A 144,179-nucleotide genomic window follows, 5' to 3' on the forward strand; every position below is an offset into this window, starting at 1 on the left:
AATGAGTTGGTGGTCAATCAAGTGAGAAATCATAATATCACCAAGAATGGTTTGCTCAAGTCTTATAAATATGGGGTATGGGATTTTCTTGAGGGTTTTAATGCATTTAATATTCAAAGCATCCCTAGAAAAGAAAACAAAGATGCTGATAGACTTGCAACAATAGGTGCATCTTATGATGTACCAAGAAATCTTGAGGAGGAGAAGAAGCAAAAAATCAAAGTGGTAGTAAGGCTTTCTATCCCTAATAACAACATCCATTAGCAAGTGTTTGAATCTGATGAGCAAATTGTAAGCTTCTTGCAGAATGAAACAGAGTTTTCAGGCAGGAATCAGTTAAGATTGCAAGATTAGTATGGTGATTAGATCATTCATCTCAGTTCTAACATGTTGCCTAAGGGTCTCATTACCTTAGAGAGTGTTTTTAATCCTGATGATCAAGCAAGAGGTAGGGCCATGAACCTAGCTGCTGATGAAGATGACTACACTCCAGTCATGATTGCTGATGGGAAGTCCTTAAACATGGTGAAGGTATGTTCTAAAATTGAGTAGGAGAGTTTTATTCATCCATGTCAAGAATTTAATGATATATTTGCCTAGACATATGATGATTTAAAGGGTTTTGACCCAAGGTTATTTCAGCATACTATAGATTTAGTTGATAATGGAAAACTAGTAAGACAAATGCAGAGGCTAGTGAATCCCAAGATTGAACCCCTAATGAGAAAAGAGCTATCCAAGTTGATTGAGGCCAATATAATTTTTCCCATCAAACACTCATCATGGGTAGCAAACCTTGTCCCTGTTAGGAAGAAGAACAGAGAAATTAGATTGTATGTGGACTTTAGGGACGTTAACCAAGCTTCCCTTAAAGATCACCATCCTCTCCCTTCTATGGAGTATATTTTGTCCAAGGTCATGGTTAAAAGAGATTTTCATTTCTTGATGGATTTTTTGGCTACAATCAAGTGCTGGTTAAAGAGTCTGATAGATACAAGACTGCATTCACTACCAAATGGGGTACCTATGCTTATTGTAAGATGCCATTTGGGCTAACCAATATAGGTGCTACATTTTAGAAGGCAATGGAGATGGCCTTCAAAGGATTGATTGACAAGTTTGTCTTAGTTTACCTTGATGATATCATTGTGTATTCAAAGGATGTAGAAGATCATTTTGGTCATCTAAGACATGTATTCCTAAGATGCAGAGGGTTTGGGGTTTCCCTTAACCCAAGCAAGTTTTTCTTTGCTACTAACCAAGGAAAATTATTAGGACATATTGTATCTAAGGATGGCTTAACCATTGATCCAGAGAGAACAAAAACAATACTTGCCCTTCCTCTTCCTAAACACAAGAAAGGGTTGCAAAGTTTCTTAGGTAGGATGAATTTTGTGAGAAGATTTATCCCTAATCTCACTACCATGGTGAAACCTCTTACAGCTATGCTCAAGAAAGGTATGGTCTTTGCATGGACTAAGGAAGGGAAGGAAAGTTTTGAAGAGATCAAGACAACCATAGCCTCAACCCCTACTCTCATGAATCCAAATTTTGAGAAAGATTTCATCCTTTATACCCTAGGTGGTGAGTCAATCATTTCTGCTATCCTGACTCAAAGGAATGCTAAAAATGAGGAGCATCCCATAGCTTTCTTCAGTGAAGGGCTCAAAGAGTATGAAGATAAATAAAACTATGTAGAGAAGAAAGCCCTTGCAGTCATCAGAGCTTTAAAGTAATTTAGATACCTCCTATCTCATAATAAGATTAATTTGTTAGTACCCCATGCGAGTGTGAAAGATTTTCTTTTGAGCAAAGATATTAGTGAGAAAAGAGCTGGCTGGATTACTAAAGTGATGGAATATGATATTGACATTTAGATTACCAAGTTGGTAAGAGGGAGGGGGTTGTGTAAATAGATGTTATCATCTCAAGAACCTGATGAGGAAGCTGCTATGATACTGACAGAGCAACAAGAGGTAAGAAATAATGACCTAAGGAGTTGGATGGATGATATGATGAATTTCTTATTAGGCAATGGATACCCTCAAGGATTAGATAGAACTAAAAGGAGATAGTATAGATTATAGTCAATTCCTTTTGTCATAGTTGACGGTGTCCTCTTTAGAAAAGATTTTAATGGAGTCCTATTAAGATGCCTTGATACATACCTGGCTGAAAGAATGATCAAAGAACTTCACGATGGTCCTCATGGTGGTCACTTCTCAGCAAGGACAACTGCAATAAAAATCATGAGGGCTGGTTATTATTGGTCATCTCTGTTTCATGATTGTCATAGGTATGTGAGGAAGTGCAAGAAATGTGCCTTCTTCTTTGGCAAACAAATACTTGTAGTCTTCCCCTTCATCCTATCCAGGTGGATCAACCTTTTTCTCAATGGGGATTGGATTTCATAGGCCTTATCAATCCTCCTTCTAATTTAGGTCACAAATGGATTTTAGCTGCTACAGATTACTTCACCAGATGGACAGAGGCAGTTACATTGAAGGATGCCACTGAATCTTTAGTTGTTGAGTTCCTTGATGGAATTGTGACCAAGTTTGGTGCCCCTTCAACCATTATTTTAGATAATGCAAAGTCTTTTATTGGAGTTTAGATTTGTGCATGGGCAATGGACCATACTATCTATTTGAGCACATCCTCAAATTATTACCCCTAGGGCAATGGTTTGGCTGAGTCCTCTAACAAGAACCTAATCAAGATCATGAAAAGTACAATAGAAGATAACCAAAGGTGTTGGCATAAAAAATTGAGGACAGCTCTGTGGGCTGACAGAATAACACCTAAAAGATCAATTGGAAATTCACCATTTGTGCTGGTATATGGTAGAGAAGCAAGGCTTCCAATTTCATTGGAGTTCCTATCCCTAGAGCTAGCTCATCAATTTGAATTGATTGAAGATCATGGCATGATAGTAAGAATGGCAGAGCTGGAAGAGAAGAGAAGTAAAGCCATGCAGACCCTAGAGACACACCAGCAGCAGGTAAAAAAGAGTTTTGATAGGAAGGCTAGGGTCAAGACTTTTAGAGAAGGTGATTTAGTTTTGAAATGGGATGTAGATAGGGCGAAACTAGGGAGGCACTCAAAATTTGACACACTGTGGAGTGGTCCCTATTTGATTGAAAGTTGTAAACAGGTCAATGCTTTCCAGTTAAGCAAGCCTGATGGTGAGATTTTTCCTATCCCAGTCAATGGGATCTATCTCAAACCATATTTTTGAGGGTTTGAGTTTCCATGTATATAGTTAGCTTAGTTTCATTTCTAGTTTGTTCCCTACTTTTCCAAGAAGTGCACGAGCACAGGATTGTCTTTGTGAGACAACAAGTTTTCACAATTTTGAAGGAGGTAGAGGAGCTTTGGTCTCTGGTTCCGGTTGTGGAGACAGGGGTTTTAGGGCTTTCCTCTTAGAGGTAGGGTTAGGGTTTCACAATGTACGTAGGATCTACATATTTTTTGACTTTTTAGCCCAATGGATGCATGGGGTCACTGGTCTATGCATAGCTGGCTTGCATCCCCTCTGAGTCGCTAGATTTGTTGGTCATTTTTGCCTTCCTGCCAAAATCACCACATTTGAATTCAACGTAGTAACGTTCACAAGTTTTAAATATTCAAATATTCAAAAGGGCACAAAATACTTTATGCTAACCTTATGATATTTCTTCCTTGTGCATTTAAATGTTTTAGTGGGCTCGCAAGTTCCCATTGTCAGATTAAATGATATCTATGGTTGGCGCTATCTCGCTATGGGAAGTTGCACATTGTTTTGCCATAGCAACATAGTGCCTTTTGGCCCCATGGCCGGTGGGTCCTCCCTTTTTCTTGTTGTTTCTCTAGCACCGAGTTTTGTTAGATCCTCGAAGGGCACTATGGCACTATCAAAAAATTTGTGTTCCTTGCTATTAGTGACATAACGCTCAGATGAAAAGTGATACTGCGGCAACATTAGAAGGAAGGTGGGTCCCAAGCATGCCTTGTTGGATATCAGTGATGAAATTTGGCACACAATGGCAGTTGGTCAATTTTTTTTTCATTGGCTAAGGTATGACTACTTAGAATGTGGGTCCTACTTCACTTGGTGGGCCGAAAACAAGGACTTGTCAGACAGGTTGGCATGTGGCCAGTTCTTTTTGGTTGGTATATTGATAGGTTGGATCCATCTTTCTCGTCGCTAGATCTAAGAAAAATCAACGGTAGGTGCTATCTCGCTATGGAAAGCTGCGAGGATATTACCCATAGCGACATAGCACCTCGGCAACATGTAGCAGTGTGGGGCCCAGTGTTATGAAATAGCAGGGATAGTACTAAATTGGTCTAAGTCAGATGCCAGGTGTATTGATGTTGGTTCCTAGGCCTAGAAGTTTTAAGGGTAAGCTACAGTAATACATCGAGTCTTCATGATCATTAGATTAGTTTGGATCAACGGTAGGTGCTATCTCACTATGGAAAGCTGCGAGGATATTACCCATAGCGACATAGAGCCTCGACGATGCATGGCATAGATGAAATCATGGGCCCACCCTTCTCCAAAGTAATTTAACGACTCATCCTTGGTGGTAATTGTCAAGTGGATCATAGTACAATGGTGATATTTCATTGGTCCACTCGACCAACTCAGTGTGCAGTCATGCATTTTTGTTGATCACCATAGATCTAAGGAAAGTCGATGGTTGGCACTATCTCGCTATGGAAAATTGTGAGGATATTACCCATAGTGACATAGCACCATTGTGCCATGTAGATCACTAGGGCTAGGGCATGCCAAGATGAAGATGTTAGGTGGTTGCCAAGTGGTTCGTGGGCCCAATTTTTCAAGTTTCTTTTAAGAAGATAGCGCAATAATATGGTGAGTCTTCATAATCGTCAGATCAATCTAAATCCATGGTGGGTGCTATCTCACTATGGGAAATTTCTCAAAGGATATGCATAGTGACATAGCACCTCGGTGACATGTGTCCCAGTGGGTCTAGTGGAGGTAGTAATGGTTAGATGCGATGGCAGTTAATGTGACCATCATAGTTGGAGTTTGAGGAATTGGCGCAGTTAGTAAAGAAAGATTGGTCAACCTTGGGAAGACCTTGTGGGGTGGCAAAGTGAAAAGAGATCGTTAGTCCATGTGGCTCATTCTGGTGCTAGCGTTATGTTCACCTACTGACCATGCTGGTTTTTGAACTGGGAACATGGGATATCGAGGTTTTTTTTGCATAATCTGATCTTATGATCGATTCCAACCACCCTGGAGTAAATACGAAACAAAGAGGAACACTCTACCCCCTAATCCAACCTATCTACCAAGTCAGAGCATAGTTCTGGCACCGTTTCTATCTTTTTGAGGCCCTATTTTAGTTAAAAATTAGATTTCATGGTACCAAAAAGATATATTCAGATTGAATTTTCTTGTGGATCCCTATGATTGTTCTCTGTAGGACTTCAATGTAGTGGTTGGGGAGTAACTTCAGTTCAAGGACATCTCAATTATGCTTGAGCTATAAAGGCAACTTCTAAATTTTTTTAAGGGGTCAGACTTTCTTTGTTTTCTCTATTTTTGCTCTATATATTCTCAGTGTAAATTCCCTTGTGCCTTTGAACTACATGATTTTCTACCTTATCTCTTTCAGCCATTGGTATGAAAGTGCAAGAACTCCTTACCTCTTATTGGTGTTTTGTAGAGATCTATGATCTGCATGACTGTATCTCTTTGGCCTATGAATGATAATATAAGTGAATCTCTCTTTCCTTGTGTCATTCATCTTGGTCTTCTGATCTGCATGTGATTATTAGATTAAAGCAAGTTTGAATGTGTATATCCTTAGTTTGATTCTAGTTCAATAGTGCATATATGGGAAGAGATTGGTTTGAACACTCTATTTTGATGCATCACCTCTTTAGATTAGATTAGGTAGATTTTCTTTCATGCTCTCCTTCTCCCTTTTCCTCTCCAAGAGTAGTTCGGTGCACCTTGATAGTAAGAGGAAGCCGACCTTCTCTGGGGACTCAACCTCACAGTTCAAGTCCCACAACTTGGAGGTTGTTTCCATGTTTCACTAGGTTGTCCTCATGCATAGGCTTTGGACAAGGGTGCAAACCTCAGTGACAACAGGAACTTACAAACATGGATGGCTCACTCCATTGAGACCATTAGGACCGAAAAGATGCTTGTTGATTGGGCCACCATCTTGAGTGACAACATGGAAAAGTAGCTAATCTCATTCAAGACTGACCCATGCTTCTATATGACATCTTATATGGTATATCCACTGGCAGCCAGAATCATAGACTACCTAGGGATGCATAGGAAGAGAAGCATGCAAGACACAAATGCTTGGCCTTATGTGGTATATCCACAACTAGTGAAGAAGAGGCTTCCACTTCAAAGTGTGGAATACAAGGTAGTGAATGATGGTTTTATTTTTTCCATTATCAGGTTTATTGAGGGAGATTTTTCCAAATGGATGTCAGTAGACATAGCAAAAAGAATAACTAAAGTAGGAGCCTACTACATCTAGTTTAAGACATTTATGTATCTTTGGGTAGCTAGTACTCTTTTGTGCCCCAAGAAGCTCCCAAGGTACCCTTTAGAATGACTTATACTTTTGGAGATAACTTGTCAACTCACTTTTACATATGACAGAGTGAGGAAACACCACAAGAAGACTTGGGTTTGGTCAATCACCATTGGAGCATTCAAGGTAAAGCACAAACAAGATATTGCTACCTTCGACTCAAAGTGAGATCAATATTCCTTGAAATATTATCAAGCTCCATGCCCATATTTTGATTATATTAGGATAATGCAACATGTAGTGGGGAAGAAGTTCGTACATGAAGAAACCCTCAAAGACCATTGGATGAATGTGATAGATGACTATGATGTCCACAATAGGGACAATTGTAGGATGAATCTACATCTAGTTGAAAAGGTGCTAAACATGAAAATACCCTAAAATGCCATAGAAAAGAATGTCCTTGAAATAATAGATCCCTTGTACAATAGGGATAAAATTTATGATAGGCCCATCATGAAAGCTAAAATAGGGCACAAGGAAAATGATGGCATTAATCATTAGGGTAGACATGTAATGGAGCTTACAAGGGAATGGATCAGGAAACCATTCCAAATAGATCTAGTTCCCCAGGCCATATCTTTCCAAGCTATAGATAGGCCCACCAAAGGAAAAGGTACCAAGGTCACCGTATGAACCTACCCCACTAAATCACAAGTGAGACTAGAAATGATACATCAACATGAGTGAGAGGTTAAGTATATCAAGGCTGACAAAGGAAAGGGTAAGAGGAAAATGGTAGCCCCTAGGGAGATGAAGCATGTGGCTAAGGCCCAAGCAATAGAATCCCAACAAGCCAAGGTAGAATAAGAGCACCAACTAGAGCAAGCTTAGTAGTAGCAAGAGCCAGAGTTAGTTGAGCAAGCTCAACTAGAACAATAGCTAGAGCCACAACAAGAGCCTACTTTAGAAGAATCGAAAGAGAAAGGGGTTCCACCACTAAGAAACTTAGAAGAAGAAACCTCCTTATCAATTCCTAAGAGAGTTCAAATAGAAATAACAGTGGTAGGTGTCAAGAGGAGGAAATTGAAAAAGAAGAGTACTCCCTCACCACAGGTGCCACAAATAATTCCTAAAGAAGAGGATGACGAAGAAAGGGAAAAAATTGGATTTTTCCCCTTAAATAAGAGAACCCTCTCAACTAAGATGGAAAAGGAGGAGAGAAGAAGAAGCTCAACTCAAAAACTTCCATCTACTCCTAGGAAACCTATCCAAGTTGAAACTTAAAAAGATGAAGATTAGAGGTGGATCATTGAGATGGAGGGTGAAGGAGACGATGCTTTTGACCTCTCAAATTTTGATTTCATACTAGTGGGCACCAATATGGTAGGAGAAAAGATAAGGGATACTCCAAAAAATGAGCCATAAGGAGAGGATTAGAATCAACTATCTCCTTTGCCTCAAGGACCCCTATGCATTCCTCCACCACCAACACATGAGATGACCAATGTAATGGATAAAGGGTCAGTAGCTCCACCTCCTTCAACAACACAAGTAGAAATAGAAAGTCAAAACATAGAGGAAGGAGAGTATCAATAGTTGCATGCCAATGAAGTTCAACTACTAGAAATGCCTAGAGAAGGTTGAGCTTCTTTTTTTAGAGGTTCCAAGGACTTCCAGATCATCTCACAGATTCTATCTTCTTATCTTCTCATTATTTTGTTCTTTTATGTCATGTAAAGGTCCATGCACCCATTAATTGATATAAATAAGGGTGGATACCCACTTAGCACCATTTAGAGAGTTAGTTTGTATATAATTAGATTTGTTTTATTAGTTTTTAGCACAAGTTTTCATTAAAAGAGACCTCACTCCTAACCCAAAGGGAGGAGAGGATTTCTTTTAAATACATGGATGTAATATGTACTTTAGGCCATTATTTTGATACAATAATATATGCTATTGGTGATCTCATTCTATGTATAATCATTCTTGCTGGAGTATGTTATTTTTGTGAATGTATGTTCTTGAATAATAATGGAGCCAATGGTTTTATTGTGTTGTTATGATTTGTGATCTTTTAGTTCTAGTGTTTTCCTTGTGTTAACAAATTCCATTGTTGTGATGAATTAAAGAAAGGATCATCTTTGTTCTTGCATAACATTTTGTCTCATGTGAGCACACTTTTTGTGGCCTCACAATTTGATGAAACATGAAACATCTTTTAGTTATTATTGAAGTTCCCATTGATGATTGCATTAGTGGAGTTGAGGAAGTGTTGCTCCTAATTTCACTAGTTTCCTACCAAGATCCTTTTTGATAATTTAATTTTCAAATAGGTTGTTACTTTGGCTTATGTCCCTTAGTAATTTCCCTTTCAATTATTTGATTAAAATCTCTTATTATTCTATCTTTGCTATTTTCTTTTCAAACACATGGTTAAAATAGGAAATCATATAGTTGCATTGATAAATTTGCATTCATCATAAAAAATAAAAATACCAAAATATATCTCTTTGTGGTTACATTTCAGCAATAGGTGTATAGATTGGTTAGAACTAGCAAAGGCCTCCTCATGAACATTTACATTTATCTTCAATCGAGTTACCTAGTAGGTTGAAAAACAACCATCCAGAACCTTGGAGTTGGTCATTGATCAACTTTTCAAGAAAAAGATTCAAAAGAATCTATGTCATTCAACATTGTGTAAAATGACAACTTGAAAAAAGTGGTGCTAGAAGGAGGGCCCAAAACCATTTTTCCCAAAAACCCAAGTTGTTATTTGAAAATTCTACATTTTTTGGACTTTTAGAATTTTTTTGAAGTTTGTCACTATTAGAAGGTTCACAGGTGCACTTTTTGAAGAGGTGCACTTTTTCCAAAGGTGATGTTTTTTAGATTTAACACAAACTAGAATATCCTAATCCACCATTTCCATTTTAGTGAACCTTAAGTTCTTCACTTGGTTGACATGAGTTCCTAGAAATTAGCCACTTTCACAAGCCTCACAGTGATAAAGGGGTACCATGAATTCTACAACTTCCATTCCAAATTTCATCATCTTCCTTAGTTCCAACTCCAAATTTACCTCCACCTATCATTCCACCTAATCCTCCATCGATGACCTTCTTTACAAACACAATAGATTCACTAATCAATTTGCAAGGTCCACTCAATGACCTTCCCAAGAACCCTAATAAATTCTACCCAAGGTTCATCTATGGAGAAACATGGATAATTGACAATGACATCAAGGTTTTCAAAGAAATATGCAATCAAAAATAGATTCAACAAGAGAATGTGGTCCTTTATTTGTTCTCATATACATTAGGAGAGGTTGCATTCAATTGGTACATGAATATGCCACCAGGATCTATTCAAAATTGGGTATCTTTTGAGAAATTATTCTTAAATCAATTCAAAACATTCATCAATCTGACTGTAATACACCACCAGTTCATATCTATCAAGAGGGATCCAATAGAGAACATTTCACATTTTAGTCATCACTTTTACATGGCATACTACAAGTTGGAAACACCCTACACCATACTGGTTGAAGTAACAATTAAGATTTATCTTAATGTGATGGACCACCTGTTATCTTCCTAAGGAGATTTCATACTACAAATATTGATACATTGGACAAATTCTTTAAAGAAGTGGTTACCTTTACTAAATAGGCCAATCCTAATGGGGGTGGGTTGATGGTTCCAACTCACGCTAGTATAATAGTACCAACATATCCTATTGGTGCACAAGTGATGCCTAGTCAATTCATTCCATTAGCTCCTTCCCACTATAATAGGCACCATTTGTACCTGCTCCAACCGTTACCTACCCAAGATATGAACCTCCAAAAGCTGCTTTCTTTGAGCAAAAAGTAGCACCATCTAAAAGTAGCACCATCTACTAAGGTATAAAATAATTTCTCAGATAACCAATGAGCTAACATGTTTGCTATTGTCGCTAGGGAAAAATAATAATTTCCAAAGAGCAAATGCAACCCCTTACAACAACAACTATGGTCAAAATTACAACAAGAATTTCAGTAGAAATAACAATGTATGGAATAATTTCAACCCTCCAGATTGCAACAATGGTTTCCAAAGACAGAATAAAAAATGGAATACTCGTCCAAACAATGGGAGTATCCCTGGAGACAATAATAAAAATGCTTAGTTATTAGACATCAATCAACTTGACACTATTCAAAACATACCCAATGATGGTGACTCATATTTTAATGGGAATCAAGAAATAAACCATAATTCGTAATGCACCAGTAATGAGCCCTCTATGCAATTCAATGATATGTTGTTAAAGTCTTATGGTTCTCCATAGAATAAAAAATAGGAAAACAATTTAATGAAGAATTTATCATTCCATTCAATCAAGAATCAAACCTTGAACTAGCAGAAATGTTCACTTTTTAGAATGACAACCGAAATACATACAATGTACAAAATCAAAGGGAACCCATGATGGATGGGGATTCCTCCCATGTTGCAACCAATACCTCTAGATCCAAGAGAAAATAATAATCTGGTGCCTACAAGAATGCCCTATGTTGGATAACAATTTTTGAACCAAGGAAATGTACCTATGATATTGAAGAATCCTACTTGGTCAACAAAAAATATAGTGAAATTGAAGATTTAAAAATTAAAAAGGCCAATATATGCTTGTTTGATATGTTACAAAGTTTACTTAATTTAAAGGGAAGCATTGTTGAAGACTCTTGATCATATCAAGACAACACCTTCCATAGGCCATCAGGAGAGAGTATCACAACATGTTAACACTTCTGAGGCTATGCCTACCATGTATAAGGACAAGGCCAAAGTGCCCTCTTTCTTGCTCAATCTTAGAATTTTTGGAAGGAACCTTCACATTTGTCTCATAGATTCAGGATCTTCTTGTAACGTCATGCCACTTTCAATAGCTCAAAAGTTGGGGGTCACCCCATAACTCACGAATCAAATAGTGATTTAACTTGAAAAGAAGAAGTAAAAGTTATTGCGGTGTTGAAAGATGTTCTCACACAGTTAACTACAGACACCTAAATCTAAGATATCATAGACACACATGTAGTGGAGATTCTCAAAACATATGGCCTATTACTGAATAGAGAATGGACCTTATGCCTAAGAGGATGGTTCTCAACTGATTTTACTTAATTATGGCTGCCTTGGACGGGATTAAATAACCAAATCAAGATAGATATCAAGACATGTGATCTTGATATCATCACTCACGATATTCTATCAAAGCCTAATGCTAAACCTTTTCATTAAAGACAAAGACTAGTGAACCCCATTATTGAGCCATTAATAATGAAAGAAGTCCATTTTTTTTTTTGATGCTACTATTATTTTTTTGATCTAACATTGTACATTGCTTGCTAACTTGGTACTAATAAAGAAAAATATTGGAGAAATTCACCTTGGTGTAGACTTTCGCAATTTGAACCAAGCATCCTAGAAAGATAACTACCCTTTTCCTTCACTTGAAGAAGTATTAAAAATTGTAAATGGGTCTAAAATGATTTATTTTCTAGATGAATATTCATGATATAACCAAGTGATGGTAGATGAGAAAGATAGGTTAAAGACCACATTCACAACAAAATGGGGAAAATTTACATACATAAGAACGCCCTTTGGATTAATCAATGCATGAGCTACATTTCAAAGAGTAGTGGATGAAGCTTTCAAGGGGTTGATAAATGAATGCATATTTATCTATATGGATGACTTAACTATCTTTTCAAAAGATTAGACTACTCATATTACTGATCTTTTTCAATTGATGTCAGAGATATAATATATCTCTTAACCCCAAGAAATATTTATTTAGGGTTACCAAAGGGAAGCTTTTGGGTCACATTATTTCTAAAGTTGGGATATCCATTGATCTTGAAATGATAGAAGTAATTCTAAAGTTTTCACCTCCCCATAGTCACAAGGAGCTTAAATCTTTCTTTGGAAAGATTAATTTTGTATGAAAGTTCATTAGTGGGTTCTCTGAGATAGTTTTCCCCTAAATGACTTGCTAAAAAAGGGTGAAAAAATAGAGAGAGTTCCTAAAATCAAGAAATATTTCAAAGATATCAAAGTAGCTATCTTGATGACTCTAGTACTTGTAAGTCCAAATTATGAGTTACCTTTCAAAATATATTCTTTTGCTTCAAAACATTCATGTGCAAGGATTCTCACACAAAAGAAAGATAAAGAAGATGAAAGACCTATTGCATTCATGAGTTGTCCACTGAAGAATGTTGAATTGAACTATTCCAATATTGACAAACAATCATTCACCTTGATAAAGGCTGTCAAGAAATGTTTCCATTACATACTTAGGAGTATGGTATATGCTATTGTATAGGATCCTGTAGTAAAATTATTACTAATGCATAATGAATTAGGTGAAAGAGGAGGAAAATGGATGGCTATATTACAAGAACTTGATTTGGAAATTCAACTAATGAAGCTAGTGAGGGAACAAGGGCTAACCAAGATGATAGGTGAAAATGAGATCAAAATTGATAATGAAGAACAAATCATAGTGTCTCAAGTAGACACTAATGAAGGAATAACCAAAAATGTTTGATATCAAGATATTGTGTATTACGTCTTGTAGAATCAATGACCTCACTAGATGAATAGTTCCCAACATAGAGGACTCAAGATCAAATGTGAGTACTACATACTTCAATAGATGAAACATTACAAGAAGAACTATGAGGGAATATATCAAAAAAATTTAGGATGTGCAGAATCAAGAGAAGTATTGGAAGATTATCATGACAAGTATGGCACTGGATATGGATCAATAGAGGCTACAACCCATCAAATTTTAAGATTAGGTTAATTTTGGCCTACAACTTTCAAGAACACATTTGAACATGTACACTCTTGCCACACTTGTCAAACTAGTACCAATAGGGAAAGAAACCCAGCTATGCCACTACAACCAATATTTGAGGTACACCCTTTTTCCAAGTGGGGGTTGGACTTTATTGGACCAACATACCCACTACATCAAAAGGAAACATGTTCATCCTCAAAGCTATAGATTATTGAGCACATTGGATTGAAGCTAAAACTTTCTAAAACTATATAAAAAGAGTAGTTATTGATTTCTTGGAAGAGCACATTATGAGTAGGTTCAAATTTCCATTCTTCATAGTGTGTGATAATGGATAATCTTTTGCATCAATTTTTCGTACTCAATGGGCATTGGACAATCAAGTTATAATCAATTTTTCATCTAATTACTATCCCCAAGGGAATGGTGTGGCTAAGTCCACCAATAAGAACTTTATTACAGTGATAAAGCTCTTGCTCATGAAGAATCCAAAAAATTAGCACACTCAATTAAAGTATGCATTATGGACAAATAGAGCCATGATTAAGAATGATTTGGGAACACCCTCATATCTACTCATCTACAGACATGAACTAGTATTCCCACTCAATCTCAAGATACCAGTGTTGAAATTTATTAGAGGGTATGTTGAGGATGCTAACAGAGTCCAAATCAGATTGATGAATCTCATCAAATTGGATGAGAAGAGGACAACAACTTTAGAACACATGTCAAAAAATTAGGTTCTCATAAAATGTTGGTTTGACAAGTGAGCTACAATCAAATCTTTCAAAATCTTAGACTTTTCTTCTATGGGACAAGGCAAAAGAAAAACCAAGCAATCATACCAAGTTTCAACACTTGTAGATTGGCCCTTATTAGATTGCAGAGATTTTGGGAGAAAATATTTTTAGGCTAAGTTCTTTACAAGGGGAATTGGTTCCATTGCCAGTCAATGAGAAATTTCTAAAACATTATTTTGAAGCCTAAAATAAAAATGTGTGTTTACTTTCTGCATGAGTGTTTACTTTTTTCATGAGTGTTTATTTTATGCATATTTATTTACTTTTAGTTGTGTGTTTTCTTTTAAAAGTAGTGTCAATCTAGGGGTTGGGTGAAATCAAGATTTATTTTGATGCATAATCAAGATCACCCATTTGGTTTCCACTTTAGGGAAGAGGTATTTCTTTGTCAAGGCATTCAGTTGATTTTGTTTCTTGTACCAACTAAAAAATATGTGTTTCTTGTAGTTGTAGAGGACTTCTAGTCTTAAAATTAGAATAATAGATTGATGGCTCTCAACACTTAATAAATTTAAAGAATTGATTATCTAGGTGATTTTCAAATCTAGGTTGATAGTAGCAAGGGATAATTCAAAACTTTTTAGTTCAGATAAAGGGTCTCTTCAAAGAATTGCTAAGATCACTATTTGGCATGAGAGTTTCCTAAAAGTTCATTAAAATAAGAATGCAAGAGTTATCAAGCTTAAGAATATATTTGGAAAGGAACACCAATGCCTTGGCCACACTGTTTAAACATGGTCAAGGTAGAAAAGAAAGAAAAGAGAATCACAAAGGTGTTATATTTAAAGATTCTAGATGATTGCAAAAGGTAATCAAATATAGGGATATGCACTCTAAAATGGCTATCCTATTGTATACAATGAATTAAAAGGCTTCAAGGAAGAATCAAGTGGAAACATGTGAGATTTGCAAAGAAAGTTGAAGAAGAATACCAAAGACTCAAAAAGAAGGATTTGATAACTCACCAAGAGCCCTCAGGATGGATTCTCTCATCTAGTTAGATAATGATGGATAAAAAATTTTACGAGGATTTTCAATATCTAGACTGGTGGAGAAAAGATTTTCTCCATTTTGCTCGATACTCATGATAGACTACACCTTGAGACATCAGAGGAAATTGGAACACTAAGAACACACTGAGCTTGAAGATTTGAGATTCTAAAGTTTCAACTACCAAAGGAATTGAAAGCTACTTAAAATATTTGAAATCCAGTTGTCACTTAACACATGTTAGAAGAATGCTTGCTGATGAAGAAATGCCTTTTCTCATTTCTTCCCTTTTGTTGGGGCTATTTTTTGTGATCCCACAATGAACACACCATTTTAAATCACAAAATGGGGACCCCCTAGTTTCAAAATCCTATACGAGGCATCTAGTCTAGCAACTCAATCATTTAGGACCCTCCTTTTAGTCTAGGTCAAACCTTAGTTTCTGATTAACTAATCTTGAATAGATAGAAGGGAGAATAATAAAAAATTTTAACTTCATGTGCATAAAGTGAGCACTTGCACACATGCATATGTGCACTAAGTGCACAAATGCACACTTCACCTCTTTCCAAGGATGTACAAATCATCCATAGTTACACACCCTCAAAGGTGCACACCTATGGAGGTGTGTACAAGGGAACACTCCCCTTGAGGCCTATATAACCCCACCTAGGCTCCCCTTCTCTTCATTATCTCTCACCTCCAACTCCGCATGCATACCCTCACAACCCTTTAACCTTTGCTGCAATGCTACTACCCCTCCAACCTTCTAAGGTAAAGACCTCTCTTAGAGATGCACACATGTGCATATGCATATGTGCACACCCTTAAGAGGTGCACACCTCTACATTGAGAAAGAAAAAGACACTCCCCTCCCCCTCAAAGAATTGCACCAAGTGCAGGTGCACATGTGCACATCTATGCATTTTTCTTTCTCAAAAGGAAAACAAGAGTGCACCTTGTGCACTTGCATATGTGTGCTAGGTGCAAAAATAGGCTTGGGGAGTTTTCACAATTTCACCAATTTTGATTAGTTTTTCCTCAAATTTTTGTCATTTTAGGCACTAACTGAGTTTCATTTTTGTCTTTTGACATCAATATAATAATGTTTTCCTCTTTTGTGCAAATATAATGACATCATCATCTTCATCTATAGCATAAAAATAGCACCTAAACCTATAGCATTCAAATACCAAGGAGCTCCTAAGAAGTCTAGATTTCAAGATGGGCACGCAAAGATCTAGGAAACAGAACTGGGCCATATTAACTAGAACACTTTCTTGACACTCTGTAATAAACCAAAGGAAAGACCAGTGATGGTATTAACACTATTTTAGAGTGGGTTGGTGAATTTTGGTTCACACCCTACATTAGTTCAATCCTCTGAACTAATCATGGCACTGGCTGAACACTACATGCCAGATGAGAAGGTTGTAAAGAGCATGACGGTAGAGATAGTCCTTGACCTTAGACCTTAGAACATTGAGAAATTTTTCCACCTCCCTAGGGAAGACCAATAACTTCAAATATCCAATAACATTGAGAATGAGGCCAAGGAATTAATTCAATCCGTGTTCTTGATTAACAGGACACCCTTGGCCTAGAAAGTAGGAAAGGTAGACATGACCTAGGTGTACATGAAAGATGACATTAGGTATCTAGTTGTTCTCTTGAGTAGAGCCATGGACCTCCTTGCAATAAAGAACTAATAAAAATGGATGGTTCACTTAATTAAGACCATCAAGACTACAAATATGCCTATTGATTGTTAGAAATTTGTTCAATGCTCCCCTCAGGATTCTTGATAAGAGCTTAATTGCCTCTTCTATACTATAAGTTGAGTGGTTATATTGAGCATTGATATATCAATCTTTTGGTGCAATGACAACCCCACTCTAACAAGTGGTATTAGAGCTTCATCAAAAGTTCAAATCCTCAAACCCTCAGGTAACACCGAGGGGGAGATTGTTGGAATTTTTTTCAATGCTCCACTTAGGATTCACGACAAGGCCTTAACCACCTCCTATGTACTATATGTTGAGTGGTTGTATCAAGCATTAATAGATCAATATTTTGGTGTAATGACAACCCCACTCTAACATTGATTGGGCTTCATCTAGAGGGACAACTTGGATGGGTAGTTGATCTTAGTCAAGGTTGACCCATGCTTCTATATGACATCTTATATGGTGTATCTATTAACAACCAAAACCATAGATTACCTAGGGCTATATAGGAAGGGAAGCATGCAAGATGTAGCTACTTGCCCTTATGTTGTATATCTACAACTGGTGAAGAAGAAGCTCCTACTGCATAGTGTGGAATATAGGGTAGTGAATCATGGGTTTATTTTTGCCATTATCAGGTTTATTGAGGGAGATTATGCTAAACAGATGTCAATAGAGGTAACAACAAGAATAACTAAAGTAGGAGCCTACTACATCTAGTTTAAGACATTTCCCAATCTTCAGGTAGCTGGTACTCTTTTGTGCCCCAAGAATCTCCCAAGGTACCCTTCAAACCAACTTATACTTTTGGAGATATCTTGTCACTCACTTCTCCATATGATAGAGTGAGGAAAAAATACAAGAAGACCTAGGTTTGGCCACTCACCATTGTAGCATTCAAGGTAAAGTAGAAATAAGACATTGCTACCTCCCAATCATATTGGGATCAATATCCCTTAGAGTGTTATCATGCTCTACATCTATATTTTGATCATATTAGGATAGTTCAACATCTAGTGGGGAAGAAGTCATATAGAATCTGGAAAAAAGGTGCTAAACATGAAGATACCCTTGAACACCATAGAAAATGATGTCCCTGAAATAATGGATCCCTTGTATAATAGGGATAAAATTTATGATAGGTCGATCATGAATGCTAAAATAGGGCATGAGGAAAATGATGACATTGATCATTGGGGTAAAAATGTAGTAGATCTTACAAGGGAATGGATTAGGAAACCATTCTAGATGGATCCAATTCCCCAAGCCATATCTTTCCAGGCTACAACTAGGCCCACCAAAGGAAAAGGTACCAAGGTCACTATACCAACCTACCCTGCTAAATCACTAGTGAGACCAAAAATGGTACATCAACATGAGTAGGAGGTTAAGTATTTTAAGGCTAACAAAGGCAAGGGTAATAGGAAAAGGTAAGTCCCTAGGGAAAGGAAGTAGGTGGTCAAGGCCCAAGTAGTAGAAGCCCAACAAGCCAATCCAGAACAAGAGCACCAACCAGAGTAAGCTTAGCAACAACAAGAGCCAGAGCCAACTGAGCAAGCTCAATAAAAACAACACCACAACAAGAGCCTACTTCAGAAGCATCAAAAGAGCAAGGGGTTCTACCACCAATAACCATAGAGGAAGAAGCCTCATCATCGATGCTTAAGAGATCCCAAATAAAAATAATAGTGGTAGGTGTCAAGAGGAGGAAATTAAAAAAGAAGAGCCACTCCCTCACCAAAGGTGCTAGAAACCATTCCTAAAGAAGAGGATGAGGAAGAAGGGGAAAAAAATTAATTTTTCCCCTTAAATAAGAGAACCCACTTAACTAAGATGGTAAAGAAGGAGAGAATAAGAAGCTAATCTCAAACACCTCCATCTACTCCTCGGGAACCTATATAGGTTGAAACTTTAGAAGACAGACATGAGAAGTGGATAACTAAGATGAAGGGTGAAGGAGCCAATATTTTTTACCTCTTAGATTTTGATTTCATACTGATGGGCGTTAAGATGGTAGGATAAAAGATAAGGGATATTCCAACAAATGAGCCATTAGGAGAGGATTGAAATCAACTACCTCCTTTTCCTCAAGGATCCCTAGGTATTCCTCCACCACCAACATAGGACATGGACACTATAATGGATAAAGGGTCAGTAGATCTACCTCCTCTAACAACCTAGGTAGAAATAGAAATTTAGAACATAAAGGAAGGATACTATCAATAGTTGCATGCCGATGAAGTATTTGAAGAAGGGCAAATAACAAAAGAAACTCAACAAGTTCCCCTAAATACAAAGGCCAAATCCTTAGCCCAACATAGCACATAAAATCCCTTTGAAGAACCCCCTCAACATGAGAAGACTTCGGAGAGGAGTAATAAGGGAAAGCAACCCACTTTGAAACTAACTTCTTTAGCCAACTATGTGTCACCAATGGGGACCACACCAACTTGGCTAAAGAAGGAGGTCATGTTTCAACAAAAGAAGTAGATGGAACTAACATAAGAGGGAGGAGTGAAGGAATTGATAAAAGTGATAAAGAAGCATGAGCCACCTAAGGGTGATGCTAGAACACTTGCCTTTATCTTGAAGAATCAAAACACTAGTACAAAAACAACAACATGTGACTAAATAAACCATTTAAACTTGTTTATATGTGACTAAACTCAGTCACATGCCTAATAGTAGTTAATATCAAGTCATTTATAACACTACTAAATTTACTACTAAGAAATTTTAGTCATTTATTTGATCAATGATTTTGATCAATGGTTGTGGCATATTTTGTAATATATAGTGGTATAGTTAGTAGTATATTTAGTAATTGATTTAGTAGCATATTTAATCATATGGCTAGTCACATATTTAGTAGTATATTTAGTAGCATATTTAATTGTATATTTGGTAGCATATCTAGTAGTATATTTGATCAAATATTTAGTAGCATATTTAATAGTGTATTTGGCCCGATGGAATCAAACCACCATCCATCTGCTTGTAATGCAGGTGCTCTTCCATTGAGCTAGCACCCTTTAAAGAATGATCATTGTAATATGTCCATTTTCAAATTAAATTAAATTAATAATATTATAAAAATTTATTGTTAATATCAAATAGATATAATATAGTATTATATCAACTCATATAATGATAAGATATAAATAATATAATATAATTGTGTAAGTTATAAGTAATAATAAAATATTACGAATGGTAATTAAATAAGCAATATAATACACTTATTATTATAATAAATATAAAGTTATAATTATAATAAATTGAAACTGAAATATGATAATTAATAATTGATTTTTAGTATATAGTATATATCAAGAGAAATATTTAAAATTATATCTAAAAACATTCATATTAAAATATGTTTATGTGATATTACAATCAAAACATAGCTAATAGAGGCCATATAAAAAATAATATAAATAATGTTAATAATAAAACCCAAATAGTCATGACTCTTCATCAGGTATGGGCTATATAAATTAGGTGTAGTGATTTAGATTAAAGCTAGAGAATAATAGGAAGGATACATTAAAGGGGACATAGCCAATGGATAGCAAGGAAGGAGTTGGTAGTCACACATGAAATATTAATCCTAGTTAGGAGTTACATCTGATAGGAGAAGAAGGTTTATCTGTGATCTATGGAGATCAAAAGGAAATCATAAGAATCTTGTGGTGAACACTGGATAGATGAAGCACATAACTCTATTGGTCAAGAAATAACAACGTTAGATATATACCTAGAATTGAATCTCAATAGTTAACATCTACACATCCAAATGTACAAATCATTATCAGAGAGTCATTAGAAGGGATTAGGATTGAAGACTTTTAGAAATTGTAGCAAAATAGATATAAACAACAAGGGATGAACATAGAAGAAGATCTATTGATAATAGAATATAAAATACTTGGACACTCAACTGGATAAAGATAAATAAATACAGATTGATGTTAAATTTTTACTCATTGAGGCCATGTTGGAGAAGTAGGGTAGTATAGAGGAGCAAAATAGAGATGGAAAATTGATCCCTATCAACAAACATTGGAAGTAAGTGTTCATATCTTGGAACCGACCTCAGCTCAATCCAAGGACATAAAATTGTGGAGCATAACTAATTAGTAATAGATAGTATAAAGAGACATTCATTAGTGCTAGTACAGAAGCAAAGGATCAGTAATAATATTAATTCCTTCAAGTCATTATACCACAATACAAATATAGTCGTCAATAGAAGATAGTAAGGGTGGTTAGACAACTAAGGGTGTTCACGTCAAGAAGAAATTTATTGGCCAACTCAGTAATATAAACCACATCCACCAAAGGTTACTAAAATTCCAACAATTATAGGTGTCCAACTCAAGAAATTATAAATTACCTTGCCAAATTAAAAAGCTGCAGAGAAATCAACAAGCAAGGTAATGGGTTGAGAAAAATCTTAAGACAACAATTAAGTTGATCTTTCACAGCTAGTGAATGAGGCAAGATAAGAGTATATTGTACAACCACATGTATTTTTAATATTGTAATCATTAAAATACAAATAGCGATTACACTAAAGGTGCAATGGGTATGTTGTAGTGTACCAATGTTTTACAAAGTAAAAATGGATCGAAATTGGCATTAATGATTCCTTGCTGAACAGTTGGTCCTTTTATTACTCATACATTGACTTGTTCTCTATCCATGATGGCATAACAATGCTACCCCTCATAGAAGAAGCCATACTATTCTAGATATGCAATTAGGTGCTCAAAAATAGTCTCTGCTACTGATGGCTCAATTTATACCTTTCTTTGCTGATGGTGAAATCAATGATATTTGTAATAGAATCTCTAGGTTTTTTGCAATATTGGAGGAAATATTTCTTGTTTTTTGCAATAATTTAAAATGGATTATTTGTATTTCAATGTGATAAAGAAACCCTCATTTAAAAAAAAAATGTTTCGGGTGTTGCGTATATATTTAACTACAAGCTATCAAATATGATGAAGAAATGGAAATGTGTTTTTCTTCAAAGCATCCTACCTAGTAGCATAAAGTAAATAGTGTAAAAATGAAAATACTCATTGTAAAGCTAAGAACTATTTCATATGAAGATCACATTAAACCCAACATGGAACCAACAATAAAACTAACATGAAACCCTTTTGTGTTGACTTCTCAATGAAGTTACAAATGTTGGTCTTAGAATGGTTTTGGCATTTGAGTATCAACACACTTAACCACTTTCTACATTGAAGCTGAGTACACTATGTGTGCTGAGCCAGAATTCCAATAAGTTCCGAGTGACTTCAGGTGCTGAGCATTATACAGGTGCTGAGTGATATACAAGTGCTGAGTCACAGTTGATGTTGAACAAGTCAGAATGTTTCATGTTTTGAGTTAGCTAGAACTATACATGTGCAAAGCAAGATAGAATGCAATAGGTTCTGAGAAAAGAAGAATAGTATATGTGTCGAGCACCAGTAGTCCAGTATGTGCCAAGTAACACATAATCAACATATGAGTTTGTGCCTTCACAAACTCATATGTAAACCATTTTTTGAGCTGGCATAGAAGAATTTTGAAGGATAATAAGGATAAGAATGAATCTTTTCTATTTCCTATGCAATCAACATGCAACCAATCAAAAAAATGGAGAAGGCATGCAACTAATGAGAAAAGTGTAAGGAATAAGTAGGAATTCAAGATTCAATATGGATTGTAGATCCATACCTAACCCTAAGTCTATGAAGTCTTTATAAGAAGGCTTAGACCCCATGATTTTAGGTTGCTGAAGAGAAGTCAAGGATGTTGCTAAGCAGATAGCAAAATTGCAGAACAGAGCAAACAACAGGGGCATCATAGACTTAGAGACTTGAGCAACAATCACATATCTAGTTGAATAGAATAGTACAAGGGATATGAACAGATATCAAATCAAGCAAGGATCACATTAGAATGAATAGTTCAAGTGCTTGAAATTAGAAATTGAAGATTTTAAGCAATCTAGTCAAATTTTTCTAATACTTTCTAGCAATTGTATTAGATAGTGAAAACCCCATGTTGATAGATTAGCTTAACAACTATTTTGTAGATCCTTTGAAGAGGTGATTCAATCCTTTGACAGGGTGAAACTTCATGTAAAGTGTTTGTAAATTCTTTAACCAGGTCACTATTGACATAGTGTAAAGCCTTTAACATGGTAGGTCTTTCACAGGGCAAACCATTAGAAGTGGTCAAACAATTATTGCTGTAGTGATTTTGTGGGTATCATCCCCACCCTAGTTTTACCTTCTTATTCCTGGAGGGTTCTCAGGTTACCAAATTCTAGTGTTATGTGTTTGCTTGCATGTGTTTACTTTATGTTCATTTAATATGTTTACATGCATGAAGTTTACTTTCAGTTATTTGATTTGAAAAGGTTAAAAGTGTGGTACTTTTGATTCACCTCCCCCTCTCAGAAGTACTCTTCCCATTTGAATATTCCAAAAATTGGTATCAAAGAAAAGGTTCTCATAAGGAGAAGCTTAACAGATTAGAGAAAAGATCTAAAGATGGAAGTCTTAAAACTTGGGAAGACCATAGACAATCAGGTAATTGATGTGCATCTTGCTCTACACAAACTGGAGGAAGCTAGAGAGGAATTGAGAAAGTCCTTAAAAACAAGGAATGATATAGCCATAGCCAAAAATGACATACACTACAAGGAGATTGATACCACACAAGTATTTTCCAATAGAGATTCCAAGGAATTTGATGCAACAATAACAGAGTTGATGGAGAAAAATAGAGCACAAGTTGAAGAAATCAAAATACTCAAGCTTGAACAAGAGTCACAAGCCATAATACTTTGTGAAGTGACTGCACAAAAGAAGAAAGCCATTGAAGAAAAGGCTATGATAGAAGATGACAAGAGAAATCTTACCAATAGACTGGAGGAGAAGACAATTGAATTTGAAAGAATCTCAAACATGCAACTTGACACTTTAAGTCAGATGATGAATGCTCATCATGAACTGAATATGAAGGACATTGAGATCTCCGGAGACCTTGAGAATGGAAAATGAACAATTGTAGAATGAATTGAAAATAGAGAAGGAGATAGAAAAAAGCTTCAATAAACCCAATGAGGCTATCAAGTACTTTGAGCAACTACTGAAATCACCAAGGGCTAGTAATGATAATTTAGGACTTGGTTACACTAGCACTGAACAAGGAGAATCATCCAAGACTACAAAAGAAAGGAGTAACAAAGGTAAGAGCACTAAAACTACTTGTCATTTCTATGGTAAAAAGGGACATACTTCTAATGTATGCAGGATCAAGGATGGTCATCAACATAACAAGCCTAAAAATGAAAGCTTTTGTCACAAGTGCAAAAAGCAAGGACATCAAGTACATGAATGTAGGACTAAAACCATGAGGACACCAAGATTTGAGGGTCATTTCTACGAGATTGACTAGGGCTCGACTGCCCCTGGCGAATAGTAGGGCCATGCCAGCCTATTGCCATGGTAGGGCCAGGATAGTCTCTTCCGCCCTAACTATATGTACATAGATCCTTTGAATTTAGATCAAAGCCTATGTGAACACCTAATCATCCTGCAAGGAAAAATAGCCATGCACACCACTACAACTAAGATTACAATACCAGGTATAGCTGTCACTATTGTTAGGAGTATGGACACATTCCTTAAAATTGCATAAGGACACATTTTAGATGGAAATATAGCATATGATTAAGTCAAATCACATGTTTCAATTGCTTGAAGACTGGTCACATTAGCAGGAATTGCCTAACAAAGTCAAAGGCACCTAAGTCAGAAGTCAACAAAGGAAAAGAGAAGGTAGATGTTGAACAAATCAGAGGGCAAATGAACAAGACTTGGAAAAAGAAAGGTGAGTGTAGCACATTGAATGGAGGGATCACTTCACCTAAGAGGTCAAGTGATCACATCTCATTGAACTAAGCATGAATAGGTGTATGGGACTGATATACAAAGTTATATCATACATCAGTCTCAAGACAAAGAAGTACTGCAAAGAAGAAATCAGCATGAGCAAACATGCCAAGTCAAAATTGAAAGTTTTTGCAAATACTACCGAACTATTCTCAGATGTCTAGTAAAGCTCCAATGGATGCCAAGTTGCTAATAGCTATCGAGTTGATGGTTGATGCCGAGTTGAGAAATGTTAATACAAGTCGAGTGAAGTGGAAATCTAGTGGAAGTCGAGTAAACAAAATCCAGTAGAAGTTGAGTCATGTTGAAAACTTCAAGTGCCGAGTTTACAGTTGTATGCACTAAGCATTTAATGCTAGGTTTTGAAAGGTATAAGGTCAAATTTTGATCATTTTTATGCCATTTGAACATAGAGAAAAGATGAGAAAAGTGCAGGAGCAATCGTACAACAACCTTGAAGCCATTTGCATTGATTTCAAAAGTAATTCAACATACATTTTGATGATCTAAGGTATTTATCAAGTATCAAGCTACGCAGTGATAAAGTTTTCAATATATTTGAAACGCTAGTTTAGTATAATGGCTTATAGTTCCAAGAACCCCAAAGGAAAGGAAGGTCATGAGGTCCAGTTAGTTAATAATGAGGTAAAACAACTTGAGTTTAGGCCAATCCCTGAAGTCGCCTATAAAAATGATCCTACTGGTGCATTGTCCATTATTCCACCAAAATTTTTCATGGTGCAAGGTGTAAGGAAGTGTTAAAACTATACAATAGGAGCTATAGGAGACCTTGAAATATTTCAAGCCTATGACAAACTATGTGAAAACAAAATTATGAAGGATGAATATCAAATAGTTGAGAAGAAGGGTTTGACCCATGCCTTAGTTTACCCTACAAGCTTCAAAATAGAATGGATATGTATGGTTCTTAGTAGAATTCACAATGGGTGTTTTTGGTTAGAAATAGGACCAGTGAAGATTACCAAGAGAATAGTACATAGGGTTACGGGTTTCCCAACCCTAGATCGACCCAAGACCCTGCATAGTGATTCCAAGGAAGTTATTGAAATGAATATAGGAGCTAAGTGGAACAAGAGGGGAATGACTATTGATATTGTAACTAATCCTCTTCTAGATTTTTTTGTAAGAGTAATATCCCACAAATTCTACCAATCCAACTGATTGAACAATGTGCCCCGTATAGTTGTTGATGTAGCTTATAAGCTTGTGAAGAAAGATCATACATATGATCTAGCAGAACTGATGTTGTAGCAAATAAATGAAAACCTAGGAGCAATAAGGAGATCAAAAGATGCTAAATGCAAGTTTGGTTTAGTTCTTATGTGCATATTCTTTTATGTCATGGAAGAGTTTCCTTCTATTGGAAAGGTGAATTGGAACCCAAACAAAACTGTAATCACACAAATCAACGACTTCATTGATCAAATGGGTGATAATTTTGAGGCCCAAATGACAAGCTATTTTGAGGATACTAGTTTCCCTAGTGGAAAAAAACATCAATGACATATGCTTTTTGGTTGACATTAACTATACCTACATTCAAGCAGTAATTCCAAGGGTAAGATGACTAAGGCCATTAGGATATGAACTTGATGTAGATGAAGCCTCAACAACAATCACAACATTTCTTGTAGAAGAGATTAATAAGGAGGCTCCCCACTTTGGCACATATGATGTTGTCAAATCTAAAGTTGAAATAGAATTGAAGACAACCTCTGTAATTAAGAGGAAAATTAAATTAGTGAACAAGATAAAGAAGAAATTTGATGCAGATATTGAAGGAGAAGTAGGTGTTGAAGAAGAAGAAGAAGAAGGAGAGAATGAAGAAGAAGAAGAGCAAGGGCAAGGCCTAACGGAGTTGACACAAGGCTTAGGAGAAAACAAGGAGGAAGGTGCCAAGGAAGCACCTACACAAGCTGAGAAAAAGAAGAGAAAGGCTAAAACTCAAACTCTAGCTCAGCCTAAACCCAAGAAGGCTACAGGAACAACACAAGCCAAGCCAACACCAGTAACAAGGGCTAGCATGAGGGCATCCACACAAAAGGCCAAAGAGGCAAAAAAAGAAAAGAAGAAGGCCAATGAACAGTTTGATGAAATGGCAAAGAAAAGAAGAAAGTATGTGGCACAACAAGACATTGATGATGAGGAGAGAACAAAATCAAAGGATATTAGACAATTCAAAGTGGTAAGCCATCCTCCTATATCTGCTATAGATAAAATATGTGAAAACATTAGGAATGTAGATTTAAATGATTTGAAAAGTCTTGATTTCAACAAGTTAAGTAGAGAAGAGAAAAATAAAATAGAGGAATTAGTATATGCCATGATGGTTGAATTTAAAAAGACACCTCTAGAGCTAGATAATACCATACCTATAGAGCTATATGAGATAATTGAAAACAAATGACATTATTGTCTAAAAATGGAAAAGGAGATCAGAGAATCTACCTTAGCACAAGGAATGCCTAACCTAACAAGAGGTCAAATAACAAAGGCTAATAAGAAACATGGTGGAAAATTTGCACCTAAATATAGAGCCTTCAACATCCTACAAAATAAGATTGAGGATGTAGTAAATAAGTCCACACAATTGTGGACAATCTACCAGATAACTGATGACAAGGATGAGGAAGCAAATAAGGTAGAGGCTAGTGCCAAGGAAAAAATAGAGGAAAAGAAAGTGGAAGAGAAGCAAGTAGAAGAGAAGAAGGAGGAAGCAACAAAAAAAGGAGATGAGGAAAAGAAATGAGAAGAAGAGAAAAAAGAGGAAGCAAATAAAGAAAAAGGTGAGGAGGAAGAGACACAAAAGGGAGAAGATATGGCAACATCTAAACAGTAGCAAGAAGAGGAAAAGAGTGTACAAGACACACAAATGCCACCTCCTAGCCCTCCTCATATAACCATCACACTTGTAGATATAATAACTATCAAGGATGTTCCTGACACTTCAACTCAGAACATTAATCCCTTAACTATAGAGGATCTTTCGAAGATCCTTCACCAATCCACTCTACAGGTACAATTATGCACAAGCCCTATATTGGTAAGTGTAGATGAGCTACAAAAGGTAGTAATAGAACCTAAAAGAGACAAGGTAAAACTACAAGAACCACCTTTCACCTACATAGCTACAAGCACTAAAATTTTAATGCTACCTCTACCATCTCCAATAATTGCTATAGCAATAGGTGACACAACATAGAAGCCAAGTGCAGAAGAAGGGAAGTCTGATGAGAAGGAGGATACAGCAAAAGAAAAGGAGTAGGCCACTATACAAACATCGGTAGAACTACCAAAAATAGGCACTCTTACAAGAACCCTTTAGAAGCTAAGCACTAAAGCCATACCTTTGCAAATCTCAACACCAGGCTTGAGCTCAACCAGGGTGACCAGGGTATTTCACTATGGAGAACTTGAGTTAGATGAAGACATTGTAATACCTACCTATGACTCAAAGACTATCACAATGGAGAAAATTATTGAGATGCAAGAGGAAAAATAGGAGAAAGAGGTAGGAAATACTCAGAAAAGAGTATAAACACAAGCAAGCACTACATTAGATTAAGAACATCTTTATGGATGCCTTTAGCTTGCAGTCACTAGATAAATCAAAGCCCATCATGGAACAATTATCTGATACAGTTGACCAGGTGACTAGTGAAGACTAGGATACAAATGTTAAACTTATGGAATGGTCTAAAAGGTAGTTTCAAGGGAAGGTAAATGAGAAAATATCTAGTGGTATAATAGTTGAACAGGTTGAATTGGCCAAGAAAATTGACAAGGTCAAAACTATATATAAGAACATTTTCTCATTGTACAAAAAGTTGTGTGATTTTTCCAGCTTCACACAAGAAACATGCTAGAGGATAATGAGCTTGGAGAGAAATTTGAAGATTTCTAGCATGTAATTACCAAGGAATCCAGCTCAAAGTGAAAACCATTTTTCCCAATCGCTTCACACTTAAAGAGAATTAGTTATACTTACAAGTGAAGAGGCCAATATAAAGGCCAAATTAATGTAGATTCAATCCTCCATAACCCCACATTTGGAGGTCCTCCACAAAGAGCAAGTCTATGCTAAAACTATCTTAAAGAAAGATCCAAATCTTTCTACATTAGATGGACTTGTACATCTTGCTACAGAGACTACCATCCAATACAAGTCACTAGAGATTACTTTGGAGAATTGGGATGGTGCTCTGAAAATGATAATGGAGGTAAATAATACATTTTTGGCTAAATATGGTATTACTCCTTAGAACCCTTTGACACAAGTGTCAAAAAGGGGGAGAAATAATGTTTTGGAGGACATGATAAGTTAGATATATATATTGTTTAGGGGGAGTAATAACAATAAGGAAGATATGACTAAGGGGGAGTTATAAGGTATTAATTATATTCTTTCATTCATTCTTTTGATGAATAAAAAGGGAAAGAATTGCAAATAGCCAAAAAGGGGGGAGATAAGACTTAATGTGTATGGAGAGAAATAATGTTTTGGGGGAAATATGAATAAAACCTACAAGTATAGTCAGAATAGACAAAACAGCTCAGCAAACAAGTACATATTACAAAAACATGGCAAAGACAAAGAGTATTAGACATATTCAGCACAAGAATTTTGGTTGCAAGAATGAAAATGGCACAATCAAGTCAGGGGGAGTTATAAGGTATTTTGAACAAATTATGAATTTTGTACATGTGCAAAACATATTGGATAGGGTACTCATAAGGTCAGATCAATAATGTCTAGTTAAGTGGTTTTGACACTCATGTCAAAGGGGGAGATTGTTGGTCTTAGAATGGTTTTGACATTTGAGTGTCAACACACTTAACCACTTTCTACAATGAAGCTGAGTACACTATGTGTGCTGAGCTAGAATTCCAATAGGTGCTAAGTGACTTCAGGTGTCGAGCATTATATAGGTGTCGAGTGATATACAAGTGCCAAGTCATAGTTGATGCCAAACAAGTCAAAATGTTTCATGTGCTGAGTGAGCTAGAACTATACATGTGTTGATCAAGACAGAATGCAATAGGTACCAAGAAAATTAGGATAATATATGTGTCAAGCACCAGTAGTCCAGTATGTGTTGAGTAACACAAAATCAACATATGAGTTTGTGCCTTCACAAACTTAGATGTAAACCATTTTCTAAGTTAACATAGAAGGATTTTGAAGGATAATAAGGATAAGAATGAATCTTTTCTATTTCTTATGCAATTAGCATGCAACCAATTAGAAAAAAGGAGAAGGCATGCAACCAATGAGAAAAGTGCAAGGAATGAGCAAGAATTCCAGATTCAATATGGATCGTAGATCCATATCTAACCCTAAGTCTATGAAGTCTTTATAAGAAGGCTTAGACCCCATGAGTTTAGGTTGCTGAAGAGAAGTCAAGGATGTTGCTAAGCAGATAGCAAAATTGCATAATAGAGAAAATAGTAGGGGCATCATAGACTTAGAGAATTGAGTAGTAATCACATTTCCAATTGATCAAAATAGTACAAGGGATATGAATAAATATTAGATCAAGAAAGGATCACATAAAAATGAGTATATCAAGTGCCTAAAATTAGCAATTGAAGATTGTAAGCAATCAGGTCAAAGGTTTCCAATACTTTCTAGCAATTGTATTAGATAGTGAAAGCCCTATGTTGATAGGTTAGCTTAACATCTATTTTGTAGATCCTTTGAAGAGGTGATTAAACCCTTTAATAGGGTGACACTTCATGTAAAGTATTTGTAAATCCTTTAACTAGGTCACTATTGACACAATGTAAAGCCTTTAATAGAGCAAGCCTTTTACAGGGTAGACCATCATAAGTGTTCAAACAATTATTGTTGCAATGATTTTGTGGGTATCATCCCCACCCTAGTTTTACCTTCTTATTCTTGGAGGGTTTCTGGGTTACCAAATTTTTGTGTTATATGTTTATTTGCATGTGTTTACTTTATATTCATTTAATATGTTTACATGCATGGAGTTTACTTTTAGTTATTTGATTTGAAAAGGTTAAAAGTGTGGTACTTCTGATTCACCCCCCCCTCTCAAAAGTACTCTTCCCATTTGAATATTCCAACAATAGATATTTGCAAAGGGTAGTCTTAAAATAGACTTCTCAGAAACTTTGACAAGTCCAAGATGACATTTTGGCGTACAGGTCATTAAAAGATTTCCCATAAAATAGTGATTGGCTAAGAGAATTATTTGGATGTCAAATAATTATCAACAAAAAAATATAGGTGCATGTTCCTTGAAATACCAAAAATATGGATTTGTAATTTCTAAAAGCAACATATGAAGGTTCCAAAGAAGTTAGCAAAAGAATAATAATCATTAATTGATGATGTTAATTACATCCTACATTTTATAAGATGGGCTACACAAAAAGTTATTTTTAAGCATATCAAAACAATCATGAGTTTTTCCCAAAATTTTTGTGTTAGTTCCATTGATCTCAAACTACAACATAGTTTCCCCACTCTCCACTCATTATGTTTTTGCCACTCGACACCACTAGACATGTCTGTGGTGAGTTATCCATAATAGGAGATCTTCCTTACAATCTCCTTATTATATGAGAGGAGGGGACAACCAAATATGTACTAGTAGCCTCTTGCATAGACATATTAATGCTTTTCAGTGAGCCCTCATCCTCAAGAGATTGTGATGTATCAATAGGTTTCCTTCCAATAATAATATACCAACATGACATCAAATGGAAATAAATCCAATCTTTGAGTAAGCTTTCCCCTTCATGCATATTCTAGGGCCATATACTTGAAATATTCAAATAAGTGTTGTTGGAAATATTATAACAAGCTAAGTTACCAAGAAGGGAGGGGTGAATCAGTAACTTATAAAACTTTTTTCTTGATTAGCAATTAATTATTTTGTGAATTTTGATTTAACTGCATGCATGAGAAACTGAAAACATGAAAGCATACACAACACTTTAACACACAATATTTGGTGATCCAAAAACCTTCTAATGGAAAGTAAAATTGGGGTGGGGATGATGCCCACAAGCTTTAGTACAACAGTATAAAGTTGGCTTGTTAAGGCTTATAATAATGACTTTTAAAGATCTACCCTATTAGGAGCAATAAGGACAGCTAGGTCCACCTTGCAAAAGGATTTACAAACATACAATGAAGTATGCACTTGGTAAAGAGATTTACATAAGACTGTTAGGTTTACCTTGTTAAATGATTTGACTGATCCACCTGTTAGGATGAAACAACAACTTATCTTTGATCTGCAACTTGGTTTGCTAAATGAGATTCTTCTAAGTGTACAAATCACCTTGTTGTGATAGATGAATCTTTGTTGCTCCTTATACTATAGTAGCCTTTGTAATTTTCTCTTACGCTCTTCTCTTATGATTACATTACATCCTTACATGATGATTTTGATGTGATACAATACATTACATATATATCAATCCAATTACATAATTACAAAGTAGGCCACAATACAAGCTTACAAAAATATTACAAAGTCAGCCAAAGTGTAGAAACTCGGGCTCTGAAGACTGGCTCAATCAGGTTTAATACTTGGCATCCAGTACCAATGCTTGGCATCATCATGCACTTGGTAGATGTAGAAGCTCAATCCATACTAATCACTTCCAAGTAGTCTTGAATTCGATCTGCACTGGTGACTTAGTGAATACTATGAAACTTGGCATATAGATTGAATCATTTGATTCATGTTGTATAGCTTGGTAAACACTATCACCTTGAGCTTGGTATAAAATGAGTCTCTTGGTCAATACTGAGTAGCTTAGTCAACACTAGAATCACATCACATCAATTGTGAACTCAGTAAGAATTGCACAACTCAGTTTACACTGGTAAACTTAGTATACACTAAGATGCTCAGTTTACACTGCTAATCTTCACAATAGTAGTAACTACTCAGTGCAAAATAAAATCTGTCCAAAGGACTCATTAGTAACTATAGAACTTAGTGACAACTAAAATGCTTGGTTAACATTGTTAACTATACAATATGCTCGATATTAACTCATAATCTGAATAAGTGTGTGTCACTAATAACAAACATGACTGGAATGTCAACAATCTCCCCCTCTGGGATTAGTGACAAAAGCACTTATCAGTCAAAACTAAATTATCTATCACCTTATATCTCCAACTTAGTAGAGTATACTATTTTTGAGACTTTTCAAAATTGGTTTTGTAAAGGGTACATTTCTGTACATGGTAATGCTTCCTTCATAGTATAATATATAGTATACTATACACATAATATACATTTTCTTTACACTCTTCTTACAATCTTCTCCCCCTATCTTTTTACATCTTTCTCCCCCATTTTCTTTAAAGCTTCTCCTTATAACTTTTATATTTTCTGCCCCTTCTTAAAATTAAAGCCAAAGATTTATACTATATATATTTACATAGTAATTCCAAAATGAGACAAGAAATATGAATGTACCTTCAGTATGAGTGCCAAAGTCTTGTCCCAGTTCTCTTGCAAGACCCTGCATGTGTGCAATGCAACCTGCACTTCTATTGATGGTTCAACCATATGGTCTACAATAGAGAAATTATTGTCATGGATGAAGGTTTTTGAATATGCAATATGCTTCTACAGTGCATCCATGTTAGGAATAATCATATTTTGAATATCTATCAAAGTTGATTTGATTCTAGCTTCTTCTCTAAGCAATTCTGCTTGCATATCTATCAAAAATATGATCTTTTTGAAATGGGTAGAGCTTGAACTTAGGTCAAGCTACAATGGATGAGCACTCACCTTAAGATATTCATCAATCTTAGATAATGTATCTTTTATTTCCTTCATAAAACTTGAAATATCACATAATTTGCAAAAAGTAAAGTTACATTAGTGCACAAGGTTTCTAGAGAACAAAAAAATAGAAGATAACTCTACTTGGTAAATGAAAATCTATTGAGCAATGAGCTCTAACACTTTATTTTCAAAAAATTTCTCTACTTTCTGCAATAACTTGTCTTGTCCATCTAAATCTTCATTATACTTCTCAACTGCCTTTGCCAATTGATACAAAACTAGTTGAGAAAAATCAAGCTCTATACCTAGAGCCTCTACCAAAATATTCTTGGCATCCTCAACAATTTTAAATTCTTTGTCTCTTTCCTCTCTTAGCCTCTGCTGCTTGGCTTTCTTTTGGAGTAATTCTCTGAAGGTTTGCATTTGATTAGGATTGTGTTTTGAAATATCCCAATTAGGAATCACAATTTCCTCATCAAGATCTACATCCTCCTCCTTTTCTTTACCTTTACCCAAAAAATTTGTGCTCGATTGAGGCTTGGTCTCAACTTTCCTTGCACTTATTTCTTGTGTACTTTGAATAGAAACAATAGTTGAAATAGTAGGGCGTGCTACAAAAATTGATACTACACTCATTGTAAAAATACTAGTGGTACCTAAAGTATCCAAAACTAATGTAGAGGGTAGAACTTGTAGCTCAATAGATGAGGTACTTGGTACTTCAATCAATGAAGTGGTCAGCCAGATTGGTGCAAAGATTGATTGAATCCATGTGCTTGCAGTGCTAGACACAATCAATCCTACTAAGACTATCTCCATGCTTGGTGTTGTCAATTTTTTTCTTGGAGAGTGAGGAAGTGAGGCAATAACTATTGTAACAATCTTAACTGGGTCATTTTCCTCAACATCTTGTGTACCTTCCTCAATAACCTCTTGCTCTTGATCCTCTTCATCATCCTCATTATCAAAATGCATTACTTCTTCATCATCTTTCTCTTCATCCTTTTCTTGATCATCTTCATCATCCTTATCACTTATACTAACAAGAAAATCACTCAGTTTGTGAAGAAGATAGATATTCTTCCATGTATTTGTTGCATTCTTCACAACATGCTCTATTTATTTTAACAAAATAAGACAAGTATTGAATCTTAAAGTTAATTTTTCTTCATTTTCCTTTAAAGATTCTTTCACTTCCTTGTCATTCAAATTTGGCATAAGTTGCCTCAAGGTCTGGTCATGAATATTCTTTGTAGTTTGCATTGCATGTTCCCATATTGGCTTGATTTTGTTCATTAATGCATCTAAATTTTTTTGAGTGAGCTGATCAGGTGATTATTTCCATTTTCCCATCTTAGATATAAGTATATCTTTAATCTTCTTTTGCTCATCAACTATTCTGGTCTCATATTTTAATTCCTTGAATTTTTTTACCCCAGAACCTAATTCCAGTTCCTTCATTCTCTCCTCAAATGTGGGTGGAGACCTCTTGAAAATTATGTCTCCCCCTTCTTTGTCTGCTTTCTTTCTAGAGGATCTCCTTGTGAATATTGTAGTGGATGTCTTGGCAGGCTTAGTAATGATTACCTTGCCCTTTTTCTTCAGCAACTCCTCTTCCTCTGATTCTTCATTCTCTGCTTCTTCATCTTCACCTTTTCCCTCAGTTAATAGGAGAGTGAGTAGAACTTGTTTTAAACTTGGCAATCCTTTTCTTTCCTTTGTTAACCACCTAAGGGAGCTTAATCTCAAACTCTATCTGGGCCTTAACCTCATCATATGTGCCAAAATATGTAGCCTTCAAGTCAATTGGTTCATTTATTAGTGCCTCAATTATATCCTTTGTTTCATCAATATTTACCTCATATCCTAGAGTTTTCACCCATGCAATTCTAGGCCTAGCTACCTGAATGTATACCTTATGACTGTCCACCATAAAACAAACACCATATTTATAATCCTCAACTAGTTTCTTGGGGATTCAAAATCTATTATTTATTTTCTCCTTGAATGCATCAAAATAATTATCCATAATACTAGTGTAGTTTTCTCCCATATGAATAATGTATTCATTTATCTGATAAAGAACTGGCACATCTTTCCTCCAAACAACAACACCTTTTGATGGAAATAATTTTAGAACATAAAAGAATAAACATGTCAATAGAGAGCCAGAATTACAAGGATTGTTCTTTGATGTCCTGATGCTCTCCATGTTCTTGTTGAACTAATTCAACAGTGTAGACACCTAAAATTGTCCAAATCCCCTTTTCATGTCCAATTAAATAGATATTTATTATTTATTTAATTACCCTACCTTTAATTAAATAAATTTTTCATTTGTTTAATCATATTCACCTTTCCTTGATTTAAATAAACTAAGGTTTATTTAAATCCTAGCCTTTCCCTCTTCCCACTTGCATCCTAACCCATTCACTTTAATTAAGTAAAGTGCTTTGTTTACTTAATTAACCCCTTTTAAGCCCACTTGGAATTAAATATCAAATTTAATCCTATTTGAGCACATGGCTCCTAACTTTAACCCTCACCTAACCTCACTTTCCTAACCTAACCCATCATTCTAAGCCTACCCACTTCCTTAATCACACTTACTTTTCCTAATCACCTAGCTAATCCACTTTTAATCCTAAACATGTGCTCACACATGTGTGAGCATACTCACACTTCCCACAACCCTCATGCCAGCTCATGCTTCTTGCATGTTTGTCCCCTTTGCATGAGAGTCAAGGTGTCTCACACATGTGTGAGAGACCATGCTTCTCACACCTCTTACACCTATCATTGACCTATCACATCAAAGGTTGCTCACACATGTGTGAGCATCTTCCCCCCCTTTAAATGGTCAAGAACCCTAATTCACATGGAGTCCACTTGGCCTCCACCTCATAGACACCTCATTGATCCTGAGAGATCCTGGCCCTTCATCTTGCATTGAATCTCAACCATTTGTTTCATCTCATTTCCTATAAAAGGAGAGCCCTCTCCTCATTTCAAGAGAGCACTACTAGCCCATTGTTATGCTACAAGATTTGTGAGCAACCACATCCCAATAATATGAAATCATCTACATCTTGGTGATTTTGTGAGGTTTTCATTAGTGCTATTTTGAGTAGATTAATCTATTTTGATTTCATGTCATGCTTATTTACATGTTGTGTTTCATATTTGAGGTTTGCATGAACATGTAGGAATAGGCATTAGTTGCTTAGTTTTTATTCCCTTGGTTACATTTTTATGCAATACAAATAGTAGCTCAGCAAGGTTAGCAGATAGGTTATTCTTGACTACTTTGTATGCCAAGTCAACTGCTTCACATGGCACACTATTCAATCTATTCAAATTGTAGATCTTATGTGCAATGACTTGAATACCGAACTTCAATTTCATGTAAGTGACACTACTAATTTTTATTCCCCTACCATCCCACTTGGCTAGGGTTTTCTTCTCTAGTTTGACCTGACCTAGGGTTTTAGTCATTTTAGCTTTCGCCAACATTGGGAGACTAGTGATCCTATGGATCATCTTCTTGGTAATCAAGATTGGTTGCTCCAACCACAACTATCCATTGTGTATATGACTGAGGATAAACCTAATCCATTTAACTTGGAAATCATAGGGCATGTAAGGAATATGTGTTAAACCTTTAGCCTTGAGATGTTAATGCTCAGTTTTCAAAATGCCATCAACACATAAATCCTTTAAACATTCATCCATTTCTAAAGTACCAATATCCTAAATTGCACATTGAAAATGAGAATGAATATCATTGATCACAATATCTTAGGAGGGATTTGCGATTGCACTCCACTTGGATCTAGGGTTTTAGTGACTGCAAAAGTGAGCTTAAAATCTAGTGCCTTCCATTCTACACCATGAACAAGCATGTTTGAACCTTGTTTCATCTTGCTACTAGTAGCTGCCATCTTCACTCAATAGGCTTTGAGAGAATTCAAAATTTTTTGGTAACAATTCACTCAAATCACTTGAATGCTCTTGAAGATCATTTTACACAATTTTCTCTCAAAAATTCATAGTAAAAAGGACTTTGATTTCATTCCTTTTATCAAATTTTGCCATAAATTTCTAGAACAAAAGTTAGATCAAATTGACAAACTATCATCCACTTTTCTTGTATTGATTACTTAGTAGAGTCTTCCATCATTTGGTAGCCATATAAGATTAAGTTACTCCCAACCTTGCTCAGTAGAGTCTATGACCCAACCTCACTCAGTAAGGAAGGTAACTCAATAGTAACTAGTACCTTTACTAGGTGATCCCTTTCACATCTTGAATGCTGATATGGATCTTTTGTCCTGTCAACTGGAACTTATTTAGATGACTTCTTTAGTAGCCTAGTTCTAGTTCTCCTTTGAGAAATTAAGTGGAAATTGTAGAGTCACTCAATTCTTGAGTGACTTGATCATCATTGTTTGGACTTGCATTCTTGGTAGACTTTGGAACCCATTGTTGTCTCATTTTTTTCTGATGTTATCAACTATTGACTTCTTTTCATCTTCTATTCTTCTAGTATTCATACAGTTCTTGGCAAGGTGACTAAGTTTTGTACATATAAAACATCTTTTGGTAGTGTCTCTTTTCCTCATATGATGTTTTACACAATTCATTCCAATGCGTCCAAATTCTCCATAGTAATGACATTTGCACCAAGTGTTATAGTTCCAACCAAATATAGCTTTCACACTTTTTTTTGCTGGATTCAATGTCTTGGTTTTGCATTCTAATGAATTGTGCCCATGCTTCTTACATTTGTGATGTTTGCCTTCAAATTTTGGTTTCTAATTGCATTCATTTTCTCTATGACCATGTTGATTATAGCTGTAGCATTTACCATTGAATTTTGCTTTCCCATTGCTCTGACATTTGTTTGAAGCATGACCTATCTTACCACAATGATTGCAAGTAGGTTTTTGATTGCTTTGAGCTCCTTGCTTGGATGATTCTCTTTCTTATGTGTATCCAATTCCTACTTTTCCTTTTTGTCTAAAGTGACTTTGTTCATTCAACTGATTTATGTTTGCTTGGGATTTCATCATTCGTTCATTGGTTTGCCTTTCAATATTTAGATCATTTTGCAATCTTTCATTCTCTGATCTGAGGTTCATGATTTCTTTATTTTCATTGGTGAGCTGATAAATTAAGTCTATTTGCTGAAGGGATAGGTGTTGAATTTCACTATTCTTTCCTTCTATCTCTTCTCTTATCTTGTTTTTCTCTTCCATGACTTCACATAATCTTACTAACTAAATATCTTTCTCTCTTCTTAGTTTTCTTACTTCTTCTTGAAGAGTATTATTCTTTTCCAATAGGTCTTTGATTGCTTCATCAACTTCATCTAAATTGCTTGGATAGATGTCTTCAATTCTTTCTTCAATGTAGAGTGAATCATTCATCTGGATTGTAAGATATTTTCTTCTTTTTTGGGATTGAGAGAATTGCTCTTTTGCTTTCTTGAGTTGTCCAATGGCCAATTCCAAATCTAGCTTCTCATTTTCAATAGCCTTGTCAAGTTTGAATATCTCCATTGCCTTTGATCTTTGCTCAAGCTATTAAACTTTTTACTGAGAACCATAATGCTCTGATACCAATTGTTGGAAATATTATGACAAGCTAAGTTATTGAGAGGGGAGGGGTGAATTAGTAACTTATAAAACTTTATCCTTAATTACAATTAATCCTTTATGTGAATTTTGATCTAACTACATGCACAAGAAACTAAAAACATGAAAGCATACACCGTACTTTAACACACAAGAATTGGTGACCAAGAAACCTTCCAAATGGAAAGTAAAGCTAGGGTGGGAATGAGACCCACAAGCTTTAGTATTGTATTATAAATTTTTCCTATTAAGGCTTACAATGATTACTTCTAATGATCTACCCTATTAGGAGCAACAAGGACTACTAGGTCCACCTTGCAAATGGGTTTACAAACATACAATGAAGTATGCACTCGATAAAGAGATTTACATAGGACTATTAGGTCTACCTTCTTAAAGAATTTGACTGATCCACCTATTAGGATGAAACAGTAGCTAATCTTTGATCTATAACTTGGTTTGTTGAATGAGATTCCTCTAAGTGTACAAATCACCTTGCTGTGATAGATGAATCTTTGTTGCTCCTTATACTGTTGTAGCCTTTATAATTTGCTCTTCTGCTCTTCTTTTATGATTACATTACATCCTTACATGATGATTTGGATGTGATACAATACATTAAATGTATATCAATCCAATTAGATAATTACAAAGTCAGCCACAATACAAGTTTACACAAATATTATAAAGTAGGCCAAAGTGTAGAAACTCGAGCTCTGAAGATTGACTTGGTGAGGTTCTGATACTTGACATCCATTGTCAATGCTTGGCATCATCATGGACTCAGTAAATGTAGAAGCTCGATCCATACTGATCACTTTCAAGTAGTCTTGAACTTAGTCTACATTGGTGACTTGATGAATACTATGAAACTTGACATATAAACTAAATCATTTGATTCACACTATATAGCTCGGTAAACACTATCACCTCGAGCTCGGTATAAACTGAGTCTCTTGGTTAACATTGGGTAGTTTAGTCAACACTAGAATTACATCAATCAACTATGAACTTGGTAAGCACTACATAACTTGGTTTACATTGGTAAACTCAACATACACTGAGATGCTTGATTTACAATCCTAATCTTCACAATAGTAGTAATTGCTTGGTGAAAACTAAAATCTATCCAAAGAACTCAGTAGCAACTGTAGAACTCGGTGACAACTAAAATGTTTGGTTAACACTATTAATTGTACAATATGCTTGGTATGAACTCACAATCTGAATAAGTGTATGTCACTAATAACAAACATGATTGGAGTGTCAACAAACATCACATAAACTAAAACTTCATAAGAGCAACCACAAATAATTCTTAGTTCCCCATTGAAATGAAAAGATCAATACAAGGAAATTAATGAAAACAAAAAAATCTACATCTTACCCAAAGGTTCCCATGACACGTGTTTTAACATAAGTGTTTAATGCTAATTTTTCCAGTCCAAAATTAGACACCTAGAACATGAAAATGACATCATTAATTAAAGACTAGAGATAAACTAGCTATTAACCCTCACAAATATATATATTTTTATGATTATAATTTGTAAAGAATCCATACCTATGCTTCAAATCTATCATCCAAAAGAATTTTTACTGACTTTACATCACTATGAATAATTAGAGGATGACCCATCCTGTGAAAATTTAATGTTTAGGATACTAATCAAAGCAATTTAAAATAGAAATTAAAATGAACAATCAAGAATCATAGTAAAAAATGCATCACTAGAAATGGTCTTACAATCTTCATGTACGTATGCTATCCCACGAGCTACTCTAATGGAAATCCTTAGCCTAGTTGACTAGCTCATTGATTAAACATTATGTATAGTCTGATAGAACATAGCAAGAAATCCTGACAAAATTCTTACAACTAGAGGAATGATTACGAAAAAGTAAATTTACAATGAGATAGCCTCTGAAATGAAAAAATCACAAAAAAATTCAAAAAATTAACTAACCTAGCCCTATTATTACCTATTCTAGGATAAATTACCAGTCTGCAATATAGGCATAACCTTTAGGCACACATGTGACATAACCATCATAAACATTTGTTGATGTTGGGGATTATGACAATGCAACTGTCTATGTTCTTGTAGACATATTGATTACTAAAGACTCATAAGTCACATTATAAAGAGGCTCCACATGTTTCCTACTCTTGGTATCTAAGGTAGTATCTAAGCTAGGCATCAACCATCAATGAAGATACTATTATCCTTACTAATTATTATTAATCAATTAGACTAAATCTCACATTTTGATATTAGGATAATTTTTTTTACTATCTTACTTACAACCCATACCTCTCTAAAAATAATTTCTACTACAAACTATCACATATAACATCATCCAAAATATCTTGCATGAATTATCTACTTGTACAACATCCTTCAGCTTGTTACATATTATGTGGAAGATAAGATATATATGCTTATCTCCATTACATTTTTTTTGACTATTGTATTTATTTCCATAGTAGATTTAGTCTTAACTGTCAATATGTATTTATTTAGCATCAACATTTTAGATCACACTCTGCAATCCACCGTCAGAATAAGAAAGTCAAAGATTTATATATAAAAATTGATAGATTTCTCTATGTTGATTTTAACTAACATTTACATGAAGGATTTTCTACTCCAACTAAGAAAGGTAAGTGTTCAAAAAAATGGCACACCCTTCTATATAATTCTCTACATATTGGATAAGCCTAACAAAACTTGGCTTCATTTCATGACCAGTCAATATTCAAAACTTTTATGATGAGTATAACTTTCTCATTATAACTAGACAATTGTCAGTGGGGCGAGGGTGAGGAAAATATCTCACCTTGTAGTCTGGTGTTAAATGTTCGATTCTACACTCACAACCACATATCAAAAGATGGAAATGGGAGCTCATAAGATTACCCAAGTAGGAAGCACATTCATTTCTTCATACATCCAGAGATGGAAATAATTATGTAATTGAAACCATAAAATAGAAATAAATCTTATGGATGGGGTTTCCCTTAAACAGAGGACCTATTCCTAGTCAAACGATCTTGTAGATGTCATATTTCAGCTCTTCTCAATAGTTATAGGAGTATATCATTGAAATTTTGGATTAAGTTGCGTAAATTTTTTTGGTATTAATAATTTGGATCACACTCTATAATCTATCAAGTGCAATATAAATAATGATACAAATAAATTTTAAACTATTAAATCCAGAGACATGATGAGGTAATCATGAACTAATAAAATCTAATTTCTACATTCTAGAAGTATTATCAACCATTCTATTACTATGATTAAGTAGGTTGACTACTCTTTGAGTCATGTATAGTGGTGATCCTATAGTTTAAAATATGTTACTCTGAAAGTTTTTCTATGCTAAATAGTTTCAACTAAACTTATTGTAATAAGTTTTTATACTATTCTAAGTAAAAAAGTTCATGCTTAAGTTTCAAGGGATTTAGCTTAGATGGTTGAAGCAACAAGTTCTCATTGTGAGGCCCTCATTCAAATCTCAAGTGGGACATCTTTGTAGTTCAATGTTGTGAATCTTGGTCTTATATTGGTCATATTTATCTCATTGTACATGATGGATTCTAAGTTGTGACTCTTGGTCTTCCAATTTTTGTTTCTAGTGTGATTTCTCATAAGAAGTTCGAATAATCTTGTAAGTTTCATGTTGTTTCTTAAATGAGCATACGATTTGTAAATAGTCTTGAATATAAATAGTTTAGTGCTTAATTATATTAGACTTTCTAGTGGGTGATCCAATTTTCAGAATAGGAGTATTTTTCATTCCCTCAATCAATAGCTATTCATAGAATAGTTATAGATTAAAAATTGAAACAACTTCTATCTTCTTAGACCTTTAACAAAACAAATATACTATGCACCTTGCTATCATTTGATCTACTTGTCACTTACTCATACTGAATAAATTAAACTTTAGTGTATGATGTTTAACCCATATCATTACTTACTCGTATTAAAGAACCATACAATGGAGGAAAACACATATTTCCATCTTTGCTAGTTAACTCCCAGGACATAATCTGCTTCCAACTCCAAAGGGCACAAATATCACTAGCTTGGGAACAAAATTATGAGAAGAGAAACAATGTCTAATTAGAAAAAAGTTAAAGGGAAGATACTTTAGAAATCACCTAATCCTCTTTAAGGATGAAGATTGAATGGAAAAATCACACAAAGAGAGGATGTTAAGCATTAACCTCCCATCTTTCTACATCAACCTTCTTTAGATGGGGATAAAATTCAAGATCTAGATGTATATTTCTAATCAAAATTTGTATCCTAAATCCCTTGGGAATTGTATAACCTTAAGTACCAATTAACTAGCATTAGCATGAATTCTAAATTTAGGGTACAATAAAGAGCATAAATTTGAAAAATTAGTAGACTTAACAAAATGGAAAAGAATGTACCTACCATTCAATTCAACATCATCTATAGCCTCTCTGAAAAGCTCACAAAGAGGAGGCTTTAATTTATAACCTAAATAGAAAATTCATGTTAATTGAAAACACTATTGCTTCATTTCAAGTTTCCATTTTCCATTGTAAGGAATCTAACCTTATGAAGATATCCCATTTCTCAGAGTTCTAAATATACAATGTTCTTTTGTCCCTCTGGTCTCCTTCTAACAATGTCCTCCTGTTCAGCCTAGAAGAACAATTAATCTCTATTAGCTTTTGATAATGAATATAATTTCAACATTATAGTAATTTGGGTGGTACCCACTTTTACTTTTGCATACATTTTAGGATTTTGTAGTAGAAAAACAATAGTACATAGTCATATGACCAGAAGACTCATGTCTTACATTAAGATACATGACTAATAAATCAATAATCTCCTCATCTTCTAAAAGTCTTCCATATTGATCCTTTACCTTGAGTAATAAATCTAACATATCTAATTTCTTTTCTTCTTTTCCTCCCTTTCTTGCCTTCCTCTTATCAATCATTGACTAAAGAATGACCACCATCTTTTTTCTAGCCTATTTCTATCCAAAAAAAAACATCACTTTTCTTGAACTTTTTGTTTCTAAGTATAATTTTTTTGAATGGAAAAAAAGATTACATAGTTAAGGAAATATATCAAAAACAAAGATGAAATATCAATTTTTTCTTGGAAGACTCAAATTTGGGACTTGATTATGGAATAAAGGTTTTTAATAACTAAAGTTTGCACCCTTGCCTAATGATTTTACCTAAAGGAAACTTCCTATAACATGGAAACAATCTCAAAAGTGTGGGACTTTGCAATTAGAGATTTAATCTTTGGATTATGCTAGGTTCCTTACTATTAGGGTGCACCTAACTGCTCTTGAGAGGAAAAGGGAGAAGGAGATGCATAAAATCAAACTACCTAATCTAATCTAGAGGGGGTGATACACCAAATAGTCTTGTTCAATCTTATCTCTACCCAGGGAACCACAATTCATCAATATAATTCTTAGATATACAAATTCTATCTTAGCTTTGACTCAATAATCATGCATAGATCAGAAATCAATAAAATGATATAAGGAAAGAGCTTCACTCTATATCATCTAAAGATAAATATATACAATATATAACCAAATAATGAAAGCAATACATCAATATAAGGCAAGAAGATATTGCTTAGTATGTTAATAAAAGAAGGAAAAAGGGAAATTACAGTAGTAAAGGAAAAAATTATATTTATTCATAGGAAAAGGGGAAATTACAGTAGCAGAGCATGTGATACAACTACTATAGAATGAGAGAAAAGATTGACCCTTGGTAGGGTTATAAAAATTTCTTTTATACTTTGAGCATAACTGAGATATTTCATTGAGTTCAAACTTTAACCAGGTAGAATTGAAATTGCAGAGGAGCAATAACTGTTGATCAGAGGAGATCATGATCAGATGCACATCCCCATATAGGAAACCAAATCTTCACATAAAAATATGGCCTAAAGAGACAAAAGTAGTGGCCATCACCATTCTAATTTGGTAGATGGATAAGTAAGCAGTGGGAGGAAGAAAACTACATTAAATAGGCATGGAGAACATCAAAGAGTAGTTGTGCAATTGATCGATAAGATCAAATTTTTATTAATGAGATATTTTTATTTGTTCTCAACATGCCAAATAAGATATATCATTAAGTCACATAGAGTCAACCATCTAACTTGTCACGTGGACCAATGTCCTTTCAACATTTTGTCATCTTGCCCAACCTTTGCCAATGTTTGTGATTTTGCTACATCATAGCCTATGCTCACTTTATCCTCTTAACTGTTGCGACCCAGTGACAATAATTTATTTTCTCTAGTCACACTTTCATAGCTTGAAATCCTTTTTAACTGCATGGCCCTTTGAAACTATGACTGCCCTTGTCTATGCCTAATTGTTGCTTTACAAATTATTTCTACCTTCTTTTCTTAACCATGGTGACCCTGCGACAACACTAAAATGATCATTTTGCATTGTTGTCATGGTTTGGGCTTGAGAACCCTCTAACTACATGATGATGCAAAATTGCTATATTGACCACCATCGCCTAGTTCCAACATAACTTATTAATCCAAAGGCTAACCTCATGATTGTGCATACAAAGCATTTCACAGCTTCGCTGACATTGCCACAGGTTCACATTTAACCCTATGACTATATGAAAGAAAATAATTTTAAATTGTTGGGGTTGAAGTTTGTGTGGTCACAACTTCAAAAATGAAGCTTTATTATTTAAGTGATATCAATTCAATTGGTCCACTTTCATTCGATGAACAACTCCATCAAAATTGACCCTTGCAACTTAAGGAGTCCTCATGTGTGCTTGGCCCACCATGACACATGTCATCACATCGTATTCTCGTAATTGCTAAACATCACACATCTTCAAAATATGCGGAAGTGATTGTCATTGATCCTTTTTAATTTGATCATGATGGATACTTTTGAAGTTTCACCATAGCTAAGATCTACAGATAGGTGTCATCTTATTTCCTTATTATAATCTAAAAACCTAACTTAGTAATTGATCCTGTAATAATGTGACTAAAGGCTTTTTCCATATTGCAGCCTTAACCTTGGGTTCAACATTTAACCTTGTGACTGTGTGAAAGCACATAATTTTAAACAATTGGAGTTAATTTTTGCATGATCACAACTCTAGATTGCTTGAACTTGAAGTTAACTATGATGATGTAACCGATTATGAATTTGACTATGTCGCACTGACATAGCCTCCATGATGGTTAAACCTTAACGACTTGCAACTAAGAAAACATGGATAATCACACCATCATAGCTTAGAATCTTCATATGATGCAAAATTTCTTAAAAGACTTAGGGCTAAAAAGGGAAAAATCAAAGCCTTTTCTCATATCCCCATTGGCCTGCATGGAATAATGAATAGTTCAATGAACATGCACATGGTTGTCACCCTGAATATTCAAATTTTGGAAGGGGGCAAAAATGGTAAACATTTCTGGCAACTCAGAAGGGATGCTTGCCTACTAAGCATGGACTAGTGGCCTTTAAGAAATCCATTAGGCTAGAGTCACGAAAGATGAACCTTGTATGTTGTCTGAAACCTCACCAAATTATGTCTTCTTTATAACTACAAAACTTCAAAAACTTTCCATCTCTTAGAGAAGACCTATGCCCGGGCACTTATTAAAAATAGAAAACTACTTTACTATATACAAGGAACCTTAACATTCTCTAGAAGCAAGGTTTAAGTTGGATTCCATTAACTAGAATTGGAAGAACATCACCATCAAGATTGGATAGCTAAAAATCATTATCCTCCTTACAACTGGTGATAACATATGGGCCACTCCACATAGCATCAAATTTGGAGTGCCTACTTGGTTTAGCTCTATTTGCATCCCACTTGAGAACAAGGTTTCCTTCTTTAAAAAATTTGGTTATAGCCTTCTTGTCAAAAATTATTTTGACTTATTGCTGACATGCCTCAAGTATATGCATATCTTGCTATTTATTTTCTTCTAACTCAATTAGTTCTACTAACCTATCATGGGATCATTTTCAGCTAGCTCCAATTGATAAACCAACTCAAGAGAAGAGAACTCAAGTGAAATAGGAAGCTTAGCTTCCCTTCCATATACCAACATAAAAGTTGAGTTCCCAATTGCTTTCTTGGGTGTGATTCTGTCAACCCAAAGGAAGTCTTTAACTTGGCATGCCAACTCTTCTGATTGTCTTCTACCATCCTCTTCATTATCCTAATGAGGTTCTTGTTAGAGGATTCGGCCAAGCCATTCCCTTGGAGATAGTATTTTGAGGAAGTGCTTAAATATATATCATATTCCAAAGCCCAAGAGCATATATGAGTTCCAACAAAATATTTGGCATTATCTAATATGATGGTTGAGGGAATGCCAAATTTGGTCACAATTCCATCAAGGAATTTGACCACTAAAGCTTCTATTGCATCTCCTAAAGCCACTACCTCTTTCCATCTTATGAAATAATTTGTGGCTTCCAAGATCCATCTATGACTAGAACTAGAGGGTGGATTTATTGGACCAATAAAATCCAAACCCCATTGAGAAAAGGGTTGGTTAATCTAAACAAGATGGAGAGGAAGGGCAGACAATATTTTCTTTCCTGACAAGAATGCACATTTTTCACATTTCCTCACCCACCTATGATAGTGATTAAATAGGGTTGGCCAATAATAAGTAGCCCTCATTATCTTCATTGAGGTGATCCTAACTAAGAAATGACCACCAGCGGGGCCATCATGGAACTCCTTCAATAACTTGCTAACCTGATCAATCTGGATACACCTTAGTAGAACTCCATCAGAATATTTTCTAAATAATACCCTATCCACCAAGGCATAAGGGATATACTATAATCTAAATTGTCTTGTCTTGGCTCTATCTAGGCCTTGGGGATATCTTCCTTCTATCAAGAAGGTAGTCATGTCATGCAACCAATCATTTTGATCTTCATTCTCTACTGATTACTTACCTTGTTTAAGAAGGCAACCTCTTTAGGTGTCTCAAAAGATGAAGGTATTTGCTCACACAATCCCTTGGCCCCTTACAAGCTTGGTGATCTTAATATCAATTTCATACTCCATGACTTTAGTAATCCATCAAAGTCTTTTTTCATTTATATCCTTACTTAGGAGGAACTCTTTCACACTTGCATGTGGGACTAAGAGTTGAACTTTGTTATGAGACAGAAGGTGTTTGAACTTTTTGAGAGCCCTTACAACAACAAGGACTTGTTTCTCTACATAGCTACATCTTCCTTCATAATATTTAAGTTCTTCACTAAAGAAAGTAATGTGTTGCTCCAAATTCTCATTATTCAATTATGTTAGAACAACTAAAATACTTGAATCTCCTCCAAGGGAGTAGAGGATGAAATCTCTATCAAAATTGGGGTTGAAAAGAGTGGGGGATGATGCAACTGATTTCTTGATCTCCTTAAAATTGGCCTTACCTTCCTTAGTCCAAATGAACATCAGATTCTTCTTCAACATAGTTGTAAGAGGTTTCACCATGGAAGCAAGATCAGGGATGAACCTCCTTACAAAGTTGATCCTACCAAGAAAGCTCTACAATCCTTTCTTATGACAAGGAAGTGGGAGAGAGAGAATTAATTCTACTCTCTCTAGATTATTGCTAGCCCATCTTTTGATAAAATGTATCCTAGGAGCTTTCCCTAATTAGTGGCAAACACACACTTCTTTGGATTTAGGGACACACCATAATCTATGCATCTAATGAATACCTACCTTAAATGACCAAAGTGATCTGTCACATGTTTTGAAAAGATAGATATATAATCAAGATATACTAGCACAAATTTCTCTAGCAAACCCTTAAAGGACATCTCCATTTCCTTTTGAAATGTAGCACCTACATTGATTAGTCCAAATGAAATTTTACAATAGGAATAGGTACCCCATTTGGTAGTGAATGTTGTCTTATATCAGTTTGATTCTTGGACTAACACTTGGTTATAACCTGAAAAACCATCTGAGAAAGAAAACCTATTTGAGCCACTAATCTTGGATAGAATTTTTTCCATAGAAGGAAGGGGATGGTGATCTTTAAGAGAAGTCTTATTAAGGTCCCTAAAATCTACACATAGTCTAATTTCTCCATTCTTCTTCCTAACAAGGACATGCTTGGCTACCCATAGAGAGTGCTTGATAGGGAAAATGATGTTAGCCTCGATGAGCTTAAACAATTCTTTTCTCATTAATGGATAAATCTTAGGGTTGACTAGCCTTTATTTTTGTCTGACAGGCTTAGCTCATGATTTAAATCTATATTATGCTGAAATAAGATTATGTCAAAACCCTTTAAGTCTTCATATGTACAAGAAATAACATCATTGAATTGTTGACGGAAATTGATGAAAAACTCTTTTTTAGTCTCAATGCATACCTTTCCCAAGTTGAGAGTCTTTCCATCAGCAATGGTGATAGGTGGTGTTGTCATCCCTCTTTGCAACCAAGTTTGAACCCTTAATTCTTGATTGGTTGTTAGAGTTGACCTTTAGGTAGTTTGTTGGAATGAAGATTCACAATTTGATCTCCATACTAACTTTTCAACTTAGATTGATTTATGGTAGAGAGCTCTACTTTATTTTGCAAGAAATTAACAATTTGCACATCAGAATAATTTTTTTTCCAATTAGTGCAATTATCTAGGACAACAAACCTTACAATAATTCTGATTTGTTGCTCCTTTTCATCAACAACATGCTCTAGTATGTCATGATAAACACCAATTTATTTGAGCCTATCAGCATGCTTATTCTTGTCTCTAGGGACACTCTAAATGTTGAACACTTGGAAGCCTTCAAAGAGATCAAAAACTCTATGTTTGTATGATTTGATAAGGTTGTTCTTTGTGACATTTTGAGTTATCATTTGATTTAAAACCAAATCACTATCTCCAAATACTTTCAAGAGCTTGATGCCTCTCCTTTGTGCAAGTTGGAGACCTTGGATTAGGGAATCATACCCTACCACATTATTAGTGCAGCTAAATTGGAGCCTATATGAAAAGTAATATTTTTCCAAATTACGTGAAACTAGCATTACACCAACACGTGAACCATTTTTGTTTCTTGAGCCATCAAAGAACATATTCCACTATCCACTTGTATCTTCTTTTGCTTTTTTGAGATTAGGAATATGAATATTCTTCTCAAGTATAAAATAAGTTCCAAGACCTATCTCCACAACCTCATGCATTGGTTCAAATTGATAAGCAGTGACCCACTCATCCAAAATATGATTAGGCACCTTTGCTAGAGAAGTGGCACATTCATGAGTTATGCATTCCTCATCAACCTCCTAGATTTTACAATTCATGTTTATGGGGTTGGGAGTGTAATTTTGTATATAGCTGAGGGTTAAAGGCTCTTCTCTTAGGGAGGCTATTGTTCAATATCTCATTCTAAAAAACATGTAGGACCAGTCAAATGTAATGTAACCACCTATTTGTGTAGAGAAGTCCCTAGAAAGATAGATGGAAAAATGAGTCTCAAGTACCTCAGCTACTGATATGTCTTATGTGATAGTACAACCAAGGCATGCATGCAATGCCAAGATTCCTACTATCTTGGTAGATCCACCATCTAACTAGGGCACATCTCTAACCATTGGTTTATATTTAATACCAGGGAGGTCAATAATATATTTGGGCATCTAGAACTACTAGCCCTTGAATCAATTATGCAATTATGAACTATCTTGTCCCCTATGATCAAAGAGACATAAAAGGGAGGAGGCTTGTTTTTGTTCTTTGTTTCTCCTTCCTTTCTTGGCTACACTAGGCTTGTTACACCATCCTCTTTGACTAATTAATTTGTCATCTTTATACTCTTCATCTCTTGATGTAGTAATTCCAAATGTGATGGCATAGTGGTAACAACATCCTACATAGGAACACTAACATTGGTCCTCTTCATTTCATCTACAAGGTTAAGAGTAGTGCCAACTATTTTGACTAGAGCCTTGGGAGCTATAGGAACTACTAACTGATATTGAGTAGTCTAAGATTTAGTACACCTCTTGTTGCTCATATCTTGCTTCTCTTGGGGAGCAACACTTGGTTGTACACTTGTAACTGGAACATGGGGAGCAATGCCTAAGGATGAAGCTCAATTTTATGGAGGAGGTGTAGCATCCTCAAAAACTCTTCTTTTCACTAGTACATTTGATCCCATTCTTAGACCAAAATTTTTGACCATCTATTACATTGTTTTAAATTGGTCGAAATATGGAAAGGAAAAGTATGTTTTTTTAAAAATCCATGCCTGTGTTTGTCAAAATTTGGACCAACATGAGCTTAACATGTAAAAAGGGCTTTAACGTGCGCGGGAGTTGTAATTATTATCGGGAGAGTCAAGGGTTTCCCAGTGGTCAATTGAAGTTTAGGGCATGGTTTTTGCATAGTGGCAGACATTGAAGCACAAATTGGAGTGATTTATTATGTTCTAGGGAAGTATGCTGAGTCCTACGTTTCTTTCAAAAATGCAGTGGCAAAACTGTGGGCAAGTGGTGAGAAAAAGTTTGCCTTTTTTGGTATTGTGCTAAATCAAATGGGATTGGCATGCATGCAATGGTATGCCATAAATGAAGCTACATATTTTTTTGAAGAAGTGAGGAGTACATTGGAAGAAGTATGCACTCCTTATCATCCAGATACACTTACAGTTTATAGCAATTTGGCTGGTACATATGATGCAATGGGCAGGTGAGCAAATTGGTTTTAATTCTGCCCTTTTTTTTGTTTCTTACATGATCTTTTTCTTTAAAGTAGATTTTTTTTGCTTTTTTTCTTGATGCATTTTTTAGCAATATGTGGATTCTTCTTGGTTATCTTGGGCTTCTCTCTAGATCTATTAGGTTTGAGATTTCTTTGTAGTTTCTATGGACTTTTACCCACCTGAGAGGTCTTGTCTCTCAATTCTAGAGAGGGCAAGTATATAATTTATAGTTTTCATAATAAAACAATTAAGAAGGAAAGTGGGGAAAATGCATTGATGGTTGATCTATTGTATTGAAATTTATAAAAAGTGTAATTGCTTGATGGTACATATGCATTGATCAGTGGCATCTATTGTGTTTTACCAATCTTGATTAATATGTACAAACCACAATCCTACATCTGATTCTTCAATCTCATTAGTATTGTTTTAAAGCTACAGACTTGTGCTTTCCTATCTTGTCAAGGTTCTATGGTAGTATATCCTTAAGTGAATACATGTTCTATGCATGTAAGCTATTTGTTTGGGTTATGCTTTCCCTTAAATTGTTCTGAATGTGCATTTTATTGTGATTGATCAAGCTAGCATAGATTAATTGACAATTTCTACGCTTATTTTAAATTCATTTTAGAACAATAAGTTAGTGGTAGGCATTGAAGCACAAATTGGAGTGATTTGTTATCTATATTGTATGAAGCATGAATGTACATGAATGAATGTGTGTATCTATATTGTCCAAAGCATGTCTGTACATGAATGAATGTGTGATTGAATATATGCATCTATGCATATATGTATGTATTAATACATATATTTCATACATATATGTGTGTATTATGTATTGTAAAAAGCATGTGCAATTGAATGTATGCATGTGTTCTTTCATTGTACTTATGTTTCGAGTGGTCTGGGTTCTTTATGCTTTTGTTTGTTGCTTCTTGCAATAATTTTCTTTCAATTGTCAGGGTTTTTGGTAATTTTACAATGAAGTTTTGCATCATTTGAAAATGCGCCCCTTAATTTGTTAAGAGCTAATGGTTTAAGTTTACACTATAGTCTTTTGGTCCTTCGAACAATTTTGACTTTCATTGTGTTTGAAGTTCTTACAGTAGGGAAATCCTCATTTCGATTGTCCAGAGTTGAGATTATTTGGTATTTATGATTTTAGCTTTGCAAAGTTGGCATACTACAATAAAAACCCAAAGCTATAGAGCGCATTTGATCCTCCAACGAATGCACCTCCAAGCCTATTGTTATCAGTGATTGTGGTTAGCTTTAAATGATCTATTAACTTAGGGTTTACTGCATTTCTATTTTAATGCTCTCTTAAGTTCCCTAGGGTTTATACCAGTGCTTACTAGTAAAAGGATAAGTTATAGTAATTTTAAAACATCTGTATGCCTCTAGACGATTGCCTGAAGCAATCTTAACGAGTTGTTTGCTTGCCATATTTTGAACAAAGCAATAACATACTTGTGTGTGATCTTTTCTTACTTTGATCAATCTACACTTTGACATAGATAAATGATCTAGAAATTTGACAGATTTGCTACTTAAATTAATTGACTGAATGCAAGTATTTAAAATTTCCTCAGCATAGCCCAAGTAGTTTTTTCCCCCAAAAATCTATGATTTTAAGTTTTCAAAAGATTAAGGAATGCCTCGGTAGTATCACCATGTTTGTTGTTTAATATGGATGCATGGTGAATAATTTGGAGAATTTGATATTAGCCTTGATATCTCAAATCCCAGATTCGATGCTTTTAGAACTGGGTCTAGGCAATTTTTATTGGAAAAAAACAATCAGTTTTATAGTGAAGTAGGTATGCTAGTAAATCTTTAAAAATGTTTTCATTTAATACTTTCACTCTTATAGATTGCCTTTCATTGAGTTTATTATTTAAGTGGGTTTTCATTTGTTTTATAATCTAAGGGGCTTATCATTTTTAAGATATACATGACCAGGGACCTGCAAGTCTTTTTAGTTTCTTTGAAAAAATTTCATGGCCTACTTTTATTATCATTGATTTTATTATTTAAATTAATATGTTAATAGAGTTTAAATTTTTAATATTATTTATAGGTTATTTTTTGTGGATTTTAACTCTAAGATAGGGCACCTATATTAAATGATAGTGTGAACAATTGTATTTGGATGTATGATGGATTGTTTCCTTGGCTATTTAGGTTATTTATAGCTGTAGACAACAATGATATTTGTGCTGCTGCACAATTCATCAGTAGGTTAAGGCCATGGACTACGTTGATGGGTGTAGGCTGGGGATATGGATCAAATATGTTAGCCAAATATCTTGGGAAAACTTTTGAGATAACTCCTCTAATAGCAACTGTATGTATCAGGAATCCATTTGACCTAGATGAAGCAACAAGATCATCCTTTCATCATTCAGCTCTCGACAAGGAACTCACAGAGGGACTGAAAAATATCCTCCATTCTAATAAGGTTAGAATTTATTGTAGACTTGTCATGTCCATTATTTAAAGGAGTCAATTTTATTTCCAAACTAGAAATGTTTCTATTAGGAAAAGTTGAGGTAGCCTTCCTCATATTCATATTTTATATTGAACAAAAGTTTAGAATGGCCACTAAACTCATTGTATATTTCAGTTGTTAAAATTATCTTTTTTCTTGTTTTGAACAGGAGATCTATTTTCTATTATGTGGGAGACTAATATGCTCTTTGATCATAGGCTCTATTCCAAGGGAGGAGAAAAGGATTTAATGTAGCAAGTGCTTTGATGGAAACTTCTGTAAGGGAGTTGGAAATGGCAATATCAAGAGTTTCTCATGGTTTTGACACAATAGAGGAATTCTATAGCAAAGCAAGTTCTAGGGAAATTATAATTTTCCTCTGATTGTAAAGGACTTAGAAGATGATGATAATTTTATATTTGATTATGATGAATCAAGTGATGATCAGATTGACCAAGTGAGCTATGATGATCTTGAACCATTTTGATATAACAAAATGGGCATACTTCATTTTTCGGAGGACTTATTTTCAAAATTTTAACAGAATTACTTCTTGAAAAATCAATTTTACTATTATGACTTGGGCTCCTATTAATGTTTGAAATTTTGTTAATGTTGATAGATTAATATACAAATTATAAATCCATATTTGACTATATATTTGTTTGGACAAACCTTCATTTTTTTTAAATAGTAAAAATTGCATGTTCTAATGTTCAAATTTACATGTGATTTTACCCAATTTTAGTGTAATTTGACCCATAATGGTTACAAAGAAGAACCTTGACTTAGGTGGTAGTAGATTGATCAAGCAAAATGCGCTAAATGTTAAAGCAATTGTTTCAGATAGGATTGATGATTCCTAGGAAAATTATGGAGGACAGTATGGAAAAGGATGGTTATGAATTGAAGAGGTCAACTTCTTTTAAGCAATATAAATATGGACAAACTATAGTAGTATAAAATATTGGTGATCTATTTAAAGATGAAGTGTTCAAAAATGGAACAAAAAATCTAGCATGAATTTAAAACCAATTATTGCACAACCTTCCAGGAACTTGTTTTGTCTATTTGTGTAATAATCATTTTAATGATGTATATAGAAAGTGATAAGAAGATTATTGATGAATAAAATCTAGTAGCATGAAGGGCTAGAAATTTAGTGAGAATCAAACTACTTTGTCTTCTTTTGCCATAGACGCTTGAGGAATCACCAAGTACAAAGAACACCTTTGCAGCATAGAAGGAGCATTAATTCCAATTCGTTAACACCTTAAGAAATTAGAACTTGAACTTTGATAGCTTTTCTTAAAGATACAACTAGCAACAAAAGCTAGATTGTACCCAAGTAGAAAATATTGGGAAGCATTTAACTTGACAAAGCAAGTTTTCAGGGTTAAAAATCCTCTCAGATTAGGAGCGTATGGTTCAAAATGGATAAGCCAATCGTAAGAGATGTAAAGGATTTCAAATAGAGACATCTAAATGCTTAAAACCCCCAATTATGCAACAATGAATTAAAATATGAATATCTTCAAAATGGTTAAAGATTGCGAGAATAGAGAAATGTTCAAACATTATCGATTCAACACATTTTTAACCTATTATTGATTAAAAGTGAGAAATCCATTTGGGAGGGGTGGGCCTAGCTAACTTTATTTTTTCATTTTTGTTGCTTTCTAAGACTGTTTGGAAGTAACCTATAGAGAGTGGAACTCTTTCTAATGACACAATTAAAATTTAGGATGTGGCAGAAAGTGACACCTCATCCATATGGTTCACTTTGTTTTTTCCATGCTGTGACAAAGGGAAATTGTAATATTCCAGCCTCTTGGATCATATCAATTAATCCATTGGGTCAATAGTTGATATCCTAGGGAGTTGACTTATAGTTTATTGTAATTTGAATTTCAAATACAATAAAGATACTTTTGGATAAGCTGCATGAGTATTCTTGTAAACAGAACATATGAACAAAAGATGAGACTTGTAATAGACCAGTTTCTAATTTCTCTTTCTAGACAACCTATAGCATTAATAACTATCATTGTGGGAAAAGTATAAGGTAATCTCAAAAAAAACCACTACATACTTTCCATGAGTCCCCCACTCTTTTTGTTCTTTATGTCAAACTTTTGGACTTGACCTAACCAGCATGCCTGTTGCTTGACTCCCAATACCCTAACCTATGATATAAGTCACTTGGTCTTTCCAACCCTTGAACCCTGATATTTCCACCTTTGCTTATGTTCTCTTTCCAAATTGTTGGTGATAGTCTCTTTTTGTGCCATCCAAAAGAAAGTCTCCAACATACTACCTATGATTGAGACATGTAATAATGTGACCACAATACCATTTATTAAAAAGAAAAAAAATGCCCAGTTATGGTGTTGTAGAGCCATCATAGATAGGAAAGTGGGAGGGAATTCAAGGGCAATAAGAGTCATGAAGGTGTGGCACTACCTCCAGCCTTCTTGTATTTGGGAAATTTGCTCCTGGTTTTAGTATGTGGAAAGACGTTTCTGTTTCTCAAGAAAACTTTCAAATTGCTTCTTTGTTTCTAGGTAATATTTTTTGTTAGAATTGGTGAAATAATCGTTGGCAAGCTATTTAGTGATAGTTTTAAAACTTACAACAGAATTTGAAGAGTGTGTTTGCTAGAATGATTAGAGGCAGAGTCCTTGACAAAATTAAGAGAGATTTAATCCACCATCAAAAACTAGAAATTAGAGGTGAAAAGTCCTTTACAGTTACCACATAGAGAAAAGTATGAATAAACATCTGGAGGGAAACTCTTAAAAGAAATAGGGGGAGACCTGAAAAAGTACAGAGGTGAGTGAAACCACCAAAACTATAAGATTAGCTAACCTAGTCATGTAGAGTCTTCCTCTCACTCCATGATCTCACTAGAATAGAGCCATTGTCACCAAAACCTCTTTTCATCTTTGAGCGATCAATAAAATAGAGCTAGACATCATTTAAAAAGATGAAAGAAATGATTGCAGCAGGATGTGTGAGTAGGTTAAAGCCATAACATGAAGATAATAGGATTGCAATAGGTAAATTTGAAAATCAAGGAAACCCCAATAGGATTTATCTCAATCATCAAGGGGAGCCTGAAAAAGCACTGAGGTCAAGGAAACCATAGATAATTATCCTTGTTAAACTATAAGAATGGCTGACCTACTCATTTAGAGTCTTCCTCTTACTTTGTGATCTCACTAGAATTGAGTCATTGTCCCCAAAACCTCTTTTGGTCTTTGAGCCATTAGCAACATAGAGCTAGACATCATTTAAAAAGATGATAGCAATGAGTGTAGTAGGACAAACTGCAGGATGTGTATGTAGGTTAAAGCCATAACACAAAGACAATAGGATTGCAATAAGGAAAGTTGATAAGAAATGATTACAATTGGTGGGCAATAAGGGGCATAGGTAAGTTTGAAAATCAAGGAAACCTCAATAGGACTAATCTCAACCAAAGTAACGAGACTCAAACCCGGCTCTGACTTGGAAAGGGTAACTCAACTTGTGACCCAGCTTGGACTCAACAGTGACTCGGCAAAGTAATAAACCCTTGAAATTTAGATATTTTTTTGAATTTAAATTAATTCCATGCACCCATTATTGAATAAAGATTAAAGACACAATAACATCATAAAATATAAGGTAATTTGATCACATGCATAACATACATTGATTATGTAACTATAGAGGCAAAAAAAATAAAAATCAACCAAGTTAGATGAGTCAGTCGAGTCACCTAGACGAGTCAACCGAGTCAGCTCAGTTGACCTGCAGAGCCAAGGTCATGGGTCATTTTGACCCGACTTAGGTAACTTGACTCGTTGGCTTGGACGATTCACTTGACTTGTGGCGAGTCTTGTTACTATAATCTCAACCATCAGAGGGAGCCTAAAAAAGCACTAAGGTGAGGGAAACAACATATAAGTATCCTTGTTAAACTATGAGAATGGCTGCCCTAGACATTTAGAGTCATCCTCTTACTCCATGTTCTCACTAGAGTAGAGCCATTGTCCCTTAAACCCCTTTTGGTCTTTGAGGCATCAATAACATAGAGCTAGACATCATTTAAAAAGATGAAAGCAATGAGGGCAGTAGGATGTGTGAGTAGGTTAAAGCCATAACATGGAGACAATAGAATTGCAACAAGGAAAGTTGACAAGAAATGATCACAATTGGTGAGGAGGGAAGGGGCATAAGTAAGTTTGAAAATCAAGGAAAACCCAATAGGAGTGATCTCAACCATATGTAAAACCTAATAGTTTTATTGATTAGTAACACTTAACGACCCAATTTAAGTCTTTATCAATGTTTATGGTAGCTTTCATAGGTGGGCATTTTCCTTGAAACTTGGTGACTTAGCTAATGATTCTCATCTATTTTCGTCAGATATAAGGTTTTTTTCAATTCATGAGTTTTTGCTAAAAATAAAATAAAAAGTGTCTTGGATTAAATTAAGGGTATTAATTTTTTTTTCATCAATTGGATTACTTTGCTTTTTCCTTTTTACAAGTTTTTTTCCATGATTTTGATATACGTTGTTTTACACAAAACTTGGATTAGTAATTTTCTTTATTAGTAATGAGAACTCTCCTTAATTCATGTGAAATGATATGAATGACACCTAAAGATACAATTGGTGTGGACTTTGGACTATATGCTAGTTTCCTTGTCAGCTGAACTTTGTATTCCATTATCTGGATTACAAGTTCTGATTGAATCATTAATTGGTCCCACTTTATATTTTTAGACATCTTATGGCACATGTTACTATTACATTCATGCATGAGTTTATTCTTATTGAAGCTATTACATTGATTTATATGAGCCTACATAAAAAATTATTGTGTGGCTTCATTGAGCTTCAATTTCTAATAGCCTTAAGTATTATATGCAGAATGATCACGCTGTTGCACCAATCTTTTCTGTTCCCCAGAAGTCCATAGAAGACAATCTATTTACAAGCCTTCTGCTTTGTTCTTTAATTTCATTTGGGTATACCACTACAAATGGATTGAATCCAACTATTCAGTGGTGTGATAATCTTGTGATTGAGGTGATTAATCAACTTCTTTGTAGGCAATTTTATCTAAATTTTAATATAGAACTCTAGAATTACTTTTGAAATTCTAAGAAACAAGTATAACTCAGAGTTATCCATTTTCATTGAAATTTGACAATTTTTTTATTGAGATCCAAGATAATCATTTTGTTTACGAGTTAGTAATTAAACCAAGTCTAGAGGTGTGGAATGTGATGGAATGATGTCAAGTGTAGATTTAACAATTCAAGTAATAATGTTGTAAAAACCCCAACTAGTTATAATCTTGACAAGCACCAATTCCTTTACAATTCATTTGTTTGACATTTTGTGAAAGACTTTGCAAGTGAATTCATAGCTGATTATGTCTATTATCAAAACTTATAATTGAAACTCTACTCTTGTGTTTTCAAAAAAAAATGCATTCAAAGGGGGAACTAGAAATGAAATTTTGAATTTAACATTTCCACCTACCACTGAACTAAAAAATTATTATTAATGCAATTGGTGAAATACACAAGTACTAGTGATAGAACCTGTAACTCCAATTCAGATGGTTTACTTGCAACAAAGACATACACTTGAATGCCAAACTAATGGCATTCCAGGGCTGAAGACCTGGGAAATAGACAATTGAAGGTATGTTTGCTAATCCTCATGTCCCAGTATGTGTGCAAAATACAAGAAATCATAGGGGTATTCAAGTGCCTAGTGATTATAAATTATAGCACCAAATAGCAACCTTGCTAGCCCCCCAATAATTACCAGCTATCACAACCACTGGCAGATTTAAAGCCCAATTTGGACACCGTTATTCACAGCCTAGTAAAGCCTCCATCTACTCCTATGATGTCCAAGAACATTTGCCTGCTGAGGTGCGGTGAAGTCTAAAAATAGCAACGCCTAGAAGGAATAGAATTGCCACCTGAAAATGTAGGGATTTCTACACCAAAAGATAGGGAAGATCGACATCTATTCTTAATGGGAGAATTGTCCAAATAGGGATAGGTGCAGGTATAATAAAAAAGTCACTCATGCTATGTCAAGACAACTAATGCCAAACCACAGTGACAATAATACCCAGTGTACAGATGTAAAATGCTAATAATTTCCAACACTCATTGTCTTTCTAACCACAATAGAAATAGTAATGGAAGATATTAAATATATTTCCAAAAATGCAAATACCAATTCCACCATACCTTTGCAATGGAATCAAAAATAACATAATTGAATCCTCTTCTCATAGTAAATACAATTTAAGAAGACCCCAAGAACTATTGTAATGGCCATCAACTATTGTAATGGCTAGAAAGCTAGGTCTTTCAGGGCTAAATTGACACAGGTCATTTTAAATATAAATGTTATTTGCCTTTCTTTTGCTTTGGAAATTATGTAATAGTCCCCCTCACCAAATTCTTCAACATCAGAGGGAGTAGCCTATCTAGCCTCAAAATTTTTTTTTTAGAAGTATGATGGCTAGCTCTACTTATTCTATCAAATTTCATGCAAGACTTGTACTGAGCTTTGTCTTTTGGGCATTGAAAGATATAGATGTTCATTACTTGAGAAAATGGAATGCAATTCTAATCCCTGCTAAAGGCTACATAAATAATTTTTAATCAATGACTTCAAAAGCTACATTTAATTTGGGCATACAATGGGCATTGAAAGATATAGATGTTCATTACTTGAGCAAATGGAATGCAATTCTAATCCCTGCTAAAGGCTACATAAATAATTTTTAATCAATGACTTCAAAAGCTATATTTAATTTGGGCATACAACAAGCTTATGTAATTATTAGTTATTACATTTTCTCTATTATTTCTAATTGAAAAAATGCAAAGAGAATAAGATGAGAAGATAGTAGATTGTCAAGAGAGCTACAAATATATTTGTTGTTTTACAATGAGCAGAACAAGCTGTAGAAGACATAAGGGAGTCAAAATACAAAAACAATAGAACAACTACAATATTAATCTTGTGTATATTGCAGTCAAAATTTTAAAGTAGTAGAAAAACTACAATACTAATCTTGTATATATTGTTTTAGTTCAGTACTATTTTGGTGTTTGTAAGTGGGGTTTGGATTGATAGTTTGCAACACCTCATTTACCCACTATAGGAAGCTACATTGCCAGTGATGGATATCAAGGAGGAAACTAGTTTGGCACACAAGTGCATTTTCATGGACTTTCTAGACCAAGATGAAAATCTCTTCTTTGCTCTCCTCTCATTTCATCTCATTAGCCTTTTAAAAGATTTACTAGTCAAATGTACTATGGTAGAAGCCATTAATGCATGACATAGCCTTTTAACATGTGTGTGGCAATATTTTGTAGTTGGTGCAAGGTGTGTACATGGACAAGATCAGAGGCATGATCACTCAAGATCACCATTGCCTGCTTATAGAAATTTTTGATCTAAGGAATTTTAGCCATGATTTAGCTCACAGGGTGATAAGGAGTCCAAGTGAGTACATTCAGCCCTTATCTGATGCACTAGGGGAGGTGACAAGAAATGTGGATCCCAAGTATCTGCAGGAAGGCTAACAAATTCAAGTTGGTTTTGAAGGTCATTTTGGCTTTCACAAGCTTACTCCTCGGGAGCTCCTTTCTCCATTTCTTGGCACCATGGTTAGTGTTGAGGGTATTGTCTCTAAATGTATGTATATATTGCTGCAGGCATGCTCACCCTATTTAAATTAGTTTGAAAATTCTTGATAGATTGATGAACATTAGATGCCCTTTATTAGCCTTATCTGTTGGCTATGACTATATACATTGTTATGTAAATAATTGATACTTTTGAGTGAATAGTTAAAAAAGGTGTTAAAACAACAAATAGAGTTCACTTGTAACTATGTTAGAAGATTGGAGTTGTAGATACTAGGGTTCTAGATACATAGGTTGTAACATAATTTGATGTTGCATGATGCTCGCGTACTATATAATATGATTTCTTTCCTATGATAAATACAGATGATATAAGTTCCTTTCTAGTCTCTTCCCTTTTGATGGATACCAATTATAAATGATAATTTTGGGCCTTCCATTGAGAGTTGTGTCTCTACCTTAATAGTTTGTATCTTTTGGTTGAAGAGTGGTTGACTTTTGTTTATCATACTTTAAAATTCTTACTAATTGATTCATTAGTTGTCTCCTTAGGTAGTGAATAGATGTTATAGTGTATGTCAATAACTCTCAATCAATCACATCCTTCCTTTATAACTATTAATTGTTGTTTTAATCCAAGGTGGTGATTCTGGGAATCATATGTTTATATAGATTTGGTCTTTGTGATTCTTCTTTCATATTGCTTGAAGTTTAAGACACATAACCTCCCCTCATACTTATGTCAAAAAATATTACATCCTCTACATAGCAAGAGAGATTCCATAGATCATGTAAAGCCTTGTTTGAGCTGTCATTCCTGTCTCCCATGAGTTTCCTTAGAGAGCCCAAACACTAAAATAGTCACTGCCCATGCATAAGGAAAACACAATGTACAGTCATGGAATGCTCAACATGTCATTTTTCATCAATGTGAATTCCCTTTGGTGTTCATTGTTCTGAATATATGAGATTATTGCAAGAGAACATATGATGTTTTTTTGTGCTCCTCTCTCTTAGGCATGTGCAACCATCACTGTAATAACCAATACTCAAATTATCTACTAGAATTTTCACTTGCTATGTACAGCGGTTAACCTTTACTTGTTTAAGGATGAAGACATCACAAGTCATGACAAGGGCATGACAGTCCACCCCTCCCAAAGTTGTTTTTCCACAAGCAATTTCAAGTTTGGGTGATTGATGATTTCTTCTGTATGATCATTTTGATGCACCTTTTCAATTTTGTCTCCTCCAAAGACTTCAAAAAATGGAGATGGCATGAAAAGGGGTGGGGACATCACATGCATTGTAACACCAAGAATTCATCACCATTTATGAGGAATGCATACAAAAGACACTTCAAATAAGGACTATCTGCAGGTAAAACATGATTATACATATTTGAACCATGCTTTGCAACTTTATTGAATCTGATAGTTGATATTTAAGTTTTTCCAAGTTTAGTCAATTTTAAATTAACCATACATTAACATGCTTAAATCACATCTCAGCTCACATGTCAGAGCTGCAAAATCAGATTTCATTATCAGAAAGTTTGTCATTTTGATGCATGCATTAGTTTGTAGTTACTAAATTCTTTCTTAAATTTATTCTTTTTTTAACCCCATTCTAACTATTTAAAGAAGAGAATTGTGTGTATTTTGACCAACCATCCATCATATGGAACTCATAAAAAGTCTTATAGCTTGCAATTGACATGTCTTTACTTCTACCACTACCATTATTAATCAGTACAAGCCAAATTATCATTCTCTAATGCTTCCTACTGGTTAGACCATTGCAATATAGTGCAACAATGATATAAAGAAATTTTTGAGGAAAATATTTCAGTTCAATACCAGAATTGTCCGCTCATATCCATATGTTCCTAACAGTCCCATAATGGTTGCCTTGAAGTCCCCAATTGTTGGCTTCTGTTATCTAATAGAAGCTTGCTCGTTATAACTAGAAGTAGATTCAACTCCAAAGACGAGTCTATTTTTTTTCTAATTCTAGCATGTAGCTTTAGGAGAATAGCAACTGAGTGGTCAAAAAAAAATCTTTCCCCTTTCTCAGGAAGGGTTTCTCCATCAAACATGAATGTGGCATTCATCTTGCTGGTTCATATTGCCCCAAGCCATGGCCAAGAAGATTTTTTGACTGGCATGGAATATAGCTTCTAGTACTATATCAAAGATCAAAATCTAGTCAAACTTTTGATGGATGCCTATAGCTTATCCCAAAGCTCTCATTCAGTAGTTATGAGATGATCAATCAAGAGGAAATAGTTGAGAGCTTAGAGTGACACAATTTTACAGATGATCATTTGAAATAAAATGGGTGTGCAAGTAGAAAGAAACTAGAAAGACATTGTGTACAGATGAAGGCATGAAATGGATGGTTTTGGAGTACTCAGCACAGACACTCAACATTCAGTACATATCATCATTTGAGATCAAATGGGTGTATGGGATTATATTCATAGTGAATAATAAAGGAGGGAATTGAACCCTCCCTGAGGCTCACAGTTGTTGAGGTCCACTTCAGCAATGGCCCTTCCTGTGAAATTTTTTTCTAAAACCTTTCTAATGAGATAATGTGTTATGAGCTCTTCATTAGTGGGATGGAATGTGAATCCATGATATGGGTGATGCACAACTACCTCCTGGATTCACGTTCCATCCCACTGATGAAGAGCTCATAACACATTATCTCATTAGAAAGGTTTTAGATGACAATTTCATAGGAAGGGCCATTGCTAAAGTGGACCTCAATAACTGTGAGTCTCAAAAAAAATTTGACCAATGATTGGCATAGCATTGGTTGAAATTTTGACCAATGCCAACAGTTTTCTACCAAGCATTGGTCAAGATTTTGACCAATGCCTAAGAGTTTTCTACCAAGCATTGGTCAAAATTTTGACCAATGCTAGCAATTTTCTACCAAGCATTGGTCAAAATTTTGACCAATGCCTAACAATTTTCTACCAAGCATTGGTCAAAATTTTGACCAATGCCTAGTAGTTTTCTACCAAGCATTGGTCAAAATTTCAACCAATGCTTGGCAAAAAATGTGCTAGCAATTTCAAAAGTTTTCAACCAACATATTGGTCAAAATTTTGACCAAATTTTTTTTGACCAATATGTTGGTCGAATTTGGTTGAAGTTTTGTCGAAACTTGGGCCAAAATTTTGACCAATAAAGGTCGAAAAATGAGCCCAAATGTACTAGTGTTTGCTTCTGGTATTGTGAGTTATGGCATCATGGTTGGCATGACAATATTCTTCTAGCTAGTGGTTCATAAAAGAACAATCACCATGTTTTTATAGATGAGAAGCATCAGTAGGCTGATTAACATTATAGTGTTGTCATTTTGGTTGCTCTTGTATACTTTTTTCTTGGAATGATTCTTCCTTCTAGCACATACAATACCCATACAAATAGTTGCAAGAGTGACATAAATCTTGATCATGAGCAAGATTTTTTTGAGGAACTAATGACCTATTTTGGTTTGTGCTTGCATTTGCAATAGGGGTTTACCCATAGGTCTATTAAGATTGTATAGAGTATAACCCTTTTCTTGATTTGGTGGCCTATTGAGTGGAGGATTCTAATAGTTGGTCTAAAAGAGCTTGCTACCTTGAGCTTGTCATCTCTTTAGAGTCATCAATTCATTATTCATATTTTTCCCTACTGAGAAGTTGTCCTCCAACTTCTTTTCTAGATTGGAACCTTGATCTTATAGCTTCTTTTCTATATTTTGCATCATCCTCTGTGTTGGTCTAAATTTTTGCATGATGGAAGTCCTTTGCCCAGGAGTAGAAATTTCATATTGTGTCCATAAGTGATGAATAGGGTTTCTAGATAAGTCATCCGTTTGCTACCCTTTGAAAATTTGTGTGAAAACCCTACATTTCTCTCCTTTCTTAAGTGGTCAGGCGTGAAAAATTTGAATTTTCAAATAGTACGAATATTCTGTTGTCTTTTATCCTCAGCACCCCCAAGCCACTTTTCCTCTCAAATTCCCCAGCCGTTCGATCTAAGTAGATCAACCATTGTCATTTCCTCATTGTGAAAACATGGGCACTCTTTATGTATAGCAAGGTAGTGAGTGCCAAAAAGTTATAAGATGGGACTGCAATTTGAAGACACAACAGTCGGAGAATTGTTTTTTGACCAATCATTCAATCACAGACACCTGGCAAGTACTGTCAGAATAGGAAAAGAGACCTAATGGAAGTAGTTAGAAGTCGGTGCTGGAACGATGGTTTTCTGATGTCTCACTACCTCGCTATCAAAAAATTTGGTCATCTCACCGTTAGCGAAGTAGCAAGGTGCCAAGAAATCAAAACATGGTGGCCTCAAAAAATCATCGACAACCATGGTCTGACCAAGTGGCATAACAGGCAATAACTACTATGTCAGAAGCAGTTGGTAGGAGCGATAATGATTTGATGGGTCCTTATACTTCCTAGTGCCAAGTTTTGTTGAAGATGGCTAGAGCTTGCTACCTCACTATCAAAAAAGGTTGACATATCACCGCTAGCGAAGTAGTGAGGTGCTATGAAAATCAATAGCCAGTGGGACTTGGGGCAACATGGAAGGCTGGCTAGGCTCAAGGTAAAGTTTTATTGATTGCTAGCAATGTAGATTTTCCTATATCAACAGTGCCTCAGACCGATAAAGCATTTAAGAGATCCCAATCATTAGATCGAGTTTCAATCAATGATCCTCGCCATCTCACTATAAAAAGCTGCATGAGGTTTAGTCTATGTGACATAGTGAGTATGGGCCCCACCACCTTCCAAGAAACTTCGTGCAATTTCTCCACCTTTAATGTAACCTGAAATCAATGGCCATCACTGTCTCGCCATAAAGAGTTGCTCGAACGATACATATAGCGAGATAGAGACTGAGGCCCCACCACTATCTTCTAAGCAGTACAAGCAATATATCATCCGCAAGATCAAGAATGAATTGATAGCTATTGTTGCTTCACTATGACAAGGTGCTCATTCTTTATGTATGGTGAAGTAGGAAGCTATTGAAACATGTCCTCAATCACCAATGGGTCCAGGCGAAAATGCCATCAAGGAAGGCGTTGTATATGTGGTCAATTTTTATTGGATTGACTGGCAAGTTGTCAAGTGGAATGCCAAGTTGTCTTTCTTTGTACCCCATGACCATATGATTTTGAAGATCGACAACGCAGGTTTTAAATACTGAAGAGGGTGGCACTCTGCATATTAATGAGATATGAAAAGTTTTATGTGTGAAAGAAAAAATAGGGTGTAACTTATAAGATTTTCTCAGTTGCACCTTATGAGAATAAAGATTTTGAAGTCTTTTCTGATTAGGATCTTTTAGTAAGAGGATTGTGTAGATTTTGGCACGAGTTCCAAACAACATAAAAGAACTACAAATAAGAGATGTCCAAGTGAGTATTTTACTCAAGTCTCTGAAATGTTGTAGTCTTCCATGGTGTAGCAAAAATGGCTCCAAAGAATTCACTAACTCTTAGATTGTGGGTAGCAAAGGGATTACATGACAAGAGTAATTGGATCCCTAGTGTTTCTTCCTCTTGAACGGGTTCAATTTTGTTTGAAAGGTGGTTTGCGGAGAGGAAGTTGTTTGTCACGTATGTCAGTATGTAGAATTTTGATCGAGGAAGACTAGTAATCCCAGGTGTTTCTATGGGTTGTGATCAAGCTACTAAGGTAATGAGGGGAGAAAAGAATGAATTTAATAAAATAGAAACCCTATTAGCAGTAACACTTCTCTCTAAGGAAATTTTCAAGATGACACACTTCAATGCCATGACAGCAGAAGTATGTAGGACCCTGTGCAAAATTTTTAGAGAAGGTGAAGAAGATTTTATACCCATGGGCTTCATGCGAATAGTCCCTCTGAATATTTTTTAGTACACATATTTTTGTGTCAGTAGGTGACAAATTTTGGTTGAAAGCTGGTTTTGGATGCAAACGTGGTTGGCTAAGCAAAAATTTCTCTTTTTGTTATATTTGATAGCCACATTGTTTCTATAGTAGAGTGTTGTTTCTTAAGGGTTAATCCCATTATCTTAAGGAGTTGTATTAATCAGTGAAGAGTGGGAAGTAAGGGTTTTTCTCCCAGTACTGTGATGATGGTAAAACCTACGAGTTCAAGTCAGTTTGTAATCATCAGATTATATTTTGTCAGGGACAAACTTAGCAATTACATATATGATAGAATCATAGTTGGAGCTAAATCAGCAAAAGGATGTGATAGACAGAAGCCCACAAGAGAACATATGGTTCATATAACTTCCTGTTAATCTTTTTCTTTTTAGACAGATGTATGCATCTTTTCCTTGTAAAGGACACCTATCATTTTCTCTTAGCCTGAAGCTTGTTGCATCTCACACTATATAAGTGAGATTCTAGGGCTAGAAAAAAAGGTTTGAATGCTATTTTCTAAGGGGATACTTAGTCTATTTTTGGTCCAATATTTTGAGCAAAAAATTCATGGTATATTTTCTCTGTCAGATCTTGAGGATACATGAATATAGAATGAGCTATGTTTCTTTCTGAAGGTCATTCTGAGTTAATTGTAAATTGTATACAATTTTCAAGGAAAATGAATACAAATGATGAGCTGTCCCCATATTAGTTTTTACTGAACTTTGTCTCCTTTTGATGACTTGTTTATCTTGATGTTGTATGAGTAAAGGCTTGTGTAATTGAATGCAATTCAGTTATGTTGTATATCTGTTTATCACTGTTGTTAATTCGATGGATTAAGTAAAAGCTTTGATGAATTTGATAAGGTTGCTGTAGTAGTGGAAAGGATTTTGAATGATGAATTCTGATAAGAATTGCTGACAAAATTTGTTGTAAGGAAACAAATTAGATCTAGTAATTTGTAGTAGACTTTGAAGCCCAATGGATTAGGCACTAATCAAATTTGATCTAGCTGAAAGAGAAATATGTCACAAATGGTTGTCAAAAATGCAGAATTAAATCAATTTTACTTTTATTTCCTGTAGGTCTTAAAAGTTGGCCAGTACTTGTTTGCATGGAATGTTTTAGCTTCAGTTAGCCACTATTGCTGAGAACACCTACAGATCTATACAAGAATTTTTGGCCATATCTGTTGTATGGGATGTGTTTATCAAGTTATCAAGAATTGTGTATGTATTTGAGGATTTGAGACAAGAATTATAATGAAACTAAAATAATCCTCATACAGTTTTCCCAGTCTTGAATCATCCTTGGGTATACCCACCTTGGTTTTGCAGAGCCAAAAGAGTAGAAAACCACCCTTGGTTTTGTTGAAGTTGGGCCCAAATGCTTTACACATACAATTGCTAATAAGAATTGGCTGGTCTTTAGATTTTGTTAGTAATGTCATCTTGGTATTGAGCATTTTGTTGTTTAGTAGTTTTAAAACACCAACAAAATGGTGACTCTGCTATGGAGTCTATGAAGAAATTTGTTGTTAACATTACTGGAATCTCTAGTATAAACAACAAGGTCATGAAGTGTTTTCCATTTCTTTGCTGAAGATTCATGTCCCCCAATATGTTTTATCCAGTTGCAGTAGTATTCTTCAAGATTGAATACAGATTGTGTTGCTATTAAATGTTATTTTCAATTAATTTAGTTGAATGCGGTTTTCAAAGTACTATTGTAATTTCAGAGTTAGAATGGTCGAAAAAGGGGTTTCTCTCTTTACAGTGTTTTAAATTCTACAAAGTGACAGTTCAGATCTGTAGTGTTATGAATCATGTTTTGAATCTTTCTCACAATAGTGAGTGGTGAATCTATCTAAAGGATCTCTAACCCAGTGTAGATCAATTACCTGTAATTTTTTTCAAGAGTTTTCAGTTGAAATAGGCAGATCTAAAAGTTATGTAAAGTTTTAAGCAAGAAGAAGAGAGTGTATAAGTTTTTGACCAATAAGCTTGGAAGTGTTGTTTCATTTGTTGTTATAAGACTTTTTAATGATAAAAAATAAACTACAGCTGTGATTTCATTTAGTTCTCCTCAAGGAGATGGTGACTTTGTAAGGTTATGATCAACGGTGTGAAGATTTTAGATTAGCACTAGGCCAATCAGTAGATCAATAGTTTCATACAGCAACACTTGAGGTATTTCATTTTCATGATGTTTTTCTTTCCATGAAAGAAAGAAAGTTTTACATATGTGTTCTCTATTAGGTAAAGTTTCAGCACTAAGAAGAAGAGAATAGTTTTAAGGTTCTATACACTTCATTAGATCAAGTTTTAGTCAATTGTATTTAAGTTTGTGAAGTGTGTTTGGAGTTGAAATTGGTAGAAAGTATTTTTAGATATGCTGCAAGTTATGAATCTAAGTATTAAGGGTGAATGAGTTTCATATTTTGGAAAGAATGTCAAGATTCATTTCACCTAATATGCAGTTGGTTAATGAAATGCCTAAATCTATTTCTACCAAGTGGTATATGTCATTGTGTTTTAATGGTATTCATGGTTTCCGGAATGTCATTCCTAATGATGTTAGAAAATTTTTGCCTAAGTTCAGTGGAAACCATCTTGCTTTAGCTAGTCATCATCTCAAATTGTTCACTGATTTGATGGGTGACTATGAGATTGCTCATGAGGATGTGTACATGAAGTTATTTGTTCAAACCTTAGAAGGTGATGCTAGAGACTAGTTTTCTTTCCTACCAGCGTGTTCTATTTCATCTTGGGGTGAATTGCATTCTGCCTTCATGGAGCAATTTGGAGAAAGGGTAAGCATATCTGATTCATATGACAAGTTTTTAAAGATTCATATTCAGAATGATGAACTTGTCTCTCAATTTAACATTAGATTTGAAAGAGTTTTGAATGAAATCCCTGAGAATTATAGACCTGATGATCAAATGTGTTTAGTAGTGTATTTTGATGTATTTGACAAGAAAATGAACTATCTACTAAGGGATAAAGAACCACAAACATTATATTAGGCTTTTGTGACTGCTAGGGATATTGAAAATAATTTGAAGTATGGATTGACTAGAGGTCATTTTTATATGTACGATTTTTTGTATAATGTGTTTGAAAGAAAGGATAAATGTGGTGTTGGTGCTTCAGTTTCAAATAGGCATATCAATACCCCTATTGTAGGTTTTAATCAAATGGAGAATTTAGATCAGAATATGTAGATAGGTAAGGTTATCTTGGTTACAAATGATGATACACATGTTCATGATGCTATAGTAGTAGGATATATCTCAAACTTTGATAGGGTTCAACAATGTATTAATATTGTAGATAGAGAATTAGTTACATTAGCAAGTTCTTATGATGTTGATTGTATACATGATTCTGTTGCTAATAAAGTTGTTGCACCTAGATCTCAGTTTTGTGCAAGTAAGGAAGCTAAGACTTGTCTCCATGATCATGAGTTTAATATTGCTGATCTAACATGCCATGGAAAGGTGATACAAAGTGAAGAATATGAATCACACTTATCGTAGTCACAGTTAGAAGAACATAGTTCACATGTTTCTAATGTCTCAGCAGTGGATGGTAATATAGATTCACTTGATCAGTTAAACAGGAAAGAAATAATTTATCTTCTTCATAGAGTGCATCATGTTGGGAATGTTATTAAATCTAAATTTGAAAGATAGTCATATCAATGAGAGTATGATGAAGTTGAAAGTCATGTTTCAACTGATGATAATAAAGTTGCCGATCCAGTGTATTGTAAAGAGGCATCATGTGAAGACACTAACGAGAGAGGTTACTCAAGTCAAGAAGAGGAAAGTGCTAGTGTTTTCATCTTCATGTGAATCAGATGCAAATTGGGAAGAAGAAAGAAATGATAGAAGTGAGTACTCTTTTATCAGTAAAGGTATGAATTCTTCTTTTGAATCTAAAAAAGAAAGTCCATCTCAGTTTTTGTGTTATACAAATCAGTTAGCAAATGAAAAATATGAAAGTGATTTATCCACAAAGTATGAAGATAAAGAGATAGTGAAATTAGTTGACGCTAATGAGTTTGAATATGAAGATTTCAGGGAAGAATTGTCAGGTGTTTTTATAATAGACAGTAAAGATTCAACATATAGTGAGATGTTTAGGAATGAATCAGGGTCTATTCATAATAATTATCCTAAAAAAGAAGGTAAAGAGGATGAAATTATGGACACTATATGTTTGGTAGAAGAAATAGAAAGAGAGTCTTCATATAGTTTTGACTTTTCTTCGTACACTAAAATTTTCCATGAGAAGAAAATGGGTAGTGAATTTAAAGTATATGATAATGTGTTATATGATGATGCTTGTGAGGACGAGCAACTCATGTTTTGTCCTAATGTTCAAAAGGGATCAATGCATGGAGTCATTAACCCATTATTTGAAGGAGACATGGAAAGTCTAGATTTAGTTGAGAATGAGTTTGATGATCATACATTATCTTATTGTTGTGAGAGATCAGATTGTTCTTCTTTCGGATATGATAGTGAAAATATTGATGAGATTGCATCTTATGAAATTGATAACAAGGTGTTTGATGAAGGTGTTTATGAAAATCAGCGTGCACCTTGTAATGAATTTTATGATAAATATTCTAATGAGATGACTAACCCACTTGCTTATCTCAGAGAATCATTTGAAGATCTCAGATTATTTTCAGTTTCTGACATTGATGACATGTGTGAGTACCAGTCAGATTGTTTTTCAGAGTACCATCTGGATGTGCACAAGGATACACAATTTCAAGGTATGAGTGATCCTTTTCCTCAAGTTGAATATGAAACTTTCATATTCGATATTGATAGCATGCATAAGTCATTCAATGGAAAGGATTTTCAGTTTGATATGTTTGAAAATCCTAATTAGAACCTTTATAATGAGCAAGTGATTGAAATTGAATTTAGTTTTTATATGCATTATGAAGGTGAAGTTGTAGTTTTAGTTTTACCAAGAGAGTTGATTCATGATGATAAGCTGATTGGTGAAATTGATAAAAGAAATATTTTCAGTTTACCTCATGCATGTTCAGATGAGAATTAGATTTATGACAGAGGTAAAAGTTCTTGTTGAATTTTGGTGGCCCAGGGCCATCGTTTATACATAATCTTAGTGGTAGCTTCTTGCTTTTGGAAAAGCTATCCGAGAGGAAAATTTTGGTCTCAAATTTAGCATTCCAACTAGAAAATCTTTGAATCTGCAACTTTGTTGAAAATTGTATATTTTTTTTGATGGGCACTAAAAAAACTCTTGTGAAAATTTACGATTTGTTATAGCTTAACTTGCATCTTGTACTAGTGAAACAACAAATGCTTGGAAATTTTTCTTTGAGAACAATCCAAAAAAGTAGTTGACATGCATAAAATTGTGTGATATTTTTAGCTTGGCATTTGACCAAATATGAAAATTTTAGTCCCTCCAACTTTAACATATTAATGAAAGTATTACTATTCTACTTCTCCATAATAGACCCAACATGCATAGAATTGCTTTTATCTAAAATATTGACATTTTATGAATCCATTCCAAGAAAAATGTAGATATACAATAAATGATGAAATAGAAAAATCAAAAGAAACGTGAAAATTTGGAGAGAAAGAGTTAGTAAATTAAGGAAAAATCTCTTTATGACTAATGACTATGGAAGAATCTTACTCAATCACAAAAGTTGGAATTATTAGTTAAAAATTACATTATAGAACCATTTAGATATATTATAAAAGTATACTAGACAAAAGAATTTTTGGTATTATACAAGCATATAACCCTAATAAAAATAAAAATAAAAATAAAAATCTAATAAAATGTACAAGGAAACAATCAACCTTAGTACTAGGAATAGCTACAAGTCTCGCACATATACATCCACATTCAATAAGAAAACTACAAATGATCTATAGCTTAATACATTGTAATCCTATAGGATATTTGAAATATATCAAAAGAAACTCGTCATCATCTATAACATAACCAAGTGAATCTTCCTTCATTATCTCTCTCTTTGTACATCCATGCTTTAATTTGAGATGAATAATATAACTCAAGGATATGGAAATCAATAAATAAATAGGGTAAAGGATAAGAAGATTAGAAATGACACACAAATGGGAACTTCAAAATATTAGAAATTCAAACTCCATCGTATCATAGGCTATGTTTCCAATTTGGGTTTGATACTAGTGGGTTTAGCTGTAAAATGATGCTCTAGTACTTGTTGTTGTCTTCTAAATGAGTACTAGTCTCCTGGCAACTATGATAATTTATGATGGAAAGGATTGGGCATGACGTTAGAATGTATTTTCCATGGAGTCTCAATATGGGATGTATGTGGGGATGGATCTCAGGGGTAGGGTGACCAATCAACTAGATCTAAAGTGAGGTTCCATAAACCTTCACTCAGCTTTTTCAAGCTAACTCAAGATATTGATTTAACTTTAGACTGTGTAAATTTTCATGTAGAACACTTCTTGCACAACAAAGGATTTTTGATGAAATGTGTTTAAAAAAAGAAATTAAAAAAATGTTATTGTATAGACAACAATATTTTAAAGGTGATGAGGACTAGACATGGCATTAGAAAATGTGTTCCATGAAGTCTCAATATGGGAAAATGTTGGGATGGATCTTTGGGGTAGGGTGACCAAGCAACTAGATTTTGAAAGGTTTGGAATCTTGATTTGGGGAGGGTCTATAAACCTTCATTTAGCTTTTTCAAGCTACTTCAAGATATCAATTAAAGTTTAGAGGGTCTAATTTTTCATGCACTATGCTTCTTGCATAACAAATAATTTTTTATAAAATGTGTTGAGAGAAAGGGAATTGAAATAATTCTATTCTATAGGCTATGATATTTTAAAGGTGGCAAGGATTAGGCATGGTATTATAACATGTTGGAGTATCAATATAGGAGAATGTTGGGATGAATCTTGGGGGCAGAATTGTAAGAATTTGCTTTAGGAAAAAATCACTCAAGGCTGAGAAGCTCAATAACTAGCGCAAAATCGACCAATAGAGTATGATCAGAATCAAAATATGAAATGCAATTGATGTATTGATTGATGTACAAGTACACTAGGAGTTCTTGTGATTGAGTTAGTGTGATGATGAGAGGATAAGCCTATAAAGGTGTGTCATGTAAAATTATGTTGTAGACACCATGTGCTAAAATAGAGTTGCTAACTCTTGTGTTGTCAACATGACAACTCATATGAGTATGCATACTCCTAGGTGTTTAACTAATAAATAATAAAATAATGCATTAACCTAAGTAAACTTAAGTAAAGTTTAAATAATAATTATTTACACTAACACCCTCCCTTAAGTGCAACTTAGGGGAATGCACTTAAGCTCACAAAAGCTATGATGAAAATGCATAATGGGTCCTAGCTACTAGGCCATGTTAGGTACCCATGTACAAATGAAATACTATACATACAATGAAATGCAATGCAATGTAATCTCTCTGAAAATTGAGAAAGAGGGAAAACCTCATGGGAAAAACCCTCCCCTAAAAAGAGAGATAAGTACAATAAAGAATGATGCATGCATGGATGGAGTAATCAAGGCCCCCCCATTATGACATACATCATGCTTATACAATAGAGAATCCCTCCATGAAATCCCCCCCTTAGTGAAGGATCTCATAATGATAAGTGCTTGAAGACAAAAGAAAATTCAATGCCTACAAATGACATTTCTCCCTTTAGGAAGAAGATACATGGATAGGAAGATGGAAGAGGGATCCATATGTAGTATGGTGTGGATGCAACCTCTGAAGTCTACTCATATGTCAATAAGTCCTTGATGAGTGTAGATGCCATGAACCAATCTGGTGGATGCCAAAAAGAAGGTGGCAAATAAGGTAGCATGTCCATGTATGAAAGTGAATCAACCTCTAAAGATAATGAAGCATCCTAATAGAATGATATGGGAAGATAAATAATGTAGCATCCCCTCAATTATGGATGCACACGCATGATAGAAGCTCCTTGATGACTGAAGAACCTGCACTAGGAGAGTTGAATGATATTCCTCCTTGTAGGAAGAAATGGTGTCATAGGTGTAGTAGAGAATGCTCCCTAATTGGTAGGAAGAATCCTCAAAAGTTATGATGTTTGAGGAAACTAGAGTACAATCTCCAAAGACTAATATGTCTCCTATGAAGTGAAAGAGTTCTCCTTCAACTGCTGTAAATAAGCCACAATCATGTTAGAATGATCAAGTGGTTGAGGGTCAAAGTTTTCCCTTGGAACAAGTGAAGAAGAAGTCTCCTCAATAAAGAGAAGATGGATGTCATCAATAATATCTCCCACATCTTCAATGTAAAACTCCACAAATAGCCCTACAATGTTTGGAAGGAATTCATCTCATGAAACTAAAGTAGGAAGACATGGTATATCCTATTGCACTAAATTAGGAGCATCTATGGCTGGAACTTGATTAACAGAAGCAACAAGAGCATCAAGAGGTGGGATCTCATCTAGATTTGAAGATACCATAACTGGAGTGATTGAAGATAGAATGTCTTTTGGAAATGGAGGAACTGTTGGATCTCCATATGATTTCCAAAGTTGCATCCAAATGTCATACAATTCAATTACCTTTCCAATGAAAACTAAACCATCAGCATTGAGACTTAAAAAATGACATATAAAATTATTTTAATAGGTGGCAGATCAATAGAAGAGGGTAGTTCTTTGGAACATAGATAAGGAAATACTTCCTTATGCTCTCTCCTTAGATGATCAATGATTAAAGTACTCCATTTGTGATAGTTCATTTTTGTGAACCTTGGTCTTATACCAAACTAACATGTGAAACAAAACTCCATGAGATCAATAAATTCAAAACTTGAGAATTTAATAAAATTCAAACAACACAGAAACTAGGACATGATCAGGGTAACACAAAATTTGAAAATTACAAGTAAAGAAACCCTAATCTATAGGATACCGTGACTTAAATGATTTTCACCAAAATTTTAGAACTCCTCTGCACTTGTGAAAAATCAAACCAACAGCGGCTTTGTTTGGGGATGATAGACTACTTAAGTCTATGCAAGAATTTAGAATCTATGGTAGAGTAGACCACATACTTGATACAATTATGACAACTTTTTCAGAGAGCATAGAGAAAAACAATAGAAATAGGGAAACAGATTGTATAGAAATATTTATAGGGATTTATAAAATATAAAAAATGTACAAGAACACAAGGAAACCTAAAATACTATTCATGGAAAACAAATAGTTTAAGAAAAGTACCTCTTCAAGAATTGTCCATGAATTGGCAATTCAAGAATATCTCCAGTTAAATCCTTCATAAAATATGAATCTTCTCCATTTTTATCACAAATGTTATATGGGCCAAGCCAGATTGGGTCAAATTTACCTTGCTTTCCTTTATCTTCCATTCTAGCATTCCACATCAATACCGTATCACCTATTTCAAATTTCCTCTCAATGGCCCTTTTGTCATATAAGTGCTTCATTTGTGATGCAACTTGGCATTCTGAATAGAAGACTCTCTCCTTGTTTCTTCTAATTGCAAGATATCATCCATTCTGAGTTGAATCTCATCAATGATATCATCTTCATATGGTTGAACAAATTAATACATCTTCTTTAGGTTATTCCGTGGAAGTATAGCTTGTATACCATATACCAAATCAAATAGAGCACATCCAATGGACTTTTTCATAGTAACCCTATTAGCCCATAGATCTAATGGCAATTTTGAGTCCCAGGCCTTCTTTTTCTCTCCTAAAATCCTCTTGATGATTTTTAATATACTTTTATTGCTTGATTCTGCCTGACCATTTCCTTGGGGGTGATAAGGTGATGATGTGTATTCTATAATGCTATACTCCTTACAAAAAAAATTATATTCCTAAGATCTGAAACACATAGCATTATTAGTTACACTCTTCTGTGGGAATCCAAACCTAGTCACAATATTATTTAGAATGAAATTAATCACTACTTTACTTGTTGCATTCTTAGTAGGAATTGCTTCAACCCACTTACTAAATTAATTAGTAGCCACTAGGATCCAAGAATGTCCAGCACAAGACCTATTTGAAATCTCACCAATGAAATGAATTCCCCATTATTGAAATGGTGCCTGCACTCCAACAGGTCTTAATGGTAAATTCCTAAAAAATTTTAACTTTTTACTAAACCTTTGACAAGCATCACATATCTTGACAAAATCATGAGCATCTCTGAAAAGTGTTGGCCACCAAAACCCAGTCCTAAGAATTTCATGAGTAGTGGTTTTAGCCATATAGTGCCCCCACACACACCTTCATACATATCTCTTAAGATATTTTTAGAATCAATTTCATTTACACACTTCAAAAGGAGCCCTTCCATATTTTTCCACCACAATTGCCCTTGCACTATGACATACCTTATGGCTTGCAACTTTAGAGGTCTTCTCTGGTTCTCTATCAATCTTGATGGAGATTTCATGTTTTGCAATTAATAGATCACATCTCTATACCAATCAGAGGTATCCATATAACAAAGATTATCCCTGCAACTATCATCAAGTTGATTGATTTAGTTTGCCTCTAAATTGACTTCTGTCATCAATTTGGCCAAACCTTGACCCCTAACCAATTTAGTGATCTGAATATCAATGTTAAATTCTTGTATTCTATTCATCCATCTACATCTTCTACCAGATACCTCTTGTTGTGAAAAAATGTCTTTTACCATAGCAGTAGGAACAAATGCAATAACAATAGCTCCCATTAAAGAACATCTAGAAGCCTTCACCCCTTTCACTAGTGCATATGCCTATTTCTTAGTTATATCATATTTGAGTTTTGCTGCCTATAATGATTTGCTAAAAAATGCAATGGGCTGCTCATACCCTGCCTCTTTTTTCTGTAGCAGTACTACAGCAACAATGTGAAATGAAGCAAAAGATTTCTGTAGTAGTACTGCAGCAACAATGTGAAATGAAGCAAAAGAAAATATATGGATTGGCTTGTCATAATTTGGTGCTTTGAGAACATGGGCATCTTTAATAGCTTTCTTAATCTTGTGGAATGCATTGCTAGGCTCACCATCCCATTTTATTTTAGACCCTTTCTTTAGCATCCTTGATATAGGCCTACTAATTTCTGCAAAATTCGTCACAAATCTTGTAAGAAAGTTGATCTGTCTAAAAAATGACTAAATTCCCTTAACACTCTTGGGCTTTTGGATTTTATCAATTGCTTCTACCCTTTCAGGGTCAATCCTCACTCCATGCTTTCCAACTAAATGACCTAACAACTTTCCCTCGATAACACCAAAATTACATTTTCTAGGGTTTAAAGATATACTATACTTAAGGGCTCTGATAAATACCTTTTCTAAATGCATGCAATGATCATTCTCATCCTTAGAATAAGTAGTTAAATCATCTTGATATACAACTGAAAACTTATCAATAATATTAGCAAAAGCTACATCCATTGCACGTTGAAAAGTAGCCCTAGCATTAGTAAGCCCAAAAAGCATCCTAACATACACATAAGTACCCCATGGAGTGGTGAAATTAGTCTTAAATTGTTCTAATTCCTTAACAACTACTTGATTATAAATTGAAAATCCATCCATCATAGACATAAGTTATGAACCAATGACCTTTTGCAACATGGTCTCCATATTTGGAAAACCATAGTTATCTTTTAATGAAGATATATTAAGATTCCTAAAATCAACACACAACCTTATATCTCCATTTCTCTTCCCTACTGATACTAAATTGGATACCCAAGAGGAATGTCTAATAGGCTTTATGATCCCAACATCTCTTAACTTAATCAATTCTTCTTGCATTTTAGGAGCCAAGGTAGGATTTGTTGGCCTCTGTTTTTGTCTAAAAGGCTTAGCATCTAGTTTCAAAGGGATTTCATGTAGAAAAAGATCTTCTCTATAAACCTTTAGGTCATCATATGACCATGCAAACACATACCTATATTTCCTTAACAGATCTATTAAACCTGCCTTATTTTAGGAGATAACCTCTTGTCAATATATACCTTCTTAGGTGCTTCTGCAGTTCCTAAATTTACCTCCTCCAGGTCTTTAGCATTATATTCACTAGTATCCAATTTTGACCTATCTTGGTTGTCAAAAATAATTTCTAAAACAACTAGACCCTTTGGGATTTTGTTTGTTTGTAATTGTACAACTTCCTACCCAAAAATAGTATCTTTTCAATTTATATTTTCTACATAGGTTGCACAATCAATCTCCTACCCAGACAACATATTTTCACAATTCAAAAATCTTAGAATATCCTTGTCATCTTCAAATACTTGCCAGTTCTAGACATTATCAGGAATAGAGGCCCTAGTCTGAATCTCGACTTTAGATATACCAGCAAATGTAATGTCATCAGGTTTTATTTTTATATTTGCTAGAAAATCTGCCATCTTATTGTTGGTTCTATACTTCCAAACTATCCCAAATGCATTAAAACATTCAATCATGTCCCATACAACATTTCTATATTTTTTATCCTTTTATTCTTTGACACATAAGCCTTTTTTACTTGGGATATAACCAATTTAGAATCTCCTATAACATGTAAACCATTTATCCCATGCTTATGAGCTAGTCTAAGTCCTAACATCAAAGCCTCATATTTTGCTATATTGTTAGTACAAAGGAAACTCAATGTAAAATAAAATTTGTATGTTACCCCAGCAGGAGAAATCAACAAAATACCTGCACTTGCTCCATCTTTGCAACAAGCACCATCAAAGAACATGGTCCATAAATCACCTTTATCTATTTTTATGTGAGCTTCTACTTCCATTTGAGATCTATTCTTGCCTTTCTTTAAAGTCAGAACCTCAGCTCTGAATGCATTGACATCTATATCCACAAAGTTTTTCATATCATCCTTAATCTCCTCTTCTATCATGTATATGCTCTTTGGTTCTCTATTTATTTTTACCAAATTCCCATCAATGTTAAAAGTAGCAAATGATAGATCACATTGTAAAAAAAATTCGATGGCAACACTCCAGTTTCTAGATAATAACATGCCATACTGACGTGGAATATCCACAACCAATACACTCATGGTAATTTCTTTGTCTAGACAAGCTATTAGTCTATAGGGTAATGCATTAATAGTACCTATGACTGTCACTTCTCTTTTTTCCATGGCACAACATCTTCCCTTAGTAGTATCAACTTTCAAGCCTAATTCATTCATTATTTCAAAGGGCATAACAGTGTTCAAAGCACCAGAATCAATCATGCAATTTTTTAATGTTTTACCATTCACTAAGATACTCAAGAAAAATGGCTCTACACTTCCTAAAAATTCATTTATTGTGTTATCCAAAAACATCTATGGAATTTGGTACACAACCACTTTAGCTTCTTTATCATTCACTTCTTTAGGATCATGACTTTCATTACAATCTTGTCTTACCCTTATATCAGTATTTCCCAACCATCCTAAAGCTTTATTTCTATGTTCAAGGATTCTTAATAATTCAGACAAAGAGACTTTGATAATGATTTTTGGTAACATAGTAGTCATATCTATAGAAGAATTAGATGATCCATCAATAGCCATATTCCTTTTGTAATGATGTTTATCCAAAATGTTTACAACACCTTGGCGATTTTTGTCACTTATAGTTATTTCTTTTGGTATCTTCTCATCTAACTTCTTTGGAGCATTATTTAGGGAGTCACAAACCTTAGGACTATCCCTCTTCTTAGGTTTCCATTTTTTATTGGTAATTTTAACCTTCTCAAAAAGGGTTTTTTTAGGCTTCACAACTCCCCCTTTTTAAAGATTAACTCCCTTTATAAACATGCTAGCCACCTTGTCATTACCCTCTTTTTTAGCCATGTTTCTAGTCTGCACTTGAGCTACCATGTTAGTAGTAATTTGATCAATCTCTTCCCTAGAAGGCTTCCTTAATGTCACCTCTTCTTTACCATTTACCATATTACACACATCATCTTCACTATCACTCTCATCAGAGAAGACTTGCTGCTGCATGCCATTTTGAAATTTTCTTTGCTCACTTACATCTCTGTCATAATCATCACAATTAGAATAATCACAGTGTGACTCAAATAGAATACATTCTACATTATCATTATTTTCTTCATGTTCTTGAAATTTTTCTACTACAGTATGATTTCTAGGGAATGACAAGGCTACTGCACAAGATTTAGGGGCATGGGGTAATCGACACACAAAGCACCATGTAGGTTCAACAATGAATTCAGTATCATCCACTAAATTTATAGATTTTGTGGACAAGGGATTAGGGGTGACTTTGTTGTTGGTATTATTGGGGGGATGGACATTAGGCTGACCATCTTTCCAGGTGGTATTATAGGGGAAATTTTGCAACCTATTCTATCTATTGAAATTTGATTGGTAAGGGACTCCTATCATTTTTTATTTGAGGGACATTTAGAATCTTTATAGCATTTAGAACTTGACTTATCTCGCTATGCTCTTGCTTTTTTCCACCTCCATCTTTTTTATCCTCCTTTCTATTTCCCTTATTTCCAAATAATCTAGGATCATCTCTTTTACTTTCCAACCTTCCTGAAATTCTCAAGTTATTTTTCACATTTATAGCAATTCTAAAAGCATCTCTTAAAGTCCTAGGTTCTTTATCCCTAAGCTGGTATGCCATTTTTCCATCAAAAGCATTCAAATAGGTAATAAAATAGATCTTGTGATCAACTCACATGGCTTGCATGAGCTTATACATCCTGTTTTGGAATCTATTTTTGAATTTAGTGACAAACCCATTAGGTAACCTCTTAATATTACTGAATTCACTTAGGATATAGCTTTGATTCTTCTTGTCACCATATTGCTCTTTGAAATAGTACTCAATATCCTTCCAATCAACAATTGATAATTCAAGAAGTCTCTTGAACCATTCTCTAGCATTTTTCGTTAATGACTGAACAAACAACTTCATAATAACATCTTTAGCCTCAACCTCATAATTACTCATCATATCAAGAAAACTTCTCAAATGGTCCTCACAAGTGATAGCATTGTTCCCAACAAATTTAGGTAACCTTTTCCTTATTTCTTATGGGATGGGGTTAGGGTAACTAGGGATTCCATCAAAACATATCTGCCTATAACCCTCTAACTCAATAGGACTCCTTTATAAATCAATCTTAGGGTGATGGTCAACATCTCTCTTAGTATTATCCACAATATTACTAGTGCTAACATCACCAATAGATTTATTAAGATATACTTTATGTGAAAATGAAGATAAGAAAGAAATAGGTACCTTAGTAGTATTTTGATTTGCATCATTAGTTCCATCACCATCTTTAGACATAACTATAGACTGCCTCCTGACATTTTCCAAGAATTTGATCTTGTTGTTTATCCTAGCTATGGCTGCTTCATATTCTGCAATCTCCAACCTCTTAACCAAAGAATCCTTTTCTTTTCTTTTCTTCTCCAACTCAATATCAAAAAGTGACATAGAATCATGGATCTAAATAATCTTTGTTGTTTCCTTAATCTTAACACCGACCTCCTTTTGTTTCCCTTTTTCTTTAGCCTCAACAACATGCCCTACATCTTTAGATTTATTGTTGTTAGCTTCTAGAGCACTATAATTCTTAATCTATTGTATTATAGGTCCTTCTAAGTTCATACTTTGAGTTTCCAAAAGCTTTTATTATTGTATCTTAAGTTGTTCTACTTGACCTATAATCTCTGGTTGCCATGCATTGGTTGCTATTTCATTTATCTTTTTTAGGGCAGCAATTCTTCTAAGTAATGTCTGCTTTTGTTCAAAATCTTTCATAATCTTTTCTTCCCTCTCCTTTTGCAATTTCTTATTTATGGCTTCTTGCTTGGCAAGTTGCATTCTCAAGACCTCAATCTCATCAAGATCAGGGATATCAAACTTAGAACTAGCAATTTTTTCATCATTAAAACTCTCAAGATCTAGATGTTTTGGTCTTACTTCTTCTTGAGAATAATTAGATAGGAAAGGGTTTGTACTTCATTGAAAAAGATTATTGCTATTTCTTTTGTCTAAACTAGGTGTATTGTGCGGCCCTATAGTTTCTTGACATATCACTTTGGGTGTGCTAAAAAAGTTATCACCAGATAATCCAGGATGGGATCTAGAACTTTGGCAAGATGATTCCCTTTCCATAGTAGAAAAATGAACATTCTCTCCTCTTATTACTTGCTCTTGGGGATGGTCTTCTCTATGCATCTAAGATCTTTTCACAGCCCAATTATGTCTTCCCTTAGGAGGGAGATCAATTTGTAATTTGATTCCTTGGTTTTTCTTCACATTTTCCCTTGTGTTCTTCTTATTCTCCATGATTTGAGACAACAAAATTCTAAGTATGACACTAGTTAAGACCTTCTGAGTCACCACCCACCCTATTAGAATGCAAATTTTTTTGAATAGATCACAATTACTTCACAAATGATCACAGGAAAAATGCAAATAACCCTCAAAACCATAGAAAAGTTCACGTTAAAATGCCTACCTTAGACTCTACCCAAGGGAAACACAGATCTCAAATGAGACACTGGTTTATGACACATAAAGTGTTATTTCCCTAGTAGAGTTTCCATTTTGTTGGAGTTTGAAACTACTGAACAACAAAATGCTCAATATCAAAGTTGTAATACTCACATAACCTAAGGATCAACTACTTCCTAGTAACAATTACATGTGCAAACCACTTAGACCCAACATCAACAAAACCAACAATGGTTTCCTACTCTTTAGGCTCTGCAAAACCAAGGTGGGTACACCTAGGGATGATTCAAATGCAAACTATTGTATGAAAATTATCTTAGTTTCATTCTAATTCTCATCTTGTATCTTCAAAAACATACACAATTCATCCAATTCTTTAATATTTTTAGGTTTATATACATCCCTCATGAGCAGATCTGGTCATGCTTCTCCTAGGGTTCAATTTTTTTTTGGAAATAACAGCTACCCAAGACTTAGAAACTAGATATAAACAAGTGGTGACCAGCATTTGTAACTTTGAACAAAATAGGATAAAATGAATTTGATTTTATAATCGATTTGATATGTGAAAGTAGAATTTACTCTCAATTATTTCTTATTTGTGTGACTAGTGCCTTATCCATGGGGGCAAAGAGTCAACTACTGGCAGGAGATCTGGTTCAAATAACTTGTAAATGAATTTATCAACTACAATCACCCATTTCCATTCTTATAAAATATCCCTTTCATAAACTCATGAATTCTATTTTTAACTGAAGTATTTACATAATCCCTTGAATCAAAAGCAACAATAAAATCAATATAAAACCCATCTAGACTACATTCAATCAATTGAACCTTATTCAAATGACCTCAAAATTAACAAACTCATGAAATGGAGACAAAAATTGGTGACACATATCTAGTGTAAATACCCTTTTGCATTATCCTTTCAAATGACTAATACAATAACCAATAGAAACTCAATGAGAAACCCATCAATTCATGTTGATACTATCATTTCTATGTATCATCATAAAGTACATAAGTGGAAGTAAACTCAAAAAAACTACATATGATAGGACTGATTGTACTTTCTTTAAAATTGAAAAATATACAAGTATTCAGACCCGTTACAATGACTTGAAAACTCATTTATATAAGCATGAGTTGCAACAAGCAAAGAACAATTGTGACTAACATGTGTCCTTTTACAACAATAAATAAAACAACCCTTTTCAAAATATCTGACACCTTAATTCAAAAAGAAACAACAAAAATAGCTGGAGCATCAAATCTTTAATTTTGTCTTTTTCTTTAACTGCCCCTTGATGGTAAAGCCTTAATTTCTGTGATTACTTCCCATACAATAACCTCCCTCTTTTTTGGCCACTTGAATTCTTTGGTTGTTGCTAATTCACCAAAAGATTTTTTCCACCTGGCATTAGTAATCACTTTCCCTTCTATGATAAATCTATTCATCTCAGTTTTAATTTTGAATAGAGTATCAACAAGTTCATTAAAATCACATTCATCAATATCACCTTCAAAAATGGATGCCACCTATAGAAAGTCTACAAAATGGTCAAAAGAATTAGACCATTCATTTAAATCCTTTACTTGGTTTTCATAATCAAGGATAGAAAGAATTAAAGAATAAAAACCATTTGTAAGCACTTTCATCTTGTTTTGAATTGTTGCCAATTTTCTTGTGAAGAACTACAATAGATCCTTTACTTTTCCCATGCCCTCTTTAATAGAAATAACCTTATCAAAAAGTTCTAGCTTCTTGGCTAGAAATGGTATTAACCTATCAAAGAATTGCATGTAAGGTCCCCATTGTTGGAAAATTGGATCAAGCAATCCTATTGCTTCTTTGCACATTTGTTCTGTAGATTGTAAGTTGATAAATGCATTATATGCATCTTGAGAGATTCTCTTCAAGATGCTTATCCTGTGACTTAGCACATTCATCATAACATTCTTCTTTGTTGCATTGTCATATTGGGGCACTTTTGCTTCCACATTAACCATAGGCACTGGCACTGTCACCCCTATAGGTATATCTTTTTTTTGGGATTTTGCTTCCATAGTGTGCTTTACATCTTCTAGGTATCTACGTGCATTTTCCACCTCCTTTGCAGTCTTGATTTAGTCTTTTATGGATGCCACCTCTGCTTGTAGGCTTTGAATTCTCCCTTCCAACTCCTCTATCCTTTGCTTTTACACATAACTCATCTTGAGCTCTTCCTCATACAGTTTCCTGACATCTAAACATTCATTATATGCAACAACTATCCTATCCTCAATTTGATCTACCTTTTCCTTATTCATGAGTGCAAAGTGTTTGACTAGGCTAGAGATCTCTTTTCTAGTGGTATTGTCTAGTGTCCACACAATCATGTTTCCCTATGCAGTCTCCTGTATGTCCATCATTTTAGGCTTTTTGGTGTCTGGGGTAACACTCGATACTGCTAGGTTTTTGTGTCTATATTGAATAATGACCCACTCTTCAGTCCCTCACTACTATTGGCTTCATAGCTGATTGCTTTGTCTTGTCTCCCCATTTGATCAAGAAAAAAAGCTCTCTCAATGTCCCAATTTGGTACTAGAATCATACCACTCTTATGCACCAACTCCCTAGCTTCTGTAAGGGACATTGTTTTACTATCTAGATCATAAGCCAAAAATTTATCAACCAATTCTTTATTCTTCACAGGATCTTTTCCTGGCATGAGGCTCAATGTGAGCTCATTTTGCTTTATTTTATACAAAAAACTTTTAAATTTTGATGATTTAATGAAATCATCATCCTCCATAAATTTTTCAAATTGGATGAGTCTATCATCCAACTTAGAAGCTGCAATTTGTAGATCATTAGAGGCTCTTCTTGCCTCTGTTGCCCTTTGATGCAAGTAATTTTGCCTGATGTCAGCAATATTGGTCATTTCCTAGCATTACTTGCAGAGACCTACTCACCACCCTCTCTGGGATGTGCATTATTTTTTGCCTCTTATTTCCTTTTGGCACCCAAGTTGAAGTTTATGGCTACTCCTCCTCAACATCAACCTCTAATTACACATATGGCTTAGGGAATTATCTATTCACAGTGGCCTCCTCTCCCTCTGGCTTAGTTGGCATTTGAGACATGATATAATAGAAAATTTCTACCATCTTTCTCAAATTACCATGGTATGGAATTATTGTATAGAAACCTTTGAAATCAGGGTTGGTCCTTTTTAAGGCCTCCTCCACCTTCCTTATTTCACCATATTTCCCTAGCAGCTCATCAACTTCCCCTGTTGCTACTATGTTAGCAATCAAATCTTTTACAGGGATTTTCTTGCTAGGAGGTAGAATGTAACCCCTGATGGCTTTAACCTCATTTGTGATGTAATTCTCTAGGTCATACATTTTATAAGGCCTAGTAGCAAACGTATACTAACCTAGGTATTCACTCAAATTTTCAAATGCATTCTTTCCAATCTCAAAATCTCCTATCTTGAAACTTCTACAAACAAATGTGGGTTTGTGCAAAGAGGGAGGAATCATCTCTTTGTTCATTAATAGAAACTACCAAAAAAATTCAATAATAGCTATCCAAGGGGGTAAATATTTAGGTAGTATGTGAGGAGGCTGTGGGCATGCATTCACTCTCATCAATGTGCACTCCTTAAACAAAAATATGTCTTCCCAGTTATGATCCAATTTAGTTTTCTCATCCAAAAAGAAGGTCTAAGCAATATTTTCAAAACATTTGGGGCCCTAAAGAAAGTATGTTCCAATTGCCTCATAATCACAAAACTGAACAAATTGAAAAATACAAGTGCATTTGAATAATGGAAATTTCTATCCCAAATGTGAGTCCATAGTTGCATAGGTAACTCACCAAATTCATCAGAAGTTTGATCGATGAAGTCCCAACTGATGTAACCAATGTTTTAATACAAGATCAGGTGCATCAACAATAAGTAATGATGAAATTTGAAATCTTTCATTTCTCCTTTCTTTGCGTTGACAATTTGATGGTGCATACTCTCCATGATGAACCCCTTTGCATCATCACTTCCCAGCACTTTGTGCAATCTATATACACTATTCTTGAAGTAATTCTTAAACTTGCTCAAGGGAAAATGATCTTCTACCTTCTTAGGTATCAACCCTACTTTCTTGACATTATAAGGGATGTGGGGCAACATCAAATTGTTTTAAAAATGGGTCTTATTCCTTCCAAATTTCCCTTGGAAATCCTCAATATCAATAGGCACATCCATTTGTCCATCTAATCCAAAAGCTTCTATGAAAGAAGTTTTGTCCAGTGTGCATAAAAAACTCTTGTTATATGCCTATGGAATGTCCTTGTGACTAGATTGTAAGAATTTATCAGTGATTTTAACAAGTCCACATCAACAAATACCTTTGGGAATATTAGTTTTGCCATGTTCATGTTCCATAGGTTGTAGACTGGTATGTTTTCAGTTCTATTCTAGTAGAAATACATAAACAGACCAAAACCATCAATCCTAGGGCATTTTGTATCTCGACATAGGAAGTAAGGGTCTTTGAAGATATGGTCAGTTGCTGAAATTGCATTGGATGAACCTAGAAGAGTTTTTAGCCAATCTTTTGGGTGCTTATTTGGCTTTCTAACCCTTGACATCTTTTTTATTTTAACAACACCCTTCTTCCTTTTTTCTTCAACTGTAACCTCTACAACATAATCACCCTCATCTTCAACCTCTACTTCTTCTGTAGGGACCTCTTTGACTTCCTTGTCAGCCATTTTCTCTGCAAATTATATCTCAAACTCTTGCAACAATAACATAGAAATCACGAAGCTATGGACACTTTTGAATTTTAGAATAGAAACACAAGCTCTTGAAAATGGCAAGTATTCTGATGTTCAATCAAATCTTTATGGTTTAATCATGCAATCTACTAACTTTTTAAATAAATTTTTCATGCATGAGCTTTAAAACCATTCTTGTAGGGTGTCAGCAAAGTATATCAACCGTGAAATTCGATCTTGGTGTACTTCTTAGTGTTTTATTTTACTTGGCTATGGTGAATTTGTCCTTTCTTCTTATTTGGCATGACACCTCAGCTGCTCCCTTTTCCAATTTTGGTCCTCCATTTACACGCTGAGTCAAAATCCTTCAATCTTTGTAACCCTAAAAATACACTTATCAAGCCTTTCCATCTGTCTGGTGATACTTTAGAATGCTCCAAGCATAGAAATGCTAGGGTTTCTTAAGCACTGCATTGAAATTCCTTTTACGCTCTTAAGCAACCCTTCATATTGTAGAATCTCAAACCTTCTTATTAGATCCTTATGTGATTATTCTTGGACACATTGTTCATACCAGCCTAAAGCATTGACTATACCTTTCACTTTACCATTCATGCTCATATGCACATATACCACTGGAGCCTCTAAAAACTTCTTTACACTTTTATACTCATTTCAACATTTGGAGCATCGTAACACTTTTCACATCCATCCTTCGTTCATACGCTTAGGGCTTTACCCATGGCATCGTAATGCTTTTTACTTTCTTTAATCTCTTTTACACCCACACAGGCTACCTTATCCTTGTAACACTAGGAAACTTTTACAATTTACCTCCTGTTCTTTCATTTCTCCCTTCTCATACAAGTGTAAAGCCTTTTTTTCATTCTCCATCTCTCTTTTACACTTATACACTTAAACTTAGCTCATAACCACAGAGAAAAGGATGAAACAACTCTTTGTTCATATGGTGACCATGCAATCGTAAGGATGTAATGAGAATTTATTCTTTTCACCTATCAATGACCTAGATCAGATCTCAGGAGAACAAAAAAGGAACATCATTGTTGATTTTAGGCACATGTAGAATGAAAAACTTAAGTCATCTGCCACACAGGCTAGGCCCATCTAACATGTGTGATGTGTCACCATTTGATTTTTTCTCATCACGGCCCATCTGACAACTCAATAGGTCCCACACAACATGTTCCTCTTTATAAAATTGCTTTATGGTTACTCGTGAGTCTAAGCAGCGAATGCCGGTAAACAAAATTAAACTTTACTTTGCTCTTATGAGTCCCTCTTACACGTAGAAGCATAAAACCACTTTATGTCTCCTCATGAGCCATCCTTTATGCCATCTCAATATATTAGACCTTTATGCCATTCAATGTAATGTAAGTGTGTAGATCAAACCACAAGACCCTTCCACCCATCCACTCAACACTTTACTCATATTCCTGTAAAACCATCTGACATTGTCACTTTTAGACCTATTACACTCATACACTTAATAGAATAACATATGACCAGAAATACTTTAATAAAATCCTTTTTCTCTTCTTCTTGACTTATCACCACGAAACCATAAGCCCTTCTCTAAAGCATAACAAACTGTTACGCCTCTCTGCCCTATGATAAATCGTATTGCCAAAGGACTCCAAAGTGGACAACTCTGCTATTACAAAAGACACAATTGTATTCTTGTGAGACATGACATCCTTTATGCCTTTACAATGCTTGGTCAAGCATGACCACATAAATAAAAACAAAAAAGCATTTCGTTCTTATGGGAAACCTGAACACCATAAGAGTGTAAAAGGAGGAACTTAGGCACTTGCAAACCTTTTCAAATTTTGAAAAATAAACTAGGGTTTAAATAGGCTTAGGACATTTTTTAATGACTGTGTTGATGAAAAACCTTGAGAGTTTAATAAAATTCAAAGAACACAGAAACCAAGGCATGATTAGGGTAACACAAAATTTGAAAATTACAAGGAAAGAAACCCTAATCTGCAGGATATCATGACTTAAATTATTTTCACAAAAAATTTAGAACTCCTCTGCACTTGAGAAAAATCAAACCAACAGACTTAGTATCCCCTTGTCATCACCAAAACAACATAAAATCTTAGAAACATGCCCTAATAGGTAGTGGTGATGGATTGACTTGGGGTTTTATTCTAGAGTCCCTAGATTAGGATCTTCTAGCACATAACATAATTCCTCCTCCTCATGCTAAAACTAAACAACTAACTCTTAAGGATTACCAAATGAAGGAGGTTATATTGGGAAAGCCCATGGTGGATACCATGAAAGTGTTGATCACTATCGGCCTTAAACAAGTGTTCAAACAAATGGATTAGGATAAGTCAAAGTTGATAATGATGTGAAAGTAGAAAAAGTTGTTAAGAGGCTAATTTAATGAAGTGGTAGGGCCCATTGATCTAAATAATCTTGAGATCACTCTTGGAGTTGCAATTGAAAAGAAGCAGGCAGGAGCACAAATGAATTCATTTTTGGACGCATGTCAGCAATGTTGTGACAATTTTGAGAGAGAAGTACAAATAATATAGGGAAATTTGAACCTATTGCACCATATCTAGGCTAATAATAAGAATTTGGTTTCCATTATAAACCAATATTTTGGGCTGATGGATGAAGTGCATACTTAGACTAATGATCTACAAGCACTTATATTTATTAAGTGACAAAGGTACCAGATACTGATAGAAATATACTTAGTAGAGGAGCTAGATAAGCTAGAAAATTGGATAGAGAAGATATCCTTGGGAAATAATGTTATGGAGGGATTACATAAGGGAATCCAAAAAATAAAGGATAAAGCTCAAGAAAATTTTTTGGAAGTGGAAAGGTACTATAATGCCACTAGCCTTGAGGTTTTTGAAGATGAGTCAAAGATAAATATTTCCTCAGTGAAATCAATAGTTCAACAATTCAAAGACACATTTGAAAATGCTTCGTCAAAAGATGATGTATGACAAACATTCATAATTAAAGAGGCATTATTGGATCTAGACACTAAGCTTGAGGATTTTGTAGAAATTAGGATAGAAGTAAGCAACTATTGACAAGTAGTTAAGAATAAATATGATGCATTAGATTTATTGGAGGCTAGTGAAGTTGTAGAAATAATAGATATGTTCAAGGGAAAACATCTAGACATGGTTTGGGTATAAAGGGGAAGAAAACCCAGATGTTGGAAATTCAGTTTTGACACTTGGAAGATTTTTTTTGGATTTTTGGAATCTGTCATCAAGGTGCACAGGTGCACTTTTCTTAGAGATGCACCGATAATTTTGATAAGAATTAGTGCACTAATAGTTAACTGTAAGTTTCTATTTTAGAGCATTCCATGCACTAGAATTTCATTTTGACGAATGTTTAACTACTAGAAATGCCTAGAGAAGGTCAAATTTCCATTTTTTGAAGTCTTAGAGACTTCTTGATCATCTCATAGTTCCTATCTTCTCATTATTTTATTTTTTTATGTCATGTAAAGGATCATGCACCCATTAATTGATATAAACAAAGGTGGAGCCCTACTTAGCACCATTTAGAGAGTCAACTTGTATATAACTAGATTTGTTTTATTAGTTTTTAGCATAAGTTTGCATTAAAAGAGCTCTTACTCCTAACACAAAGGGAGGAGAGGATTTATTTTAAATACATGGATGTAATATGTGCTCTAGGCCATTATTTTGATGCAATAATAAATGCTATTGGTGCTCTCATTCCGAGTGTAGTCATTCTTGTCGGAGTGTGTTATTTTTGTGAATGTATGTTCATGAATAATAATGGAGCCAATCATTTTATTGTGTTGTTATGGTTATGCGATCTTTTAGTTCTAGTGTTTGCCTTATGTTAACAAATTCCAATGTTGTGACGTATTGGACAAAGGATCATCTTTGTTCTTGAATAGCATATTGTCTCATGTGAGTGCAATTTCCATGGCCATGTAATTTGATGAAATGTGAAACATATTTTGGTTATTATTGAAGTTCCCATTGACAATTGCATTAGTGGAGTTGAGGAAGTGTTGCTCCTAATTTCATTTGTTTCCTAATAAGATCATTTTGATAATTTAATTTGCAGATGTGTTGTTACTTTGGCTTATGCCTATTAGGGATTTCCCTTTCAGTTATTTGCTTAAAATCTCTTGTTACTCTATCTTTGTTATTTTCTTATAAAAAATTTGGTTAGAATAGGAATTCATATAGTTGCATTGATAAAATTGCATTAATCATAAAATAGAAAAATACAAAATAATATCTCTATGTGGTTACATTTCAGCAACATGCGTGTAGATTGGTTGGAACCAGCAAAGGCCTCCTTGTGAACATACACATTTATCTTTAATTGAGTTACCCAACTGATTGAAAAATAGCCATCCAAAATCTTGGAGTTAGTCATTGATCATCTTTTCAAGAGAGGGATTCAAAAGGATCTCTGTCATTTAGCATCATGCAAAATGATAGCTCAACAACCCCCACCCCAATTTTACCTTTGTATTGAAGTATTTTTGGATTACCAAATCAATGTGTTATGTGTTGAATCTTTTATTGATGATTATGTTTTAGTTTTACTATTTTATTATTTTTAGTTAAATATATGAGATGGTTTAGGTGTGAAATTAGTAATTTGGTTTTATAAGTCAAAGTTTAAGATCATGATTCAACCCACACCCCCAATATCTTGCTTCCCATTAATGTTTCCAACAATAGGTATAAAAGCTCAATTCTCTTATTAGGGAGCCTAAAAACTTGAGAGGATTAGAAAATGGAGATGGAAGTGTATACAATAGGAAAAATCATTGAAAATTAGATGATTGAAATACGTATCATATTGCAATAATTAGAAGGAGCAAAAGAAGAGTTAAGGAAATCCCTGAAAAGAAGGAAAGGGATAGCTATTTAGAAAAATGACACACAATACAAAGAAGTTGATATACAAGGACTACTTAATAGTGGAAAGACTGCTAGTGATAATGAAGCATTAACAAAACTATTGGAGAAAAATAGTGCCCTAACCAAAGAAGCAAAAGATCTCAAGAGAGAATAGGAAATCCAATCAGTTGCAATATGTGAAGCAATGGAACAAAAGAAGAAAGCAATGGAAGACAAGCTCGTGGATGAAGAAGACAAAAGATAGATGGCTATCAAACTTGAAGAGAGATCATTTAAAGTATAGAAGCTTACAAACAATCAGCTAGACATGATAAATCAATTAGTAGTTGAAAATTAGGAAACAAAGAAAAAGGACTTGGAGATCACAAACCTAAGGTCAGTGGATGAGAAATTGAAAAGTGAGTTAAGGCATGAAAATGAACTTATGGAAAGAATGAACAAACCAAATGAAGCTATCAAACACTTTGAAGAACTGTAGAGGTCACCTAGAACAAAAACCCTCTAGACTTGGATACAACAAGAACTTTTCATCTACTGAAGAAGGAGAATCATCAAAGAGTGGAGAACAAAGGAATGCCAAATCCAAAGGCAAACATTCATTTCATCACTATGGTAAACTTGCACACACAACAAACATTTATAGAAGCAAAAAAGGTATGCAAACTTCTAAACCTAATTATTCTAAATACACGAAGGTAGGACATGAAGCACATGAATAGAAATCAAAGAAAAATGATTGATTCACTATTTTCAAAGGACACTACTATAATTGTTTGAAATATGGACATAGAGCTCATGAGTACAATTTAAAAACAAAACATAGGTGGACATTTGAGAAGCAAGTTCATGCATCAAGAAAAGGCAAATCCTACAATTGGGATTACAATACATGGCATAATTTTCACTATTGTAGAGAATATGGACATATTCCAAAGAATTGCATCAAAACACATTTCAAAGTAAACTACAAGAATTGTCTAAATGGAGAAATAACATGTTTTAGTTGTCTCAAAGTTGGGCATATCAGTAGAAACTATAAAACTAAAGCACCAACACCAAGTAATAGAAATAAAAAAGCTGAGGGAAAGAAGACATGGATAGAGATAGTGAGAGCTAGAAGTAGTGAAGCAGAAATCTAATGGATTAGGTGATCACCCCACATCCAACTAAATAAAGAAGGTATGCAGGAACTATATATTCAATGATATATTTTACATCTATTCCTAGCATAGATGTATGAAAAGTTCATATCAACATAAGTAAAGATGCATTAAGATTAGATTCATAAAAGGGAAGAAAAAAAAATCATTTATTATATAGAGTGCCAAAAATTAGTGGTATAATTTATATTGACCGAGCTTTGTAGTATAGACCAAGTGATAAAGAAAGTTGATGTATTGACCGAATGAATTAGTATAGATTGAAGACATTAATTGTAGACCTAAAATGAAAATTTGAAGGTATTTATCAAATTTAGACATTCATTTTCATTCACTGGGTGATCAAACAAGCTCATGAGAGATTTTAAGGTGATCAAGGTGATTTCAATAACTAGTACAAGAGAACTATATCAAAATACTAACAAATTTGTTGAACAAGTAAATATTACTCTCAGTGTTGATTTGATTATTCAATGGAGATATTGCAAAAGGATTTATTGTAAAACTCTAGTTCATAATGGCACCTGGAAGTGAAATGTTGAAGGAAAATAGTGCACAAATTGTAAGCAATGACCAAATTCCTCTACTTAATTTCAGAATTTTTGTAAACCTCAAAAACATTGTTGATGATATTGAAACTTTATCATCAATTTTTCCTAGAGTCTTGATTGTTTAGGAGGTGAGATCCTATTACCTATGCAAAGTTGGAGAAATTGGAGATTTTCATATTAAAGAAGCTTATGAGAAGCTATGCATTGATGGAGTTTTGAAGGATGAACACAAGATCATTGCCGAGAAAGGGCTTACCCATGCCCTAGATTTTCCCAAAAAATTTAGAGTTGAATAGATAAAGATTGTGCTTAGCTACATTCATGACATGAAAATATGGTTAGAAGGTAGACTGATCGAGCTAAACAAGGTCATCATCCATAGGGTAACTGGGTACCCTACCTTGGATTAACCGAAAAGTATAAGGTGTGTAGTGAAGAACAAAATTCAAAATTTGACCAAAGCAAAGTGGAATGGACAAGGAATGTCAATTGATGGAATTGAGGACCCATTAGTTGAATTTTTTGTTCATGTGATTGTACACAAGTTTTATCAATATAGAAAATTAAATAGTGTACCATGTGTAGCAGTAGATTTGGGCTACAAGATTGTGAAGAAGGATCATACCTATGGCCTTGCCAAGTTGCAACTTCACCAAATTACAGAGAATTTAGAGGCAGTAAGGAATGCAAAAAATACCTCTTGCAAGTTTGGATCTTTATTAGTTTGTACATTTTTCTATGTTCAAAATTATTTTCCTACTATTGGAACAATTGTGTGGATAGGAATTGACCAACAATGGAGCAGATAAATGATTTAATTAGAAAATTGGGGGAAAATTTTGAAGCAGTAATGGATAACTATTTTGGAGGATTTCAAATAAAGATGAGGAATAGGATGAGAATTCCAAATTTTTTAGTAGATAAGTATTATGATGAAATATGTTTTATTATAGATAAAAAAAAATTTATGCACAAATAGTTTTCCCGAGGGTATCATGGCTAAGGTCAATGCCCTATGAAGTAAATATAGATGAGATCACTACAACAGTCACTACACTTTTGGTTGAAGAGATAGATGTAGGTTCCGAGCAATTTGGCATGTATGAAAGAATAATTTTTGAGCTGACAACTGAATCTAACACACCCAAGGTAGAGAAGCAACAAAAAATAAAGAAATCAAAGGGTGGTAATAAAGATGGAGGAGAAGTGTTTGGACAACCTAAAGAGGTCATGGAAGGCAAAGGAAAGGAACTTGATGTTGTAAAGCCTAAGGAAATGAAGAAGGAAAGTATTGCTATTATTGAGCCTAAGGTAAAGGCCAACTTGAAGAAGGATGTGCAAGGGATGATGACACCACACAAGTTGAAGGGAAAGGTGATTATCACCAGGTCAAAGATGTCTAAGCCACATGCCAAGAAATTTAAAGGAATTCCATCGAAGAAGAGGAAATCGATTGCAATACCAAATCAAATGTCATCGAAGAAGCCAAGGAGAAAACTGATCATAGCATAAGAGGAGAAGGAATATTATGAATAGATAAAGCCTGGTGAACCTAGCAAGCTTCAAATAGTGAAGAGAGTCCCTCCAATGACTAAAGATTAGGTATGTAAAAAGTTAAGGGAATAATTTTTTTTTATAGGATTCAAAGATATTCATTATGATTCTTTGAATAATGTTGATCAAGTTAAGCTTGAAGAATCTATAATTGACATGATGATCAAGTTTAGACATACACGCTTGGAATTGGGAGATGGGTTCCCAACGAGTTTACATAAATGAGTTGATACAAAGTGGAAGTGGGCATTGACCACTGAGAAAAAAATAAGAGAGAAAAAATTGGCAAAAGCATGCTAGATTTGGGGAAGACTCATATATCAATAGCCCTTAAGGATTTTGTAAAGAAGTTTATGCCAAGAGACAGGACATGTAAGATTTCTAAGAATAAAGCTCGTGAAGTCAAGAAAGATAGCATTCAAATATGGAAAGAAGCATTTGAATTGCTTACTCCATCTATGGAAATGAGTGAAGGTTGAGATGTAATAGAGTTTGAAGATTCCCACAAGCAAGAAGTTGCCAAGCTAACCAAGGAAATTCAGCAATTAGTTAGTCAGTGTGAATAGAGATAGATTGTCACAATTGAAGATGACACTGAGACCCCTCCATCGAATCTAAATATACTTATAGGAGAGGACATTCAAAGCTTAATATCAGATCCAAGAAAACCCTACACTAACCTAATTTTTTACAAATTTTAGATTATCCAAAGCTTGGCAATAAGAAGACTAATGATTTTGATGTGACATTAGTTACAGAGGATTCAAGTGCCAAGAAACTCAGTAAATCTTTAATTCTATTTATACCATTTACTTGTATGCCTATTTTGCAAGTAAAGGCAACTTTTGTAAGGAAACATGCACGAAGTTGGTAGAAAAAGATGTAATATAGAAAGAGCAAGAGGTCACTCAAGCTCTAATTCAATTACCAAGTGCAAAGGCTGTAGAACCCAAAACTGAGACACCTGTACAATAGGTGATTCCTATAGAAAAGAAGCAACAAAGATTGAGATTGAGTGACAAGGGGAATAATTGCAACTGTCACTACCAAGTGATACACCCCCACGATCTCAAGATGTGACTCAATCAAGTGAGGTAGATGAGTCAATGAGTCTTGATGAGGTAATAACATTACCTATGTATGATTTGAACAATCTAACGCTTGATAAAATGAACGAGCTACAAACTTTGTTGAGCTGCAAGGCAAAGCAAGAACAACTAAGAAAAGAGAAGAAGAGGAAGTAGGTATTACACATTGTCAAAGATATTTTTGTAGATGCATTTGAAACTACAGATTTGAATAATCAACATCCAATTTTGGATCGGCTAGTATATTTACTTGATAAGATTCAGATGGAAGATATATAGACCAATGACAAATTGTTATAATAATTTGAAAGAAGAATTGAGCTTAAAGTGTTAGAGAAAGATTTATGATAACTTGTACATAAACAAGCTGAGCTTTCTACATCAGTCTCACAACTAGAAACAATTTTGCAAACAATTCATTCAATGTCTATGAAATTGTGTGATATTGATTTCTTTACACTTGATACTAAATGGTCATTAGAAATGCTATATGAAAATATGAGAGCAAGTGTAATTACATTGGGCAAGAATGCAAGTTCAAGCTCATCCTTATTTAATAAATTGACATTTGGTCAAAAGAGATTACCAAGCTCATGGCTAAAGATACCAAAATCAAGAATTAGTTGACACTAATTCAACTTAAGTTACAACTACATATAAAGATTATTCACAAGGAGGTATCTATTACCAAGAACATTTTAAAGAAAGATGCACATTTTTCATGTATTGCATGATTTATTGTTCCAATTGTCAAGGTAGAAATTTAGTTTCAAATTTTGGAACAAGTCAAGAAGAGTTGGAATAAAGGTTATGCCAATATTGTGGCAAGTCATTAGAAATTATTTTATAAACAAAATTTAATCTGAGCAACCCCAAGCCATTCATGACAAAAACAAGGGGGGAATATTGGTGTAATAAATAATAAAATGGGGAAGTGATATAGGTACCAAAACATAATAGTGCAACATTAGAAGACATTAGATGATCATATGAGCATGTGAGCTATGGTCTTAGGGGGAGTATTCATTTTGAAGGAAATGATTATTCATGACAAAGTATTTTTTCCACTAATGTCAAAGGGGGAGATTGTTCATCTCTAAGCCTATGTTGTCTATTAGTGTCCAAACACTTAGTCATTTACTAGGCAAGATTACACAGTCATCATTTTGATCGAGTCATCTCATAAAGGTCAAGTATACAAAGCTCATACTAAGCATGATAGTGATTGTTGAGTATTCAATTGAGATCAAGCATATGTACATGCCTAGCAATATAGTTGGAACTAAGCACATTGAAAAGTTAATGATTTACAAGAAAGAAGATAGATAGAATTTGAACGATAGTATGAATGAGTCAACATGATCGAGCATCAAAACATTCAAATGCCAAGAAATTTAGTTTTTTCATATAAGTTTGTAATGGCACAAACACATATGAAACCATTTTAGCCAAATTCTATATGAAATTTAATATTCATAGAGATAGCTAAGGAGTTGATCATGCATCATTACAAAAGGTAATGATCCTAAGGAATACAATTTAAACAATCAAAAAATAAGATAGAAATGTCAAAAGATGGTGAATTGTAAACCATCAAAAGATCTACACCTTTCACTATACATCTATTTAAGGAGGATTCTAATCCTAGAATCAATATGGATGAAGGTATGTATGATTGAATGCATGAATGAAGAAATGAATGTGTGTATGCATGAGTGAAGAGAGGAGACTAAGTCTAAAAGCATATCAAAAAGAGGACAAATAGAGTAGTGAAGGACTAGATAGAGATATCAAATTAGGAGATCAGATCAGAGACATTTCAAAGAGGAGACCCAAGATTAGATTATAGAGAAGACTAAGGGTTAAGGGTCAGGTAATGCATTAGTTATAGTTAATTGAACCTGGATAAATCTCTTAATAAAGTGGTCTTAATAGATCTATGTAAACCTCCTAATAGAGTCCTTACTTTGTTGTAAGTGTAAAACCCTTTAAAAAGGTGAGACCTAACAATCTCTAAAGCTTTTAAAAGAGAAGACCCCTCATAGGGTAGATCATATATTATGATCAAATATTGTAACCCTAACAAGTTAACTTTATTTTTGCAATAGTAAAGATTTGTGGGTTTCATCCCCGCCCTAGTTTTACCTTCTCATTGAAGTTTTTCTAGGTTACTAAATCAATGCATTATGTGTTGAATATTTTATGGATGCTTATGTTTTAGCTTTACTATTTTATGATTTTTAGTTAAAGATATGTGATGGCTTAGGTGTGAAATTAGTAATTTGGTTTTATAAATTAAAGTTTAAGATCCTGATTCACCCTCCCCCCCTCTCAGTATCTTGTTCCCCATTAATCTTTCCAACAATTATATGTTTTTTAATTTGGAAGTTGGTATTATAATTTCAAAATTAAGTGTTTTAATTTATATATTACCTATGTGTACTTAATCACCCCCTTCCCTCTTAGTACCTAAGAATCCCAAAAGTTGGTATCAAGGCTATGGTCCTCTTGTTAATAAGCCTAACTTCTTGAGGAAAAGATCCACAATCATGGAGAGTTATAGGTATGTGCAGTAAGTTGAAAGTGCAAACCAAATGATCCATAAGTTATAGGAAAAGCTAAGAAGGTCAATATCCATAAGAAGGGAACTCATTAAATAGTTAAATGAAATCCACAACTATTGATCAACTATCTAAAGAAACCATGTTCAAAGAACCTAAGGACACAATTATAGAATTAATGGAAAAGAATAAGAAGCTTAAAGGAAAAGTTTCAAATTTGAAAAGAGAAATTGAAAGCTAATATTATCTAGAAAAGTTGCACCCTTGATTAAACTTTAACAATTCATGAGTTGTATCATAACATGGGAATCACTTCATCAAATGTGGGATTTGTAGAATTAAAGTGAACCTCTAGTTTCTAAGCCAGTTCCTGCATGATCACCTTCTAAGCTTTAAATTAACTATAAAACTTTAAGGAAAAGGGAATAAATACATAAAATGAGATTGAATACTACAAATTAAATTAATTAGTGAATGATAGAAACATGATAGAACCTTGCACACAATGAAATACCCATAAAATTTTAGTGATTAACTAACACAAATTGGTGCATGCACATAGTTTATATATAAATAATTCACTTAAAGGAGGACTATCCTTGTACAAGATGATAAGAAAATGGAGAGCTTTTAGAGTCAACCAGACTTAATGGATTCATCCTCACAAACTATTACCAATGTAAGATATAAAAGCTATTCACTAGACACAATCCTAAGACATAAACTTGAAAGACTCAAATAAGTATGATTCACAACAAATAATACATCAAATCATATTAAAAGCATACAATATAATGAACACTAGTTAGGCCTCTAAAAACTCCGCACTTTTATACAAAATCACAACATACTATTGTCAACACATCCAATATTAAGTTACAATTGCATGATTCTAAAAGAACTCAATAAAACTTTGTTATGCACAAACTTCAATAAGTCTACATACATGAAAAAGAACTCCTAAAAATGAGTTGGAAAACTCATTAAGTACAAACTACCCTCAACATCCTCGAGTCAGATGAAAAAAAAAAAACCCAAAAAAGGATGCTCTACTATCTAAAATGAAGTTAGGTACATGAAAAAATTTCATGCCATAAACCACCCTATGACTCAATAAAATTGTGTCTAGAAACATTCCAATTCCTATAAGTGCATGTCATCTACCTTAGAGAAGTCAAATCTAACCCATAAATTTGGTCTAACATCCCTATGTACCCTCTACTTGTATGCAAGCTAATACAACTTCAAAGAAAAAGTTTGTATGACTATAAATGCACCATTATCCATATTTGGAAAAATGTTATCACTTGTCTTCTTTGACATATTTTAATAATTTAAAACTAATTTAAAACATTTATCAATTAATAATTATTAAGTCACAATATTTGATTAAAGAGAAGACAAAATAATAATTCATTAGATTTACTTGATAATGTAGTGGTATTATAATACACATTACTATACCAAATCAAAATAATGAAAAACACAACTAGAAAAAACAAATCACCAAAATATAGAATTGTTTAGGGCTTCATATAACCTGATACCCTTGGAGATTTAATCATTTTCACATTATAAATTAAAGAATTACATATTGAGGATTATTGAAACCCTATACAACCACCATGAATTTAAGTTGGTGGAAACTTGGTAAAAAATTGAGGTCGAGCATGCATTTCACAGTTGTTATGCAAAAATACTTATAAATCACAAGTGACGATAAGCATTTCATGAAGCCTCTATCATTTTTACATGAGAATCCTCTTGCACTTCTTTGATTGGTCAATCTTTGTTAAAATTGAATTTATGATTTCTCTTGTAGCTAACAATGGTGTTATTTCCTTTGCTCCTTGAATGTTGATGAAGATTTATAATCCCATTGCATTACTTTGTTGTCTTTACTTGATGTTTTTCTTTGACAAAACTCGGTGCCCACAATAGGTAACTTAAAATGATTGATGTGTTACTAACCATTATTATGACATTTTAACATTTCCTTGTATATTTATGTGTTTATTTTCATGAGTCAACCTAGTTCCTCTATTTTGTTTAGAAAAACATTATCAAGTCTTTTTTAAACCTTGATAGAAAGGTGTTTTGAAGACCTTTTATGGCTCTTGTGTGTTAGGAATTCAACCATACAATAGAGGATACACTAGATATTATGACTTGGGTTCTTCCTTATTTCTTAAAATACTCAAGCACTCGTGCCATTGATCTTCTTGCAACTAAAAATTCTTCCCTTATGATTTATGACTCTCAAATCTCTACAAACATTTTAACTTTTGATGATTGAATGTCACCTGCCAATCATCACTGAGGAGACATTTACTGCCTCAATTTATTGCATTCCCAACTTTTACAATGAAACTTTAACAAAAACTAATAAATTCTTCTTCTCACAGAGTTTTGCAACTCCTTCACTTCCATGACCAAATGATCATTCATAAACCATGTTTCCCTACTCGAAATAAAAATTGATATTATTTTTAAATAGATGACCCTCCTAGATTCCATTTCCTATTTGACAAAATAGAAAATAAAATATATTTTCTCCAAGAGATAATTTTCTTCCTAGCATTCAAGAGACTTTATTGTTGATGTTTAGAAAGAGTTGTAATTAGTTGACTTAGTCACAAGTTGTTTCCATTCAAATATGGATATAATCATAGCTATCAATAATATAAATGCTAACACTATAGCTCTTGACATCTTTTTCCTCTAGATACCTTGAACACTCTTTAAAAAGATGACAAAGAATGCACAACTCACAACAAAACCTTAATAGAGATGACCATTATCTATATAGTGGATACTATTTTTTGGGTCTTGGTTGTTTGTCTCGTATTACTTCAATATATTTGATGTTATATTAGAGTGGTGCATCTTTTCATGCTTTTATATATTATAGTTGACTTGATTGAAAAATCATAACTATATTTGTCTTGTTAGAATGATTTAGAATAATTGAGAATGGGGTGAATTAGTTATCCTCATGTCCAGATGTACCTATTCAACTTTTAATCACTTCAAATATAAAAATTTACTAGCTCGACCTTTATAACAAATAATCAATAACATAAACTTGCAGTCCACTGTCCTAATAATAACAAACTTGCAGAATATAAAACATTAACAATAAACATCTCAGATAACATCCACACAAGTATGACACTAGGGTTCAATGTGGAAACCCAATTTGGGAAAAACCACTAATAATGTGTCACCAATTTTTCACTCTTATGAAGTGGGCTCTATTATGATCCATCCCTATTAAAGGTTACAAAAAAAACTATTAAATGTGACCTTATTAAATGATTTAACCACCTTGTTAGGAGTGGCCTTATTAGAGGAATTACGAACTTCCATTAGAATGTCACCTTGATTAAAGGATTTACATATGATAGTTAGGTCAACATTATTTAAAGGATTTCAATACTAATACAATGGTTAGAAAGTAACAACAGATTGATCTAACAAATATAACTCACTTTGCAAATACAGATCATGATTTGGTCAAACAATTGACTCATTAACTAGCCTCCATTGATATCTCCATCATTGAGTTCCTTGGAAATCCTTCAAGAAATCACTCCTCACCTCAACACCTCACTATTCAACCTTATGCTCAAGTTCACCAATCAATAAAATCAACAACAGCTCCAACCTTGTTAAGGTCTTCACCAACTCTACTAAACTCTTCATGTTTAGCCCTTGTACCTCCTTAAATAGGTAATTCTAATATTTTTCTCTTAAACATCAAGATAGATCTTAAGGTTTCTATCATATTCAACACATACAATGAATCTATCCACCTTTTCATTACCTCTTTTCTCTTCTAGAAACTTCTCCAAACTTCTCCTTGAATTCATGCATAGAAACACTCAAACATAGTTTCTCCTGAATTAAATACTCTAGTTCATATATCCTTATCTTGAACATGCTTTCCATATTCTAAGCATTCAATTATGTCAACTAGAAATCAAGATTTCCTCATAATCTATCAAATGTTATCCATCAACCAACACTGGGTTCTAACACTCGGTCATCACTAAATTACTATGTCACTACTAATTGTTTTGTCCAACATACTTTCTAATACTTGGTCAATAGTGATGCTTGGTCAATACTATATTTTCTTGGCTTAAATTATTTCTTGGTCAACTCTAGTACCACTCAGCATAAGCTTCAAGTTCCCTAATCTTCTTCTCTTTTGCTCAGTGAAGGCTATGCGTTTGGTCTTTCTTTGATCACTTCTAGGATTCAGTACAACTTTATTCTCCACTTAGGTTATGATTAAACAATCATATTACCTTGTCAAAGTCTAGCTAATCAATGTTGAGATAATGGGTGTTGCACACATTGCATAATATTGTTATTTTATTATTTTATTTTTATTATGTAATGTTGTACCTAGATGGACGTGCAACATGTAAAGATTCCCATGGAATATTCTTGATGTGTTGTATTGTAACATTGTGAAAATATTTTATGTAATTATTTAATATTGGGGGAAAAGAATTAAATGCCCAATATTAAATGTGGGGTCAGTGGGTTAGGTAGCACATGGTATTAGCACATGGTTTATGTAATACCACTTGGTGGTTTTGTGGGACTTGCTACTATATAAGCAGCCACAAAGGTAGTTGTTGTAGAGAGAGAAAAAAGAGAGAGAGTGACAAGGAGAAGACAAAAGGCAAGAGTCGAGCGGGACAAGGCTTGACAGGTTAGCCAAGGGAGCATTTGTGAAGGTTGAAAGCATGGCATGGGATGTGTGGATTCATGCTTGTTCACATAGTTTGCTCGGTTGTGGCTATGGCCATGAAGGCTTCCATGGTTGTATGGCAATGGTATTTTTGCTGAATAATACATGGTGATGGATGCTTTTGGAGGCTGGGTTTTTCCCTCAATGAGGGTTTCCCAGGGTATATCTTGTGTCACATTTTGTGGGTATGTTTTCTATTCTCTTGCATGTGGATTTTAATTCCGTGTTTATTTCAGATCTATTATGGGTTATGTGGAAACGGTTATATTCTTTATTGCCAAGTTTCCTTACAAGTGGTATCAGAGCTATGGTTTTATTATTGTAACCCTAGATTGAATCCATGGGAATGCATGAGAGGATAAAAGAAAGGGCAAGATATATGAATGATTTATTACAGATCTGAGGACTTTGGATTTGCTGTTATGATGGGATATTAAAAGATTTGGGCATGGGAAATTGTTGGATAAAAAGGTTTTTCGGATGTTTCATTTTAAATGAGGGTTTTGGGGGGTAGCTTGCAGAAATGACCTCTTGGGTAAAAACAGACCTCACCATTGGATCCGAGTCAACATTTCCATAAATTTTGATATATAATATGCCCTAGTTTGGCCATGTTCAGAGGAAATGAAAGAGTTTTTTGGTTTCAGCCCATGATGGCCGTCAAATTTAATCCCGTCGGAATTTTCGTCACTGAAAAAAATAAAAAATGAAAAATCGTACTGAAAATGGTAAAAAGACTGTCTTAGTAAAACGGCCATAACTTTCTCTCAGAATATCGGATTTCAGAGTTCTTATAGGCGTTGGAAAGCTAATTCAGAGCACTACAACATGGTGTAGGTTTGGTTCTATGATTTTAAAATTTTGTCAGGTTTTCAGAGCCCTAAAGTCAGATGTTGTTTATTTTGAGCACGGATTAGGGCATAACTTGGGCATACGGAGTCGGATTTTGGACTTCGAGTAGTCAACGGAAAGCTCTTGGAGAGCTCTACACATTGGTTCAGATTTGGTGCAGGTTTGGCATGATTTATTTGGTGATATATTTATAGATATATTTTGACTATGGTAACATTGTGAGTTTATGGCATTGGAGATTTAAGTTTTGATGTCATTGTATACTCAAGTTTGGTCTCATGATGATATGGTTATCAGTGTTTGGTTTGGATATGCATGATGGCTTGTTGGATCTACAAGTTGTGCAGTGTTGTAAGCGGTCTATACTTACAGGTTGCATTTATAGCTTGGTTATGGGTTGTCTTTGCCCATTGATCTTTCATTATTGATGCATATTCAGATTGGTGGCTTGGATTTGGGTTGTCTATGCCCTAAGTCACATGATTTGCTAATTTTTATTCTTCATGTAGAAGGGATGAGATGTTGTTACCAGGTACAGTCATGGTGGAGGATTATGGTTGACTATGCTGGCAGGTTGGACACTATTGAGAACCAGATGCTCGGTTCATGGATGTGATCATGGTGTCATGGATTTTGGCATGACATGATTGGTTATACAGGTACATCCTTGATGTTCATTAGCTTGGATTTTCTGATATAGTTATGGTGGTATATCTTCTTGGTTGAGGATCATGGTTATTTGGTTTCTTTTGAGGAGCTCATGATGTGCACTTTGAGTTCTTTGATGGTTTGATGCCTTGGTTGATTCTCATGGTTAGAGGATGGTTTTTTTCATCATGATGTCATGGATAGCTTGGATACACAGTTTAGTGGGAGCTTGTGACAGTGATGGGGTGACAGTGCAGGATTAGTTCCTGGTTTGGTTTATATCTTCTTGGTTTGGAGAGGATGGATTTTATGATGCCATAGGTGACTTGGTACCACGGTTGAGTGGGAGTTGTTGGCATTGATTTGTTTATTGAGTGTTTGCAGATGTTGGAGGTTTGTCTTAGATCCTGTTGCTGCAGAAGCGTCTTTGACATTTGCATGGTGCACTTGTTATCTTCATGGTGTGTGAAGATGGTTAGATCTTGAGGACTCATGGAGTTCTTGGTTATCTTCATGGTATGTGGAGATGGTTCTTCATGGTATGTGGAGATGGTTTTCTTCATGGTGTGTGGAGATGGTTGCATCTTGAGGACTCATAGGGTTCTTGGCAAAGGTGTGGTTTATGCTTTTATTTAGCATGTTATCCTTGGTGTGAGGATGGTTTCATTATTATGTCATGGTATACTCTTGATACGCGTTTAGAGTTGTGACATGTTATGGTGTGTTCATATGGAGCATGTTATCTCTTTGGTTGAGATGGTAAGATCATGTTGTCATGTTTATGTTCCTGAGGCCATGGTTGGAACTTTGACATTGATCTTGGTTTAGTTTCTTGGTATTGAGTACACTAATCATAAGCTGGATACTTCATGATATTGCTATGTTGCATTTGGAGTTGGCATGGATTGATTGGTTACAGGTGCTCATGGATACTTAGAGACAGTGGTGATGCTGATTTCTCTTGGATTAGAGAAGTATTTGTTGGGACAGTTGATGGTTTCAGCAGGAAGTCCGAGGGGCAGTCACCTGATATGGACTTGAGAGGAGATTGTTCTTAGATGAGTCTTGGTTGGAGACTTGGGTATCTTGATGAGCATTCTCATTCCCCACTCTTGGTCTACTCGGCAGTTTGCTACTTGAGAGGTATAGCCCATTATTTCTCTCAGTTGCATTATATTTATGCTTGTCTTTCATAGATATGGATCTTGAGCTATGGTACATGAGTTAGTTCTGGAGGGTTCATTTGAGAGATGGTTTAGCATTGGTTATCTCCATGTGCATATGTTTTTATGCTGGTTGAGTTTGGGAGATGGTTTTATATTGGGCATATTCCTTGGATTAGGAATGGTTATTCCTTGGTTTAGGAATGGTTTATTGAGTTTGATCTTCTTGTGAGAGGCTTACATCCATGATTAGTTATATGGTATGGTTTGGGTGTTGTTGAGGCTTCTTGTTGGGGTTTTATGGAGGAGATCATACTTGCACAGTTTACATCTAGAGGTGTGTGTAGAAGGACATGATACAAGTTATGATTTGCATGGTTTCTCTTGGTCTTGGTTATCTTCTTGGATGTTCAGTTTTGCCTACATTGGATTTGAGATTGGTTAGAGATTGTGATCACTGGTTTGTGCTCATGTATGTCATGTGAGAGATGACATGGTTATTCCTTTATCTCTTTCCTTTTTTTTGGTTGTGGAGAATTTGAGAGACTATTGGAGACTTGTTATGAGAATTGTTCTTGCAGGATATCAATTTATGTATTGTGGATGTCCTTGATACTACATGGATTCACTTCTTTGAGATGTTGTGAGTGGATTGGTTATAGATTTGACATTATCTTTTGCAGTGGGAGCTTCTTGGTATATATATGGCAGGTATTGCTCTTGAGGCTTGTGATTGCAGGTTATAGATTGGATATGTCAGTGATATGAGATTCACTTGTTATACCTTTGAGGTATGGATAGTTGGATGGGTTTGGCACTTTGTTGTGGGTGCTATTTCAGCTATGGATATTTTGACAACTACGGATACATGTGATTACCTTTGGATCAGTTTTTTTTTTGTGCTTGGAATTTTAGTTGGTACAAGATTTTATGATCTTCTAATGCGACAGGTTGGGTGGTTTTCTCTTTGGATGGCTTCTATGTATGTCCAGTGGGAGTGACATAATAGGAGGTGAGATCATTCATGTTTGAGATGCTGGATACTTTGATTTTGTTGCGGGTACCAGGATGGAGCACTTGGTGTATTTTGATCCATGATGGTGGATGTGCTGGGAGGGATTGTTCCCTTGTTCATTTATGTGGCTACGGATTGACCCTATGCAATGTATACAACAAGTGGGAGATTGTTGAGATAATGGGTGTTGCACACATTGCATAATATTGTTATTTTATTATTTTATTTTTATTATGTAATGTTGTACCTAGATGGACGTGCAACATGTAAAGATTCCCATGGAATATTCTTGATGTGTTGTATTGTAACATTGTGAAAATATTTTATGTAATTATTTAATATTGGGGGAAAAGAATTAAATGCCCAATATTAAATGTGGGGTCAGTGGGTTAGGTAGCACATGGTATTAGCACATGGTTTATGTAATACCACTTGGTGGTTTTGTGGGACTTGCTACTATATAAGCAGCCACAAAGGTAGTTGTTGTAGAGAGAGAAAAAAGAGAGAGAGTGACAAGGAGAAGACAAAAGGCAAGAGTCGAGCGGGACAAGGCTTGACAGGTTAGCCAAGGGAGCATTTGTGAAGGTTGAAAGCATGGCATGGGATGTGTGGATTCATGCTTGTTCACATAGTTTGCTCGGTTGTGGCTATGGCCATGAAGGCTTCCATGGTTGTATGGCAATGGTATTTTTGCTGAATAATACATGGTGATGGATGCTTTTGGAGGCTGGGTTTTTCCCTCAATGAGGGTTTCCCAGGGTATATCTTGTGTCACATTTTGTGGGTATGTTTTCTATTCTCTTGCATGTGGATTTTAATTCCGTGTTTATTTCAGATCTATTATGGGTTATGTGGAAACGGTTATATTCTTTATTGCCAAGTTTCCTTACAATCAAGTGCCCATTGTAGTTCTTCATAATCAACGTTTCATCTATTAGAATTCTTTAGAATAACTGAGAGGGGTGTGAATCAGTTATTCAAGGTCTTGTAATGTCCAATTCAAAATTTCTAATAAAATAGGGGTGAATCAGGAGTACTATCCTTTTTACTTTCTTAACATGCATAAAATTAAACATGAAAATTAAACATGCATCACACCATAACACAAATGATTTTGGTGACCTAGAAACCCTCCAGGAATAAGAAGGTAAAACTGGGGTGGGGATGATACCCAAAAAATAACTGCGTAATTGATTTCGACCACTTCTAATGGTCTACCCTGTTAAAGGCTACAACACACTATTAAATGTGACCCTATTAAAGGATTTGTGCACCCTGTTAGGAGTGTGCCCTGTTAGAGGACTTTAAGAACATTCAAATTAGAATGCCACCCTGTTAAGGGATTTACATAGAGCTGTTAGGCCCACCCAATTCCATGGGATTTACAGTCACCTTCTCAAAAGAATCTTTTATCCCTCTCTAAGGATCTCCTATCCTTCTCCTAAGGATCTCTTATCCTTCTCTTGAAGATCTCCTATCCTTCTCTTGGGGATCTTCTATCCTTTTCCTGAGGCTTATCCACCTAGCTATTAAGCTAACCTAGCAATGTAGGATTTCAATATCTAATACAATGGTAAGAGAGTATTAGAAAGGTTTTGACCTAATAAAAATTGCAATCCTATCCTTGCAGATTTCAGATCACTGTTAAATTCTTTTTTTTGCTTGGCTTTTCTTCCTTGCAGTGCTGATAGCTTGTTCACCCTTCAAGATTTGTCTCCTTGAGTTCTTCCGCTTGTAATGCCAATGCACTCTATGGTCACTTGATCAACTTAGAGTCTTGATGCTCTGTCCTTACTCCTCATTGTGTCCTCTTCTTGACACTTCACACTAGCCTTCTCTTGGCTTCTTTGCATGACCACACTTATGACCAACTCCCTCTCACACTCTTATGATCTCTGACCTGTAACTCCTTATAAAGAAGTTTTGTTCTTCATTTCCCGCTCAAATCTTAATTTGATCTGAGAAAATGATATTGTTTTCCCTCCAAATTGCTTCTTCTAGAAACTTTATGATAAATCCATTAGCATTCACTTTGAATTGGTTTGCATGGTTCACATGAAATTTTGTGACATCTACTCATCATCCTTATCATCCAACTAATTCATAAATTTCAATGTAACAAACTTATCGTTACTAATCTGGCAAATCTTTGACTTAACAAATAATGCAACAACTCGGCATCATTGGTTTACTGATGCTCGACACCACCTGTGTTACTCGGCTCCTACTATATTTACTAATGCTCAGCACCTGAAGAAACTTGCTCAGCATCCATTACCTTTTTCTAATACTCGGCACCTGAATAATCACTCGGCTCAGACTAAAGTTGAACTTGCTCGGCTCTCTCTAATGAACTTAGTTAGGCTTTACAAATGACTTAGTTAAACCTTACATCTTTGATGTGTCTCAGTGTGTCCATCCTCTTAGAGTATGTCATCAATACACTATTTCATCAATGGCTTAGTTGATCCTTATACTTCATTACAACATCATAACTTCAACCTTTCTCTAGGTGCTCTAGTTACATCTTATTGATTTTCTCCTCCTTGTCAATCAAACAATTGATAGTATTTGGATCACTTAAGCAATTTTCATTCTTGCAAGTAGAAAGTTTGACATCAATGACAAAACAATGATTGAAAACATTCTTTACCAATTCCATGATTCTTCATTCATGATCTTTTTCAATCATTTTCAACATCATCTAGGTCCTTTTGTTATGTGCTTCTCAAATCCTCTTCATAAATCATCTTGCTATGACACTCTACTCAAATAGCAACTGTCTTACCCATAAGGTTTGGCATCCATGACAACATAACCATTATCTCAATTGTAGTTTCCAACATGTCTTTGTGAAATATTTATTGCATTTGTGACATGTTGATTGTATGATGCACATATACTTGCAAATGTATTTGCACTTGTATTGATGGTGATGTTGGATACAATTGATTAATTGTGTGTTGTCTTTGATGTTACACAAATTTCATATCAATTGACAAATAGTGCATGCAGAGCTAACTTAGTCAATTAAGATAGTGGTCCCAAGTTTACTATGTATAGAAGATAGTTTCTACCGAGCTCACTCGGGCATTGAAGGAAGTTAAGCAGAAAAGAGTGTTAACCAAGCTCACTTGGTTAACAAAGGGAAAGTTAAATAAAATCAATGCTAACCAAGTTCACTTAGTCACCAAAGGAATTTTTTAAGTTCACAGTGTTAACTGAGCTTCTGTTGGTTAACACAGGGAATCACTTCAGAATCAATTTCTACCGAGCTAGGTAGGCTACCAAAGGATTTTCTTGTTTTGACATATAAAGCTTAATTATTTTACCTATTGACCTAGTAGACTAAGGTGATGAATATTGGTTATTCTAATTTTTATTTGAGCTGACTTGACAATCTAAGAGGTATAACTAAAAGGTCAAGTTGTGATTTCAAGTGAGTGTGTGATGTGTGCAAGTTGAATAAATTGTAAGAGATACAAAGAGGAAGCGAACTTGAAGGATAAAGAGATATCCTTGTGGTGTAGAAAAGTACTCTTGAATTAGGAAGGATCAAGTATGAACTAGAGTAGAGATTTATAATCAATAATTTAGTTGCATCACAATCAGGTCATTTCATTGTTACTCTCTACCCATAGTAGTAGTGATCTAAAATCTCTTAACAGAGTTGGTTTAACAACCATTTGTAAATCCTCTAACAAGGTGTCAATTCCATTGAATTGTTTCAAGACCTTTTGCAAGGCCACTCCTAACAGGGTGATTAAATCCTTTATTAGGGTCACACCTAATAGTGTGTTTTGTAACATTTACAAGGTTGGCTCCTAACAGGGCTCACTTCAGAAGAGTGAAAAATAGTAACTAGTTACATTGGTGGTTTTTCCCAAATTGGGTTTCCACATTAAATCCTAGTGTCTCATGTGTTCATGTTATTTATTTCATGCTTGCAAGTAATTACTAATAACATCTTAAGATTCACTAAAGTAATTCACACTCTACATTTATTAAGTTGCAATAATTTCTATGTGTTTACCAAGTAATAGCAATAATCTATTTTATGAGTCTAAATTTTATAGTTGACATGTAAGGATCTGGGATTTATTTTAGTGGTAACTGATTCACACCCCCCCCCCCCCTCTCAATTAGTCCTCTTCTATTTCCAACAATTAGTATCAGAGCTTTGGTGCTTGCAGAGAAGGTTTTAAGAACCTAAGCTAAAGATCAGGATGTCTTACAAGAGAGAGAGAGATTCCAAAGCTAAACAGAGATAACTTTGCAATATGGCAAGGACTTATGAGGCTTCATTTGGCTACCATTAATGATTCAGGATGAAAATATCTTGATGAAGATTATAAAACTCCCATTGGAACATTATCAATTGATGACATTGCTGAGAAGAAGAAACATAATATCATGATGATTGAAATTGCATCTGCTCTCAATTATGCTGAATTTGATGAGGTCAAAGACTGTACAACTACTTTTGATATGTGGAACAAGCTAAAATAAATTTGTGGAGGAGATGAAAATTTAAGAAGAGCCAAAGTAGAAATCCTTAGAGGACAATTTGATCAAATGAGGATGAGAGAAGATGAAAATGTTGTAAAATATGTGGAAAGAATTAAGGCCAATGTTAGTGCAATTAGAGTCTCTGGAGGAGAAATCAAAGAAGAAGCTATTGTAAGTAAAGTATTTAGAACTTTGCTTCCTAGCTATGCAATTAGAGTATCTACTATTCAAGAAAAGAGATGTGATCCAAATCACAAGTTAAGTTTGGATGCCCTAGTAGGAAGATTGACAACTTTTGAACTAAACAACTTTGACAACTACGTTCCTACTTCAAGGAATATTGAATCTGCAGTTGAAGGTGAACTCTCACTCAAAGAAAAAGGAAAGAAAATAAAAGATAATCAATCATAAAGTGAAGAAGAAACTGAAGAAATTTCAAATAGTGATCTTGAAATTGTTGAAGCTTTACTTGCAAAGAAATATTCTAGGAGTAGAGGAAAGTACAAAGGTAAAATTTCTCTAATATGTTTTTCTTGTGAAGAAATTGGTCATATTGCTGCTAGGTGCCCAAACAAAGAAGACAAGGAAGTGAAGAAAAACCAAGTACAAAGGTAAGAAGGAATTCAAAGGTTACAAATCCTACAAAGACAAAGGTAAAAAAACTCGTTTTATATCTAAAGATTCTAATAACAGTGAAGATGAAATAGTGTATATTGATGTAAAAGATGAATTTGATAATGAAGGAGATAAGATGGCACTTGTCTCTCATGCAAGCAAAAATGACACATGGATCATAGATAGTGGATGTTCTCATCATATGAATAGAGACAAAACTAATTTTGAACATTTTGAACACTATGATAGAGGTAGTGTAAGATTTGGAAACAATGAACCTTGTTGCATAAAAGGGAAAGGTTGAATCTCATTAACCAATAAACTTGTATGTGACAATTCCTATTGAGTTGAAGGATGAAAACATAATTTATTGAGTGTGACACAACTGAACAACATTAGATTCAAGGTAGAATTCATGAATGGCAAGGAAAGACTACTGGATAACCAAGGAAATCTGATTGGATCAGGCAAGCAAACAAAAGGTAACCTATTTTATCTTAATCTTGGTGATTGTTCATGTTTCATTGCTCAAGTAGAAGAAAGTTAGTTATGGCATAGAAGACTATGTCATGTAAACTTTGATAATATGGTCAAGATCAGCAAACTCAGAAGAGTAAGAGGTATTCCTAATCCGAAGAAACCTAATGTTCAATTATGCAAGAATTGCCAAATTGGTAAAATGGGAAAGACTAGTTTTAAAAAGCAAAAACTATCATTCAAAATATGTCTTGGAAATTGTGCATACTGATTTGTGTGGACCCATTGGAATAGAAACTTATAGTGGAGAGAAGTTTTTCATTCTTTTTGTTGATGATTATTCTAGAATGATGACTATTATGTATCTGAGAGTAAAATCAATAGCTTTTGAGAAATTCAAATGGTATCTTGGTAGAGTAGAAAAGGAAATTGGAAAAAGATTAAAATGCTTAAGATCAAATAGAGGTGGTGAATTCATCTCAAATGAATTCAACAATTTCTACATTGAAAGAGGAATCAAGAGACAAGTATCAGCCCATGGTACTCCTAAGTAGAATGGAATAGCTGAAAGAAGAAATAGATCCATCATGGATTGTGCAAGAACACTAATGATTGAGAAGAACATTGCTATCAAATACTAGAAGGAAGCTATTAGCACTACAGTATGGTATGGCTACAAACCCAATGTAACTTACTTGAAAGTATTTGGCAGAAAATGTTATATCTTGAAAGAATCTAGAAAAAGGAAATTTGATGTAAAAGGTAATGAAGGTATATTTCTAGGATATTCCTGCAAAAGTGAAGCATACAAATGTCTGAATTTTTTCACTCACAAAATCATAGAAAGTGCACACGTGAGAATTGATGAGTTTGCAAAAAAGACTAAAGAAGAAAGCAAAAAAGAGCTATAAGACTACAAAAGATTTGTTTACTATGAACCTGATACATTGCTAAACACATTTGATAAAAAGGAGACTTCATCTCCCAAGTTGACCAAATCTCCATCAGCTACCGAGTTGCAAGAAGTTCAAATCGAGTCACAGGGACCCAAGTCACATTCAAAGGCTATCGAGTTAATGCATACCAAGTTTGAAGAACTTGAGCCATAGATAGAATGACCTAAGCTAGAAGTTGAAATTCAAAATGAAGACAATATAGTTCATTCAAAAGTCAAAGAACCTTTATTGGCTAAATATGTCAGAAGGCATCATGCACCTAATCAAATTACTAGAGATAAATATGATGGAACAATGACCAGACGAAAACTAAAAGGTACATGTTTACTTGCTAAATTTCAACCTAGAAGTGTTAAAGATGCATTGGAAAATGAAAATTGGATTGAGGCTATGAATGAAGAAATAGAATAGATAGAAAAAAATAAAACTTGGACTCTTGTACCTAGGCCCAAAGATAAAAATGTAATTGGTACAAAATGGGTATTCAGAAATAAGTTGAATGAAGATGGAAAGGTGTCAATAAACAAAGCTAGGTTGGTATGTAAAGGTTCTTCTCAAGAAGAAGGTATTGATTATGGTGAAACTTTTGCCCCTATTACAAGATTAGGTGTTAGGAATTTACTTGCTTATGCAACTCACAAAGGATTCAAAGTATATTAGATGGATGTTAAATCTGCATTCTTAAATGGAAATCTTGATGAGAAAGTCTACATTGAATAGCTAGAAGGTTTTGTTGATCTAGACAAAAGGGACATGGTCTGCAAATTACACAAAGTCCTATATGGTCTGAAACAAGCTCCTAGATCCTAGTATGAAAGACTACATACCTACTTGATACAGATTGGTTTTCAAAGAAAAAATGATAACAATAGCCTATACATCAAGGAAGGACCAGATAAGAAGACCGTGTTGGAAAAAATATTTGTGGATGATACTCTATTCACAAGAAATGATAACTTATTCAAAGCATTTTTAGAACAAATGAATAAGGAATTTGAGATGTCCATGTTTGGTGAAATAAAATTCTTTGGTGGATTACAGATATAGCAAAACAAGAATGGTATCTATATCACGTAATCTAAGTACATCAAAGAGATACTCAAGAAATTTGGAATGGAGGATTCAAAACTAGTTGGAACCCCTATGTGTACCGGACTCAAGCTTACAAAAGGTGATGACTCCAAAGAAGTAGATCGGACCTTATACAGATCAATGATTGGGAAATTATAGTATGTGGTACATACAAGGCCGGATATTGCCTTAGCAGTTGGGATAGTGGCAAGATTCTCAACTAAACCTAGAGAAAACCACATGATGGCAATAAAAAGAATCTTAAGATATCTGAAAGATATTGAAGACTATGGCTTATGGCACAAACTTGGAGGCAACCTTGACTTAAAAGTGTTTATTGATGTTGATTGGGCAAGAAATCTTGATGATAGAAAAAACACTAGTGGTGGAGCATTCTTTCTTGGTAAAAGGCTGGTATCTTGGACAAGCAAGAAGCAAAATTGCACATCTCAATCTACAATAGAAGCAAAATATGTAGCAGTAGCAGTGAATTTCTCTAACATTGTTTGGTTCAAATAGTTGTTAGATGGAATGAAGGTTGAAACCAAAGAGCCAATAGTGATGTATTGTAATAACACCATTGCAATCAACAAATCAAAGAATCCAGTGATGCACTCCAAAACAAAGCACATTGCTATCAAATATCACTTTGTAAGAGAATTAGTATAGGACAAAGAAATCAGATTGGAATATGTACATACGAAAGAAAAAATTGCAAATATATTCACAAAGTCATTACCTAAAGATGCATTCTTGTATCTAAGAGGTAAGTTAGGGGTCATTCCTCTATCTGAAGCTTACTGATTAAAGTTTAGTGATGCATCAACAAACATATTGTAAATGAATCTATACTCAAGGTACATTGGCACTAATTAGAATTGTCTTTGGCATGTGTTGTCAAAGTGGGAGAAGTCTACTATCATATCTTTCTAAAATTTTGTAGAAGGAGAAGTTAAGAAGTTCATTCATAGAGGGAGTCTTATTCTCAAATTTTCATTGTGCTATGACATGTTGTGTTGCCATCAATGCTAAAGAGGGAGATTTTTGGATACAATTGATTAATTGTGTGTTTTCCTTGATGTTACACAAATTTCATATCAATTGACAAACAGTGCATGTCAAGCTCACTTGGTCAATGAAGATAGTTTTTCTAGTCTACTGAGTGTTCCTCAGATTACTCTATGCAGAAAATAGTTTCTACTAAGCTCACTCGGGCATCAAAGGAAGTTAAGTAGAAAAGATTGTTAACCAAAGTTAAATAGAGTTAGTGCTAATCAAGTTCACTTAGTCACCAAAGGAATTTTGTAAGTTCACATTGTTAACTGAGCTTCTATTGGTTAACACAAGGAATCGCTTCATAATCGGTTTCTACCAAGCTAGGTTGGCTACCAAAGGATTTTCTTGTTTTAGCATATAAAGTTTAATTATTTTACCTATTGATCCTAGCGAATGGAGCTGATGAGTATTGGTTATTCTAATTTGTATTTGAGCTTACTTGATAATCTAAAAGGTATAAGTAAAAGGTCAAGTTGTGATTTCAAGTGAATGTGTGATGTGTGCAAGTTGAATGAGTTGTAAGAGATAAGAAGAGGAAGTGAACTTGAAGGACAAAGAGATATCCTTGTGGTGTATAAAAGTACTATTCGATTAGGAAGGATAAAGTATGAACCAAAGCAGAGATTTGTAATCAACAATTCAGTTGCATCACAATCAGGTCATTTCATTATTACTCTCTAACCATTGTAGCAGTGATCTAAAATCTCTTAATAGAGTTGGTTTAACAGCCATTTGTAAATCCTCTAACAAGGTGGAAATTCCATTGAATTGTTTCAAGACCTTTTTCAAGGCCACTCCTAATAAGGTGAATCATTTAACAAGGTCACACCTAATACTGTGTTTTTTAACCTTTAATAGGGTTGGCTTCTAATAGGGCTCACTTTAGAAGAGTGAAAAATAGTAACTAGTTACATTGGTGGTTTTTCCCAAATTGGGTTTCCACCTTAAATCCTGGTGTCTCATGTGTTCATGTTATTTCTTTCATGCTTGCAAGTAATTACTGATAACATCTTAAGATTCACTAAAATAATTCACACTCTGCATTTACTGAGTTATAGCAATTTCTATGTGTTTACTGAGTAACAATAGTAATCTATTTTATTAGTCTAAATTGTATAGTTGACATCTATGGCATTTGAGATTTAACTAATTCAACCCCCCCTCAGTTATTCCTCTTCTATTTCCAATAGGTGATCATTACCACTATGGAATCTGTTACTGTAAATAATTATTATTTACACTTTACTTAAGTTTACTTAGGATAAATGCATTATTTTATTATTTATTAGGTTAGACACTTAGGAGTTTGCGTACTCATATGAGTTGCCATGTTGACAAAACAGGAGTAAGCAACTCTAATTTAGCACATGGTGTCTACATCACTGGAGTTTGCATAATCAACTGAGTTGTCATGTTGACAACACAGTTGTTTGCACTCTTAATTAAGCATATGGTGTCTACAACATAATTGTACGTGACACACCTTTGTAGGCTTATCCTACCATCATCACACTAACTCCTATGCTTAATGGAGGATAATCCACTCTTGGTGGACATGTGCTTAGTTGTGAGGCTTATCATATTGCTAACTCTTAGACATTCTAGATGCATTTTAGAGGCCTTTATATACAGGCACCTCTAGTGTACTATACAATCAATTACAATTAATTGAATATTATATTGTTATTATGATCATACTCTGTTGGTCTATTTCATGTTATTTATTGTGCTTCTTGGTCTTAGGTGAATTTTTCCCTAAGGCAAATTCATAAATGGTATCAAAGCCATAGAGGTGTCATTTCATAGCCATTGGAGACCGATCTTACTTCACCTCTTTGAGGACACCTCAATTTAAATCTGGAGTATCTTCAGCTATTGGGAGTGTCTAGAGCCAAAGCAAACCTCACCATTGCATCTGGAGTGTCAATTCAGTGAAAATTAACTATAAATTTGCCTATATTAGGGCATAGTCAAATTTGAGGTAAAAAACAATTTGTAAACTACACCCAAAGGCCTGATTTGTAGAATTGGTATGATCATTATAGATCTCTGAATTTAATTTTTAAATATGCATATTTTATTATTTCAATCTCTACAATTTTTTTGGATCTACATTATTTTCTGAAAAAAATTTGGCCATTAGACCAGTAGGAGAGATTTTTTGTAGGTGAAGATTGGAGCTTGCTAGTGCAAATCAAATATTGGCATCATATTTAGAAGGTCAAAAAACCCCCAAATTGATTTTTGTCTCACCAAAATTAGACATCTAAGGTGAAATTTAGAGTCATTTGATTTTTGGAGGTGTGACGGCAGTGATTCAAGAAAAATAGTTACAGAGGATGTTTGAGATCTTTGTTCCTGAATTTTTCTGCAAATTGCAAATCCCAATTTTTGCAACTTCAAAGGCTAATTACAGGCTCATATGGACTCCAAATCAGGTTCTATTTTATTTGAAAGTGAATAATTTTTCATCTACTTTCTAGATCTACAATTAGATTATATGCTTGTGTGGATAGAAATACCACTTTCAGAAATAGGTCCTTTATTTGCATTGCATTGCTTCAAAATTGTTGTACATTACTTAGTTCTAGATTTGAACTCCAAAAGAAGGTTGTAAATAGAAAATTAGAAGTCCACTAAGGTCAAAATTGATAAAGTGGCCTATTGTAAATGCATTACCTATAAAGTGCCAAATCATACATTGGGGGGGTTGATTGCTTATTTTTGCATTTTGGGGGGTTCATTAATTGATCTCATGGAGTCTTGTCACATATGTTAGTCTATCTAAGACCAAAGTTGACAATGAGGAACTATCACACATGGAGTGCTTTGATGCTTGATCATCTAAGAGAATATTAGGAAGAGTTTCCTTATCTCTACTTGAAGATATTGCCACCTAATCCTACTTGGAAATATCTTTCTAAACTTCTTTGCTTTCTGTATAACAGCATGAGTGAGGAAAATTTTGCTCCTCTTAGTATGGCACATTTTCCTCATGATGTTTGGATGGCTCTTTGGTAAGCATATGGAGATCCTACAATTCCTCCATTTCTAGAGGACATTCTACCTCCAGTCACTTCACTTATGGTTTCTCAAACTCCATATGAGATCACACATTCTGATACTCCTATTGCTTCTGATCATCCAGTATTAGCCTTAGATTGTCTTGATTTAGTGCAGTAGGTATTACCATGTCTTCCTACTTTAGCTTCATGGGATGACTTCCTTCCAGGCATTGGAGGTTTGTTCGTGGAGTCTCACATTGAAGATGTGGGAGACATCATCGATGATATTCATCTTCTCTTTGTTGAGGAGACTTCCTCACTCATTGTAAGGGCACACTTTGATCCTCAAACACTTGATCATTCTAAAATGATTGTGGCTTCTTTGTAGAAGCTGGAGGAGGACTCTTTCACTTATGAGGAGATATATTAGTCTGTGGAGATTTTATTCTAGTTTCCTTAGACATCATATTTTCTGTGGATTCTTCCTACTAGTTTGGGAGCATTCTCTACTACACCTATGGCACCATTTCTTCCTACAGGGAGGACCATCATTCAATTTTCATGGTGCAACTTCTTCAGTCATCAAGGAGCATCTATCATGGGTGTGCATATATCATTAAGGGAAGGTGAAATTGCTTCTCTTCCTCCATCTTCCTATCAGGATGCTTCATCCTCTTTGGATTTTGATTCAACTTCATGCATGGACATGTTACCTTGCTTGCCACCATATTTTGGGCATCTTCCAAATTGGTTCATGGCATCTTGATTCATCAAGGACATGTCAACATATGAGCAAACTTCAAAGGTAGCATCATAGCATACTACATCTAGATGCCTCTTTTATCTTCCTATCCACATTGGGAAGCATACTTGCACCTATACTTGGTTTATCTTCTTCCTTAAGGGAGAAATGTTGTTTGTCAACATTGTACTTTCTTCTATCTTTAGACACTTATCATTCAGAGATCCTTCACTAAGGGGGGGATTTTATCGAGGGATTCTCTATTGTATATGTATGATGTATGTCATGATGGGGGGGGGGGGGGGGGTGGGTCTTGATTACTCCATCTATACATTTATCTTTCTTTATTGTACATATCTCTCTTTTTGTGGGAGGGTTTTTCCCATGAGGTTTTCCCTCTTTCTCCATTTGCAGAGAGATTTCACTACATTTTAGCATTGCATTGTACTTGGGTACCTAACATGGCCTAATACCTGAGACCCATTATGCATTTCATCATAGCTTTTGTGAGCTTAAGTGCATTCCCCTAAGTTTCACTTAAGATGGAGTGTTAGTGTGAATAATTATTATTTACACTTTACTTAAGTTTACTTAGGATAAATACATTATTTTATTATTTATTAGGTTAGACACTTAGGAGTTTGCGTACTCATATGAGTTGTCATGTTGACAACATAAGAGTAAGCAATTCTAATTTAGCACATGGTTTTTACATCACTAGAGTTTGCATAATCAATTGAGTTGTCATGTTGACTAAACATAGTTGTTCACACTCTTAATTAAGCACATGGTGTCTACAACATAATTATATGTGACACACCTTTGTAGGCTCACACTCTTAATTAAGCACATGGTCTCTACAACATAATTATATGTGACACAGCTTTGTAGGCTTATCCTCTCATCATTGTACTAACTCATATGCTAATGGAGGATAATCCACTCTTGGTTGACAAGTGCTTAGTCGTGAGGCTTATCATATTGCTAACTCCTAGACATTCTAGATGCATTTTAGAGGTCTTTATATACAGGCACCTCTAGTGTACTATACAATCAATTATAATGAATTGAATATTACATTATTATTCTGATCATACTCTATTGGTCTATTTTGTGCTAGATATTGCACTTCTTGGTCTTGGGTGAATTTTTCCCTAAGGAAAATTCTTATAGAATCTTGTACCAACTATATACCTTAATTTAAATTTCTTTTGAATGAAAGACATTTATTTAACCCTTGGAACATGATAATGATTTATCCTTTTATATTGTATTGTTGATCCGTGTTCTTAATTATTTCTCTAGTACATGATTTTATGACTCATTCATTAGAATCAAATATATGCTTTTAGTGGCTTTTAGCTTCTCTATGGTGGTTTTAATATCTCTCTCTATTGCTTGAATGTTGATGAAGATGCTCTTTAATGTCATTGTAAGACCATGTACTATTTCTCTATGATAGCCATTAAGACTATGAGATTTCTTTATGATTGTGTTGCTATATCTCAAATAGTTTTTACAATTAACTACCAATTAGATCTCTGTTTTAGTAGTTTCTTGTTGAGTTGATATAAGTGTTATTAGTGTTCTCTATTGTAGTTATTGTCATTAATTTATATGACATTATCTTGAACTACAAAGTAGTGTGACTGACTACATGACATGAACTCATATATAAAAAATATCCCCTATAGATGCAACCTAGGTATGATCATAACAAGTGAGGCATTTATTGTCAACTTTTGATGAAAATGACTTAAAATATTGAATCTTCCTTTTAATAAATATCACACTTAATGTGTCCTTTGATGTTTGTAGCTCTTCTTTGATATCTCATAACATATTTAGTTCCAATTTTATATTGGTTCATTACTTGATATCCTTTCCATTAACACATCATTGGATATTTCAAGTTCATAATCTCTTTGCATACCTTTCACAATTGTAACATATTTCTTATTACTATATATGGCTTCCATATTTCTCCTTTATGATCCAAATTTTCATTCTTAAATTCTCTTATTATTGAAAATGTCCTTTGTCCATTGAACTCCTATGATTGACACACCATTATTTGTTCATTGAACTATCAACATTCACATGCCTTCCACTTTTTGATCTAAAACAAGGATGTTTGGATGTTATAATATCATGTAGCATACCTCTCTCTTTATTTATGTATAGCATACCATTTATACATGAGGATTATTTAGACTACAAGGATTCAAAAAAACATGACTAATCCCTTGAACAATCCATGTATGTTACTGCTTAAATTAGCCCCTTTATTTATTGGAAAATTATTTTTTTCTTTTATAAGCTTGGATGTGTTTATATGGTTCAGACATATGAAAATGATTCTTAATATTAGGGGATTTTATTACATCTTTTGATTATTCAAAAACCTTAGTGAACTTGATACTTTGAGAAAATGAAAACGTGAACCCTGATTGAAATTGAAAACTCTATAAATAGTAATACTTGGAAAAGAAAAGTGAAGCCTTGGTTGTTATTGAATCCTTGTGTTTTATATTGTATAGATCAAACTAATGTCCCTTTAATACTTTATCTTGCATTTTTCATTATGTAAATATGATTCCAAATTTGATTTTCTTCATGAATCTTATGTAGTCTTTCTGTCCTTTATGCAAATTTAATGCAAGCATATATAGTACAAGCATAGAGATAAATGGTTAGTAATAATCATTCATTGCTTAGGTCCATTGGATCTCATTTTTTACACTCATGTAGATTTTAGGAGATGTCAAGAGCTATCAACAAACCTGTGGCACCAAAACTATATGGGAAGACAATAAGTCATTTCTACATGTTAAAACACAAGGTAATGATTGGTTACTATTGACCACCTCACTTTTCTTATCCTATCTTTCCTTCTATTTTATATTTTGTATGAAAAGATAAATATGTTAATCTTATGTCTTGTATGCAAAATCTATTTGATATTCATCACATTTCCTTATCTTTTAAATGTATTACCAAAAATGTATCAATATCATGTTTAATGTAAATAAATGTGTAATCTCTTTTTTATTCCAACAATATTTGTCTCAATTTAATATCTAGAAATGAATAATAATCTCTAAGATAAACACATTTCCTTCTTACATTATTGATTTTAGGAAAAAATTACAATAGTAACATAAATTTTAACAATATTTCTAGTGCTCTCTAACTATTGTCTACCAGCTAGAAACATAACCAATATGGGAAAATTTTAACATTTGAACTCACCTAATTTTTTTGATATGTAGTGGTGTGCAGTCAATAGATATTATTATATATTATAGACATCACATGGGTTCAAGTGTGAAATACTATCTATTTTTTAGACAACAAAGCATTGAAATGACAATGAAAAATAGGTGAACTTGGTTTTTTTTTACTCAAGACAATTTGGGTGTTGGTCAAAAGAATAGTCTTGATAATTGAGTGTCAACACACTTAACCATTTTCACTATATATGCCATGTACACAATGTATGTCAAGTGATCTAGGAACATTCATGTGCCAAGCAGTACAAGATATAACAGGTGCTGAGCAAACCAAGATATAACAAGTGTTGAGCAAACTAGGATATAATAGGTGCCGAGCAAAAAAAAAAATGTAGTAGATGTCGAGCAATCTAGAAATAGTATGTGTCGAGCATCAGGAATACAATATGTACTGAGTAACTTAAGATTAGCATAAGAGTTTGGGCCATCACAAACTAAGATGTAAAATAGTTTTAGCATGACTCACGAAAGGATAAGAAGATAAGATCAAATCCTTGCAATTACCTATGAAATCAACATGCAGCCAATCAAAAAAATGGAGAAGGCATGCAACCAATGAGAAAAATGCAAGGTATGAGCGAGAATTTGAAATTTAAATGTGGATCATAGATTCATACCTAACCCTAAGTCTTTACAATCTTTAAAAGGAGGTCAAAAATTCATTTTCAAGTGGATGAGAACAGTGTATGGGGAGATTATAGAAAAATTTCAAGAGAATAAAGAAAGACTTAGAGGAACAGAGTAGTAATTTCATATCCAGTTGATTAGAACAACACAAGAGACAAGGGACAAGATTAGATATCAAATCTCAGAGGATCAAGATTAGAGTCAGAAGAATAGATCTAGTACTTGAACCTAGTAATTTGAGATTGCATTTAATCAGGCCAAATGTTCTAATACTCTCTCACAATTGTATTAGAGGTTGAAATCCTATGTTGATAGGTTAGCTTAACAGCTAGGTAGGAGAACCTTTGGAGAAGGTGATTGAAAATCTTATGTATTAGGTGGGTTTAACAATCTATTGTAAATCAATTAACAGGGTGACACTTCATGTAAGTGTTTGTAAATCCTCTAACCAGGTCACTATTGACATAGTGTAAATCCTTTAAAAGGGTAGGCCTTTCATAGGGCAGACCATCAGAAGTGGTTGAACATTGATTTCTACAGTGATTTTTGTGGGTATCATCCCCACCCCAGTTTTAACTTCTTATTCCTGGAGGGTTTCTAGGTTACCAAATCTTTTGTGTTATGTGTTATTGCATGTGATTGATTTCATGATTGTTTATATGTTTACATGCATGCAATTTATTTTTTAGTTATATGTTTACAGGATAAGAAAAGGGTAATAAAGGTGTGGTACTTCTGATTCACCGCCCCCCTCTCAGAAGTACTCTTTCCATTTGAATATTTCAACAATTGGTATCAGAGCACTAGTGCTCATAAGGAGAAGCCTAACAGCTTGGAGAAAAAGGTCAAAATATGGAAGTCTTCAAACTTGGGAAGATTATTGAAAATCGGGTGATTGATGTGCAACTAGCTCTACACAAAGTAGAGGAAGCCAGGGAGGAACTGAGAAAATCCTTGAAAAGAGGGAAGGAGATAGACATAGCTAAAAATGACATACACTACAAGGAGATTGACACCACACAAGTGTTTTCCAATGGAAATTCCAAGGAATTTGATGCAACAATAGCAAAATTAATGGAGAAAAATAGAGCACAAGATGAAGAAATCTGATTACTCAAGCTTGAACAAGAATCACAAGGCATAATGCTTTGTGAAGTTACTAAACAAAAGAAAAGAGCTATTGAAGACAAGGCCATGATAGAAGATGACAAGAGAAATCTCACCAATAGGCTGGAAGAGAAGACAATTGAATTTGAAAAGATCTCAAACATGCAGCTAGACACCTTAAGCCAAATGATGAATGCTCATCATGAGCTAAACATGAAGGACATTGAGATCTCCACCTTGAAGATGTAGAATGAACAATTTCAAAATGAATTGAAGAGAGAAAAGGAAATAGTAGAAAGTTACAACAAACCCAATGAGGCCATCAAGTACTTTGAGCAATTGGTGAAATCATCAAGGGCTAGTAATGATACTACAGGACTTGGCTACATCAACACTAAATAAGGAGAATCATCCAAGATTGTAGAAGAAAGAATAAAAAAAGGTAAGAAAACTAAACTGACTTGTCATTTCTATGGTAAAAAGGGACATACCTCTAATTTGTGCAGAAGCAAGAATAGTCATTAGCATGATAAGCCTAAAAATGCAAACTTTTCTCACAAGTGCAAAAAACAAGGACATTCAACACAAGATTGCAGAACCAAGACCATGAGGACACCAAGATTTGAAGGTCACTACTACAACTGCAAAAAGTATGGACATAGAGCATTTGAATGTAGATCAAAGCCTATGTGGACACCTAATCATCCTGCAAGAGGAATCAATCATGCAGATCACTACAATTGGGATTAAAATACCAAGTATAGTTGTCACTATTGTCAAGAGTATGGACACATTCTTGAAAATTGCATAAGGACACATTTCAAGGGAAGTTACAGTAGGTGGCTAAACCAAACTACATGTTTTAGTTGTTTGAAGACTAGTCATATTAGTAGAAACTGTCCTAAAAAGTCAAAAGCACCAAAGACTAAAGTTAACAAAGGAAAAGAGAAGATTGATGTTGAACAAATAAGAGGAAAAATGAAAAAGACATGGAAGAAGAAAGGTGAATGTAGCACATCAAATGAAGAGATCACTTCATCCATGAGGTCAAGTGATCACACCTCATCCAATTAAGCACAAGACAGATACATGGGGCTGATACATATAAAGATTTATCTTACATCAGCCCAAGAAAACATAGAAGTACTGCAAAGAAGAAATATGCATAAGAAAAGATGCCAAGTTAAAATTTAGAAGATAATGTCGAGCTATCTTTGGTTTCCAAGTAAAACTTCATACATGTTGAGTTGAACAGACTAATGGATGCCAAGTAAGAGATGTTAGTGGTTGCCGAGAAATTGAAAAGTTTAGTTGATGATGAGTGAAATTAGATAGTAGTTGCTGCATAGATGAACTTCAATGGAAGTTGACCTAATAAAATCTTTGGAAGCTGAGTGTACAGTTGTAAGCACAAATGCAATAAATGCTAGGTTTTTGAATAAAATAAAAGTTGAAATCGTTCATTTTCAAGCCATTCGAACAAAGCACGAAGATGATAAGAGTGAATAGGCAATCACATAGCAATTTAATAGTGATTTGTAGCAATTCCAACCATGATTCTACTCTAGTTCATCGATCAATAGGTATTTCACTCAAGTGCCAAGCTATGCAGAACTTAAAAGTTTATTTAATTTTAAACCTTAGTTCGGTAAATGATGGCATCTAGGTCAAAAACCACTAAGGAGAAGGAAAGTCATGAAATTCAACTTGTCAATAACAAAGTCAAACAGTCAGAGTTTAGGCCCATCCTTGAAGTTTCATATAAAAATGACCTTGTTGGTGCTTTTTCAGTCATTCTGGACAAAGTTGTAATGGTCCAAGACATCAAGAAATGCTATAACTATAAGATTGGAGCCATAGGTGACTTAGAAATTTGTAATGCCTTTCATAAGCTGTGTGACAAAGGTCTATTGAAGGACAAGTTTCAAATAATTGAAAAGAAGGGTTTAACTAAAGCCCTAGTTTTTCCTACTATGTTCAAGACTGAATGTATTTGTATAATGTTAAGTTGAATTCATGATGGGTCATTTTGGTTAGAAACAAGACCAGTGAAGGTTACGAAGAAAATTGTTCATAGGGTTACTAGTTTCCCAACCCTAGATTGGCCCAAGACCTTGAGAAGTGATAAAAAGGAGGCCATAGAGAAGAACACTAGTGCAAAATGGAATAACATGACAGTGAACATTGATACCATTACTGATCCACTACTTGATTTTTCTATTAGAGTCATATCTCACAAATTCTATCAATCAAGCATATTGAACAGTGTGTCATGCATAGCAGTGAATGTAGCATACAAACTTGTAAAGAAAGACCACACATATGATCTAGCAGAGCTCATGCTAAAACAAATTAATGAAAATTTAGGAGCCATAAGGAAACTAAAAGGAGCTCAGTGCAAATTTGGATCACTATTGGTCTACATATCTTTCTATGTAATGAAGGAATTTCCATCAGTTGGAAAGGTTATATGGGATCCAAACAAGATAATTGTCACACAAATAAATGACTTCATTGATCAAATGGGAGACAATTTTGATGCTCAAATGGCAAGTTACTTTGAGAACTTCAAGAAGGCCATGAAATAGAGGATGAGAATACCAGTCTCACTAGTTGAGTAGCATGTAAAGGACATTTTCTTTCTTGTGGGTATTGATTACACTTATATACAAGCAGTCATACCTAGAGTGAGATGGCTTAGGCCACTAGGTTATGAACTTGATGTTGATCAAGCCTCAGCAACAATAATAGCACTACTTGCAGAAGATACTGACAAGGCAACAAAACATTTTAGAACTTATGATGTTGTTAAATATAGAGTGGTCACAAACCTTAAAATAGCCACTGCAGTGAAGAATAAGGACAATTTGATCAAGAAGATCAAGAAGAGATTTGGTGTTGAAGAAGCAGGCATAGTAGAGGAAGAGGATGAAAGTGAAAATGAAGAGGATGAGTCTAAACAAGAGACTCTAAAACTGACACAAGGACTAGGTGAGGACAAGAAAGAAGGTGCAGAGGAAGAAGAAGCCAAGGAAGCACCTATCAGAACCAAGGTCACTAAAAGAAAGGCTAAAGCTCAACCTACTCCTCAACCCAAGGCAAAGAAAGTGACAAAACCTTTAGCAAAGAAGCCTACTACTAGAGCCACCATCAGAGCCACTACTGAAAAGGCTAAAGAAGAGGCATAGAAGAAGAAGAAAGCCACCAAGAAAACTGATGAGGAACCAAGGAAGAGAAGAAAATATGTACCTCAACTTAACTTAGACAAAGAAAAGGTAGAGTTAGATGATAATAGTCAGTTCAAAGTGGTAAGTCATCCACCTAAGTCTTCAATTGATAAATTATGTGCAAAAAATAGGAATGGAGACTTAAAAGATTTGAAGAATTTAGATTTCAATAAGCTCACAAAGGAAGAGAAAAATAAAATAGAGGAAATTATGTATACAATAATGGCAGAGTACAAGCACACACCTCTAGAGGTAGATGGCTCAATGCCCAAAGAGTTGTATAAAATAGTAGAAGACAAATGGAATTTTTTCTTGCAAATGGAAAAGGAAATAAGGGAGTCTACTTTAGCTAGATTTTTTCTTGATTTGACTAAGGGTCAAATAACTAATGCAGTCAAGAGGTACAATAGTAGATTTACTCCAAAGCATAGGGCATTTAGTATTTTGCAGAATAAAATTGAAAATGTTGTGAGCATATCCACATAGTTGTTGAAAATAATTTATAAGGAAACTGATGATGTTTTTGATGAGGAATACAAGGTAGAAGCAAGTGCTAAGATAAAAGAAATAAAAACAATAGGAAGAGAAGTAAAGAAGGTTGAGGAAGAGAAGAAAGTGGAAGAAGAAAAGAAAGATGAAGAGGAGAATAAAGAGGAGAAAGAGGAAGAAAAGGGTATAGATGAATAGCAAGAACAAAGTGTGCAAGACACACAACTGTCACCTCCTAGCCCTCCTCATGCTATTGTCACACCTGCAGAGAGTATCAAAATAAAGGATGTTACTAACACTTCTTGTCAAAACATCAATCCATTGAATGCAAAGGATCTTACAAAGATCCTTGACCAATCAACCCAAGCAGCTAGACTATGCACAAGTCCTATATTGGTCAGTGTTGATGAGTTGCAAAAGGCAGTAGTAAAATCAAAGGAAGTCAACATGAAAATACAAGAACCACCTTCAACCACTCAAACTACTAGATTCCTATTCCTTCCTCCACCATTTCCACCAAAAATAGTCACAGATGCACTTCAAGTGCTGAGTGCAGTAGTAGGGGAAGACAAAGAAAAATTAGTACAGTCAATAGGTACACCCCTAGCCATTGATAGTGAAAAGGTGAGAAAAACAGAAGAGAAGGAAGAGACAAGAGATGAGGAGGAATCTGTAATACAAACTTTGGTTCAACTACCCAAAATAGGTACTCCCACTCAAACTCTTCAGAAGCTGAGCACTGAAATGCTAGCTTTGCAAGTTAGAACACCAGGCTCAAGCTTAACAAGGGTAGCCAAGACACTTCATTATGGAATTCCTAAGCTAGATGAAGAAATTAAAATACCCTACTATGAATCCAGCACCCTTACTAAGTAAAATATTAATGAGATACAAAGTGCATTGGATAGAAGAAGGAGACAAAAGGTATTGAGAAAAGAATATAAATAGCAAGCACTAAATGAGATAAAGGACATCTTTATGGATGCCTTCATCTTGCAGACACCTGATGAGTCAAGGCCAATAGTAGAGTAACTATCTAACATAGTTGACCAAGTGACAAATGAAGATCATGATACAAATGCTAAATTATTGGAATGGTCAGAGAGGAAGTTCCAAGGTAACGTTAATGAGAAGATATCTAGTGATATAACACTATCTCAAATTGAGCTGGCTAAGAAATTGGAAAGAGTAAAGATTATACCTGGGAATATATTCTCCCTGTACAAAAAGTTGTATGATTTTTCCAATTTCACACAGGAGACTAGCCAAAAAATAATGAGCTTGGAAAGAAATCTAAAGATTTCTAGCATGCAACTCCCCACCAACCCAGCTCAAAGTGAGAAGCATTTTGCTCAAACACTTCACACTCAAAGAGAATTAGCTATATTAACAGTAGAGAAGGCTAATAAAAAAGCTAAGTTGATGCAAATCCAGTTCTCTATAACCCCTCAATTGCAGGTACTCCATAAGGAGAAAATGTATGCAGAAACAATCCTCAAGAAAGATTCAAATCTTTCTACCTCAGATGGACTTTTACATCTAGTAGCAGAGATTGCCATCTAGCATAAGTCATTGGACATTGCACTAGCAAATTGGGATACATCCCCTTGAGGTAAATAGCACATTTTTGGCTAAACATGGTATTACTCTATAGAACCCTTCGACACCAATGTCAAAAAGGGGGAGAAATATGTATAGGGGAAGAAATAAGGAGATATGTGTATAGAAATATGGGAGAATACCAAATTTTTGAAAATTTTGCTCATTTTTTATTACATTCTTTCATTCATTTTGAGAATAGAGTGGAAAGTTTGTAAATAGCCAAAAAGGTGGAGTCAAGTAATAAGGAGAAAGGGGGAGATGCAAAATTTTGAACTTCACACAGATCAAATACAACATATAGGCTTAGAATGCAAAAACAAGACAAAGGATGGAGAGGATCAGGCACTTAAGCACAAAATTTCAATTTCAAGATTGGATAAGGCATAATCAACTCAGGAGGAGTCATAAGGTATATTGTTACTCACAATATTTTTGAAATTTTGCATGAATACCAAGCAAATAAAGAATGTACTCAATAAGGTTAAGTTCATAAATGCTTGGTTAAGTGTTTTTGACACTCATGTCAAAGGGGTAGATTGTTGGTTAAAAGAATAGTCTTAACAATTGAGTGTCAACACACTTAACTATTTTCACTATATATGTCGAGTACACAATGTATGCCAAGTGATCCAAAATTGCTTAGATGACGAGTGATCCAGGAACATTCATGTGTCGAGCAATATAAGATATAAAAGGTGCTAAGCAAACTAAGATATAATAGGTGCTGAGCAAACAAAAAAATGTAGTAGATGTCGAGAAATCTAGAAACAATATGTGTCAAGCATCAAGAATACAATATGTGCCAAGTAACTCAAGATCAGCATAAGAGTTTGTGCCATCACAAACTAAGATGTAAAATAGTTTTTGCATGACTCACAAAAGGATAAGAGGATAAGATCGAATCCATGAAATTACCTATGAAATCAACATGCAACCAATCAAAAAAATGGAGAAGGCATGCAACCAATGAGAAAAATGCAAGGTATGAGCAGGAATTTAAAATTCAATGTGGATCATAGATTCATACCTAACCCTAAGTCTTTACAATCTTTAAAAGGAGGTCAAAAACCCATTTTTTAAGTGGATGAGAATAGTGTATGGGGATATTATAGAAAAATTTCAAGAGAAGAAGGAAAGACTTAGAGGAACAAAGCAACAATTTCATAACTAGTTGATCAGAACATCACAAGAGACAAGGGACAAGATTAGATATCAGATCTCAGAGGATCAAGATCAGAACGAGAAGAACAGATCTAGTACCTGAATCTAGCAATTTGAGATTGCATTCAATTAGGTCAAATGTTCTAATACTCTCTCATAATTGTATTAGAGGTTAAAATCCTATGTTGATAGGTTAGCTTAAAAGCTAGCTAGGAGAACCTTTGGAGAAGGTGATTGAAAATCCTATGTATTAGGTGGGTTTAACAACCTATTGTAAATCCTTTAACAGGGTGACACTTCATGTAAGTGTTTGTAAATCCTCTAACCAAGTCACTATTGACACAGTGTAAATCCTTTAATAGGGTAGGCCTTTCATAGGTCAGACCATTAGAAGTGGTTGAACATTGATTGCTACAGTGATTTTTGTGGGTGTCATCCCCACCCCAGTTTTACCTTCTTATTCTTGGAGGGTTTCTGGGTTACCAAATCTTTTGTGTTATGTGTTATTGCATGTGATTGATTTAATGATTGTTTATATGTTTACATGCATGCAATTTTTTTTTTAGTTATATGTTTAAAGGATAAGAAAAGGGTAATAAAGGTGTGGTACTTCTTATTCACCCCCCCTCTCAGAAGTACTCTTTCCATTTGAATATTCCAACATTGGGTATGTATCATTTTGAAGAGAAAAGAAAACTCTAATTAAGAGGGTATGTACGTATAATTATTGGATAAAATATGAATCAACAACTTAGTGTTCTATTACATTTTCTTTTGATAGTAGAGCTTAAAAACTCTATTGAAAGCCAAAAAATAGGAAAACATGTGCTAAAGAACACTTAGGAAACAACAAACACTGACTAAATGCATAGAGGAACTTATTCAAAGTAAAAAAAATTATTTACAAAGATAGATAAAAATTTAAAATAGGGTTTGAGGTGTATCCCAATGACTAAGATAGTCATTATTTCACCCTCCATTGTTGTCAATTCTAAAGAATTGTGTTCCTTGCACTCTGAAATCATGCATGGCCCACTCCAAAATCCAAAATGGATCAAACATATAATTCTTACTAGGGCTTGCTTTGATCTTTTCCCATTTGAGTACCATGTCCCCAACTTTAAAATTCTTTGATCTTCTCTTTCTATCAAAGATACATTTAGTTAGAAGTTGTTGGTGCTCTACAATCTTCACAGACTTGTCTCTAGTCTCCTCTAACTCCATTAGATGAGCATGTACAACATGCAAGGGATCTCCTTCTTTGAGAAAAACCAACTAATTGGCAATGCCCAAAGCTAGCAACTCTATTGATATTGACAAGCATGTCTATTTTCTATATACTAGTATATTAAGTGAAGTTCCAATCACCTTCTTAGGAGTCATCCTATCTACCCATAAAGTACCTTTCATATTAGAATACCAATTTCTCTAGTTGTCTTGTAATATCCTTTTGATAATTTAAATCATATTCTTGTTTTTAGACTCTGCCAATCCATCTCACTGAGGATATAGTTGGAAATTATGTTCAAATAGATGATATTCTTCAATAGCCAATCAATCACCCTCAACACCATGAAAGAAAATGCATTATCTAGTGTGATATATTTTGGAACTCTGAATCTGCAAATCGAGTATTTGTAAAAGGTTAAAAAAAGGAATCATTAGCTTATTTTAATGTTGTTTCTTTTGTCCAAAAGGTGAAATTATATGTGGTAGTGGTTGTCCACTTACGGCCCGTACTTGAATGTGGATTAATCACTCAATTGACATCAATGCCCTATCTCATTAAGGGTATTTCTACTTGAATTGGTTGTAATGGTAATGTAACAAACTTTTTCTTATCTGAAAATATTGCACAATTGGCACATTTTTTGATATATGCATGTGCATCCTTGAAAAGGCTAGGCCAATAGTAACTAACTTGCATGATCTTAAATGTTGTTATTCTTACATCGTAGTGACCTCTTAAGGGTCCATTATAAAATTCATGTAACACTTGATTGGTCTAATCAACATCAATGTGCCGTTATTGTACACCATAATGATACTTCTTAAATATCATATTGCAATCAGAACAAAAGGAACTAATTGGAGCCTATAGTGTCTTCTCTTTGCCTTGTTAAGACTAGGTGGGAACTTGCCTGTCCTTAGGAAGTGTGTCATTTTTTGCAACCTTCCTACTAATTGGTCACTTAAAAATACCCCATTATTGACTAAAACTATTTATATTACATCTTCATCATGTGGGATAGGTGCCTTAGCCAAATACTCACAAAGACCCTTCCCTATAACTACTTTAATCACCTAGATATCCATATCATAGTCCATCACCTTAGTAATCTACCCAATCATCTTCTCATTCAGGTCTTTTCTTAACAAAAAATTCTTATTCTTAGGTATGCTACCATCAAATGCACTTTATTATGAGATAACAAAGGTCAAAAATATTTCAATCTTTTCACAACAAAAATAACATGTTTCTCCACAAAATTGTACCTTTTCTTATACTCTTCTATCCCTTTGTTGAAGAAATAAATAGGTTTCTCAAATCTTTCAAAATCTACTAAGACTGTTGAAATAGTCTCATAGCTACCATAAGCATAGAGAATAAATATTTTCTAAAATTAGGGTTTACCAATGTTGGTGTTGATGCTAAAGCTTCCTTACAACTTAAAAATTGGTCCGTTCATGTTTAATTGAACTAAAAATAGCATTTTTATTTGGCATGGATATTAGAGGGTTTAGGAGATTGGAAATATTAGGTGGAAAATACCTCACAAAATTAAATCCATGAGTGAAGCTTTGGAACCCCTTCTTGTGTTGTGGCAAGGGTATCTTTACAATAGTTGTAACTCTATTAGGATCAACTATAATACCTTCCTTTGATACCACATACCACAATAATTTTCCCTCGTGTATATCAAAAACATATTTTTGGGCATTTAGTGAGACACCAAATTCTCTATACCTCTCAAAAAAATTCTAATATGATCATGATGATATGCTATTGTCGTAGAACAAACTAAAATGCCATTAAGATATACTAGCATGAGTTTGTTCATAAGATAGTTAGAAGCCATATTCATAACTTTCTAGAAGGTTTCCCCTACATTTGATAGTCCAAAAGACATCTTCTTGTATGGAATGGTGCCCCATTTTGTGGTGAAAGTAATCTCATATTGATACTCCTCCTTCACCAAAATATATTTGTAACAACCATCTAAGAGCAAGAAATATTTAGATTCAAAAACATATTGAAGTATCTACTCCACAGATGGAGAGGATGTACATCTCTCAAGGAATCCCTATTAAGCTCTCTAAAATCAATGCATAATCTTATCTCTTGGGTTTTATTCCTGATAGGGAAAAGTTTTGACACCCAACTTGTGTTCTTGATAGGAAAGATTATACTAATTTCTATCATTTTTAGAACTTCTTTCTGTGTAAGGGATCTATTTTATTATTAATCGACCTTTTTTTTTGGCTAATGGGTTTGGCTTTGGGATCTAACTTAATGTTATATTGTGATGGTTGTGGGTTGAAATCCTTGAGATCACCATACTCCAATGCTAACACATCGTCAAATTCTTGAAATAACTAAAGATAAGACTATTTTTCAGAAAGATAACTCAACTTGCAAAATTTCAAATTCTTGTCTAGTGTGATCTAAAATTCCTTGGAGTGATCCTATTGAACAAATAAGATGGTTTTATTCATTTTTACTTGAGCATTTGAATTAAATATGGACTCTAAGGTGATAAATGCCTTTCAGAAATTTATTTGATTTTAGCTTTAATGATTTGATCATTGTACTAAGCTTCTTAATCGTGTCTTGATTGCAAGCCCAAAAAAATCATATCCGACATAAATTGTAGTATATGTTCATCACTTTAAAACACTTTCCAGTTAAGGTTATTATTAGGAATTGAGGCCTTTAATATTTTGGTGGACACAACCTTTGTTTATTTTGTTAAGAATAACAAACTGAGCATCTATTGTAGCCAGTCTATCAGCATGTTGATTTTTACTTCTTGGTATTGCAATCAAGTTTAAAGCATCAAAATATTCAATCATATCTCATACTCTATGTTTGTATGCCTTCAAGGCATTATTTTTAACCATATTCAATCCCCTTACTTGGTTTACAATCAACTCACTACCACTATATGCCTTCAAACACTTGATTCCCCCTTTCCTATCCCAATCCAATCCTTGAATCCTTTGTAAGTAGCATATGCAAGTAATGTTCATACTCCTTCCAACCTTGCAACTAGGAAAAATGTCTCTCCATAGTCAATTCTTTCCTCTTATGCATATCCCTCACAAATCAATCTTTCTTTATTCCTTGTGACTTCACCTTTCTCATTCAACTTATTTCTAAATACCCACTTGGTTCCAATCAAATTCTTCTCCTTTGGCCTTGGTACCAATGTCCATGTCTTGTTCTTCTTTGTTTGAGATTAGAAAATAATCAATTGAAAAATTAATTGAGATCTAAAAAAGAATTCAATGAAAAAATGAATAGATCTAAAGGCAAAATGAGAATACTTGATGCATAGTTAAAAGCACAAATAATACTTAATGATACTACTAGATTAGGTTATACTGAGTTCATATCATCTATCAAGCAAGGTGATTCATCAAATCATGGAGAACAAAGGAGTGTGAAACCAAAGAACAAGAAGCCTACATACTATGGAAAATTGGGTCATACAATAAATGTTTGCAGGAGAAAAATTAGTAAGTCTAATCCTAAACCTAAATTTGATTATTATTGCTTTAATCACAATAAGTATGGACACCAATCATATGAGTGTAGATCAAAGATTAGTTAGACACCAATTATGTCTAGATTTAAAGGTTATTTCTATAAATGTTAGAAGTATGGTCACAAGTGACAAGAGATTAGATCTAATGCAAAACATTGTTGGACACCTAAAGGACAAGGAAATGCACCTATGAAATGTAATGTAATAAATTGGGATTACAATACTTGGGTCACTTGTTAGTAATGTGGTAGGAATGGACATACTACAACAAATTCTTCAAGGACACATTTGAGAGGAAGATATGGAAATTGGAAAAACTTTGGTATGGTATACTTTCACTATTAGAAGGTTGGCCACCTAAGAAGTGATTGTAGGAATTGAGCACCATAAGCCAATGATGAAGAGAAAAAAGGAAAAGGAAAAGTTAGTTCTAAAGAAGTAAGAAGCCAGATGAATCAAATCTAGAAAAAGAAATTTGAAGGAAGCAACAGTTCAAATGAAGCAGTTGTGATCACCTAGTCCAATGGATAAGGTGATTCCACCACCAAAAACTAAGATAAAGAAGTGTGGAACTGCATTTCCAATTGTCAAATTATACATCAGTTCCTAATATTGAAAGCATGAAATTCCAAATGAGCATAAGATTAGATGCATAAGGACAAATTTGTAGTGTGGAGAAGAATGACAAATATTAAGCAAGTGAATTTATTTGGATACCAAGATGGAAATTTAGTAATGATTGAGTGTTAGTATTGAATATTGAAAATTGTTAAGTGGTTGAAAAATTTGAGAAGTGTTACTATCAAGTTTTGCAGTAGTGGCCAAGACAACCTATGATGCACCCATTCTAGGTATAGAACATTAATGAGTCCCTGAAATCACATTTTTGACTTATATAGAAAATTTTATTATTTATTTTGATCACTTTGCATTCGATCTTTGGAGAGAAAATTGAGCTTGATCAATTTTTGTGCATGGTTAAGTAATTCTGAGAAGATTTTAGTGTGTATCATTGGCATTGGAAGTAGATTTGTGAGTAGTTATGTTGAAGCCATGTAAAGTAGAGTTTTGTGTGATCAAACCCTAATCAAGATTATGGCATCTAGCTTATTAATTATAGAGAAGATGATAGATTCAAAGGTTAGTAATGTTGATTGAGTTAGAAATAAAGTTTGTAACACACCTAAATTTAAGGCATACCCTAAGAGTGCAACAAGGGGAGTTACTTTAGCTGCCCCATCTTTGATCCTGTCAAAAGTTATATTAATCCATGATGTGAAATCATGTTGCATGTGCAAGATTGGAAAGGTTGGATATTTTGAGCTACGAAATGTAATGAGAAGCTATGTATAGATGGAATATTCAAGGATGAACACAAGAACACTATTGGGAAAGGGCTTGCTCATGCCCTAAAATTTTCTAGGGTTTTCAAAATTGATTGGATAAAGATCATGTTAAGCCAAGTCCATGATATGAAGTTATGGTTGGAAAGAGAACCAATTGAAATTTCCAAGAAGATCATTGATTATGTTATTGGCTATCCTATTATGGGCAAGGTCAAAACCATTAGATGCTAGAGAATGGAGGTTATTGAGGCTAATACATTGACAAAATGGAACAAATGTAGAATGCTAATTTCAAACATTAAAGATGCAAAGATTAATTTTGTTGCTAGGGTTATTGCACATAATTTCTACCAGTATAACTGACTAGACAGTGTTCCTTGTATGGTTGTAGATGTGTCATGGACGATAGTGAGAAAGGATCATAGTTACGACCTTGTTGACCTATAACGAAAGTAATTGGCCAAGAACATAGAGTGAATTAGGAAGAAAAAGAATATTATGTTTAAGTTTGACTATCTACTTGTTTGCATTTTATTTTATGTTCAAAATAATTTCCCTACCATAGGAGATGTAACCTAAAACAAAAAGAAGCATGTCACACAATAGATCAATGATTTTATTAATTAATTAGGTGACAATTTTGAAGAAATTATGGATGGTTATTTTGAGGAGTTTAAGCAAAAAATGAAGGATAGGTGAAGGATCCTCAAATCCTTAGTTGATAAGTATTATGATGATATCTATTTTTAGTGCACATAGACAAAACATATATGTAGGCAGTTATCCCAGGAATAGCCTGGTTAAGGCCATTGTGATACAAAATCAACATTGATGAGGCTACTACAACCATTGAAATACTATTGGATGAACATATTGATAAAGATGTCAAGCCATTTAGTAGATGAACATATTGATAAAGATGTCAAGCCATTTAGTAGATATGAGATTTTCAAGGTAAAAATCACAATGCAAATAAATGTTCCCAAGATGAATAAGAAGAGGAACAATGATATAAAGTTTGGAAAGAACCTTTGGAGAAGGTACGAAACAAGAACAACCACAACAGATCATTGAGGGAAAATGTGAAGACATGTCAAATGATGAAGAGGAAGGTAATGAAGAAGAATAGGTTGAAGGTAAAGGAAAAGAGTTAGCTTTTGTCGAGCTATAGGGAAGAAAAGGTAAGAAGAAGGATACAAAGCTTTCCCCTACAACCCAAAGAGTTAATAAGGATAATGACAAGGGCATCCATTGCAGAAGTCATTAAGCCTTAGAAAGGAGTTGCTAAAGTTAATAAGCATGGTCAAGACAATATATTGACAAAGAGAAAAAATATCATAGAGGAGGTTGAGCCAGGCAAAGCTACAAAGAAGCAGAGAAGAATAGATATAATACTAAAAGATGATGATGATAATGAAGAAAGGACTGAGTGAGATGACACTAATCACTTCAAATCTATAGTACATAAGCCACCTCAAAATATTGATGAGTTTTGTATTAATATCAAGGAGAATGCAAGTGTGGTTGGATTTAAGTTTTTAAAATATGATAAATTGGATAAAGTAGATAAAGCTAAGGTTGAAGAAGTGGTTCTTGACATCATGAAAAATTTAAAGTATATGCCATTAGAATTAGGTGACTTGGTACCTGATAACTGTATGGAAAGATAGATGAAATATGATAGTATGCACTCATGACTAAGAGACAAATTAGAGAAGGCACACTTGCTCATATTATGCTAGAATTAAGCAAGAAACAAATTTCTAAAGATTTGAGAGAGTAAAATGAAAATTTTGTTCCTAAAAAAAGAGCAATATTTATATTGAAAAGTAAAGGAGAAAATGTAATGGAAAAAAGAAAAGTTATATGAAAGAAAATATATGGACTAATGCTAGATGATGAAAATAAAGATGAGGATCAGAAAGATAAATCTAAAAATATAGAGTTGGATAATAAAGAAAACATCTATGATGACATAGAACATCTTGTAGACATAATAAACAACATGGTTCAACAAAGTGAAGGTCAAACTAACATGGTTGTGATTTAAAAAAAACCAAAATGTTAGCCTAGCAAATGATGTTTCACATGAAGAAAATACCATGGTTAAACCTATAAGCAAGAGAAAAAATCATATACTAACTTAGTTAGAGAAGAGGAATGAAGCTCTACCATCCAAGTCAGTTTATGAGATCTTGTTGAATCCAAATCTTGTTATAGAACAAGTGAAAGACTATCCAAAGATTAGTGCATAGGAGAGAAAAAATGAGGTAGATTCAGCATCTTGTATTTCATTGAGTCTAGATCATACTCAAGTTTATGCAAATATTAGTCAAACCAAGCAACAGAGTCATTTGTCTAATGAAGGTGATAACACCCAAGCACAAGAACATAAAGATGATGCCAAAGAGGGTACTAATAATGTTAATACAAATGGTGAGAATAATGAAAAGAGATAAGATAACAAAGTAGATTAGATTGCTACTAGTGATAGACCAATTACCTTACAACCTATAAATAAGAGATATAAAGGGGCTAGACAACAAAGTTCCATTAGTGAACTAAAAAATGAAGATGACAAGGAAAAGAAGAATGAATCTGTACAACAATCTACTGGTACTAAGGAGAATAATCCTAAGGAAAGAAAGACATATCTAGAGCCTCAAAAGGATAAGAAGACCAAAGATGAGACACTTAGGAAAAATCTAGAAGTAACCACACAAGGACTAAAACAAATAATATTGAGTTGTAGCACCCTAGATTCCAACGAAAATAAATTGAAGAGAGAGATGAAGTAGTCTCTACTAGGTATGAAGGGTAAATTAGTTACTCTTGATGAAGATAACATGATTTCTAATTGGAGAAAATCAAATTTAAGTGTTGAAGAAATGAGGACACTTAGTGGTTTGTTAGACACAAAGGCCAAGCAAGAGGAATTGAGGAGAGAGCATCAACAAAGATAGGTACTCTATGATATTAAAGATATATTTATTGAGACTATTAATGTAGATAACTTAGATGAAAAGGCCCCCATTATAGAATAGCTTGATAATATTGTTGAGAAACTTAATGAACTTTACATAGACATAAAAGAAAATTTGATGATGTGGTAAGAGAGAAACTTTGAGAACAAAGTGATGGAGAAAGTAGAAACTATGATTGCACTCATACAGGTTGAACTCTCCACTCTTGTTACTAATTTGGAAAAGTTGGTAGACAATGTAAATAATTATTTTACTAAATTATGTGATGTCTCCACATTCACCAAAGAAATCAAGAGGAAGATGGACAAGATTGATGTCGATCTGCAGAAGACTGATAAGGATTTGAACATGGAACCAAATTCTAGTTGAGTATATTTTTCTAAGATCATATTTTTACAAGGCAAGCAATTAAAATAGTTGCATGAGGAATGTAGGATAAGATCAGAGGTCACATCTATTCAAGCATTGTCATTAGCTCATTTGTAGCTAATGCAAAGACATCTACCAATTTCCATTGATCTCATTAAAAGTCAAAATTTGTCTATAGCTGAAAATATGGCGAACTTGGTGGCAAAGTTGGAGATAGAGGGATAAGTTCTTGGGACACTTAAGAACAATTGGAAAAACACAATGACAATTATCATATGACTTCATCAACCATTTTTGAATGCATTTGGTATAGTCCCTCATCTAGAGTTAAATGTCATTGTTCAACCTAAGTGAAAAAAACAAGGGGAAAATGTTTGTAATCAAGTACAAGAAGGAATGAAATTGGAGTAATAAGGAGACAGTTTATTGATCTAATCCTAAAAAAAAATATTCTGGAAAAGATTTTGATAATATAAGTTATAGTGTACTACATGTAGATCGAGTTATAGGAATGGAGCACACCCTATGGGGGAGCTAAATCTTTTGAAGATTTTTTTATGTATAGTTTTTTATCATGATAAGTGTTTTTACCACTAATTTCAAAGGGGGAAATTGTTGACTCTAGAGGCAATATTGGTATTTTCTATTAGTTAAAAGAGCTTAGTCATTTTACAATGCAAATTTGGTTGGTAAACATTGTGACTGAGCTACAACATAGGTCAATCTACAAAGAGAAAAAGTGCACAAGTTCAATATGTATCAATCATATTATAGTCATCGAGAAGTTAGTTGTTGCCAAGCTATCTAGAAGGTAACACATGATATAAGTTGAGTTCCATATGAGCTGAGTAATTTAGAGAGAAAATAGTTCAAGCCAAGTACAATTTATGTAGATGATTAGTAGGAAGAATCAAGCATGACTGAGCATCATAGGTTATATGTGCTGAGTTA

At 34.3% G+C, this 144,179-nt stretch overlaps 1 pseudogene; it reads right to left on the minus strand.

The window, feature by feature from the left end:
* Positions 1–42,084: 42,084 nt before the first annotated feature.
* LOC149551936 (ent-kaurenoic acid oxidase 1-like) lies at positions 42,085–89,532 on the minus strand (annotated as a pseudogene).
* Between the last annotated feature and the right edge of the window lie 54,647 nt (positions 89,533–144,179).

The sequence above is a fragment of the Cupressus sempervirens genome, chromosome 6 (assembly GCF_028749045.1).
Source record: "Cupressus sempervirens isolate cs-2001-9-10 chromosome 6, ASM2874904v1, whole genome shotgun sequence".
Lineage (NCBI taxonomy): Eukaryota > Viridiplantae > Streptophyta > Pinopsida > Cupressales > Cupressaceae > Cupressus > Cupressus sempervirens.